This window comes from Carya illinoinensis, chromosome 1 (assembly GCF_018687715.1).
Source record: "Carya illinoinensis cultivar Pawnee chromosome 1, C.illinoinensisPawnee_v1, whole genome shotgun sequence".
Lineage (NCBI taxonomy): Eukaryota > Viridiplantae > Streptophyta > Magnoliopsida > Fagales > Juglandaceae > Carya > Carya illinoinensis.
This window is the reverse complement of record NC_056752.1, coordinates 14,522,068-14,665,000: the sequence shown is the minus strand read 5'-3', so window position 1 is coordinate 14,665,000 and position 142,933 is coordinate 14,522,068. Positions and strand designations below refer to the sequence as shown.

General features: G+C 36.0%; 8 protein-coding genes and 1 long non-coding RNA gene across 17 annotated transcripts; 4 read left to right on the top strand and 5 right to left on the bottom strand.

The window, feature by feature from the left end:
* The first annotated feature begins 7,806 nt into the window (after positions 1 to 7,806).
* LOC122311654 (AAA-ATPase At2g46620-like) lies at positions 7,807 to 10,194 on the top strand. Its single transcript, XM_043126284.1, has one exon. The coding sequence runs from the start codon at positions 8,193 to 8,195 to the stop codon at positions 9,696 to 9,698; it is 1,506 nt and encodes a 501-aa protein (XP_042982218.1). The 5' UTR covers positions 7,807 to 8,192; the 3' UTR covers positions 9,699 to 10,194.
* Positions 10,195 to 23,426: 13,232 nt separating this feature from the next.
* LOC122311641 (ras-related protein RABA3-like) lies at positions 23,427 to 25,774 on the bottom strand. 2 transcript variants are annotated; one of them, XM_043126270.1, is made up of 2 exons: positions 25,129 to 25,774; positions 23,427 to 24,105 (listed from the first exon to the last, which is right to left on the bottom strand). In XM_043126270.1, the coding sequence occupies exons 1-2, from the start codon at positions 25,398 to 25,400 to the stop codon at positions 23,655 to 23,657; spliced, it is 723 nt and encodes a 240-aa protein (XP_042982204.1). In that variant the 5' UTR covers positions 25,401 to 25,774; the 3' UTR covers positions 23,427 to 23,654. The 2 variants fall into 2 exon arrangements, with proteins under 2 accessions (XP_042982204.1, XP_042982199.1); XM_043126265.1 differs by having other exon boundaries at positions 23,427 to 24,111; positions 25,129 to 25,697.
* An 11,015-nt stretch (positions 25,775 to 36,789) lies between these two features.
* On the bottom strand, positions 36,790 to 37,504 carry LOC122301906. Its single transcript, XR_006240226.1, has 3 exons — positions 37,428 to 37,504; positions 36,994 to 37,137; positions 36,790 to 36,888 (listed from the first exon to the last, which is right to left on the bottom strand). It is a non-coding gene; the product is annotated as an uncharacterized LOC122301906 (long non-coding RNA).
* A 5,954-nt stretch (positions 37,505 to 43,458) lies between these two features.
* On the top strand, positions 43,459 to 46,073 carry LOC122311631 (pentatricopeptide repeat-containing protein At5g16420, mitochondrial). The gene has a single exon (XM_043126253.1). The coding sequence runs from the start codon at positions 43,643 to 43,645 to the stop codon at positions 45,335 to 45,337; it is 1,695 nt and encodes a 564-aa protein (XP_042982187.1). The 5' UTR covers positions 43,459 to 43,642; the 3' UTR covers positions 45,338 to 46,073.
* A 15,202-nt stretch (positions 46,074 to 61,275) lies between these two features.
* LOC122311586 (calcium-transporting ATPase, endoplasmic reticulum-type) lies at positions 61,276 to 68,383 on the bottom strand. 8 transcript variants are annotated; one of them, XM_043126197.1, is made up of 9 exons: positions 68,250 to 68,383; positions 67,856 to 68,136; positions 65,635 to 67,179; positions 65,418 to 65,539; positions 64,348 to 64,626; positions 63,868 to 64,251; positions 63,449 to 63,558; positions 63,146 to 63,374; positions 61,276 to 62,090 (listed from the first exon to the last, which is right to left on the bottom strand). In XM_043126197.1, exons 3-9 carry the CDS (start codon positions 67,100 to 67,102, stop codon positions 61,527 to 61,529), a joined length of 3,156 nt encoding a protein of 1,051 aa, XP_042982131.1. In that variant the 5' UTR covers positions 67,103 to 67,179; positions 67,856 to 68,136; positions 68,250 to 68,383; the 3' UTR covers positions 61,276 to 61,526. The 8 variants fall into 8 exon arrangements, with proteins under 8 accessions (XP_042982131.1, XP_042982145.1, XP_042982123.1 ...); XM_043126211.1 differs by having other exon boundaries at positions 67,942 to 68,136; XM_043126189.1 differs by having other exon boundaries at positions 67,969 to 68,136.
* An 863-nt stretch (positions 68,384 to 69,246) lies between these two features.
* Positions 69,247 to 71,223, top strand: LOC122309937. Its single transcript, XM_043123779.1, has 2 exons — positions 69,247 to 69,313; positions 70,391 to 71,223. The coding sequence occupies exons 1-2, from the start codon at positions 69,247 to 69,249 to the stop codon at positions 71,221 to 71,223; spliced, it is 900 nt and encodes a 299-aa protein (XP_042979713.1).
* A 6,984-nt stretch (positions 71,224 to 78,207) lies between these two features.
* LOC122309878 lies at positions 78,208 to 79,841 on the bottom strand. The gene is made up of 3 exons (XM_043123663.1): positions 78,875 to 79,841; positions 78,555 to 78,759; positions 78,208 to 78,472 (listed from the first exon to the last, which is right to left on the bottom strand). Exons 1-3 carry the CDS (start codon positions 79,839 to 79,841, stop codon positions 78,208 to 78,210), a joined length of 1,437 nt encoding a protein of 478 aa, XP_042979597.1.
* Positions 79,842 to 89,165: 9,324 nt separating this feature from the next.
* On the top strand, positions 89,166 to 92,231 carry LOC122311578 (serine/arginine-rich splicing factor RS31A-like). The gene is made up of 6 exons (XM_043126177.1): positions 89,166 to 89,325; positions 89,664 to 89,778; positions 91,036 to 91,148; positions 91,278 to 91,507; positions 91,590 to 91,868; positions 92,001 to 92,231. The coding sequence occupies exons 1-6, from the start codon at positions 89,236 to 89,238 to the stop codon at positions 92,029 to 92,031; spliced, it is 858 nt and encodes a 285-aa protein (XP_042982111.1). The 5' UTR covers positions 89,166 to 89,235; the 3' UTR covers positions 92,032 to 92,231.
* A 2,113-nt stretch (positions 92,232 to 94,344) lies between these two features.
* LOC122311570 (calcium-binding protein KIC) lies at positions 94,345 to 95,178 on the bottom strand. The gene has a single exon (XM_043126164.1). It carries the CDS (start codon positions 94,956 to 94,958, stop codon positions 94,590 to 94,592), a length of 369 nt encoding a protein of 122 aa, XP_042982098.1. The 5' UTR covers positions 94,959 to 95,178; the 3' UTR covers positions 94,345 to 94,589.
* Positions 95,179 to 142,933: the final 47,755 nt, after the last annotated feature.

Below are 142,933 nucleotides of genomic sequence, written 5' to 3'. Positions count from 1 at the left end.
TTCTAAATTAATTAACAATCACTACAAGAATAAGGTCTTTTTCTAGCCATTTGAAATTTAACGGAAATAAAATTGATGCAAAAGACCTTTATTTGCAGCCATTTTTATTTTGATGCAAAGTTTTTTACATCAAAATTCGAAATTGATCTTTTGCAGCAATTTCCCACTTTTTACAACAGTTGCAGTTTGCTGCAATATTCAAATTAATTTATTGATGAAATTTTTTACTTGTTGCAACAAAATAGTCGCTGCAATAATCGGTACAAACCCAGAAACCCTTTTGTGGCTATTACAATTTAGTCATAAAAACGTTGCGTTTTCTTATACTCCCAATTTTCCCACAATTTTCCCACTTTTTTCCCTCCGCTCATTTTTTCCCCCCCGTACTGCCTTTCTGGGTTCTCGATCTCCCTCAATCTCTACTCTTCACGCCGGCCTCCACGCAGCTGCCACTTCACGCCGCCGTCGACCCACTGTCACCGTCCACCTCCACGGTCGCTGGCCAACCCAACCAAACCCCTCTCTCGCGGCTTCTCTCTGTCCCACATATCTCCCTCTCTCTTCACCCCCGAATCATTTCTCTCTCAGGTTCCCAGCTCCACCGCCTCCTCAGCCGCCGCACCACCTCCAGCTACGAAAGGTCCACAGTCCCGATCCAAGCTCTCCGTCTCTCTCCCCGTCGATCTACTCTCCCCCACACGGATCTCGCTCAAGCCGTGCGTACAAGCCCTGCGCTGCCTTCCTCCACGGCGCAGCTCCACCGCCTCCCCTTCAATGCCGCCCAGAAACCCATTTTTGCCCATGAACCCAGAAACCCATTTTTGCCCACAAACCCAGAAACCCATTTTTGCTTAGTCGTTGATAAAGGACAGAGTTTGGGGAACGAAAAAGAACTTGTGGTTGACGGGCTGCCGATGTGCAGTAGAACTTACAGCAAAAAAAATTTGTCAGTGGTTTCCAAACCTGATATATTGCAGTGGCATCTTTGCGGTACTGCAACGTTACTAATCGACCCAAAAAATTTGCTGCAGTGATTACAAATGGTACTCGTAACTGCAGTTGCAGCGGCTTCCTCTGTTTTTCCCATGAGTATAAAACGATGGAAAATATCTGTTTTCCCAACGATTCACGACATCTGCTGAATTCCAGCAGTTGCAACGAAACTAAGGCGTCCATTGTGCGACGAACCCAGAATTCTTGGTACAGGCCAGATGCTACGTTTTATGGGGTGAATTCCGAAGAATTCAAGAGCTGGAACAGGGCATATTCTTTGTAGTGAATGAATTAGCTACAAATAATTCTGTCGGTATTAGTATCAAAAGTAGTGGAGCCCTAGCTAGGAAACTTTGAAAGTGATCCAAAACCAAGTACTCATGAAGGATATGTGGACCAAGGCAACTTAATCTGTGTCATATTAAACAAGCTATAATGGGGTTGACATGTGGCTGTCTCTACTTCCGTACTAAATGGACCGATATATGGGGAATATATTCCCATGGTTTTACCCCTTTATTTACATGAAAGCGAGCGCGGAGAATAAAGAATAAAGAGAGTCGGGAATTTTGGGTTTGTGCGTGTTCAGGCCGGTGAAAGGATTGGATTAATTATTCAAAAGTCTCCTCCAATTAAACTCCTTGTGGATTTCGTGTATGCCGAAAACATTTCCATGACTCGAAAATTGATCAATATTTAAATTTCAAGGTATGATTAATTTTGGTTGTGCTAGTATTTAAACCAAGGAAAAAGAAAATACACTACAAATATTTTTTTTTAAAAGTAATACTATATATAATTATGAAATTCGTAAGTATCATATAGTCGCCTTAAAAACAAAGAATTCATTATTAAAAAATTAAAAGCTCTACATATAATTATTTTTATTCACTTTTTTTATTTGACTCCCGTATCTATTTATTTTTTTAAAAATAATTATACAGTATTTATATATATACTCACGATTATAACTATTATTTTTTTTATAATGTATTTATTTCTTCAAAGGATTAATACATCGACTCAATGGTAAAAAATTGATGATTTATTCGATTCGTGTCACGTGAGCGCATTAATATGAGTGATCTTTAACCGAATAAATTAAAAGACAAGTTGTATATGCCTGTTTTCAAATTCTTCATCATAAAATATATATATCACTGATCTTTATAACGTAGAAGGGTCACGTATATTATTAATTCATGTAATTTCAAATCATTAATGTTTATTACTTTCAACCATTAAGATAGATTAAAAAAGAAGAAAGATAATCATGTACATAATCTTGAAAATATCATTTTAAGTAATATATATATATATATATATATATATATATATATATATATATATATATATATATATATATCTCATAATTTTTATTAATTAATTTAGAGGTACAAACTACAAAATCCCAATGCTGACATGCATTTAAAAAGGTGAAATGATCAAAGAAATAAAGTTAGGCGCGCGCGGGTGTTGATGATGAAGTCTTTGCCAATATTGTTGACTAAGACAACTTTGAATTAATACGGCCACTTGCAGTACTAAAGTTATCCTGTAACACGTTTGATTTGATCATCGACACACACTTACTTTTGTAGTTTTCTCAAAGTTTAAGGCCAAAACACGGTGCGGAAAAATAACTGTAGGAATTTAGCTTTAGCATTACGGCATGCTTTTCGCGTCAAATTTCCAAATATTTGATTTGATTACAATTTAAAACAGAGTTTGTTTTCAAGTTTTCATATATTAGCTTTTGCTGGATATGCTTTATCAACCTTTATGCTCTATTAATCCCTTGGTCCTTTCACTCTTAAGGTGAGTTTTGTTCAATAATTTCGGCATTATAATTTTAGTGTGAGATTAAGTAGCACATAACTTTTCTAAATTATTCAAAACTTTTGTTTGTTTGAGGATCTGATCTTTCATTCTACTCGGTGTTGATGAAGTCTTGCCAATAATATTGTTTATTCAAGACAACTTTGGAACAAAAACGACCGCTTGCAGCTTGATCGATCTTCGACTTTTTACAGTTCATGATCATTTCATGATCACAATTTGACTCATGATAATGCCACTTGGTGTACGTCGTTTGCGCGCGCGCGTTGTACACGCTATGCCTTTAAAAAAACAACACCAACACCAAATATTAAAGAAAAATATGTACCTCCATGACTTTCAATCCCCCCAAGTCTTTAAGCATGCAGTCCTCTTTTATATATGTATTCAGATGGAGAAAATTTCAACAAGAAACTGCATGGTACTTAGAAAACTTAGTCGTTTGGTTAACTGTCACCAAGTCAGAGATTGGAAACCGAAAGCAAGATATTATAATATTATGCTTTAATTTGATATGATAATTAATCAAGCTAGCCTTGGACCAACATCCATCATAATTTGACGTTGCTTATCAGTTTAGTAGACAATAATTAATTATAATTATCTCAAGATTAATTTGACTATTAATTTATAAGCTTATAATATATATAAATAATACTTACAATTGCCACAAGTACGTACTCTCGATCTTTCCTTCACTTACAAGCAACGATCGAGCGGTATATAGTAACCCATTCACGATTACATTTACATGCAGCTCACGTTTACTCAAAACATGATAATAAGTAGTAGTAGTTGGGATACTTTAGAATCCGATATTCCTTTTTTTTTTTTAATTTTATTTTGACTCCTTAATTATATATATATATATATATATATATATATATATATATATATATATATATATATATATATTTATTTATTTATATCTCATGTACATGACTAGTAGTATGATCGGGCAAAGAAGTTGGATTCACGTACATAAAAAATAATTTCTCAGTATATCCGGCGGATCCGAGTGCATCATGGGGCGCTCCGATTTCGAGGAAAGTTAGGATTCCTGCAATATTATCCTACCATATATCCCAATTGGAATTGGAGTAAAATATTCAAAGTATTCAACACTCCGACCTTCACTGGTTGGTACCCTCTTTCATTGTCTCCTCCCCTACCTATAGCTATGGCTAGCTTTTTCATGATAGTCCTCTAGAACCAAAGACACGTTCACGTTTTCTAATTACAAAATAATCCTTTACAACGCACGTAAGACAATTATTTGGAAATGAAAAATAATTGAATTAGCAAATAGCAATTAATAGATTATTCCCAATTTACTCACAATATATATAACTAATTTTTCCTTCATTTCTTTTACCATTTTCAACAGTTAGGCCTCCTTTAATTATATAATATAAATAAAATGAGATGAGATAATTTATTAAAAGTTAAATAAAATGTTATTATAATATAATTTTTTAGTATTAATTTTGTTTTAAAAATTAAATTATTTATTATATTTTATTTAAATATTTAAAAAAATTATAATATTATATAAAATAAAATAATGTAATTTTATTTAACCAAACCAGCTTGAGAAACCATAAACACGAAACTCACGCGCACGTACCTCTCTCTCTCTATATATATATATATTATATTTCTTTAAAGCATACAAAAAAAAGGGTAGGAGGGAAGGGGGGGGGGGGAATTTAAGCATCTCCTTAGAGCCTTAATTATTTATCATAATTTCATCCTACAATTAATTAATAAATTTAAAAAATATTGAAATCCCTACAACTACAACTAGCACACGCTATTATTGGACAGCTACTCATGTCAAACCAAATAAGGAAAATGCTAGATTCCCCGCTGGGGGATCCCACTGGGAGCTACTGCTCCCAGTTTTTTTTTTTTTTTTTTTTTTTCTTTTTTCTTAGTGATTAAGTAAAAATTATTTAATATTATTATGAATTTTTTATATTTTTTTAAATATTTAAAAACATTAAAAAAATGATATGAAAAGAAAAAACAAAAAAAAAAAAAAATTTTGACCTAGCGGGAGCTCCCAGCGGTGGCCCTAGCACTACCCACCAAACAAATATTGACACTGTTACAGTTACAGCACTCATGACTGTTACTGGACAGCCTATAAAAAAAATACCTTATCCTAAAGTACTGGATAATTATCCAAATTAGGCTAAGTAACATCCCTGCTTAAATTGCAAAAACAAACATTTCAATGGATTAATTTGTAACTAACGGTTAAAACAAAGGTAAAAGGAACAGTGTCTTGTTTTCGTACAACTAAAAAAAGATCTCCCACTGATCATCATGCTGCATGCATAGTTATAAGCAAATGAGTTATTTTATTTTTAAGTTGATGTAAAGAATATATTATCTACGTTATTTAAATTGTAATATATATTTAATTTATAAGATTTAAATTTTAAAAGAGTTTCTTCCCAAATTTCTCAGTTTTTGTTTATTTTTTGAATCGTATGATCACATGCAAAGCTGTTTCTAGACTTGACAAACACCGTTGATCTCACACGTACACTATACAAATCTCCCTTCTAAGCCCTTCTTCCACAAACTCCAAGTAGAGCAGAGAGGATAACACTGAGCACATTTGAAAGGGCAGAGTTCGAGCAGCCAACGAGCAAGTAGTTAGTGGCCAATAATGCCCTAGTTGATGGTAGTCCTCTCTATGGTTGGTACTCGAGGAACCACGGGCCACTCCATAGGGAGCAAACAAGTATTAGGGATGAGACCCCACACGAGTACCTCAATTCTCAACAGGTTTATTTTTGTTTTTGTTTTTCTTTTTGTATCTCTCAGGCTTTGGCTTGAATGGGTTTAATGGAAAAAATTAAAAATATATATATAATTTTATTAATAGTCACTTTTTTAATCATTAAATAAAATAAAAAATTATAAATAAAATAAATAAAAATAATAATAAATAAGTAGTGGAAGGGTAATAATCTTATCATTATCCGAATTTAATTAAACGAGTAAACTTGAAATGGAAGCGGGAAACGGAGAAGTAATTATTAGGTAGTAAGAAGTCGCAATACTCTCCATCCTATAATTACAAGATGAGATGCCATTAAAAAATAATGATCATATAAGCATTTTGATGCTTATGTAACAACTTTAATGACATGTCATCTTTTGATTAGGTGGTGGTACCGCGTCAACCGTATTTTCGAAATACTTAATAATTTTCTAATAGAGAACAGTGGGATCATATGGTAGAGTTGAAGAGGTAGGAAGAAAATAAAGAGAATGAAAGAAAACAAATTCTGAGTTAGTGGTCATGACATGTTTTGGTTTTATAGAGGCAGGCTTTTTTGAAAACCATTTTCTATTAATTATGTTATATACTTCAAGTATGTTATCTTATTGTAATAAAGAATGCGAAATTTATGGTAAAGGTAGGCTGGGTCTCCTATGTATCCTTTATAACTTAATTAATTATTTATCAAAATGACAATATATCATTAAGAATTTAAGGGCCAAATGGTAGCTATGGGGCATTTTAATTGGTGATAGATTGATTCAGTTACGACTATGGAATGAAAGTAGAATAAGCGTTCTCTACGAATTCTTGTTCAAATTTTAAGGCTTATAGTTTTCTTTCTTTTTTTCTTTTTTCTATTTTTTAATTTTAATTTAATTTAATTTAATTTTTTTAAAAAAAAATTAAGGGTTATAGTTAGATGAAGATAAACGGATTGAGATTATAAACACCTACAATTCAGAGAAATAATTTGTGAACTCTACAATTCTCTAGTACCTCTTGTGAGGTAAAAGTAACACAAGATGCTTCCTAAGCCAATCGTTAGTAAGATTGTGCCTGATCATCGGATTAGATTGTTCAGATCTAACTTTTATGATTGATTTCGAAGTCTATCGGAGAAAATTTAAACTATAATTCATTATTTTCATATCTATATTTCTAGTTTCATTGTCCTTTCCTATTATTTAGTTAAAAAATAAAATATAAAAGAAATCGTCTCTTGAACGTTTTGTCTGTAAAGATTAAGTTATCTCCTCTTATAGAAGGTAGAGTATGAATCTCTATTTAGACAGAGTGCTGTCTCTTTGATAGTTTGTTTGTAGAGAGCTATAACAATAATTAAGACCATATTAGTCACAAAAGAAATTTATGTAGTAATGAAGCTCTAAATGCAATTGTGAGCTTGTGATCTGAGAATTTTCTTGTATTTATCTAGTCACAGATATAACTTTTCTCTAATAAATGAATGAAGTTAATTTTCTATAAAAATTAATAATAATAAATAATACTTGATTTACTTTATATGTCTATTTTCATATGAATTATGTAGCATGTACTTATATTTATTTTGTCAGTTTCCTTTTTTTAATTTAAATTTTGGATTTTAAATTTTATAACTTCCACCGTATTAATAACTAACATGTGAAAAAGTAAATTTTTTTTTGTTAATTTCTTTTTTAATTACAGTTAGAATTTTTATTTTCACATACTAAATCCTAAGACTTGATAATAACTCTAAAATAAAGATATATAACGCCATTTAAATAAAAAAAGAAAAACAAAAGGGAAAAAGAGTGCCAAAACCAAGTATATCATGTTAGGACGTGTGGGTGAGCAGCAAATGGACGGACAGTGGGGCCGTGGGCCGTCTCGATCAAAGAAAGTGAAAAGATCTGCCGCGGGCGCAGTATATGGGTGGCAAATAATATATGAATACTAATGCATTGATATGATTGGAGATTTTATTCTATACCCGAGAGGGAGGCCAAAGCCAGCCAAACTCCATAAATAACATAATTTTATAATTACATATTTATTTATTTTTTAAATATAAATTTAATAAATGAAATAAGAAAAATCATAAACTAGCTAGCTAAGACTCTGGCTGGAAAGTTGCTCGAAATGACGTAGAAATAAATAAAAGGCGATTTTCTCAATATAAACATCCCAAACCAAAACTCTCCTCTTCCAGCCAGCTTCCTCGCTCCCTCTCTCCCTATGCCAACAGCTCTCTCTCTCTCTCTCTCTTGTTTTTACCCTCTACACTAGCCGGAAAGTTGCCGTCTTTCAATATCATCAAGGGCAAATACATAAATATATACATGTTTATTTATGTATATACACTTCTCCATACATTTGAACTATTTTTCCCCATCTTCTTCAGTACTTATAATACACAAATCTTCAAACCCAAGTTTCTCTCCTCCTGTCGCTCTCCCACAAGCATGGTTTCTCCTCCCATAAAAGTTCTCTTTCCCTCCAAACTTGTTCTTTAGGAACAACCAAAGAGAAAAGCGTATCTGAATTTCTGCCTGATCATCAGTACAGGCCAGACACGATGATTCTTCGAAACCTGGTTCTTCTTGGGATTACGATTGTTTTTTTTCTCGTGGTGATTCGGGTGCTTCTGTTCAAGACAGGATTGATTTACATCGTGAAGAAATGGTGGAGATGGATCGAAGATTGCTTTCATGTGTACCAGTTCCTCAAAGTACCCGAATTTAATGAAGGCATGCAGGAGAATCAGCTTTATCGGAAGGTTTCCCTTTACCTTAACTCCTTGTCTACCCTCGACGACTCGGATTTCACCAATCTGGTCACCGGCAAGAAGCCAAACGACATCGTTCTCTGTCTCGACCCCAACCAGACCGTCGACGACAACTTTCTCGGAGCGACAGTAACCTGGAGTAACGGCGACAAGGTCGAGCGAGAGGATTGCAGAAGCTTCGTGTTAAAGGTCAGAAAAGCAGACAAGCGCAGAATCGTCCGGCCGTATCTCCAGCACATCCACACGGTGGCTGATGAAATCGAGCAGAGGAAGCAGCGAGACTTGAAGCTCTACATGAATGTTAAACGATACGACGACGAGGGCGTCGATTATCATCCCCGCGGTGTTGGCAACGTACGGTGGAGATCCGTTCCCTTCACGCACCCTTCGACTTTCGATACCATCGCCATGGAAGAAGATCTCAAAGACAAGGTAAAGTCCGACCTCGAATACTTCCTCAAAGCCAAACAGTACTATCACCGACTAGGCCGTGTTTGGAAACGAAGCTTTCTATTATATGGGCCTTCCGGAACTGGGAAATCGAGCTTCGTGGCCGCCATGGCGAATTTCATATCCTACGATGTCTACGTTATCGATCTCTCGAAGGTTTTGAATGACTCCGATCTTAATTTTCTTCTTTTACAAACGAAGAGCAAGTCCATCATTGTAATGGAAGAACTCGATCGGTTTCTGAAAGAGAAATCAACTGGTGTGAGCTTGTCCGGCGTATTGAACTTCATGGACGGGATATTAAACTCGTGCTGCGCCGAAGAGAGAGTGATGGTTTTCACGATGAATTGCAAGGAACACGTTGACCCAGCTCTGCTTAGACCCGGTCGTATCGATGTTCATATCCATTTTCCCCTCTGTGATTTTCTGGCCTTCAAAACCTTGGCGAATAGCTACTTGGGTGTCAAGGATCACAAGCTCTTCCCTCAGGTGGAGGAGATTTTCCAAAGCGGCGCGAGTTTGAGCCCTGCCGAGATCGGCGAGCTGATGATTGCGAACCGGAATTCTCCGAGCCGGGCTATAAAATCGGTCATCACGGCGCTGCAAACTGAAGGCGACGGGAGGGGGCTCGGGAACGTCGGGGCGAGGAAGTCCGTGGACGAAGCCGGAGTGTCGTTTCGCAGTAGCGAAGGCAGCCATACCTATCGGGAGTTTCGGAAATTCTACGGTTTCTTGAGGATGAAAAGCAACAAAGTCTCCCATTCTCAGACGCTCGATGACGACTCGGTGCACAAGGTGGAAGGCGATAGCATGACCGCATCCGATACTCCGAAACGTTTCGGGTAAAAAAATGGACCTACCCTACGTTTTTTTGGACATGTCGAATCTTCCTCCATTGGGTTCACGACATGTAGCATTAAGTTAGATAGACATATCATCCTAGGGATATCATTACTTTGGGAGCCATGAAAAAACACAAATTGCACAAAAAGCAAAAGGCTTTTTAAAGCCAAAACCACTATTTTTGATGTTTATTGGTTGGATTTTTTGTTGGATAAAAAATCCCAATTGATATTATGATTATGAAATGTTTATATATTAAAGGGTGGGTTGATGTGGGGGGAGTAAGTTTGCTTTTGGAATGTCTTGACCAGTTTGTTAGTCAGCCCTGTGGGCATGTAAATAATGACAACATAGGCTTCATTATTTATAGGATACAGCTGAAAGACAACACCTGCTTCCTTCCTTAATGTACAGAGTTTGTTTGATTAATTTTGTTTTGTTTTTCTTTGTTGTGAAAGGCATTGTGGTAATAAAATCATGAGAGACCAATTCCAATGAAGTTATTATTTTCATATGACTGATGAATCTTCCTTTTATTTTTATTTGAGTTTTAATTTAAAGCATCATCTAAGGACTTTTGTAGAGTATTTTATTTTTCTGTACAAGAATAATGTGCTTTAATTTCCAGCGTATACATGTGAATATTAGCTTAAATGATATTAAAAGTAAAGAGAGAATATTTTATTTCCTATTTTTCTCCTTAGATAACGAATTTTGCTCATTTTCCCTTTTATATCTCCGGAATCCAAAGGGTTTCTTTGAGATGCTCTCGAAGGAATCTCCAAATAATTGTCATGTCTACAGATATGCTGGAGGTAATGCCAACTGCCAAGCACAAGTTTTAGGGTAGGTTTGGAACACGGGATAAGACATAAAATTTTCATATAATTTTATTTTATTTCATTTTTTTACATTTTTAAACATAATTTAAATATAAAATTTTTAAATTAATCATTATAACTTTTTCAAACTAATTATTATAATTTTTTTAAATTTTCAAATAAAAACAATTTCAACATTTTCGAATCCTCAAACAAAATAATATTATAAGACTATATTAGTATAATATTTTTTATTTAACTTTTTTACTTCCATTTTTTAAAACTAAAAAAATACCTAACTCAAACTATCTTATTATAAAACTTTTATCTCATCTCAATCACTAAATTTTTATCTTACTATACTCAACTCAAAAAACGTGTTGTATAATTTTTGGAACTTAAATACTTTTTTATATTTAGAAAAAAATAAAATCTGTTATTCTTTTTCACCAGGACGTTGCTAAACGGTGCCATTCCTCTCCCTGTTCAGAAAAAGGCATCTGTTTTCTTGCGCTCATCATTGGTGATGATGAAATATGTCCCCATTTGTTAAAGTCAATTTGTCCTAAGGCACTGAGTCAGCCGAAAATTGTTCATTTCATATCAACCATTGACATCCATCCCCTGTTTGCAGTGTTTTGCTCTGATTCTCGTTGGAATATCTAAATTCAAACTCAAATTTTAATTAATATCACAAATATTTGATTGAACTCATCTAAAATTATATATAAATATCTTAATTACAAACCAAATATCTACATTGTCCCATCTTTTTCCAAACTTTCTTGATTCTTCCATCCAACAATCAACGGCTCCAGTCATCAAAGCAATCACTATGCCGGCAATTGCGCCCAGGCTCAAATCCAGAACTTTCACCACAACTTTTCAAAGGTAATCCACAAAGCCCCGGATTGTTTCCATCAAACACTATATTTTGATTCTACAAAAATGGGCATGGCCCCACTAAAATTATTGTGGGAAAGATTCAATTTCTCAATATTTAGGGCAGATAAACTCTCTGGAATCTAACCAGAAAATATATTATTCCCAAGATCAAGCTCTTTTAATCCCACGGATGCTCAAGCCCCAGTCAACAAATTGTTTACCCAAATCAATTTCAGAGAGTGAAGAGCTATAGCCAAAGCTCAAGAGGGATTGTTCCACTCACTAAGTTGAAGTGATAAACAAAACTCTTTGAGATAAAATTTAAAAGTTAAATAAAATATTATTAGAATATTATTTTTTAATATTATTATTGTTTTAGAACTTGAAAAAGTTGAATTCTATATTATATTTTACGTGAAAATTTGAGAAAAATTATAATGATCAGATGATATAAGATTAGATGAGTATATTCTCAAATGAGATGAGATGTAATGAGATAAGTTGAGATGAAAGTTAAAAATTAAATAAAATATTATTAGAATATAAAAAATTAGATAAATTGAGAATAGTTGTAAAAATAAATGAACCCTAAATCCAAACGGGGTAAATTTTGTACCTTTGATTATATGTGGGATGGTACTAGTCAGCCACATGAGCTTGCTCCTTCAAACTTATCATTAATGCAAATTGCACCTTTTTTATTTTTTTATTTTCAATAATTTTTAAGCATATTTAAATATTTTTAAAAAATAGAAAAAATGCATCACTTCACTAGTAGTAACTTTCGTAATCATTAAGAAAAATAAATAAATAAATAAAATGCCAAATGAGAATTTTGAGGGACAAATTCATGTGATCAAATTCATTTTCTTTATATATAGATCGATATATAATATTTTAAGTAATTTTATATATTTATCACTTTTTAAAATAAGTTATGTTATATATAGTCATTTTTATATATCCCTTACGTACTCTATTGATGTAATTAACAAAATTAGTTATTTTATATTAATAAGAAATTACGCAACTAATCATATTAATAGAGTGCGTAAAGAATAGAATTTTTATTTTAAAATAGCAATCACTTAAAATATATGGTGTGATGTCAAAATTTATATTGGAATAATAAAATCGAAGATGGAAACATAACCAACCGATGAAGAAAAAGTCCAACCATGGAGAATCGGGGTGTATGTATTTTGGGTGTGAGGCCAACTGGTTGTGTGAATACATGTCTAAATTGAGTTTTGTTACATACAAGTAAAGTCGCGTATTAATCTGTATACCAATACTGATTCTTTCATATTTAAAAGTTAAATTAGTACTGTTTTCAATAAAATCTACTTTTTAACCAATCACAATAAATTGGTACACATATTAATATATAAGTATGCTTGCAACTAGACTTTTCCGTCTAAATTTAGACTAAAAACAGAGTGCCTAGCTGGAGTGGTCAAAGCATATATTCGGCCACCCTATTGAGCTAGTTGTAGAATCATAGAAATAGTTATATTAACAAAATGAAAAAAAAAATAATATATGGAATAAAGCTTATACTTTGAACCATATATAGAATCTTTAACAAATAACAATATTAACGGCTTGGCGCGCATCTGATAAATCTTGCAAATTTTAGTGTTATTTTAGTGTTACCAATGAGAAATCTTCCAAATTCTGTAATGAAGATAATACTAAAAAATTTGTATATGGTATGCCAATGTACAGGGTTGAAAATATGTAACATGGTCTGTAAATTCAATACAAACATGATACGTAATTAGTAAATTTGGATTTGATATAAATGGGTTCGAGTAAAATAAGTTGACCCGTTAATACACAATTAATAAATGAGTCAACCCGTTTAACTAGAAATCAACCCGTAATAACCCATTTAATTTTATTTTAAAATTATAATTTTGTTATTGTTGAGTTATAATATTAGTATTTTTCAATATGCTTATTTTTTATTGTTGAAATTTATGTAATTTTGGACCTAAACTCGTATTTATTATTATTGGGTTTGTAATATTGATTTTATTATAAGTTAAAATCTAAAAAATATTGATATTTTTTATTAATTCTTACCTATAAGGCTATACTCATATTTTATTATTATTATTTTAAGATATTTTGACTACTAATAAATATAAATTTTAATTTTTATGTGAAATTATAGTAATCAAGTTAAATGTGTTATGCAAGTTAGTTCAACTTATTTATTTAAAACAAATTGAAATGAGTTATGTTGTGTTTATCAATTTTTAATTAATTATTATATAAATAAAAAATAGTGACATGACATGACTCATTATTTAAATGTGTCGACTAATCTGAAAGTCTGACTTATATAGATTAACTAGCCGTGTTCTGATTGATTTAACACGAATATTTAACACGAATTCGTGATTTAACACGAACTAACACGAATTGTTGCCCCTATGGCCAATGTACTTGGACCAAACTAAAAAGGCAGGAGTTAAGAAGTCAAAGAGAGGTGTGTTACGAAAACTAAAAGATGCTTTTAACTTTAAATGGAATTTATTTTAACTTAATTAGATACATTACCTTTCACTCAAAACTTTAATTTAATAGTGAATTATTTTAGAATATAATTCAATCATATAATGGGGGAAAGAATGATTTTCCATGGAGAATAAAGTGGTTGTCAATAGAGGTTGAGATGAAAAAGTAGTGTTAAAAAGGAGATTAACCGAGTTAATACGGATAAAGAAGCAACTGATTGCACCAATAATGCGCATACTGTTCTTAATTGTAAGCCATTACGCACGTCATTGAGTTTTGGTGATTCCTTATGTTTGCTGAAACATGTGGTTGTTAATCATCTCAAACCGCCTATGTATCCTTGTTATCAAGTGGCATGTTGAAAGTTTTCGATCCAATTCCACTCATATTAAATATTATCTAATATTATGGATCATTGGAGTTTCGAACCAAAGGAATAAATAAATATCTTTTTCTATTTTGTCATTTTAATAATATTTTTTATATTTAGTGATTCATATAAATATGTAATTAATTATATATATTCAAATTAATAGATTTTTCTTTTCATAAAAACGTAATTTTGTTATTTTCAATCATATTTATTATGAGATACATTTTTATTGATTATTATCAAATCATTTTAAATGTCGAATAAATAAATATATTTAAAATAAAAAATTTAAAATAAAGCATAACATTATTTTTAAAGAATTAAAGAACAAAGACTTTTCCTCACATGGCCACGTAATCATGGTTTCTTTTACGAGAGCCTGCACACACGCACAAAGGTGCGTGCATTGCGGCTAGATGCTGATCAGTTTTGACAGTCAGATCATGGTTTTATTAAATTTATTTTGTCCGGAGATGTAGCAACAAGAGAAGCCGTTACGAGATGGGTGAAAGTTCCATTTCTTTATTTTTTTACTTTGTCACATGTGAAAAAGGAACAACATGTCATTGTTGTTACTTCTCAAAAGACGAAACCATTCATTGCAAAATGGCTAATATTTTGGTGGTTGTCGGAAGAAGGAAATATCCTTTTACTCCCCACTTTTTATATTCTCTTAGTGATAAGTAATACATATGCAACTCTCTCTTGGCTTCTTAGTTGTCACCAAATCATACCTAATTCATCATTACGTTTGGTTTGATTTTGAAGGATGTAAATTGGGTACTTGCCCAACAAACTTCTACTTCACAATGAAGACAAAACAAATACACCAAAATATCACAACTAATAATACAGATATTTTCTTTCTTTTCTTTCCTTTTCCTCCCATCATTTGAGAATTGTTTGAGAGTGATGAGTGTTTGAAGATTTTCCGTCCTACCTACACCAAGCTAAAATGGTTTTTTTTTTTTTTTTTTCTTTGGTACACCTAATTCATGTATAGATAGATTGTATACATTGTTAGAGATAATATCAATATCTATGACAAAGCTTGATTTGATTATTAGTTTGGTCTTATAATACTTGATTTTTAATTATCATGAGATTTTTATTATAAGAATCTATACTTTTATAGATAGTGATCGATTTTTGTCATGAATCTAGAATTTGTAGAATTTATATAGTTTATGATTATTTGATATGAAATTGTATTAATCAAGTTAAATCAATCATTTGGATATGCTTAATTCTGATATAAATCGAAATGGATTTTTTTAATCTATTCAATATAATTAATTTATTAAAAGTGTTACGTCGGCCAAACGATAAAACAATTTTATTGTATGAGATGGTTTGACTTGTTTAATTAAATAAATCAAGTTAGGATTGAGTCATATAGCCTCAAATTGCTACACGTAATTGTTAAAACTAGATGTATTCTAATTTAGATTATAGTTTTTCTTAATATGTTATGTGTAATTTTCTTTCATAAGAAAAGAAAATATGAGCATGAATGGATAAAGGCTGAACTTTGTTAGTTAGAGTGGATACATGAGTTCCCAATGCCTAGACCTTGTATTTAAGTTACTCCTTCATCTAAAACCAAAAACACAGCGTTATGTTGAAATGATGGAACCTCTTTTACCTCATGTTTTAGCCTATTAATGTTAGATCTATATGCTACTACATATTTGGAAGACATTCTATATGATGCTTCTTCTATGCTCTTATTCGTTGTTGACGGCTTCTTTCATGCGATGCCTGGTTTTCCATTTTGTATTTGTTAAGGTCTAGTTTGAGAATACAAGTGCTCTCAACTATTTTTAGATATTTCATTCACAAATATATATCATTCAACATAAAATATTTTTTAATTTCCTGTTTTCAATTATTTAATCTAATTATTACAACTTTTCTAAACTTTTAAACAAAATACAAAAAGTAATATAAATTTTTCAAAATTTAAAATAAAAATAATAGTAAGTAATTTTTTAATTTTATAAGATTTTTATTTACTTTTTTCTCTCACATCTCAAAATTCAATAAAAAATCTTAATTTAAATCATTTCATTATTATCTACAAATTATTTCACTATTATTTACAAATATTTTGAGATATTAATTATATAATATTTTAATTAAACTTTTTTCTGTTTCATTTTCATAGACCTCATGTTCCAAATGTGGGGCTCTTACTCACAACCTATCTCATATGTTTGGCTCTCCACCAATTCTTTGTTTTGTTGCCATGAACAATGAGTTCGCTCACCTTCAAGGCAAGTTTAGGATTCTCACCTGCCAACTGGGTTCTTCTTGGATTGGGCCGCTGGACTTTTATGGGCCTTAGCAGCCCGTATTTCCAGCAGTCAAATCTTCATTGACGATGGGAGAACATAATTTTTCCTATTTTAAATAATTGATATACTTTCATTCCATCAAACATGATAGTTGGCTTTCAGTCAAGGTGTTGAGTACCGGCGTGGCTAGGGCTGTTCATACATCCGGCCCGGCCAGGAACCCGGATAACCGGGGTTTCGGTTATGGGTTTCAGCTCGGATTTTATCCGGGCTGGAACCCGCATTAGACAAACCGGATTTATCCGGTCCGGATCCGGGTTTCAAACTCGGGTTCCGTATTAGTAACCCGGTGTAACCGGGTTTGTATAAATTGGAAAAAAAAAAAAAAAAACCTAACCCGTCTCTCTCTCTCTCTCTCTCTCTCTCTCTCTCTCTCTCTCTCTCTCTCTCTCTCTCTATGCCGAAAACCCTTTCTCAGTCTCTCCGAAACCCTAGCCGTCGTCTTCATCCGCGTGCCTGGTCTTCATCCTCATGCCGTCGTCTTCCTCACCTCGCGCCATCGTCTTCATCACTTTCTTTCGCAAATCTGCCTAAACCCTCTGTCTATTCTGCCGTTTCTCCTCTCGGCAAGCCTCTCTCTCTCTTTCCCTCTCCCCATCTTTGAGCATTTCAGTAAGCCTAAGTTTCTGAAATCTGTCTTTTTTATTTCTATTTTTTTATTTTTTTTAACATGGGTCATTTTCCACTACTCTGCCCAGATCTGCCGTTTTTTCTCCATCTCTCTCTCTGTTTTGCTAGATCTGTTCTCTTTATTTTTAAACGTGAGGGTTTTTTTTTTGGGTCTTTTTTTTTTTCTATGATCAATGCCTTTGAACAAATCTGATGTGGGTATAAAAGTATATGCTGTATGAGGATTTTATTTTTGTTTTTTCTGCTATATGGCAGTGCCCTGTATCTTGTTTTGATATAGTTTCTTTCTGTCGCTTTGTAAAGTGTAGTAAATGAGTTATGAATGCGAGAGTCTGAACATGCAAATACCAGAAACTGCGCGCATAGGCATATATATAATTATGTTTAGCTTCATCCATGTGGTACTCATGTTCTGTTTTTTTATTGTAAACTGATCTAATTCACAAGCTATATAAGAATTGGGAAAAGAAATCACAAACTGATCTAATTGGCCCCTTTCACTGATATTTTTTATTATGACTTTGGGATATGCAAATTATGTGTATCATACAATATTAGATATTTGATGTAATTGGCCCCTTTTGATGTGTGGTGAGCTTGTAGAGTAGATGCTTATTAACATGTATGATTAATAATCCTGTGTCATCTTGTCAAATATTTGAAAGGGATTTTTGTCTTAATCTTTCATATGTTTAGTATAGATGTTAATCTTTCATATTTTTGTCAAATCTTTCACATGCGATTAGGGAAGTAAGATTACCTTATTAATTAGTCTCTAGGAGCAATAAGTTGTGTCAGACAATAGTGTCAATTGGTGGCATCTTGCCAACATAATTGTGTAGTTTTTATGTTGTATTATTTATCCTTCGGTGCAAAGATCCTACTCTTCTGAACTAACCATTATAAGGCGCTTAGAATATATAAGATGCATGCTTAATTAATAAGAAGTAGTTATGTATACCAGAGAAAACATATATCAAATTATAACTCTATTTTATTGGGTTGGGTTTTGGACCAGACTTTTTAGATGCTTCTCCCCATTTGATAGCCAACCAACTATAGTAGGAAGTGTATCAACTCCTAACCTTTTCACAGCTGGATCTGTAACATTACGAACCTACACACAATAAAAAAAAAAAAAAATTACATGGATTATTATTATTGCTATCATCTTTAAGCAGAAAAAGATTACATCATTAAATTCTTGTGTAATTTTCTGCTACATGATGTGTTTGGAAAACAGATATTATCCAATATATATTGTAGTTGCTCTGTCTCTGGAGATCCTTCTCTTACTCTTTCCTACCAGCTTATACTTGATTAGGAAATACACTAATTGTCATCTGCAACATACTTAAAAAGGTAAATGATTTCTCTTTGCATTTTTACGTTCTGTGGTTGTAACTTTTTAAACTTTTATGCTAATCATATTAAAAGTGGTGGCTTGTTTCTGTTTTTCTTTTGATGAACTATAGGTGGATAGCAAATCAAAATGAACTATTTTCATGATGATAGCAAATCAAAGTCTTTACGCGATGATGTAGTAAATTAGTTCATGTTTATTGTTGCGTATTGGAGTTTAATTAAAACAATGTATTTGTTGTGTATTGTTCTAAGTAAATTTGTTCAGACAATGTAATATGTAGTGGATTTTTTTATTTTTATTTTTACATGCATTTAGTTATAAAGTTCATTAGTTGTTTATAGCCTTAGCTATTCTTAACATGAATCTAGTTTTTCATTTTGATATTTTTAATCATTATGGACAATGATAAATATAGAGTTTTATATAACAAAAACTTTTTGCTTTTCAACATTATTTTTTGAAAAAGTTGTAATAAAATATAAGATTTTTTATAAACATATTTTCCTGCAAAATCAATAATAACATATAGACTTTAAAAAAAAAAACCCGGGTTCAATCCGGAACCCGGAATCCCGTTTTTCTAAAATCCGGATACATCCGAGTTCCGGACCAGATCTGACCTGGCTTAACCCGGTCCGGGTTCCGGCCCGGATTTGAGACCCGGGTTGCGGTCCGGGTGTACCCGGGTTGGAACGTGGATGAACAGTCTTAGGCGTGGCATACCAGTTGATATCACTAGCAGTTTCCATGCGGGAATAGTAACCCATAAGGAAGAGGTAAGTGTTTCGTACCTGTTGCCTAGATGACTAATACAAGAGGGGGGTGAATTGAGTTGTATTAAAAAAATAACAATTATAAATAAAATATATAATATAAAATATAAACAAAATATGAAATAACAATAAATATAAAGAGTAATGGTAAGAGAGAAACAAACTTAGTATGTTAACGAGGCTCAGCCCCACTGCCTACGTCCTCGCCTCAAGCTATCCCTTGAGGATTCTCAAATTCACTATTCAACCTCCTTCAGGCGGAGATAGAAACCTATTACACATTTGAACAACACCGCTACAAAGGATCCGTGTAGAACACCCTCTACACTTGCAATCACCTTATACGTGGTGATTCAACTATTTCCCGTGTAGAATACTTCTACACGCACAAGGGTTATACACACCCTTTTTCTGATACATGAGCTGATAGTGGGTAGGTTATCAGAAAACACTCCTCAATGAGTGAAATAAGAACAATATAGCGCAAACTATATCTCTCAAAATGAACAAGGATTAAGGCTCAATGCTTAGAGAAGAGAGAATGAAAGTTTTAAATGAATGTTGTATGCTCTTGGTGTTATGAATGTGAAGCTCTCAAATGATCTATTTATAGGCATATGAGACTTCATATTCAAATTAAAAAAGATTCACATGTCAAAAACAACATCATTCACTTTTTTCAAAAAATTCAAATAAAAGGTTCTTCTTTTTCAATTGTCAAAGACAACATCATTCACTTTTTCAAAAAAATCAAACCTAATATTTTACTTTTGGTATATGACAAAAGGAGCACACTTTCCTTTTCAAAAAATTCAAACATAATCTTTTACTTTTTGCATATGACAAAAGGAGCACATTTTTCTTTTCAAAAAATTCAAACCTAATCTTTTACTTTTTGTATATGACAAAAGGAGCACACTTTACTTTTCAAATTTTTCAAACAAAATCATTTACCTTTTGTATTAGTCTAAAAAAGTATCAATCACTTTTGAAAATATTCAAATAAAACATGCACATGTGAAAGATGACAATCAATCATCTTTAATATTTTCAAAGTTCAACCCTTTAATCAAGGCATGCACATGTAAAAGATGACAATCAATCATCTTTAATATTTTCAAAGTTTAATTTTCAAAAATATTCATGCACATGTGGAAAATGTATTTTAATGCTTTATGATAAAATATTAATTTTGAGCATTAATCCTAATTTCGAATTTTAAGAGATTTACAACATTACTCTATGACTTTAATGTGAACTTGTTTCCTTCTTACTCATGCTTGGTTCTTTGATGTGCTTGACTCCATTGTGTGGACAACTTGAGCTTGAAACTTCTTTATTCTTTGAATTCATTTGTTATCATCAAAATCCATGTGTAGATTTATAATCACATGAAACTTGAAACCTTGGGTTCAACAGTACCGAATAAATATCGGTTTTTTTGGTGCATTTCGATCAATACTGACTAAGTTTTGATGTATTGGCCGAAATTAATATATTTTTATAATTAATATAAAAATCTTAACTTTTTTGTAATTTTTCATCCAATTCTCACATCTAAAAATTATTTTTTGAATTTTTTGAATTCATTTTTCTTGAGAACTGAAAATCAAATCTTTACTCTCATTTTCATCAAGCGATTATTTTGTTTAATAATTAGATTGAGAACTTAAAAGTATTATTGAATTTTATAAATATGTATTTTAACTTTTTAAGACTTGCATTGGTGTTATTTTGAAATATACTTTATATATATAATTAATTTATCTATATATAAAATATTCTGAAATGGTACCCGAAATGATATCAATACCAAAATATTTTATTATAGTGCTTTAACTGAAACGGTTACCATAACGATATTTAAAACTTTGCTTTTAGCCATTACAAGGGATTGGATACAAGGATTAACATTGTCAATGTCTATTATCTCATTACAAAGCACAACGGATTATTTTGCAAGTGTATCTGCTACAGTATTGACTTGTCTTTTGATATGTTTGATTTTCCATCTTGTATCAGCAAGTATGTTGTGAATGTCCTGCAATGAGATCCCAAATTTCACATTTTGCTTTCCTTGATTTAATATAGCATTAACAACCTGATTAGAGTCACCTTCAAACATGACATTTTGTAAACCGAGTTCATTGCAAAAGAAAGTAGCTGAAATTAGTCCTTATGCCCATGCTACTGTAGGACGTGTACAAAATTTTTGTGGCTCCATTAAAGTAGAAATTACTTCCCCTTTTCGATCCCTTATCACTAGCTATTTCAACACCAATCTTATTAGCTTCATGTCTAACAACAACATCCCATTTAGTTTAAGCCAATTTGTTGTTGGAGCTTCACATTGTATAACCATCTGTTGATTTGAAGAAGACGATAATGTTTTATTAGACTGTTTGTTTGCTTCTTGGAAATCTTCATATACCCATCTAGCTCTATTAAAAAGGGCAGAGGGATGCAAAAAGTTCCATTTGAATACCAGTTTATTTCTCCTAAACCATAAATTCTTTGCTATTTTTGCAATTAGAGCTATTCCCTCATGATCAACTCTTTGAAGTATTTGCTTAAATATATTTTCAAAATCATCATCTTTGATAGAGGCTTTTTGGATTTACATGCTGCATAGCATCCAAACATCCCGTACAGATGGACATGTCCATAGAAGATGGTTAGGAGTTTCATATGTTTTCATGCATATGAGACACACAGAATCTTTAACAATTTTCCTGTTGTATAAGTTTATTTTACTACGCCAAATAAACACTTTAACAGCATTGGTTGTATGCATCTTCCATATTTCTTTTCAAAGCTCACCATGAATACCTTTTACGGAAAATTCTCTCCTGTTGTCTTGCTGTTGCTGTTTGTGTAGATGGTAAACATTTTTTTTCAGAGAAACAATCAGTAGGAGTAGCCTTCCATACCAATTTATCCTTGGCAGATAGTAAGCACTTTTTACGGGAGAACATGGTCGAGACCTGAGACTGGTTATTTTCTTTTTCTGGTTCCAAAAAGGGTTTAAAAAAAAGGAAAAAGAAAGAACGAAAGAAAGATATAGCCATATTTGTTGTGCACGAGCAAGTCTCCAATTAAGTGAAAAATATTAACCAAGGGCTGAACTACCGGGCTGTTCTAAATTATGGGCTGAGCCTTAACATCAAAGCCCATGTATCTGCCATGTGGCAGCTTCAGTGAAAAGTTGATAAGAATTGTGTGGGTTCTTTTTTATTTTTTTATTTTTAAATCAAAACACCTTCATTCACGATTACATATGTTTGTCAGTCCAAATAACTCGTAACATGAAATTTGGAAAAGAATCCCACCAAATTAAAACATCATTTACATGCCAAGTATGTCGAGCAAGTCTATGAGCAGCTACATTTCCCAGCCTCTCTCTATATTGAAGTTTGCAATTCTGAAAAAGCTTCATCAACTCGACTGAAAATGCTTCATCAATTCTGTGGGTTTTTTAAATGACTCAGTTACACTAAATTATTTTCAATAATATATTTGAAAATATTACCTACTAGAAGTACTATAAGATTTTAGCTGCAAATTTTGAAAATGGTCAGACCATCTCTTGAGTGTTGACAGCCAGCTCCAAATTTCTTTTGTCTCTTTTTTTTTGGATTCATTGTAGGTATACTTTTTATTTTTCCACAAAGAATTGATGTTTCAATTTTCTATTAATGAATGTAAATGACCTAATTAACATCATGCCTTGATTGAAGTTAAATTCAACAAGTCGGAGACAATGAATTTATGTTACTAATAATTACCTACTAGAAGTACTATAAGATTTTATAAAAGTAAATCCACAAACTAATGTGGCTTCACGTGCTCTATTATATCTATTTTATAATAAAAATAATTTTATAGTCTGATATATCGCATCAAGTCACAATAATTTATGAGTTTATTTTTGTAAAATTGTTTGCAGTTAAAGTATTTTTATTACCTATTGAATGAAAAAAGAGCATAGATGTCTGAGGAATTGGTCGGAATAAATAACCTTAGATACCTTTATATCATATTGGTTCAAAACCCAAATTGTGTTTTGAATGATCTCAGATTTTTTCCAAACAAATATTTAAAAAAGAAAAAAGGTCGAATTTGCCTTTTCTAGTACATAATTAATATCATAACCCTCCAAAAGATACCCACAAAAGACATCATGATCAAACCCAATGATGCCCTAATTTTCTTCTTATTATATGAACACCTAACAAGAGCATGCAGATAATTTCTTCATCTCACTAATTTCCAATTCAGAACCTGGAATGACATCAATCTTGGATCCTTTAAGCCCCGGGGCATCGCCACCACTGTCGGATCTTCCATTGCCACATTCCAAAGTCTTTTTAGAAACCACACCATAGATTTCTTCTAGCAGTCTAAAAAATGCAGTGTCCACGTTGTCACCACTTAGGGCTGATGTCTCAGAGAAAAAGAGGCCTTGGTTTTCTGCAAATTCAATAGCATCTTCAGTGGGCACAGCCCTCAGGTCCACGAGATCGGCTTTGTTGCCAATGAGAGTGATGACGATGGAGTTGTCTGCATGGGCCCTGAGTTCCTCCACCCACCTCGCAACGTGATCAAAGCTGGGTCTCTTTGTTATGTCGTATACCAGCATTGCCCCTAGTGCTCCCCTGTAGTATGCACTTGTCACGGCTCTGTACCTAGGTATTTTGGTCAAATTGTACACAATAGTAGATTTTGAGTTTTACTTGTGAAATTATGCATGGGTATTTTTCATTCATAGACATATATGAGTAATTTAATAAATTTACTACTTCAATGCACATCCACTTCACCGTATCGAGTCAAAAAGTGTGGAAATAAGTGTTATTGTCATAAAAAGATTTCTTAAAAATAAACTTACAAATCGACATGACTTCATATGATAATACGTTAAATTTATTTTATAATAAAAATAACTTTATAATTAAACATATTATATCAAATTATATTAATATAAAAAAATTTAAAATAAAAGATGATAATTAGTATGCTATTTAATATCCGTCGTATCGAGTGAAGGAGGGTGACTTTAAGAGGGTCAAAGAAATAGACGATTGATTGATGACGATGATGGGCGGGCCCGAGAGGTCCAGCTTCTTTGTCCCTTCTCATCAAATGTGCCCCAGTGCCAGTCTGCCTAAGTGCCAATCCATCATTGTCCTAACATTTCATGGCCTAACACACAACTCTTTAATGCCTTCTACCTAACATTTACTTGGGATTAACTTTAGCATCCGTGTAAACTCCAGGAGTCCATGTGCAGCATGTGTAATGTTTCAGACATTCTTTTTTCCTTTGGTTGGGAAGTGAATATACATACCCAAGTGCAGGAGATGGCTAGTGGCTTTCTCCATTAAAGGATTGCTTCGCGGCAAATGCTTGAAAACTTCTTTTATATGATGAAAGATGAATCTTCACACATACTACAGCCAAGTCTACTTGATTCTATCTACTGGCTATAAATAAATACTGACTAATTTAAATATCACCTTATTTAGGTCTACAAGCACCTAATAATTTTCCAGTTATTGCAGGGCAGGAGCATTCTCCAATTAGCATAGTGTTGCTAGATCCAATATTCATGGAATGTTAAGAATTCAGACAATGAGATATGGTCAAGAAACAAATCATTTTCTAAGTACGTCAAAAGTGAAGAGAGAGAGAGAGAAGCAAACCTTTCTTGACCAGCAGTATCCCAGATCTGGGCCTTGATAACTTTGCCTTTAATGGTGACAGTCCTGGTCTGGAACTCAACCCCAATGGTGGATTTGGAGTCAAAGCAGAACTCGTTCTTAGTAAACCTGGAAAGTAACTGACTTTTCCCCACAGCCGAGTCTCCAATCACCACCACCTTGAATACATAATCAATTTTGTCATACGCATTCTCTTGGTAACTATCAGTGCGAACCCCATTCTCAGTGCCAACCCCATTCATCTCTTGATTCATTTTCCCCACCCAGAACACCAAGAGCTGGAGCTGTATGACACTAGGAGACTAAATGTGATCTCAGTCCGAGTCTTTCTGTCTTGGGAGGTAAGTAGGAGTAAGTAGAGAGAGAGAGAGAGAGAGAGAGAGAGAGAGAGAGACGGACAAGACTAGGTAATTCTCAAGTGCAAGGGTGGAAAGGGCAAGCTAAGTATGAAATATGGTCTTGTCCTTGTCTACCCTCTTAATGCTTTATCCCAGTCGACGTACCATGCATTAGCTATATTTTTATGCTAAATGATTGTGCATGATTTGGGGGCAAAACACTGCCTGCCAAAAGCTGTTGATGGATTAGGAATTCTTGGGGGTTTTGCCACTTTGATTAGAGCGCAAGCTATGTAATCTTGGCAGCAACCGCAATCCACGGGATTATCCACACGATTAGTGGCCCAGATGCTCCTCCTTTTATGATTGTTTGAGACGGGTTACGCAGTTGATTTCATCGTCAAAAGCCAAGGAGGTAGGCCCTTAAACATGGTATTTCTGCATTCTTTATAGCAGGAGCTTTTGAACGTCAATTGTAATGCATACTTACATCCCATTTTTTTGAAGATTTCATTCACTAATTTGCCAATTATCATTTATGATAATGTTAATCATTATTATCTTGAATAAAATGCTTTATACCATCTGTTATTGCTGAATTTGACAGATCAACATCTCAATTGGCATCTAATGAAGGTTAGGTCCAAATCTCTTATTTTAAGGGTGAGTGAGATTGCTGAGGATTTGGATTGGAATGAGTGTCCCCACTATTCCCTGACTCGCAATACTAAACACAAAAACAAAAACAAAAACAGGAAACTTCTTAAAGCTGTCTTACGTGACCTGTACAAAGTAGAGCTCCTAAATATTGATCTGTCCACCGACAAAATTTAATAGAATGACAATCCTACGAATCATAAAACTATGGCCCACATCTTTAAGAGGAATGTTAACTGAGAGGGAGAGCTAACAACTAATGCTCATAATTATGACGACCATAAATGCAATTTTGTTTTCGATCTGTTCTTTTTCCCTCTTCTGGTTGTTGTGGTAAACACTACATTTGGGATGCCAAATTGAAAAGTGCGAATTGCGATGATTATCATCTCATTTCTTCCAAGTGTCCAACAGCTCTAGGCTCTAGCTATGAGAATAGATTCCTAAAATAAAAGGGGAAATGGACATGAAAGATAAATTAAATTAAATAGGGAGGTAGTGAAATACTTATAAACTATTCTAGACATTACTGCAAATAAATTGAAAAAAACATAGACATGGCAAACGAACTTCAAGAATGAATTAGCTAATAGCCTTTAATCTTGAAGGTTATAAACGAAATGAATTTTTCTATACAAGTAGAGCGTAAATAAAAGCCAAAACTCTTTTTGTCACAATAAGAGAAAGGGTATTTGTGGCGAGCAAAATCGCCAGGAATAGAGAAAGTAAAATAAGTGTGAGAGTTTTAATAAAAAACAAATAATAAGTGTGAGAGACTCGGTAAAAGAGATAGAGAGGCGGGTATGAACCAAAAAAGTGTTAAGGTTTCCTCTTGTTTCTAGAGTGCGCTAGCGAGAATGAAGAATATCCTTCACTCTGGTGGAAGCTTTTTTTGCCGAGGGCAATTTCTGAGGGAAGAGAAGTAGAATTTTGAATTTGAGCTTCACACAAGAACAGCGAAACCGTGACTGGGGTACAAGATGACACAAGAAATACCTGAATTATGGAACAAATTCTCATTGACAGCGGAAGAAAAGGATGAAAATGTTGTTAAGGGAAAGGATATCAAGGAAACTATGGAAAAAGGTTAGCATTGTCTAGTGGGGAAAGTCATAGCTGATAATAAGATTAATAGATAGGCCTTAAAAAATACTATGTTTAAGATTTGGAAATTCTGCATTGGCACCAAGATCATAGAAGTGGGTGAGAATCTTTACATATTTGAATTCCAATCTGAAACAGAATTAAATAGAATATGGGAGGGCCAGTCATGATTGTTTGACATGAATTTGCTATGATTAAAAAAATTTGAGAGTTACACTCCACCAACTGATCTGACTTTTACTCACACTACTCTGTGGGTCCAATTACGTATAAAACTTACCTTTGGGATGCATGAATAAGGAAGTTGAGAGTAGAATTAGATCCTTGATTGGTACAGTTTTAAAGGTAGATGCTGACATCAACGAAAATTGTTGGGGAAAATGGTTAAGAGTTCTTATCGAAGTGGACTTGATGCAACCACTGGCAGGAAGGAAAGTGATGGATCGGTTAGGCCTCAGAGGTTTTGTATAATTCAAATATGAAAAACTCCCTAAGTTTTGCTTTACTTGTGGCGTAAGCAAACATGCTTCTAGTGGCTGGTCAAAATACTCAATTAGATACATCCAAGTTGAGTAGCACAAATCAATATGGAACATGGCTCAGGTCTACTAACTCAGGAAGAAGTCCAACTAGTTCAGGAACCAGTTCAAGCTATGGTAGCAGTTCAGGCAGACAATTTGCAAGCATCACTATGTCTAGGTCTGAAGGCCAGGACAAAGGGGACCAGAGTCTTATACAAACTGGTGGAATTATAAGAGAGGAAGGAAGCAAGCTTATGTTGCAACTCTCACCACATGAAGACAGGCAGGATAGTAAGATAGAAACACAAGTGCAGCATGTTTTACCTTTGTTAGCTCTGGCTATGAAAAACAACACACTGAAAACACCTGTAATAGATTCCACATCAGAACTAATGCCAAGTACTGAGGAGGGTATAACTAGGGGTGAAAGCTTAAACCGAAAAACCAGCCCAAACTGGATCAGCTGGTCTGGTTTTGGACCGATTCGGTCTGGGACCGGTTCCATGATTCCACAAACTAGAACTGGACCGGTTCATGTTTATATATATAATTAATTTTTAATATTATATAAAATATTATATATAATTTATATATAAATATATAATTATATATAAAATAATTATATATTATAATTTATAACATAAAACTATAATATTAAATATGAACATTTGTTTGATCATATGTTATTAATATAAAATATATATTAATTACATTTTTAGGCCTAATAAATTCTCAATATATTCCTTTGAATCCTTTTGATAAATATATAATACATTAGTATATTAATTACATTTCACTTTAATTAATTGGTATATATTAGTATACTAATGTATATTAATACTAATACTATATTAAATCACTATAACTTATTAATATTTTCACTTTTATAGAGTAATATTAATACAAGTACTATACTAATATTAATATTATCCTAGTACTTAGTGATTTAATATTAATACTAGTACTATATTAAACTTTTTATATGAAAGATTTTTTTTATACAACAGATTTTTTTATAGCTGGTTTTTTTTTTTTAAATGAAATTAGCACTTGATTAAAACCGAAAAACGGGACCAGAATTGGTAAAATCAGAAGTACCGGTTTTGGAGGGTAATTGGTTGCAGAATCGATTTTTGAAAATGTAAAACCGGTGTAACCGATTCAGTTCCAAAAATTGTATAAAATCGGATTGGTTACACCCTTGGGTACAATGGATCAAGAGAGGGCTCAATATCATCATAGTCTATCACAACAGGTTTCTAAGACAAGTGTAAATAAATGGAAGAGGAGGGCAATGGGACAGGTTAATGTTGAGATGGTGCCTACCATTCCTTATGCTACAAGGAACAGGAAAACAGAAGATGAAAATATTCTCTTTGTTTTGGAGAATAATCAGGATGCTAAGGGCAAAAAACCAGCTGTGGCATCTATAGTGAATATATTGGTGGAGGTTGTTAATCAGCCTTGTCGGAAGAAATGAGGCTTTGAAGTTGGAATTTTTGAGGGCTTGGCAGCCCTAGGACAATTAGGGACCTTAGCCTTTTGGTTAAGGCCCATAAGCCTAGCATCTTATTTCTTATGGAAACTAAAATGTATAAGAATAAGCTAGAGGCTATCAAAAACAGGTTGGGTTTTAAAGGTTTATTTTCAATTGAAAGAGTAGGAAAGACCGGAGGATTGGCTTTGTTTTGGGAGGAGGATGTCAGACATAGAATACACACTTATTCACAGAGGCACATTAATTCCTGGATTGATCAAAAAGACTTCTCTTGGATGATGATATGTTTCTATGGTCATCCTGAAATAGAAAATAGGTACAAAGGATGGAGTATTTTGAGACACCTTAAACTACAACATCCTAAAAGGTGATTTTTATAGGAGACTTCAATGAGATCCTATATCAAAGTGAGAAGTATGGAAGGGCTAGAAGAGAATAAAAACATATGGAGATATTCAAAAAGGTGTTGCAAGATTGCAAGTGTACTAACTTGGGCTCAATAAAAGGCAAGTACACGTGGGCAAATAATAGATCATATCAATCCTTTACTAAGGAGAGGTTTTATAGAGCAACTGTAAATTCTGAATGGTGTGCAACATTTGGTGGAGGTGAGGTGCAAGTGTTGGCTACTTATACATCTAACCACTGTCCTATTTTAATGTCACTAGGCCAGCAATATAATACAGCAAACAGAACCACTCAAGTGAGAAGTTATAAAGATAGATGGTCCACCCTTTCTGATTGTGATGATGTGATCACAAAGGCATGGCAGCAAGTGAGAGGAAATTTAGGTAGATTGCAAAATATAAAAGAAAAACTAGAGGCTTGCATGAGTAAGTTAAGGAGGTCGAGCTACGAAAAAGAATATGATGCAAAAGGTAGCTTACTTTAGAAAACCAACATATTGCAACAAATGCAACAATCACTCACCGCACACTCGATACAGCAGATGAAACAACTTCAACAAGAAAGAGATGATTTGCTTGAAATGGACCATTTAAAATGGAAGAAAAGAGCTAAGGTGACATGGCTACACCAAGGGGATCGAAACCCAATGTAATATCATCTATGTGCAAGTCAGAAAAATATAAGAAACAAAATTGTGCAAATCATGGATGAGAATGGTGTAAGCATATCAGACATTGATCATATTGGGAAGGCTTTTACTCAGTTCTATAGGGGCTTGTTTACAACCTCTAAGCCTACTAACATAGATACTTTCCTCAATGCAACTAGAAGAAAAGTCACTCAACAAATGAATGACATATTACTGCTACCTTTTAGCAAATAGGAAAGCAAAGAGGCAGTTTTTCAAATGGGTCCCTACAAAGCTCCTAGCCCAAATGGATATGGGGCCTGTTTTTATCAAAGATATTGGCCAATAGTGAGAGACAAGGTATGTGAGGCTATCCTACCCTTTTTAAACTCTGAGCAAGATATATCAGCAATTAATTATACATACCTAGTGATGATACCAAAGCACAACAATCCAAAGAATATCATAGACTACATACCTATCAGTCTCTATAATGTGCTTTACAAAATTATCACAAAAGTGTTGGCCAATCGAATGAAGAAAATTCTGCCTACTATCATTTCACAAAACCAGTGTACATCTGTTCTAGGAAGACTAATTTCAGACAACGTTTTGGCTACATATGAGACGCTTCACACAATGAAAACAAAGTTGCATGGAAAAAAGGTTATATGGCAATGAAATTGGATATAAGCAAGGCCTATGATAGAGTAGAGTAGATCTTTTTTAAAGAAGCAATGCTCAAAATGGGGTTTGATACAAAGTGGACTGAGTTGATCCAAAGGTGTATAACATCATCTTCATTCTCAGTTTTACTTAATGGGGTGCCTCAAGATGTGTTTAAACCCTCAAGAGGATTAAGACAAGGTTGTCCATTATCTCCTTTTTTTATTCATTATTTGTGCTGAAGCCTTAACTGCTAAACTGCATCAAGCAGAACAAAAGGGTCTCATTTCATGGGTTCCATGGCTAGGGGAAAGATCAGGATGAATCGTGTGTTTTTTGCATATGACAGTGTACTATTTTGCAAGGCATTGATGCAAAAATGGGCTGGGTTAAATCAAATTCTATATGGTTATGAGCAAGCATCTGGACAACAACTCAATAGAGAGAAAACATCACTGTTTGTCAGTACAAAGACTAAGCAATCAACAAGGAACTATATCATGGAGATAGCTGGTTTAAGAGCTTCCTCTAACTTGAAAAAAAAAAATACTTGGGATTGCCATCTCTTATTGAAAGGTTAAAAGCTAGAGAATTCCAAGGCAAAGTTGAAAGGGTCAGCAAAAGAATGGAGAATTGGAAGAACAAATTCCTTTCACAGGCTGGCAAGGAGATTTTGATTAAGGCTTTCATTCAAGCCATTCCCACATATAGCATGAGTGTGTTTTCTTTACCAAATACACTATGTAATAAATTTAATGCTTTAATGGCAAATTTCTTGTGGGGATCTCAAGAAAACTCTTCAAAAATTCACTGGAAAAATTGGGACAACTTGAGTATGAGCAAAATAGATGGAGGAATGGGATTTAGGGATTTGGTGAGTTTCAATCTAGCTCTTTTAGCTAAACAAGTTTGGAGAATTCTCATTCATTGAACATCACTTGCAGCCAGAATATTGAAGGCAACCTATTTCCCTAATTCCTCTATTTTACAAGCCAAATTAGGATCAAGACCCTCCTTTGCTTGGAGAAGCATATTCTCAGCAATTGATATAGTAAAGGAAGGAAGCATATGGAGAGTTGGAGACGGACAAACAATTAAGTTTGGAAAGATAAATGGATTCCCAGACCTGAATATGCAATATTCAATCACTAGTGAAAGTCTTAATAGAAAATGCAAGGGTTACAGAATTAATTGATCAAAATAGTGGGTGGTGGAACATGCAACTTCTAAAAAATGCTTTCAATGAGGAAGAGGTAAAAGAGATCCTGAAACTACCTGTTTCACAGAATGCTAGTGAAGATAAATTGGTGTGAAAAGGCACATCAAATGGTGACTTCTCATTAAGAAATCCATATCATCTATATAAATAGAAACTAAGAAGTAAGATGGGGGAATCCTCAACAAAAGGGGATCAAAGAGAATTATGGAAATAGATATGGAATTTACAAAACAAAAAAAAAATCTATTAAAGTTTTCATATGGCGTGCAAGTATGGATGCTTTACCTACAAAGCAGATTTTGTATAAAAAGAAGGTCACAACAAATCCATTATATGTCCCATTTGTCAAAATGCAAGTGAAACCCCATCACATATTCTTTGGACATGCCCATCTGTACAAGATGTTTGGGTTTTAAAAAGCAGAAAAACACAAAAAGCTGTAATTATATATGAAGGTTTTGGGTCTATTTTTATATCCATGTTTCAGAGAATAGGCCAGGATGAAATCTGTTCATTTGCAAAAATAGCAAGGGCATTGTGGACTAGGAGAAATCAATGAATTTTTTAAGGTGGTTTCTTATCTCCAATATCTTTATTCAACAGAGCTCAGCAGGCACAACAGGAGTTTAGACAAGCATAAGGATCGCATGGAGGTTCACAAAGAATAATAAATCAACAAGTCAACCCAACATGGAATGCTCCACCACCAACTTGGCTCAAATTGAGTTAGGATGTAGCTGTCAGAGAAGCAAATTACAGAATTGGCATTGGAGTGGTGATCCGAGATAATAAAGGTGAAGTTCTAGCCACTCTAATGCAATCACTTTCTTTTCGTTCACAATCATCTACTATAGAAGCAAGGGGATTAGTCACAACTGCAATGTTGTGTAAAGATCTAGACATGCAAAATGTTGCCTTAGAGGGAGATTCAAGTCAAGTTGTCAATGCTATGAGACAAAGCAAAGTGCAAAATGGGATACTTAGTTGCTTGGTGGAGGATGCTAGAGCTGCCTTGCTAGATACAAGATGGTAAATTCAACATGTCAAGAGGGAGACAAACAAGGTGGCACATCAATTGGCTCAAAAACAGTCTCATTGGGTTATGAAATTCTAGATATAGACTATGTAAACCCATGTATTATGTCTCTTGTAATGGCTGAAGGCCATAATACATTTTGAGGCAATGAAGAACTTATGTGTTAAAAAAAAAAAAATTAAAAATTACTAAGCAGTAATGACAAGTTGAGAATAATCTGTTTAAATGTCGAGGTAAGCTGAGATAAGTTGAGTTTTTTTATGAATAGTAGTGAGTTAAGATGGTGGAGTGAGTTTTGTGGAGCCCACCTAAAATGAGTTTAGATGTGTTTGGATATTAGGATGAATTTAGATATGTTTATAGGAAGTTGAAAAAGGTTGTGTGTCTCACCTGTAAAGAAATATTAAGTTGAAAAATGTTGTGGGTCTTACGTGTAAAGAGGTTTTGAGTCGAAATAAGTTTAATAATTTAAGAGTTGGATGTTTGAATGTTAGAACTCAGCTTAAAATTAGACTGAACTGAATTGATCTCAATTGATCAGTCTAAGTTCCAAACAGGCCTAAAGGTGAGGTGTGAAGGGGGCGAGGAAATGTAGGAAAAGAAAAATAAAAGGTGGAGGTGGCATCTATGAGAAATTCACTTTGTCCATGAGAAGAAGCCCAGAGTTTTATAAATTGTCTTTTTGTGTCACTCTTCTCCCATTTACTGACTGCTAAAAGCATTTACTGCTGGGTATTCATTTTGTTTTTCAATTTTATAAAAATTTTAGTTGTGATAAGGTGAGCATCAGAGAAGCTATTACTAATTTATATTGAGCTTGAGAGACAACCATACTCTTGGCAACCCCTTCCACCTTCTCACTTTTTACTTCCTTATAGAAGGTCATGGGAAGCAATATTGATACAACAGCTCTTAAATGGTTGGTATATTTTTACTACTATTAATTTAGTTTTTGAATTTCTATGATATATGCCAGATATTAAATGCTTGTGTTGAACTGATTTGGAACATGCAGAAGGAGGCCATGAGTAGTAACTTGCATATTTTCTATCATTGAATTGATTTTATTTTTACCATTCTACTTGCATTACACTAAGTAAGATATGACACATTTATTATAATTAAATGATCATTTATTACATGCTTTTTTATCATCAAATGGTAATAAATACGCTACATCATATATAGTGATGTGCAAGTAAGATATTGGTGTGGTGTATAGCATTACTCATATATAATAGGAAAAATCTGGTTGTAAACAATTTTGCGCACTAATATATGCACTCATTTAACGTGATTGGTCAGAACGTTAAGACTTTAATAAAAATGATGCCAATTTAAAATTTGAATACGAAGGCAGCAATATAATATGTTGAATTGAACATTGAGGAGCTCTTGGAGACAGACTTGCACATATTTATTGACTTGGTTCAAACTTACATGATTGGACTTGGCCTTGGTGTGGCCAAACTTGAATGTACGTTTTTACTTACTTTCTGTCCATTTTTGCTTTTAATTATTTTTCTGAATCTTGACATATTTACTGACATAGATTTTATTCTTTGCTTGCTTAATCAACAGAAACTTGAGATTTTTCTTCACGGATTATCTCTAAGGCCTTGTTTGTTTATGGGGATAAAACACAAAACTTTAAACTTTCAAAGTTTTCGTACGGTAAAATGATCTCTAAAAACAAACACTCATTTTATATCTCAAATTTTCATCTCTCCAAATCTCACTTTATCTCAATACTATTCTCTCGATTAATATATTTTAAATATACTGTACAATGACATGATATTTCACTGTAGAAAAAAATGTAAAGTGCACTGAACGGTCAAAAAGCACTCCTCTTCCCGTACTCATTACTGATATTTCTGAAAAAGCACTTTTCAAAGTTTTTTTTTCCCTGATATTTCTCTTCCCATACTTATTACTTGGAGGAACAACACCACAACAACACTGCAGAAAAAAAAATAAAGAAAGTATACCGAACTCTTCCCGTACTCTTTTTTTTTTTCACATCTTCCTCTTCCCGAACGGTCAAAAGCAATTTCAGAACAAGGCCCATTGTTTTCCTCCATTGAAGCACGAATTCGATGGTGACTGGACATGACTTGATCAAAGAGAGTCACAATTCCACACTTCTTATACCTTCTTCATTCTCGATCTACTGCCATCTCCAAAGAAACCCAAAAACCCACCATTGCTGTATTTTGGACGAATCACAGTGAACCCTCCAAACCCTTATATTTCTCAGCCAGCCCCCACGGTGGTTCTTTGTTTGCTTGGGTATGTCCATCGGAAGCCACTGTTCTTGAAGCGTATTGATTTTATCGGAAGCCACTGTTCTTGAAGCCGATTGATTTTCCTACTCTGTTGCACATTGCCGTGTGAATCTCTGCTACATGGTTGCTCAGAATGTTCGTCCTATATTGTGACCAAATTGTGTGCCAAATCTGACAGCATGTGCAAAGGATATGTTGTGCAGCTGAAAGACGGAAAGAAGTGATCGGCGTTGGAAACATAATTAATAAGCTCCTGTCATTGTAATAGTGGAGAAGCAGTCTTGTGTGTTGAGCCTTGTTGTCTCTTATAGAGGAAAATGGTCTATAAAATTGACATTCATAACCAGAAAGCAGCCACCCCTATGAAGATCTGCAAGCCTTGCTCCCGTTGCTCCAAATCTGTCATTAGAGGCTGAACCCTCCATAAGTCGAGCACAAAGGGCCCTAAGACACGTTCATACCAGGTAATTTTGGTTTGCCCCCTTATTTTCCAGTTAATGAACTCTAATTTATGCATGTATTTATCTAATCTGTGTAACTTTTGCATGCAAGATTTGTTGATAATTTGATATTTTATACCCATTGTTTTATTCATAAAAACCATTTGGTCTTGATAATTGGTTAAATGGGTTTGTTGAATTTTTTTTTTAGTTATAATTGGTTAAATGTGTTTAGTTATAATGATTGAACAAGCTAGCAAGTTGATTTGGCTGGCATTGTATAAGTGCCAAGAAGAATAGGAATAGGCAACTTGTTACTATAAACACCATTTTAATTGTGGTCAATACAGCTACTTTGGGCGATGAAGAATTTTTTGGATGTTAATTTTTACAATTCACAATCAATCAGATGTCTTAGTTACTCATTGGCATATATATGTATGTGTGAGTGTCGGGAATACACATTTTAATGTCCTTACATGTGACCTTAACATTCTCTAGATGACCAAACCCAACATATAACTCATTTGGAAACTCGGTTATTTGAGACATTTCATGCTATCCTTTAGGCAATGATTTGTTTCATGCCTTGGATGGAGGAAAAGAAGCAATTAGGAGATCACTGTGATCTCCAAATACTCTATTAAAAGTAAATAGCCTGGTATATATATCTAATATGGTCAAGGAATAGTGTGATGGCAGGTACCTTTCCATTGGGAATGTGGCAAAAGGGCCATCTACAGAAATTAGGAAGTATAATAATAATTCAAAACAGGAAGTATAATAATACAATCAGTAACAGAAATTAGAAAATCAATAGACTCTTTTTTTTTTTTTTGGTTTTTCTTTTTCCAGAATCAAACTTACAAAACTTTGAGGTTAGAGAGGTTGGTGAGTTCCCTTGGGATTGACCCTGTCAGCTTGTTGTTGCTTAACCGTCTATATCATTAATTCAAACCATATCAAATGACATAATCATGCAAAAAAATAAATTGTGAAGTTCAAAATCTTCCAGCTAGTCAATGGAAATATACTAGTACTTACAGAAATCTGAGTGACTTTAACTTGGATAAAGATTTTGGGATTTCTCCTTCAAATCTGTTTTCATACAAATCCATGCTGACAAGATTCTTCAACTTACCCAATGCTTTTGGGATTTTACCTCCTATCTCATTCCTATAAAGCTCCCTGCAGCCCATTAAAGATTTTACACCCAATTAGTCAATTATTTCATTTAATAATTATAGTCAGCTAGGGGAAACTAGATATTAAGATTTCTTCCCTAAACTGGGACTGCGTTTAATTTTCCAACAATCTAATCATGCGAATTGAGCTAACTTATGCAACACGATAGAATATATAAGAGTCAAAATATAAGTTCTTTTGTTTTTCTTTAGTTTAACTCGGGGAACAGACACAACACAAATGAAAGTTCAAAACAGCTTTTGGAAATGCTAAAAGAGAATATCAATACATACAAGTACTGTAGATGCTTGAGCTCGCCAAGCTCTGAACCTAAAGTCCCATAGATATTAGAATTGCCCAAATCTCTGAAATTTTAGAGTAAACAAGAAATTAATTGCAGGAATCAACCACAAACAGGAAATCAGGAATTCACAAGGAATTGGAAAAAAAAAAACCCAAGCTTCTTATCACAAGGAATTGGAAAAAAAAACACAAGCAATTCACAATTTTTTAGCTTCTTAACACATTCAATCATATTCATTTATTTAAAAAAAAATCAAATTCATTTATATATGTTTTTGTATTTAAATGTCAATTAGAAACAATTGTTTCGTACTATTGATGTTCTTATACATGCACCACTTCTTTTATATATTTATTTTAAAAGGTTTTTATTGTTCTTCTCTGGGCATTTGCTTTTCTTATGTCCAGAATGATTGGTTAAATAGGTTTGCTGTTTTTTTTTTGTTTGGTTATAATTGGTTAAAAGTGTTTAGTTATAATAATTAAACAAGCTAGCAAGTTGATTTGGTTGGCCTTGTGCATACAGTATCCAAATGGATGTCTCAATATATAGATAGATACCAAAACATTATCATTAGGCTGTAAAATTAATGAACCAGTGTCGAAAATTTTCACATAACGTTTAGATGCAAATGATTATTAGGATAATTTTATTTCTATGTTTGTCTCATACTTCAAATCCTTTTTTACCTCGCCACTCAGCCATCTCATACTTCCAAGCCGTCTACTATTAATAATTTGTCTAATAATTTTTAACAACCTTATTTATTTGTTAACATTACTACCTATGCTCGTCTCGACTATCTCACCCTCGCCAGGTATGGCCCACGTCTCCAAAAAGCAGTTTTTATTTAATTTTCTGTTTCAAAATTTTCGAGGTATGTTTTCTTACCTCGTTTCCAAACCATATCTAATGTCATATTATTAGCATTTTTTCATGGACACCGATTCGGAACTTTCACACGTTGATCGTGAAATATGGGGGGACGACATGGAGGACAAGTTCATTAACATGATGTACGCTGACGCCCTTAGCGGTTCACTAAGGGCTGGAAAGATCACAGCTAGGGACCACACAAACTATGCTGCACGCCTTACATCTCTAGGCTCCAAGACGTATGATGCGACCCAAGCTAAAGGAAAAATACATAGGTTGAAGCAAATGCAGCGTCTTTTCACTGACCTGATGCACCAAACTGGTATGGGATGGGACCCCGATACCAAAACGGTTTTAGGGAGCGACCAACATTGGGCAAATGCTATTAGGGTAAGGAAGCTCTAACCATGGGTTTTATAATATTTGTCAATAATCCCATTAACAATGTTATAAAGTTAGATAATTATTGTCGTCTTAACAACTCTCTAATATATAGATATTGACCTTTTGACCAGGCCAACCAAAAATTGAAGAAGTTTCGTACCTCTGGCTGTCCACGATATGCAGAGTTGTGTACAATTTTTGGTGCTAGCGTTGCCATAGGCACACTCCACCACGCGTCCACCGAACCACTGCCAGATTTGGATGATGAGGCGCATCTTGATGCAGAGATGCGATGTCGGGGCCCGTCACTTGGCACCCAATCCGGTGGGGATTTCATTCAGGATGGCTCGACGCAATTTTCCATGGACATGGGGTAGCCATCAAGTCGGTCCTCCCGACGGCGTCAAAAGGAAAGGGCAATCGACAAAACTAATGAGGAAATATCGAAAATGTGTGCAGCGATAACTCGTTCCTATGAAGCACGCCGAAAGTCTTATGAAGTTAGAGGGGAAGCATCAGGGGAAAAGTGAAGTAGAGGGGACGAAAGTGGCTTGAATAGTGATTCAGGTTGGAGCCCTTTTCATCAGTGCGTTGCCATTTTACAGGCATTTGAGCCCCCACTGCCGGACGATGTTTTCTACCGTGTGTTCGATAAGTTATTGAATCCCATGGTTCAAGAAGGATTTCTGGAGATGGATGATGTCCATCGGCAAGCGTGGGCTATGCAATGTTGATCTTGTGTTGGTTGTGCATTAGGCTATAGATAGATCATAGAATTAGTCATTGTGAGCTTATGCATTTTCATTTACGTTGTTATGTATTGAGAGACAACTTATTAGATTATGTTTTACCGGTTGTTGGTTTGAATCTATTTGGACCTGATGCACTTATGTGATGTTATTTCGTATGTTGGTTTGATTACTTATGGGCCCTTGTGATATTAGCTTTTGTTGTTTTAATATAGATTGTGGACACATGTAAACTTTCTTTTTTATATGTAATTGTTAATGTTAGAGATTAACAATTACATGTATCTTGCCAAAATTGGAAAATTAATATCAAGCTACTACTTTTCTTGTGTCTTGTATTACAAAATTGTAATTTGACTTTTCTAATTATTTGCCCATGGGTAGTTGTAGATCTTGAATGTGATCCAGAGGGCATCAATTCCTGTGAAGTTCTATCAAAGGTAGTTCCATCAAAAAATAAGGTAAGAATCTTACATCCGGTATTTTTTATACTATCGTGTGAATTTTCTGCATTTATATGGTCTTCAACAACATAAATTGTTTTATTTATCATGTTAGATAAGTATTTAAAATTTTCTTTGGGTTGAGATGCAGAGCATAATATTGTGGTTGAAATGGGATGGTAAATGAGACCAAGCTGTTCAAGATTAATGACTCTCTATTTTCTTTCCTGAGAAGTGATCATTAGCCACTCTTCTTGTGTTTGGTATTCTTGATTTATTAGTACAATTCATTATCTAGAAGTAGAGAATGAATGATAACAATGGGCAAACTGAAGGGAGTGATAGTGATAATAGTGATAATCTCTTGGAGGTAAGAGATATCCTAAATGTAACTAGGATACTGAGAAGCCGACGAAGAAGGAATCACCCAAGGCCACAACATAATATAGGCCTCCGCGGGCATCAATATATTATAGGAATCTTAAATGGACATCCAAAAAACTGCAAGGATATGTTTCGGTTAGCGGTACGCACATTCCGCGCCTTATGCGAAGCGTTACGTAACCATAACTTGTTACATGATTCTAGAAGAGAAGTGACGGTGGAGGAAGCTGTGGGTATGTTTTGCCTACTTGTGGGCCAAGGAAGTGTCCATCGAGTTGTTGGGGACAAGTTTCAACATTCCATAGAAACAATTAATAAATACGTTAGGCGGGTGATCAAAGCATTATGTGAGGTTGGGAGACACTTGATTGTGCCAACACATAGGGACAGTGTGCACCCTTATATTTCTACCAACCGTCGCAATTATCCGTGGTTTAAGGTAAGGCATAGTGTTCAAACTTCCTATTAGCACACAATATGTTTGTGTCAGGCATCTAAGGGGTAGTTTATTATTAACAGATTTATTTTTTACTTGATAGGGTTGCATTGGTGCGATGGATGGTACAATGATGAAGGCTGTCGTCCCAGCTGAGTTGCGTGAGGCATATCGCAATAGATCGGGGCGAGTCTCCTAGAATGTGTTGGCCATAGTTGATTTCGATATTATGAAGTTTATATTTATATACACTGGATGGGAAGGCTCAGCCCATGATGCCCGTGTCTTACACCATGCAGCAAGTGATTCACAAGCCCGTTTTCCATGGCCACCTGAGGGTAAGCATCTTTTTTTCTTTTTTCCATTTTTTTAACTTTTTCAAATATTATAAAGTTCCACCTGAATTGTTTTCACTCATATTAATTAAACTATGTACTTTGAATTTAAATGAAAATATTAGGTAAATAATCTTGTGGATTCAGCTTACCCATGCACTACGGGATTGCTGCCCCCTTATCCAAGAGAACAATATCATATGAGTGATCGGCACAACCAAAGAAAATTTCAAGGGTATAAAGATTATTTCAATTACCGTCACTCAACGATCCGTAATATTATAGAACAAACTTTTGGTGTCATAAAAGAACGTTTCAAAATTTTTGAGGTAATGCATGGATATTCTGTTGGGCGGCAGGGACTAATTATAACAGCGTGTTGTGCGTTGCACAACTTTATTAGAACGGTGAACCCCGATGACTGGATATTTGAAACTTCTAGTAGGTTTCAGCTACCACCTATTGAGCTTGAGGATGGTGACTGGACATCCTCATCTCATAATATAGACATGACGACTGAAGCAAGCCACGCTATGGCGGCAATTAGAGATGAGATTGCCATTTCTATGTGGGAAGCTAGGGATGGAAATTGATGGTATTATTTCAATTGGGATGGTGTATTTAATATATGTATTTTTCACCGAGTTTGTGTACTTCGTTATTTTGGACAATTGATGTATTTTATGATGACCCCGATACCAACATTATGAATGCTCTGTGGATTGCTCAATATTTCATCTTGAAACTATTTGATTACTTATTTAACTAGAAATGGTAGATGAGCTAAAATTTTGGATTTATATGGAAATTTATTTATGTATTTTTAGTTCATATTTAAGGAATATATATAACATAAATGAGGTTGTGTTTTTTTTTTAACAAATATTAATAATGGCTAGCAAAATATTTGATTAAAAGAATTTTTTTACACATAAGGTAAATAAATAAATGAAGAAGAAAAAAAATAAAAAATTACACCATTAGTAAATAAATAAACAAAGGAAGCAGTAAAAAAAAAGCAAAAAAAAACTGACCAAATGGTTTCTCTCAGTTAAAAAAAAAAAATTGAAGCAATGGAAAAAAAAAATTCCCACAATTGGTAAATAAATAAACAAATAAAGCAACAAAAAAAAACAAAAAAGAAAAAAATTGACCAAATGGTTTTTAAAAAAAAAACAAAACAAAACTTGCACCAGTGGCTTATAAATAAACAAATGAAGTAGAAATAAAAAAAATTGACCAAATGGTTAAAAAAAAAGAAAGGAAGCAGCAAAAAAATAAATAAAAATTGACATTTTTTTTTAAAGGAAGGAGCCAAAAAAAAATTACACTATTAGTAAATAAATAAATAAAGGAAGCAACGAAAAAAACAAAGAAAGTTTTGACCAAATGGTTAGAATAAAAAAAACAAAGTAGCAAAAAAAAAAAAGGGTGCACCATTGATAAATAAATAAACAAATAAAATAGGTATAAAAAGCAATGTTTTAAAAATCGTTCCGTTCCAGTCAAAATTTTTCGTGCCGGAACAGTGGCCAGAATGGGATAGATATCTATTCCGTTCCGGGTCAAATTCCGGCCGTTCCGGTCAATTCCGGCCGGAATTCCGGTATTCCGACCAGAATAGTAATTCCGGTCCCAAAAAAAAAAAAAAAAGCTCTCTTTTAAATAAGTTGAAAAATAATGAATAAAATTGTACTTTTAGAATTCAAATACCCATTTCCGTGCACTAGAAGTATTGTTACTTTTAATAATCTGTCTATTCTTTAATTTTTTTCCTTTATTTTTGTGTCTTAACTCAAGTTTGTGATTTTTTTCAATATATATTCATTTTATAAATCTTTAATTCTTCTATATATATATACACATATACATATCACACACTTACATATATATGTATTTATTTTATTAATTGTTAGTTTATATATACATATAAATATTTATATATAATATATAATTAATCCCGAAACAGTACATTGAAACGTACCGGTACCGAAATATTCCGTTTCAGTGCCTCAACCGGAATGGTCTTCGAAACGGATTTCAAAACTTTGGTAAAAAGTACTACAAGTACTTGTGGGTCCCATCATATTACTAACTATCCTCCTTTCAAACTAATCTCATCTAATCTCTAAAAACAAATACATATTTTATCTAATCTCATCTTATTTCATCTAATCTCAACATATCTCAAAATATCTTATCTCATCTCATCTCATCTCTAAAAACAAACGAGGCCTAAGAGTCCATGCAGCATGCACGCACCTTTAGTTAAGAGAGCCTTTTAAGTTTTTTTTTTTTTTTTTAATTATCTTTATTATTTTTTCCTTGAAAAGCTTTTAGGTAAAAGAGCCTTTAAAGCATTTTTTTTAAAAAAAGCTTATAAAAATGGGCAGCTGATGTATCGGTTTGGGATATAACCTGGCATGGCTAATCCAAACTGCATCTACACATCTTTATGCGTATATGGTCGTAGCCGCATAGGGTGAACAGTCATGGAACTTTTGACGTTTGCAAGTGAGTCGGGCTTTGGGTAAAAGATGTTTCTTCTACCGTCTACTTGTACAGAAGAATATGAACACCGCATTTGAAATTTGAATATGGCAGCGGCGGTACGCTGTCTACTCTACTCGAGATCGAGACTCGAAATTCGTCCGTCCGAAAGAGCGGACCTCTTCGTCTCCACCATGTTGCGCCTAAGCCAGTCTCACCACCGCCGTCTCTCGACCCGCGACATTGTCTCGCGTTTCCGTCCATTCTCCACCGTCGATCCCGACCAGACCCTCCTCCAATCCTACACCGTCACACCCCCGATCAAACCCTGGCCCCAGCGGCTCTACCCCAAGCGCCTCGTCTCAATGGTTACCCGGCAGCAAAATCTCGACCTTGCTCTCCAGATTTTCCACCATGCCTCCAAATTCCACCCCGGTTTTTCCCAAAATTACGACACGTATCATGCCATTATCCGACGCCTCTCCCGCGCCCGCGAATTCGCACCCGTCGAGTCATTGCTCTCGGACCTGCGTCGTTCTCAAATCAAATGCGGTGAAAACCTTTTCATCGACGTGATTCGAAGTTACGGCCTCGCGGGTCGACCTGATTCCGCGTTAAAAACCTTCCTGCGCATCGAAACGTTTGGTGTCCAGCGGTCGGTGAGATCGTTGAACACACTGTTAAACGCTTTGGTTCAGAACAAGAGGTACACTTTGGTGCATGTATTGTTCAAGAACAGTAAAGCGAGATTTGGCGTCGTGCCCAATGTTTTCACGTGTAACATTTTGCTCAAAGCCATGTGTAAGAAGAATGATGTTGAGGGTGCAGTCAAGGTTCTCGATGAAATGCCTGCTATGGGAATGGTACCTAATTTGGTTTCTTACACTACGATTTTAGGTGGGTATGTTGCGCGGGGCGATATGGTTAGTGCGAGGAAGGTTTTTGGTGAGGTTTTGGATAGAGGGTGGGTACCTGATGCGACAACATATACTGTTCTGATGGATGGGTTTTGTAAGCTAGGGAGGTTAGTTGATGCAATTAAGGTGATGGATGAGATGGAGGAGAATGAGGTTGAGGCAAATGAGGTTACTTATGGGGTCATGATTGAGGCTTATTGTAAGGAGAAGAGGTCGGGTGAAGCACGCAACTTGCTTGATGATATGCTTGATAAGAAGTATATACCAAGCTCAGCGCTCTGTTGCAAGGTGATTGATGTGTTGTGTGCAGAAGGCAAGGTTGGGGATGCTTGTGAGTTGTGGAAGAGGCTTTTGAAGAAGAATGCTACTCCAGATAATGCTATATCAAGTACACTTATACATTGGCTTTGTAAGCAAGGAAAAATATGGGAAGCTAGGAAGTTATTTAATGAGTTTGAGAAGGGTTCTATGCCAAGTGTTTTGACTTACAATATGCTTATTGAGGGGATGTGCGAGAGAGGGGAGTTGTGTGAGGCAGCGAGGTTGTGGGATGACATGGTGGAAAAGGGATGTACTCCTAATGCCTTTACATATAACATGCTGATTAAGGGGTTTTGTAAGGTTAGAAATGCAAAGGAGGGGATTAGCATTCTGGAGGAGCTGCTGGAAAAGGAATGTCTGCCGGACAAGTTGACGTACTCTGTATTGATTCAGGGGCTTTATGACTTGGGAATGGAAGAAGAAGTCATAAAGGTTCTTTCAATGGCCTTGTCAAATGAAGTAGTTGGTGATGATTCTTGGGGTCTTTTCTTTGTCGAGATGGTTGATGATCTTGATAGTGGGATTTGTGATCTTAACAGAATATTAATGGAGAATGCTTCTTAAAAAGTTTATTGAATAAACAGTCAAGCTCAAAGACATGAGGGTTCTCAAAACCTTGGGAGTAGGGGAATGAGCTCAGTGTATGAAGGCATCGGAGGCTTGTGCACCATCTTGGTGAAGAGCTCTTATCTGGCTCTAAGACTGTCCAATATACTATCACAGTACCTTAAAATGGTGGAGATGACCGAAGAATGGAGTAGTTGTCTCCTTATGTAGGTAAGTAAGATGTTGGGTTTGACTTTGAACTCCCTCTCTTGGGAGTCCTAAGCATATGGTTCTTTGATAGCCTCCTTAGATAGTGTACCAATTATCCCCCCACAACGGTCAATCCCACATACGCCATTGGATGAATGCTTCACTGAGTTCCTTTTTGACAATGGAGGCCACCGCACCAGATGATAGCTTGTATTGTGGTGGTGGTAAACTCTCACTTGTGAGGTGTCCAACAAGGTCTTGGCTTTTAGGAAGGCCAAAATTTGTTCCCTCCACAGAGAGGATAGTTGTCTTGTTTGAAGCGTAGAGTGACAAAATTACCTACATTCGAGGGTAAGAGGCCATAGGAGGGAGACTCTATTTCAGATTTGATTTTGGGAATTCTTCACACAATCCCAGAATACTGAGTCTTTTGAGAGCTTTATTGATTTATATAATGCAATTACGAAGTAAACAGTGTTGTACAAACTGTACTGACCACTTGTGGAAGGATCTATACAAAGTGAAGGTAGCGTTTAATGTTTAATCTAATCTGTGAATATCTTTTGCTAAGAATGATAGGTTTTGCTGCCTTGATTTTGTGTTGTCATATGAGATATATTGATAGAGCATAATTAGTAAAAATGTATTTTTGTAGGGATTTGCTTTCTTGTAAATCGTTACTGTCCCTGATTATTGCTAGTAATACCCTGTACATTTTCACTGCATAAGAAAAATTGTGGCTAAAAAGTCGGTGAAATTAATTAGCATATTAGGTAATAAATAGTCTTAGAGAGTTAGTGATATGCTCTACTTTCATCCATCTTGACAAACTCTAGCAAGTTGGAATGAGATGGTGAATTTCAGTGGATGGTAAAGCGTAGTCATTTTTTTTTAATATTGTTCAATTGTGGAGTAATCAGTGGAGGCTACTTGGCTGCCCCGACCGGACTCGAAAATAACCTACCCAATAAGAAACGGGTTGAAATTCGAAAATTTTTTGCTTATATTTTGGTAGTTATGAAGCCAACCTGACAGCCGATTGTCTATGCGAATTACTCGAAGTTTGTGTTTAAGGACATCTTTAAACTTTGATTAAAATAAATATATATAAATTAAAAAAACAAAAAGGTCAGGTTGGGAAAATCGTTTTCGAATTTGGAACAATCTTCGAGTAGGAAATTTGGCCGGACTTTTTTGTTCGGAAATATTTCTTCCTGCCCGAAATAATTTCGGGTCATGGAAGTAAAATTCCCAGGTTGGTAGGGTTTGGTGAACAGTCCTACTGTGGGATCCAAGATTCAAAAAGACTAGAGCATAGGTCGTGCAATCATATTTTCTCGATTAACATTAGAATTAATGTCTCAAAATATACTTAGAATTTAGAGATTTTAGTCCAATCTTGGTGTTAAATGGAGGTAATTAGATGTAACTCAAACAGTTCATGTCCAATGCATCAAAATCACTATTAGAGTTGCCTAATGATTTCCACACATCAAGTTTAAGAGAATAATTATTGCTCCAGGAGTGATAGCTGTAGGGAGCGGAGATTAAGATGCACACCAAAACACACAAGCTTTAATAGAGACGAGGGATGCTACTCTTCATTTCAAATTACACACTTTATATATTTAAAAAAATATATTTTATTTAATTTTTATTTTATTTTATTCTTGCTAAACTAATTGGACTGTTCTACTAATCATTCATACACCATATACTTGTTATGAGAAAAAAGGAAAAAAAATTTAAATATGTGTAATGTGTAGTGTTTGGGATGATGAGTAAAACTTTTCTTATGTTCAATGCGGGTATGCAGTCTCTTTGCTTGTCCCTATTGCCCTAATTGATTACCGGTGCTAAAAATTGATAGCGTAGCATAAATGCGGTTTTAAGGTCTCGTTTGGTTATACAAATGAGATAAGAAATCTATAAATAGTAGTGAGATAATTTGTGAATAGTAGTAAAATAGTTTGAATTAAAATTTTTATGGGGTTTTGAGAAATGAGAGAGAAAAAATTGAATAAAAAAAAATTATAAAGTTAAAAGATAGTTATAATATATATTTTTTTAATATTACTCTTGTTTTGGGACTTGAAAAAGTTAAATTGTCTGTTGTGTTTTGTTTGGAAGTTTGGAAAAATTGTAATGAATAGGTAATGATTAAATGAATATTTTGAAATTTTAAAAATTTGAAATTAAAAAATGTTTGTGTTTGAATGGTATTTAGATGTTGAAATGAAATTATTTCAACGATTTGTGAAACCAAATCAGGCATCCTTAGGTTTTCACAGTCACTTTGGCACATCTTGCAAGTCTGTTTTTATGTTGGTCATAGAGAGTAGTATTGTAAATACAACCACAATCTTTTCCTTGGGATGAAGTTCCCACAACTCGAACTCATGACCTCTAATTTTAATTTTTGTTGATGGACTATGAGCAGTCAATTCACTTAAAACTATTGTTTAGGAAGATACGCTCAAGGCTTATGATCGTGTAGAGTGGTCTTATTTAGAAGTCATGTTGAGAAGGCTGGGTTTTGGGGAGATGTTAATTGGTCTGGTAATGAAGTGAGTGTCGTTTGTGAGTTATTCAGTATTGTTAAATTGAAGAGAAGGAAACAAAATAAAACCATCAAGAGGGTTGAGGCAATGAGATCCACTGTCCCCTTATTTGTTCCTAATATGTGCTAAAGGATTGAGTCAATTACTTGTAAAAGCATAACAGCCTGGTGATATAAAAGGGTTTGTTGCGGCTAAGAGGAGTACAAGGATCAATCACCTTTTATTTGCTAACGATTGTGTTATTTTTTGCATAGCAGAAATAGAAGAATGGAAGAAGATTTATGCTATTCTTGGTGAGTATGAGAGTGACTCAAGTCAGACCCTAAACAAGTAGAAGACTTCCTTTTTCTTCAATACAAATACTAGTGGGGATATGAGGAATCAAATCTACAATGAAGCTGGGCTAGTAGCATGTGACTGTTATAAGAGATATTTGGGTCTTCCAATGGTAGTAGGAAAATCGAAGTACAACGCATTCAAATGCATAAAAGAGAGGGTTTGGAGGAAAATATAGAATTGGAAGAACAATTTTCTGTTAATGGCTGGAAAGGAAATTTTGATAAAGGCTATGTTACAAGCCATTCCCACATACTCGATCAGTGTGTTTAAACTATCAAAGAAGCTGTGTAAAGAGATTGAGGCGATGATAGCCAAGTTCTGGTGGTGTAAAAATTAGAAAGAAAGTGGTGTTCAGTGGAGAAGCTGGGTCAAGATGGGAATTACAAAGATAAAAGAATGAATGAGATTTAGAGACATTGAAAGCTTTAACAAAGCTTTATTGGCAAAACAATGGTGGAGACTTCTTAAGGAGCCACAGTCTTTAGCAGCAAGGATCTACAAAGAAAGATATTTCAAAGATGGGCTTTTTTGGAATGCAAAACTTGGTAACTCACCCTCACTAATATGGAGGAGCATTTGGTCTGTAATGGAACTACTGAAGAAAGGTTTAGTATGGAGGGTGGGGAATGGACAAACTATCGAAATTTGGGGACAGAAATGGATGCCTACTCCTTCATATAGGGTTCAATTACCAATTAGAGTCCTTGAAGCATATGCAAAAGTGTGTGAGTTAATTGATGCAAAGACAAGGAGGTGGAAATAAGATTTAGTAAAAGAAATTTCCAATGACGAAGAGGCACAACAGATCTGTTCTATCCCAATTAGCATATTTGGAAGTGATGATAAACAAATATGGAGATGTACCGAGGATGGAAGGTTTACAATAAGGAGCACATACCATGTGGATCAACAACTGAAAAAAAATATGGAGGGAGAGACAACTTATTTTGGTGAAGGGGTTGAACAATGGAAGAAGATATGAAGTCTTGATGTTCCAAAAGCATGTAAACTTTTATTGTGGAAAGTTGTTAATGACATATTACCAACAAAAGAGAATGTAAAAAAGAGGAAAATAATAGAAATATCAAACCATCCAATATGCCAACAAGAGGAGGAGACTATGATTCACATGATATGGAACTGTCCTATAATAGTTGATGTTTGGGCAGAAAGGGCTAGTCCTGTTAGTAAATAGAAGTCAAATGAAGATGATTTTATGCAGCTATGGAGAAAACTATACATAAGACTTCCAAAGATAAAAGTGGAAGAAACTTTTATGATAATGAGAAGGATTTGGCTGAGAAGAAATAGGTTCATCTATGAAAACATCTTTGTAGCTCCTGGTAAGTTAGTGCAGATGGTGAAAAACAATTTGGAATATTTGTGACGCCCCCAAATCCCACGTACGGACACGTGGAAATCGAGACGTCGGGATGATGACAACACAGGTCACCACCTATCGCCAAGTGCCAAGTGTGTGTACATGCAACAAGTGTGCAAATAAAAATACGCAGCGGATAATAAAAGTCTTATAACTAAGTACTAGAATTTTTCTTTATTTAATACAAACCCGATTAAAACATACATAATAAAATATTACAAGTCTCAAATATCGTTTCAAACTAAACTACAAGACATAAAACTCTAAATCAAAACTCTGGCGGAGCCGCCTCCTCGGGCTCAGCCTCCTCCTCCTCCTCGACATCTGCATCAAAATCTACGGTACCAAAATGGTGCCGCAGGTAAGTAAAGATCCAAACGCCACAAGATAAAAACATATTAAACTCAACAATATGCATGAAAGAATGCTAAATGCACATATCCCATAAATCCACATTTTTCCCACACACGCCAAAAATCTCATTTTGGCCCAAAACATATCCTTTAAATAAATCCTCGCCATTATCCCAGATAATGGCCCAAATCAAGAAAACCACAATTTTTCCAGAAAATGGATCACAAAACCTCAAACATAACCTCGCCATTTTTCCAGAAAATGGCCCGTATCCAATATCCAAGACTCGTTCCAATTTATTGCATGCACCATGATTTTCCCTAGGGATCATCTGCACACTCTGGCTCCTGTGCCACACCGCAGGTAACGACTACACATGTGACACCTAAACGAGTGATGCCCAGTCTCGCGCTCAGCGCGTACCTGGACCAGGCTATCCTCTAGTCCCTGCCAGCCTAGGAACCACAGAATCGACATGACAACGTTACCGTATTGTGCGATCCGGTCGTCGCCCAGCAACAATCCAGGGGATGTCACTCAGTATTATCCACTCCTGAGTGACCAGAGGAGCTCCACCGAGATAATACCTCATCCCGGCTTGGGGTCGTGATACACACACACCCGAAAATCCATTTACAGAAATAAAACCAGTTTTTTCTCATTTTAATAAATGCACATGAATGCACCATGCAATGCACACCTCAAGACACAATCCATCCAATAAATAACAAGATCAACAATAACAAACAACTTCGTCCTCAATCCATCCGACCCCCGACTCCTCGGACTCAGTCCGAAATTAACCAACCAGTCAATGAATTTATTGTAAAATTAATAATATATTTAAATCTAAAATAGAGTTTGAAAAATACTTACAGCGCTATATGATAATTTTTGAAGGATCACGACGTTGCAAATGGCGGAGAAAAAGCAACGTAATAGTGTAAAATACATTGTGGCCGTGGGTTGTAAAATACCCACTTTCGAACGGAGACAAACCAAGACTTGAAATTGATAGAGAATGATCTAGAGATGTTTATGAAGCTAATGGAAGTGAGATTTGGCCGTGGATGGCGGTGACAATGGCGGTGGAAGTGAAAAAAATAGCAAAACGGAGTTGAGCTCGTGGGAGCTGCTCCGGCAATGGATTGGGGTCGGAAATAGGTGGTTTAGGATGGCAAGAAGTAGGTGATGAAGTGGTGAAGAGATGGTGGCCGGAGGTGGAACGACAGCAGCGAAAATGCACAAAAACAGTGCGGCTTGGAGGGGCTCTCGGCAGCAAACGGCGGCTCGGATGGAGGTGAACTTTGGTGGGGAGGTGCGTCGGCCGGAGGGGAAGGTTTCTGGGTGGGTGGTGTCAGTCACGTAGCCGGCAAGCGGCGGTGCTGGGTTGAGAAGCTGGTTGGCAACAGTGAGGAGAGAGAGAGAGAGCATGTCGCACACGGGAGAGAAGAATGGAAGAAGAAGGAAAAAAAAAAGGAAAAGAAGGAAAAGAAAAAGAAAAGGAAAAGAGAAAAAGAAAAAGAGGAAAGAAAAAGAAAAGATGGGAAAAAGAAATGAGATCCAATCCTCACCTCCGGAGTCCAAAAACCGATCCGACGAAAACAATTTTAAAAACTATAAAATGACTAAAATAATATAAACACCACATCAAACTAAAATAAATCCAATTAAAATAAAATAAATTAAAATAAAAGAACTAATATATTAATTAAATTAAAATACTCTTTCAGTGAAAATACACGTAAAAACGGGATATCACAATATTTCCATGAGATAAGAAGAGGAGTGGCAGGTGGACAGAGTAGAGAAGAAAACAAAAGGATCCAAAGGTGGAGAAAACCTTATGGCAGCAGATTTAAAGCCAACTCTGATGCTGCTTATGATGCCAAGAGACAAAAGATGGGAGCTGGAATTATAGTCAAAGATAGAAATGGTGATGTTATGGCCTCTATGGTTGTTCCAATTTATTATTTTACATCCCCTTTTATTGTAGAGAGTTATGCACTGTGGAAGGAAATAGAAACATGGACTAGGCTGGGATTCAGAGATGTATAGCAATTCAAAATGAGGAAGAGATAGGCTGGATAGAGGAGAGTCCTTCTTCTATACACTGGATGATTGTATTTGATAAAAAAAAATGTAATGAATCTAGTGATGAATGAAAAATGTTTTTTTTCTCAAAAAAAAAAAAAAAAAAAAAAGGAGGAAGACACACTCAAACTCTCTTATGTCAATTGACATCACACCTCGCAGACCTATCATAGATCGGTTATAGAGAGCTATATTTTGACACACCTAACAACTTTTGCATCTTGTGGCATGAAGTTTTTAATTTATTCAATTTTTAATTTTGTTGATTATAACTTGATTGTTTGAATTTTTTTATACATGAGCTTCTTCAATTACTACTTATAATGAAATACGTATGAAGGCAAAATTATGATAATGAATAAATCAGTAACTAACGGGAAGTACAAGAGACGAGTAATGAAGTTGTAATAAATTGTATCAATAATAATGAATAAAACGGTTATTGACGAGAAGTGCAAGAGACAGATACTGAAGTAATAATAAAGAGTGGAAATAATAATAAACAGGATAAGAAGTACAATAGACAGATAATGAAGTAAAGGATGTGTACGATTGGCAAGAAAATGAAGAGTTATATTATGACCTTTCAAGTTTTACTGATCTTACAATTTATCTTATTTTAATTTAAATGAACAAAATAATTAATGGCGTGGCATAGAGGAGAAGGATTTTAAGATTAACAAATTAAGTTTACTACCATGAATACAAAGAGAAAGGAATTACATCCGATGATGTTAAATTTGTGGAACTTCTCCATGCATACATGGAGGCATGGTCATAAATAGAAGGTTGTCCACTCTTTCAAATTTAATCAAATATAAATGGAGACTAACTCTCATATTACTTCTGTTTCGTATGTGTTGTGCGCCTGAGGACACTTCCCCTCACCTGCACTTAGAAATCCAAATAAGGCCTGAAGGATATTAAACGTTTCCGATGCCTAAGTTAGATGATTGAAGTAATAAAAGAAGGTTCTTCTAAATCCAATTTTTCACATAGCTTGGTTGAGATCCACCTCTGTTATTTATAGAGTGGAAAAAGATAAGCCTAAGCTCGCTTAACTATTGTTTGAATCCTTTCTTTAACCTATTTCTCTCGCTCCCAGCATAGACCCCAAAGGGAAACATTTAAACTTCCTTGTTCTAGTTGTGCAGTCGAATTGTTCACCAGACATATATCGAACAGTTTGAGGGTTTTTCCTTATCTCATCGTGCGGTTGGATGGTCCTTAACATGTGGGTTATCTATATTAGACCCTCTGGGCCTTATAGTCATATGGATGAGAGCCCATTACGAGAGGATGGCCCTTCCAGTTACCCCACGAGTCTCATCATGAAGGAGTGATGGGACTTCTTCTGTTTTAGGCACTTCGTTACCCATGCCGTTCTCACACGTATGCAGGTGTCAAAGGCATGTGTTATTCACTCTTTGTATCCTTTCCAGTTCCTTCCTCTGGTGCATTTCTCCATTTAGACAACCCCCTGAGGTTTCTTGCATACCCAACTCTATTGTCCTTAGTTTTTTCCAACTCTATTGTTGTCTTTTGCCCATTGCGATTTCCCTCTCTTCACATCTCCTTCCTCAAATGGCTTCATGCAAAGCTTCTAAGTTCGTCACTGGTGATGCTAGATCTTCTCGTACTCACAATCTTCTTCCCCTATTTAGGGGTCTTTGAGGGAGCCTAGAGGTCAGCGACGATGACGCGCTATGACCTGGATCTTGCAAGAACTCATAATGGGGTTCCTACTCCATGATGTTTAGTCCAACTAAGCTGCGTCATGGGACGGTTGATTCTGCTTGTCTTGCACCCAAATAGTGTTGGACTCCATCATGTTCTTGATGGGTTTTCATTTGCCATTTTTTTGACCACTTAGGGACGTGCTTGATTTCCTATGCTTGGCCCCTTCCCAACTCATACCCAACATGTGGAGGATACTCATGGCTTGCTGTGTGGAGTGTCGATAGGTTTTAGAACCCACTGGTGATGAATACCTAGATCTTACAAGGAGGGAGTTCCTTTCTACCCATGGCATTCATCACATCGTCGGGAATTTGTGCAGTTTTTTATCCCAAACAGGCAGTAGGGTGGTGCACCTGGAGCATCGTTATTCTCATGCCAAGGAATGGAAGAGAATTTGGCTGTGTATTTGGGTTCATGTGGGTGAAGAGGCCAAGTTGAGGATTTAAAGAGAAGGCAAAATAGTGCATAGTGAAAGTTAACGAAATTAACTAAAGGATCAGTGGAATGAGGCTTTTGATCCTTACTTGAAGCAATGTGTTTTGCTGAGAAATGAAGAAATGCAATGGAGGCTTTACGGTGTCATTTTATGTTTCTTTTTTATTTGTTTGTATAAATACCATAGTGAACTCTGATTCATTTGTTCAATTACTTAATGTTAATTCTTGGAAGTATATGGAGGTTTAAGGTTTCTCGAAAACCTTCTTTCAAGAATCAATAAAGTGGATTCTTGGTTTCCTTTTTTTCATTTCTTGATTTCATGTGGAATTATGGATCTTGTGTTGGTATTTGAGCAGATATCTTACAACTGATATTAGAGAGGCCGATCCTCTCATGGTAGAAGGAATGCCTAGAGCTCTGAAATCACAGTTGGATGGGTTGCAGAAGCAATAGAAAGCTGTTCAACAACAATTGGATGACCATTATGATGCAATTCACAATATTGTAGATAGGTTAGAACAAGTTTCTAATATGCTTAAGTCTTTGGTTGAAGTAGACAAGTTGTACCTCCTCTTGATATTATTCATGGTAACGGTAGTGGGTTCCTAAAGAAAGATCAGTTTTGCCTCATGGGGTGAGGCTTGATTTTCTACACTTTAATGGAAATGATCCTGCGGGTTGGGTTTTTAAAGCCACTCAATTTTTTTTTTTTCATCAAACTCCTTTGAATCAAAGGCTTTTAATGTCAGTATATCATATGAAGGGTGAGGCCTTGGTTTGGTACCAAGATACCTTATATGGTGGAGCCTTTAATGGGTGGGATACATTAATCAAGGCTTTGCAAGTCAAATTTGGCCCCACATTCTATAATGACCCTATAGAGGCCTTGACATGCCTCAAACAAACCGCTTCTGTTACTAGCTATAAGGCTCAATTCGAAGCTTTATCTAGTAGGCTTAAGGGCTTGTCAGAAAGGCATAAATTGAGTTGTTTCTTGAGTGGTTTGAGGGATGAGATTCGGTTGCTAGTCCGAATGCTCAATCCCAATAATCTCAATGCAACCTTTGGATTAGTAAAAATTCAAGAGGAGTATGTGTTGGCTACCAAGAAGTAAGTAAAGAGTGTGGAAAATACTTATGATAAAATTCAGTTTGATTTAGTATCAAAAGTGAACAGATTTCATAAACCAGTTCCTCTAGTCAAGAAAGTTTTTTATACTCAAATGGATGAGAGGAGAAGGAAAGAGTTGTGATACCACTGTTATGAAAAGTGGAATTTGTGTAAGAAACCTAAGGTGTATATGCTGCATGGGGAGGAAAAATTCTATGAAGATTCTATAGTACAAGAGGGAAATGAGGATAAGAATGCAGTGGGAGAGAAGGTTGAGAGTGAAGAGGAAAGTATGGAAATATCCATTCATGCATTGTCTGGATGCATTAACAACAACTCTGTGAAGCTGCTGGGAAGAATTGGAGAGTCTTCAGTAGAGATTCTAGTGGACTTTAGAGTACTCATATCTTCTTAGATCCATTAGTCGCAACTAAGTTGAGAGTGGAAAAGGGGGCTATCAGGCAAGTTAGCGTTGCCAATGGTGATACTGTTTTGAGTCAAGCAAGATGTGAGGAGACTTTTAAGATCCAAGGATCTAAATTTAGAATTCCTTTCCATGTATTGAGATTGGGAGGATGTGATGTAGTTCTGGCAGTTTAGTGGTTGAGGACTTCGGGACCCATTAATTGGGATTACTCCACTATGGCCGAGTCTCAGGTTGGGGCAATCAGATGTGGTTCTACAAGGGTTGAAGGATGTAGAATTGAATGTTAAAAATGGGGAAGGGTGCTTGAAATATTCCCTAGTGAATCAACAGGGATGGTTCCTACAGTTAGTGGCACATGATTCTCAACAGACATTACACCGTGGGGTTGATGAAGTTACTAAAGTCGTTGAGGAGTTTGCTGACATTTTTGCTGAGCCAGTAGGATTACCTCCTAAAAGGAGTTTTGACCATCAAATTCCTTTAAAGGAGAACATTGGGCCAATATCAATCAGACCCAAATTGATATCCATACTACTAAAAGATAGAAATAGAGAATATAGTGAAGGATTTGTTAAAATTAGGTGTGGTGAGGCCTAGCCCAAGCCCTTTTTCTTCACCTGTCTTATTGGTTAAAAAGGCTGATGGTTCATGGAGAATGTGTGTAGATTGTCGTGCCTTGAATCAAGAAACCATCAAAGACAAGTTTCCCATACCTGTCATTGCTTGAGTTATTTGATGAGTTGTTTGGTACCAAGTTTTTTTCAAAGCTGGATCTTCGATCAGGTTATCACCATATTAGGGTAAGGGAATGAGACATTGAGAGAACAACATTCAAAACTCATGAGGGCCACTATGAGTTCTTAGTAATGCCGTTTGGCCTTACTAATGCCCCTGCAACTTTTCATGGGCTGGTGAATGACATATTCAAGCCCTTCTTGAGAAGGGTTGTCTTGGTGTTCTTTGACAACATCCTCATTTACAGTACCACATTATCTGATCATTTGAAACACTTGTAGGTGGTCTTGGAGGTATTGAGGCAGAATACTTTGTATGCAAAGAGGTCTAAATGCAAGTTTGGATTGGAGGAGATCAATAACTTGGGCCATGTAATTTCTGCCAAGGGTGTGAGTGCTGATACTTCAAAAATAACTGCTATGCTTGAATGGCCACTTCTTGGGTCTTTGAAGGCACTGAGAGGCTTCCTTGGTCTCATTGGGTACTATAGGAAGTTATTATAAAGTTATGGCACCATAGCAGCACTATTGTCTGATTTGTTAAAGAATAGTGCTTTTGTTTGGAGCAACACTACTACTCAGGCTTTTATGAAGTTAAAGAAGACAGTTATTGAACCTTCTGTCTTGAGCTTACCTGATTTTTCCAAGGTTTACCATAGAGTGTGATGCTTCTGGTATAGGCTCAGGGGCTATCCTTATGCAAGAAGTCCAACCAATTGCCTTCTACAGCAAGGCCTTGAAGGGTAAGGCTTTCTTATTGTCCACATATGAGAAATAGCTTTTAACTCTTGTATCTACTGTCAGTAAGTGCAGACCCTATTTGCTAGGCCAAGCCTTCAAGATTAAAACAGATTAGCAAGCCTTGAAGTATCTCTTCGAGCAAAGGATTGGAATAGAATCTCAGCAAGTGGCTATCCAAGTTAATAGGCTATGACTTCACCATTGACTACAAAAAGGGCAAAGAAAATTTAGTGGCAGATGGACTCTCGAGGAAGGCTGGGGAGGAGTCTGCTATCCTAGCCTTAATTACTTTTCCTACCCCAATATGGATTGAAGAATTGAATAGTAGTTATCAGTTTTCTCCTACTGTCAATGAAATTATTTCTAAGCTTCTACAAGGCTTGGAAGGCCCTAAACATTACAGTATCTAACAAGGTCTATTGTTGAGGAAAGGCAAACTATTATTGGTTGCTAATTCTTCTTTTCAAGCTAAGGTCTTTCAACATATTCACAACAACCCACAGGCTGGGCATGTGGGGTACAAGAAAACAATGCAACGGGCCAAGATGGATTTCTTTTGGGAAGGCATGAGAAGTGACATTAGAAGGCTTGTTAAAGAATGTGTGACCTGTCAAACCAGCAAGCATGAAAACTTGTATCCAGCAGGGCTTTTACAACCTCTTATCAATCCCTCACTCTCCATGGTTGGATATCTCCATGAATTTTGTTGAAGGGTTGCCTTCATCTAATGGTTTTTCTACAATATTTTCTGTTATTGACAGACTAACCAAGTTTGCTCATTTTCTCCCTTTGTCCAATCCCTTCGCCACAAGCATTGTGGCTTAAGTATTATTTTCATAAGTTTTCAAGTTACATGGGATGCCCAAGACAGTTGTTTCAGACAGGGACCCTATTTTCACAAGCTTATTCTAGAAGGAATTGTTTAAGTTACAAGGTACCTCTCTTCATTCTATTTCTACATAACACCCACAGTCAGTTGGGCAAACTGAAGTTTTCAACAAGTGTGTGGAAGGTTATTTGAAGTGCTACACTATGATAAATCGGAGGAGTGTAGTTCTTGGATAACCATGGATGAGTAGTGTTACAACACTCGCCATACATCTATTGGCATGTCTCCTTTTGAAACTCTTTATGGGTATATGCCTCCTAAGCTGCTTTCATATGTACATGGAACAACTGCTAACACAGCTATGGATTAGCAATTGAAGTCTAAAGAGGAGTTGTTGTCCTTGTTAAACGAGAACTTATAGAGGGCTCGGAAAAGGATGAAGTTCTTTGCTAATAAAAAGAAAACTGATAGGGTTTTTGAGGTGGGAGATTGGATTTTCTTAAGGCTTCAGCCTTATAGGTAGAAAACAATTGCTATGCGAAATTGTTTGAAGTTGTCTCCAAGATTTTATGGTCCATTCCAGGTGATTGAAAGGATTGGATCAATGGCCTATAAGCTCAATTTGACAACATCTTAAGAGCACATCCTGCTTTCAATGTCTCATGCCTAAAGAAGAAGTTGGGTCAATGTATTTTTCCACTGCCAGGGTTACCCCCAGTGGATACACGAGGAAGACTTCAACCTGAGCTTGAGGTATTACTGAAGAGAAGATTGAAGAAGGTGGGAAACTAGGCTGCAACAGAAATACTAGTTAAGTGGTAAGGGGCACCACTTGTGGATAGTTCTTGGGAGTTATTATGGAAGCTACAAAACCTTTACACACACCTTGGTGGCAAGCAAAGTTTTGAATTTTATACCGTACTGGCCAATACGGCCGAAATATTTCGTTTCCATGGCTTAGCTGGTGCAGAGAAGGATATAGTTTTGTACCGATCAGAATTTCGGCCATTTTGGCCCCGTACTGGCCAATATTTCGGCCTTTACTTTTTTCTTTCTTTTTTTCATTTCTTCAAACTGCAAGCTTATTTTTTAACCTCCAATTCAAATCAGACTATTTATAATATATATATATGTATGTATGTATTTATATATAATTTATTCATATATAGACTATTATTTTGGAATAGAATTTATATTATATATATTATTTATTCATATATCAACTATTCTAAAACTGTACCATTACCGAAATATCTCATTTCAATATCTCAATCGAAACGTCTACCGAAACGGTATTCAAAACATTGGTAGCAAGGTCTTTTGAGAATGGAATGTGTTAGGGCCTTGTGGACAAGGTCTTTAAAGGAGTAGAGATTGTAAGGAGTAAGGATGAGAAGAAGTTGAGAATGATTGAAGTTGTGTAGTTGGGTTAGTGTGGGTGAAGAGGTGAAGTTAAGGAATTAAAGAGAAGGCAAAACGGTGCGTAGTACTTTAGTGAAATGGTGCGTATTGGAAGTTAACAGAATTAACCAACTGGAGCAGTGGAATGTGGTGTTTGATCCTTAAATGAAGAGGTGAGTTTTGTTGAGAAAGTAAGAAATGTAATGGAGGCTTCACGGCATCGTTTTATGTTTCTTTTTCATTTGTTTGTATAAATACCGAAGTGAACTCTGATTCATTTGTTCAGTTGCTTCAGGTTCATTCTTGGAAGTATATGGAGGTTTAAGGTTTCTCGAAAATCTTATTTCAATAATCCATAAAGTGGATTCTTGGTTTCCTTTATTTCATTTCTTGATTTCATTCTTATTCTTGTTCTTTTCCTGTGTGTGAAATTCTGGATCTTGTGTTGGTATCTTAGCAGAGCCCTTACAAATAGTTTGATGGAAACAACTTGACTAGATCAATGGATTTAACCACCAGAAGTTTGATGTCTCCAAGGCTTATGTCTAATGCCAAAAAAAAAAAGAAAAAAGGCAGGACGACCAAGTTATTTTCTTAGATTTCTAGAAAAACAAAGTGGAAGCCCAAGACTCGTTAGGAAATCTGTGGAAAGAAGTGCTATTGAGAGAGGGTGAAAGACAATGAAAAATAGCGCGTGTCAAGCCTTCCATTGGTTTATGTAAATATTGTTTACATGGCGTCTGGTTAGAGGACTTGTAATCAAATTGATAACCTGCATTGATGGGGTACCGTAAAAGTTAATTGGGGCATGGCACTCGACAAGAACCAAAAAAGAATGAAAAAAAAAAAAAAGAAGAAGAATTGTTTGATTTATAGAAAGATCACATAAAAAGGAAGTTTGCAAACCGATATGACTTTTTGTTGTACACTGAATTGTAAAGTTTTTTTTTAGTGTAAAATAGATCTAATATACTATATGCTCAATTTGTAAAGTTCACTTTGATATCTCTTTGTAAACCTAACATTTTTTTTAGTAAAAAAATCTATTTGCAAACATACTTTTTGACGTTTCCAACACATCATTTTAATAAGACCGACAGATGAAAAATAAGTTCTTTTATTCATCATCCCTATATTATACACTTACTCAAAAAATAAAAATAAAAATAAGAACGAGAATGAATATGATCAGTAGAATTTTTCATGAAGAGTATTAGGGGCGTTCGGCATTGGTTGCAAGACGATAGAGCATGGACTTGGGCCTTCGGGAAATTGAGATTGAATCATTGAAGGAGAGACTCAAGGTAAGTAGTCCAAGCTTTGCAAAGTGTTGCTTCCATTTGGTTCAGATATGAGCACATGAATAGATGAAGCAAAAGATTTACTAAGAGGGATAGAATGGAAGGCAGAACATGTGAAGCGAGAGGTAAACGGTGCAGCCCACATGTTAGCAAATGAGGCGGCACGAAATAGAAACTGTCCTGCCCTCTATACAATCATTCTATCGTCATAGTTGAAGTGGCATAAATTGAGAATGAAAATATTTCTTATTAGAGAACTAGAGCCTCAAGGATACTGTTTTGTAACTGCAGGGAAGTGGGTAAAAACCTCTGGATATAAGAAAGGATGCAAACCCTTTAAATTTCTCTGTCATTAACTTTTATACCCCTAATGTTAATGAACAAACCTGACTGGTGTGCCCTTCTCAATATCAACTACTACACCTTTGAACATAAATATATTTATGAAAGAATTATAACTAAGACATCCCACTGAATGGTTACTACTTCAATCAATGTTATCCTGAATGAAGTTACTTTCACACCAATCATGGATCCGAAACTTTTATCATTCTGCCTTTTCCTTGGCCCCTATCCATCTTTGGTTCCTCCCTAATAATTTAAGAACCTCTTCAAGAAGAATCACAGGTGCTGAAATCAAGATGACCAAAATCCACTCCTTCATACTCAATGGTACAATACCAAACACGTCTGCCAGTAACGGAACATAGAGTATGAGGCAATGAAGTCCAAAGGACACTGACATGGCAACCAAAAGCCAAGGGTTCCTCCAAGGTGGCATTTTGATCAAGCTGTTGTCTTCCGAAACGGCATTCAAGGAATTGAACATCTCAATCGACACAAGGACAGAAAGTGATAGTGTCATTGCCTTCACTTTGCCGATGGAAAAATAGTCACAAGGGTCCCTAAAAGAGATCATGCGGCCACCAGAAACCATGAATGGACTTGCAGTGAAATTTGACCATGTCGGGCACTCTCCCCAATTGCGAAGCTGAGATAATTCAACGAGTGTGTGCCCATCGCTGACAAGATCGATACCCATAAAAGATGGTTGAGTGTACCACAAGATGAAGATGCCAACAGTTGCAATGCCCACATATGAACCAATTATCTGCCATTTGGGATGCATATGTTAGTTAATTTAGACTATTAACAAGAAACATTGGTTAATTGAGATGTAGAGTGAACTTCTCAGTTTTGGTGGTTGTCATGAAGTAAATGACAGAAAGTTATCTCCTGAAACGCACTTCTCTTCCATATATGCTATCTGGGAGATCATTTTCTTTGTTTTCACTTGTTTTAAAGCTTCACATTGACATGATTTTCTCTCTTCAAAATTTCATTACACTCAATGACCTGAAAATTCAGGATGTTTTAAAACGTATGTACAGGAAAGAGAGAGAGAGCAGCCACAGTGAAAAACACCGCACAGGACAGGGAACCCTTCCCAGATAATGTGCTACTTTAAAAGTACGAAAATTATACTTGCCTATATTGCACCATTTGGAACAATATTAAAATGACTTCCAAGGTGAATGTGACTGTGTCTGTGTCTGTACATAACTATTTTATACTTGTGAGTTTGATGCATGAAATACAATTCTGCATGTACATTTTTGGCTGTCTAATAACCCAAAATTTCCATTTTCTAAAATAGAACTGTAACTGAATTATATTTGTACCACTGTGATTCCAATTGCAATGTCATATAACCCAGTTCAACCGCTATTGCAATCACCCTCTCCACTACCACCTAACCAACCCCGACTCCCATTGACAGCACATGGTAGATGGAAATATTTTATGGAACTATAACTTATTAGCATTAATTATTACATAGAAAGTACCTTTATTGGATTCTAACTCTTTATTGGCATCATCCAGCTATAAGGGGACAAAAGACTCACTAGGCTATTACACCAGTGAAAAGGCCATCAATATTTTCCATTAGTTGTCAGTGCGTGGAAACACAATAACTTGGTAACAAAATGGGATCATTTCCCTAAATTTCATGGAATCTGAAAGCACTGACTTATATTCAACCATGTGGTTTGGACAATTCTACTTTGTTTAGATAACAGAAAATTGCATACAAGCTAGGACTAGCATAACTTCAGCCATACAGAAGTTGGAAGTGAAATGAAGTGAATAGAAATCAATACTAACCAAATAACGGAGAAGAACCCAAGAATTTATTAAAGCATCATCACTTCTGCGGGGTGGTTTCCGCATTATATCAACATCAGCAGGGTTGAAACCAAGAGCAGTTGCAGGAGGGCCATCAGTAACCAAATTCACCCACAGGAGCTGCACAGGTATCATACATTCTGGTATTCCTAATGCAGCTGTCAAGAATATGGATATTACCTCTCCAACATTTGATGATATCATGTACCTGTGAATTGATGAAATTAAAATGGCTTCCCTGCATCATTAAAAAGGGAAAAGGTGACAAACTAAAAGATGTACCTGATAAAGGCTTTCATGTTATTATAAATTGAGCGACCCTCTGCAACAGCTGAAACAATGGTACTAAAATTATCATCAGCCAAAACCATATCTGAAGCTTCTTTTGCAACCTGTAATGTTAAGCATGGAAGATTATTAACATATGACCATAATTCTAAAAGAATATTTATATCCATATTACAAGGCCAAAGTTGAAGAGAAAATCAACGTATCTATCATGATTAAAGGACAGGATCATCTCAGTTCAAAGAAAATCTAACGGCAGCTAAACCTTGGATGGTAAATAAACCTTTAGGCTACACGCAAATGGCTTGGTGGCCCCTCCCCGCAGCAGGACGTGAGCAAGGGAGGGAGAGAGAGGTAACCCACAACAGAAAAGGAATTTCAAAAAAGCCCTAAGGATGAGTTCATTATGTTACCTCAGTTCCAGTAATTCCCATTGCGATCCCAATGTCAGCAAGTTTAAGTGCAGGTGCATCATTTACACCATCTCCAGTCATTGCAACAATCTCCCCCATCTCCTTCAGCATCCTTACAATTTCTTGCTTATGCCTAGGCTCAGCCCGTGAGAAAACCTTCCCTCCAGGTTTTGACAATATTTCAATTTGTTGTGAAGATGAGAGAGCCATAAACTCTTTGCCTGTTAAACTTCTCCCTCTAATATCCTCACTTTTAGAAAACAAATTGATTTCCCGACAAATGGCCTCAGCCGTGCACTTATTATCTCCCGTTATCACCATAACCTTAATCCCAGCTCCTCTACAATCTTCAATTGCTTTATGAACTTCATCACGAGGAGGGTCCTGTTCGACTCAGTTATTAAATGCTTCTAGTTGAATGATACAAATATAACAATTTGTTGATTTAAGTGAATAGCACAAGCAATGACAGATACTCACTCTTAGACCAATGACCCCGACGAAAACCAAGTCACTTTCAATTGAGGAGTAGCAAGCAGGATCAAGCAACTTCTTGTGGGAAGGATGACTCTCCGCATGGTAGTCAGAAAACTCTCCCAAGTCATCCTTGTATGCCAAACCCAAGCATCGCAATCCCTTTGAACTCATCTCCTGAAGTTTCAAAAGCAACAGTTGCCTACAAGGTTCATCCACTGGAACAAGGGATCCATCAGCAAGTTGAACTTGTGAAGTACGCTCCAACAAACTCTCAACAGCACCCTGCAATTTCAGACTAAATAAATGCCGTCTGAAGGAGCATATATAGAACACTCATGTATTCAAAGATTACACTGGAAGAAAAAATTATGATCAAACTAGTTTTCTAAAGTTGCACTTCCACTTTCTCCAATTCTTTCCCTAAAAGTAATTTTGCTGGGTTGACAATACTTGATTTTATGTGTGCAAGAAACTTACAAAAAAAAAAAAACCCAAACTCCTAATTTTTTAAATAAAGCACCATAATAAATATTAGGGGACAACATCACTGTATTGTTTAAAGATTCCACAATTGAACTCTGTTTAAACTCGATTCAAGTCAGTAAGAATTCAAACAGGCGTCACTGAGAGACAGTGCCAACTTTGCAAGGTGACGGCAGACATTGCTCTCTACAGTCAATTTAGCAATGTTACACGTGCAAGAGAAAATACTAAATAGCACTATCTATGCTAAAGCTAATTAGTTGTTACAAATTTCTATTGTTTGTGCAATCAATATAATTCACCGAACTACCTACATTTTCAAGTCGATTTTGGATCCAAGATCAATAGGACAATTCTTGACTGAAATCAACCTTCCAAATAATAATTTGACTCGAAGGAAAATATTGGAGATATCACTTATCTTCTTCTCATTTTATCAACAGCAAAAGGAGGAGTCAAAACAAAGTTGTAAATAGCAATTTAAACACTGCCTATATTAGCCATTATCCATTTGATAAAAATGTGGAGATAGTTCTTAGGTGAAGATTAAAAAGAAGAAGAAGAAGAAGATAAATAAATAAAACAATCACCTTAACAAGAAGTCTGTTATGCCCAGTTGGCTCCCGGACAATAACACTCATTGATTTGCGAATGCGATCGAATTCCAACGTGGCAACCCGTTTTGATCTTTTCATCCACCACTCACAACAGCCTGTTGTAAGCAAAAGTGAATAGACATCAAAAATTTAGTAGTAATCATATCATTTATATCATTCTTACAAACAAAAATTTATTTTTTCTGCTTACCTAATTTCACAATGCTGCTGTCAATCAAATAGTTTGCAGCAAGTTGTGCTTCACGAATTTTGCTCCTCACCTTGGCATCTGGAACTCCCATCTTTTCAACCAAAACCTTAAGCGCTGCCTCGGTGGGCAAACCTGTAGCTCTATAGAGACGGCCATCAAAGTAGATCCCAGCATCATTGCAAACAGCACATATTTCTGCCATGGCTTGCAAATTGGCATCCATATTGTAGCAAGTCCAGTCAACAATCCCCCCATCCTTTGGATCATAGGTAGTGCCATCAACACGAAAGATTCGAGATGCAGTGGTTTTCCCTCCCAAAGTGAAGAATTCTGTCACAGACATCTGATTTGTCGTCAAGGTCCCAGTTTTATCTGAACAAATTACAGTCGTACATCCTAAGGTTTCTACACTTGGAAGTTTCCGCACAATTGCATTCTTTTGTGCCATTTTCCTCGTACCAAGAGCTAAACAAGTTGTAATAACAGCAGGAAGGCCTTCTGGGATGGCAGCAACTGCAAGGGCAACAGCAATCTTAAAATAGTACGTACACTTCTCAAAGGAAAATCGAATATTTGCCGGCGATCCATCCACAATATCCCATGAGAAGAAGTTTTTATAGTTTATCACCCACACAATGAGGCAAACAAGCCCAATTGCTGTAGTAAGCCTGCTCCCAAATTCATCCAGCTTCTTCTTCAAAGGGGTGTCACTCTCTTCCTGAGAAGCCTCATGTATTTGCTTCTGTATCTTCCCAATTTCAGTGTTCATCCCTGTACTAACAACAATACAGAGACAGCTCCCATTGACAACTGTTGTGCCTGCAAAGACCATATTTTCTTTAGCTTGCAACTCACAGTCATCCAGAAATATAGGATCAGTGCCTTTCAAAACAGGCACAGCTTCTCCAGTTAATGAACTCTGCTCAACCCTAAAAGTAGTGGTCTTCAAAGCCGCAACTCTCATGTCAGCAGGGACTTTGTCTCCAACCCTTAATTCCACAATATCCCCTGGGACAAGTTCTCTAGCAGGCAATTCGGGCACAAAGTACCCATCCCTTAAAACCTTTCCAGATTCACATTGCATCTCTTTGAGGGCCTCAAGTGCCTTCTCAGCATTAGTCTCTTGCCACACTCCAACAATTGCATTGAGGACTAGAATCAAGACAATCACAAACGGCTCCACATAGGCTTCAAATCCAGACTGTCCAAATTCACCCCCATGCATGTAAGCTAGAATAAATGATATACAGGCTGCAACTAGTAGTATCTTTACAAGCATGTCATCAAATTGTTCTAACACAAGTCGCCATAACGGCTTCCCCTTCTCTTTGGCTAGCTCATTCCAACCATGCCTCTCACGCCGCTTCTCAGCCTCATAAGTGCTCAAACCCTTATCTAATTTCACATTAAACTCTTTCAAACACTGCTCCACAGACCATGACCATGCAGGGAATGGTTTTTCGCCCATTGATGGTTCTATTTGGAGTTCAAATTCACTGGAAATGGATATCCTGATCAAAATTGTCTTGAAGTCATATCAAATTCCTAAACAACAGTTCAAACACGAAAAAATGTCAGCAAAGCATGAATCATACACATTCAAAGTTTATGAAGAAACTTAGAAGGAAAGAAAAAAAAAAAAAACAGAACAACATACGGCTCTTAAATTATAATGCCATCAAACAACGTTACAACAAAAGAAATTCTCCATGGAAAAGTATCGTCCGAAACAAATTAAAAAACTAGCATCCACTTTTTTTTTTTCCTCGTCTCCAGCGGCCAACAATAAGGGAAAAAAAGGCATCCCCTGCCCCCCAAACCTCCGAAAGCACCCTTTACAGATTAATAACGGGAAAACCAGCGACAATTACAGGCTATAACAATTAAAATTGCAAGAGTTTAAACTTCTTTATACCAGAGACAACAAACCAGAATACAAGAATCCACAGTAAGGAGTGGCCCTAAATTCAAAGATAAAGGGAGAACAAAAGAGTCCTGAAGAGCGGCCCCGTGAAAAAACCAAAATAAAACAAAACAACACAAGACAAAACTGGCCAGCAAGAAAATTTCCCACTAAACTACACATTAGCCTTAACAACGATGATAGATGAAGCCCAATATCAGATTCAGAAACGCATTGAAATTACAGCACCAAAGACACACTCCAATGACCTGTGCGATTCACCAAACCCAGAGTGCAAAACAAGGAAAAGAAATGAACCTTGAACAATAAGAGAGTAAAAAAAGAAAAAAGCGAAGTTGACAGCTTGGAGAGAAAGCAAGGCCCAAAGAAAAATTCTCTAAGACCTCTGGATGAGAGAGAGAACTGAAAACCTTGTTGAACACACACGAGAATATGAATGGTTGTACCAGTCCTGTTCTAATCTTCTTCTTCGGCTCTCCTTTTTCTCTGGCCAGTTCAGTGGGTTTGGAATTTGGAATCTTTTTGGACTTCGCTTTCAACTCCTCTTAGAAACAGTTATTGAATTCAAAAAGAACTACCTGCCCCCAAAACAATTTCAAAAAAAAAAAAAAAACTGCTTTAACCCACGAGAAAATTATATTCAAAAAGCATTCTAGTGTGTTCATTTCTTTGTCCTTCGCTTGTTAAATACCTTTCAAAACTGCAGATCGTGGGTATGTTGCAGACGTTTAAGACATAATTCATGTTATTGTCAAAAAGAAAAGAAAAGGAGAGACATAATTCATGTTGCCGACTTGCAGCCGCATGATAATGATTATTTAGTTTACATATAAGGATATCCGTTGTTCGGACTAATGATAGAAACATGACTGCCTTACGCACATGAAGTTATTTTTACAAACATGTTTTAAGCAGTATTTTGATAAAATGATAATTTTATTATAAATTATTTTAAAAAAATTGTTGTAAAAATATTTTTTAAAATAATTTTGATTTTTCTTAACTATACTCCATTTAAAATAGAGTTATAAGTTTATGATTTTCTTATTTATATTTTAAACCACAAAGACAATAAAACAAAAATAATAATAACAAATGCAAACCAAAGCCAAGTACAGCCATGTCCTTGTACCCAACAAAAAACAAGTAGGGTCAATGAAATGTAAAACAACTATCCGCCCTCCAGCGATTTGATTTGAATTATAATACAAATAATTAAATATATAATTTTTTATTAATTTAAAATTTTAAAATAAGTGATGATTTTATATAGAAAAATGCTAGTAGCTCTCAAATATATTTTAATTTTTTTATGTTTTTATTTTTTTTAAAATTAAGAAAGTCACTATTAGTGAATTTATATTTTTTTTTAATGATTAAAGATGTTTAAAAAATGCTTAAAAGAAAAGGGGAAAAAAACATTTGCACTACTGTACATATTTAGAATGTAAATTTGGTGTGGACCCTAACATTGTCCTTTCCATAATATCATAGAAAGATTCTAAATTCAAACCCTACTCTACACTTTATCTTGTTAAATTAAATATTCTATGTGTTGGGATCACTCATTAAAGAGGAATCTGACTCACACGTGAATGAGAGTATTAAAAATATAATATAAATAATTAAATCTAACTTTTTAAAGTGGTTTAAACTTTTGGAATAAATTATAATTTTATAATATTTTGATGACCTTGCGGCTTAGTGGAAGGCCAAAATATGCCATTGTGCTCGCCAGATGTTCTCATTTGACAGGCAAAAGAGGAAGAAAAGAATCTAAAGTTCCGTTTGGATATTGAGTTGAGTTGGATTAATATAAAAGTTGAAAGTTGAAAGTTAAATAAAATATTGTTAGAATATTATTTTTTAATATTATTATTATTTTAAGATTTGAAAAAGTTGAATTGTTTATTATATTTTATATTAAAATTTGAAAAAATTATAATGATTAAATGAGATAAATTGAGAAGAATTTAAAATCCAAACTGGCCCTAAGAAGAATTTATGAAGAAAATAATAGAAGTTCATCAAATATCTTCAAATTTTGAGTAATTTGAACTTGTACTACAAGTATGTGATCCAATTCACTTTTGGCTTTTATGGTGTTCTTAGAAAAAGAAAAAGAAAGAGGACTCTTCCCAATTAAGTCATACATATATCATCTATTTATAAATCTTATTATTTAAAACGTTTCAATATCATTGAATAAGTAATTATTAAATATTTCTGAAATATAGTTGAAGTGATATTTACCATTTATCACTTAATTTCATATTATAAATAAAAAAATTTATATAACAAAAATCATTTAATAACATCATATGGTTGCAGCTCGAGTTTATGACTTTTCAAATTCCACATTATTGTATAATATATAGTTTGATTCTGGAACAAATGCTTGCAGCTCAACTTTAAGATAAATGTATAATATATAGTTTTGACTTTATTAGCTGTATATTGTTTTCTTTAATGACACTTGGGAAAAAAGTTTATAAGATTGAGGAGTTGGAGGGGACAGTCCGTCTTATTATTTAGCTTTTGTAATGCGACAAATGCTCGTGTACTTATAATAAGCAATCTTTTTATAAAAAAGTAAAAACTATGATGAACTGATAAATGTTATATATAGTTTTAAAATAGGTAAGTCTTATATATTTTTTATTTTAAAAAATAGTTAAATCTAAAATCTACATAAAAAAAAATTATATTTTTTTAATTATAGACTTTACTTTAAAAAAAATGCATGAAATTGATATCATCTAAAATTATATTTAACATTATCCTAAAAAAATGTATAATGTTATTTATTTGTTTTACCTAAATCTAAAACAGCATGCCGGTTCCTTTGGTCTTGTCCTGCTGCAACAGATGTTTGGGGTGAAGCAACCAGTCCTGTGAGGAAATGGCACATAGCCTATGAGGACTTCTCTGTCCTATGGAGGGATTTGTCCACAAGGTTAGAGGCTGAGCAATTGGATCAGATAGCTGTAGTGTTGTATCAGTTATGGAAAAGAAGGAATAGGTGGGTCTTTGATAACAAATTCCAAAGTCCATCTATTATTTACAAAAATGCTACAGATGAGCTTGAAGTATTCAAACAGGTGGGATTGTTGCAGAAACAGCAAGTTGCTGACACAGGAATGCAGAATCAAGAGAGGGTCCGAGTATTATGGGAACCAGCTGGGGCAAACTGCTATAAGTTCAACTTTGATGCAGCATTTGATAAAAATAACAACACTATGGGAATTGGAGGAGTGTTGAGAGATTCTAGGGGAGAAGCAGAGATTATGCTTTCTGCTCCAAGGGCACATGTTCCTTCTGTTTTTCATGCAGAGTGTTATGCTCTCATTCGGGTCATGGAATTATGCCATGATCTGAGGATATCAAATGTTATTTTTGAGGGTGATGCTAAGCAGGTGATTGATAGTATCAATGGACAACATGTAGACTGCTCGTGGAAGGGACAGTTGATTGAAGACATTCAGTTTCTACTAGCAAGGCAGACTACCTGGAGGGTGAGGTTTGTAAAGAGAGAGGCAAATCATGTTGCTCATGCTGCTGCTAAATATGCCAAGTTTCTAATTTCTGAAGCAGTCTGGATGGAAGAGGGGCCAAGTGAGATTATGTCTTTTGTTTTGAGTGACAAAGAATGTATTCCTTTTTGAGTTTAATGATATTTATCTTTTTTCCAAAAAAAAAAAAAAAAAAAAAAAACAGCATGCCGGCATATTAGGGATTGTTATCATTGGTTATGTCAAAGGAGTGGGGCCTATATATTTCTTTTTGGTAGTTTCTTTTGTGGACAATAGCTTTAACTAAAACAGAGAGTATAGCTAAAGAAGGTAAAATGGCGGTCCAGCTTTGCTTTTCTTATTGATGCCACATTAATATTCCTAACTTCAACAGAGAAAATGACCTTCATCATTACGGAATGGACTATGCTTTTTGAATTAAAAATGGCGTGGAATTCATGTCTTTTTTTTTTATTATTATTATTATTTTAAGTCTTAGAGTTTGAATAAGAACTTTAAAAAAATTCAAATCTAATTTCGAGTACGACAATCCAACTTATCTAAATTATGTATTGTTTACTTTAAAAAGATCCAATAAAACATTTGAACACATACTATTTTTCAACTATTTACAAATGTCAATTACAAAATCGGGTGCGAATGGTTTAGGCAAGCCACCACTATGGGAGCTCGAGCTCCCATGATGGTGGCTCTATGGTGGCTACTTGTTAATATTTTTTAAAAATGTTATTTTACTTTAAATTTTATTTTAATTCAATAAGTGTAAATATTTGTGGGATGAGAAGTGGAAAAAGTTATTGAATAAAGTGTTTTAACTTCTGTATTTTTAAGACAAAAAAAAGTTGGAAAAAAGAACTTGAACGTAGTGAAAACACTTATTGGAGATGAAAAAGAATCTCACCAACTATTTTGAACGCGAATAGCATTCATGATTGGTGTATGGGTAGGTGAAAAGTTGATCTGACAGGATCGTTACGAAACTTATGTCACATTGTTATGAAACTTATGTCACGAAAATATACACATGAATTGCGTGTAATTACAAAATATTTATCAGAAATTCTATTTATCATTCTTACATTACATATTTTATATAATTTTTTTAATTTTTAATTTTTTTCCTTATTAAATGTGTGACATATTGATGATGAGTAGAAAAATTCAATTAATTTAAAAAAAATAAAACTAAAAAAAATTAAAAAATTAAAAATAAGTATGGTATGTAGTATGATATGTAGAATGATGAATAGTAAAACTCAACATCCACAGAAGTGACAAGCATTCAGAAATTGATGACAAAAATTATAAATGGAAGCTGCATATCCCATATACCTCAATCTAAGTTAAAAAAAATACAGACTGTCATTTTTATTCTCCTATTTAAACACACAAGTATCTCCTTCTCCCCCATTTCTCTCGTCTCTTTCTCCCCCTTTCTTCTTCTCCTTCACGCCCGTGCTCCTTATCCCCCTTTCCTCTTCTCCTTTAAATCACCGTCATCGGTCTCCTTTTCATTTACGTTCTAGCAAGCAGAACACAGACAACAGTAAAAACCAAAGATTTTGGTTATTGCATATACTGCATCATTGTTATATTAAAGTGTGAATCCTTGAAGGCAATCTTATTAATCTTATAATATATACTCATTTTCCTAAATTGGAATCTTAACTAAAGCTGAACAAAAATCTAAAAACTCGACTCAAAATCTAACTTCACTCCGACTCCGCTTTGACTACAATAAAATGAAATTTAAGTCAGATTTTTTTTTTCCTCTTTTCAATAGGAGTTAGAGATGTCATTGAACTGACTCCAACTCCAATCTTATCCAACTTTGACTTTGCTTTCCGACTCCAAATCTAATTTCGATATTGTACATATGTTATAAAAATATGCATTTATTTATATATTTATCATATATACTAGTATAGTTATATAAACATAATGTAAATAGCTAAATTTAATGATATACTAGTATGAGCTAATTATTATAAAATAATCTACTTAACTATTTGAAGGGATAAAATATAGGCCCAGACCAAGGTTGGAGGTCTCATCAAGAGGGAGGAAAGAGAGTGGGAATGAGGGAACAAAAAGCTGAGGGAGGATAGGGTGTCATGGGGAAAATGAGAGATGTGACATAAAACAAAAGTGATGAGACATAAAGGAAGAATGGACAAATGATAAAATGGAGGGAATCAGACAACGTTGGAGACTTCGACATCTCCTTTAATTTCTTCAACCTCATGAGAGGGACTCCAGAGACGAGTGCTCCACTAGAAAATAGAGCTTTAATCTCCATTGTATAGCGAGGATAAGAGACCATGAGCGACTGTAAAATAATCATATTATAGTAGACCATTCCCTCTCCAAACCCTCGATGATGTAGGCCCAGTGCCGAACCACGTAAATCTATGTGTCTCATTCTATTTATTTTCTTTACATTTATTTCTTACTCACTACCATGGATGTATGCATGAACATCGTATAGTCGCATCAGAGCACCACCAGGGGCTCCACATGACTTCGATCGAGGCCTAAACAGACACAACAGTCCGTGAATGAATTTTTCTCCCATTCTAGCCCATTGCGCTAATTTAAGGCGTTAAAAATTTGTGTCATCTATGGGATCTGATTTACCATCTATATCGAAAGTGGGAGATGGACTATTTTCTGGCATACTAAATAATCTCTGCATGAGCAGATCTAAGTTTCCTAGATAAGTATTCTCAACCCTCCAATTTTTATTTTTATGAGCACTTTACAAAAAATGGTGAGCGAACCCTTTCTTACCTAGGCAAAAAGTCAAGTTTATTGCCAATTAAACTACAGATGCTAATGCACTGTACAAAAAGAGAGAGGGCGAGATATACTTTGAATGCACATGTGGGACAGACAAAGTGTGAATGCACTGGTGCAACATGGTGGTTATGTATGGTATGAACGTTGCCATGCACGTACCACCTTGGTTGTGCATACTGTGCACACAGAGGCTCACAGTGTTCTACCATGAGCCCAATAGACCTGCCGGTGTGGTCCTCAACGCTAATGGGGATAAATATGCCGACGATTTTTGGCTCTGCCATGACGGCCCCCGCACATGGGGCCTTGAATGGTGCATCTCGCCGTTCACACAAAAGATCTAGCCCAGCCTAGCCCAACCATGGCACGACAAGGGAATGGCGATGGCGGTCACACGGTGTGTCCCTGACCATCGCAGCTCGAAAACGGTGAACTGGGACTTTGCACAACGTGAGCACGTAGGGTGGTCACGGCAAGCTCACAACAAACTTCCATGAACTGTTCCCATCATCGGTCACCACTTGGACCGTTCCAGAGAAAAGTTGTGGTCCCTGACCACTACAGTGGGCAAATGGTGGGTCGCGACTTTGCACAACGTGAGCATGTAGCGTGCTTACAGCAAGCTCACAGCAAACTATCATGAGCTCCTTGTCCCTACTGGCAGTCACCACTTGGACTATTAGTATCTTTTGTCGGCTTAGAGCTGGTCCCCTACCATCATAACGGCCTCATGGTAGCCCACGACCATGCACCTCATGCACATAAAGTGCACCCGAGAAGCCCACGGTTGACAGTCGTGGGCCTTGTGTGGCAACCAATGGTTTCTACCATCGTCTTCCAACCTAGTAGTCGTCTCTGACCACCCAGTGGCAGGCACACCCTCCTCAACCATGCAAGCATCCCGACTCGCCAAGAACGCCTTAGACTAGCCTAGCATGCATCCTGACACGCTAAGCACCCTGCAACTCGCCACTACATGCATCTCGACTCGCCAAGCATGCATTCCGGACTCGCCACAGCACTTAGTTCAGCCATGCATGGCCAACACAAGAGACGGAGTTGACTCATTCATGCACAACAAGCACAAGCAATGGACTCAACTCGGCCATGCATGTCCTAGCCATGTGGGGTGTTCCCCAACCATGTGGAGTACATGCAAAAGACCAGTCAGCTTCCTCGGCTAGTCAGTTGCCACCTGCACAGCTTCCTGGAGGTGCATAGCAATAGAGCATCACGACCCCAAGGAGGGGCCTAACTTAGCATGAGTAGCCTAGGGTGTGAGCACAACCATCACATGCACGACCTGTGCTTCTGGGAGTTCCTCCGCCACATGCATGGTAAGCACGATGTCTGCCACCTCACTCGGCAGGCAACTTCTCGACAGTTCATAATTAGTGTTTGTGTATGTGATGTGCATGTGGAACATGCACCATGCATGAACCATGCACCATATATGTGATGGAGAACTAGGAACCACCCAGTATTTGACTCACCCACAGTATACCACCTAAGGGAAGTTGGATAGGAAATTTTCTAAGAGATGGCTAAGTCAAGCACACAAGCAGCCTCTAGCACACATTGCATGGCCCATGCAATGTGCTTTACTAGCCCATGCTCGACCAAAATGATCCACCAACTTGATCGCCCAACATGCTCGCCCAATTTTAGTCAATCAAAAATCAACTCCAGCAACCAAAATTCTTTGGTTTGTCTCCCTTAAAACTTACATGCATTTTATTTTTACTAATATAATTGATTCCTGTAGCGGTAAATGCTGACTACACAACCACACTCATATGTCTCAATATGTCTCCATTGAAGTAAATTGCTTGGCATTCACATGCACACGGACAAGTGTTCACATGCTTACCCTCCCTATGAGAGTCAACAAACAGATCTAGCCCCCCAAGTAGCCTGGCGTCTCTCACGGCAAGGTGCAAGTCCAACTTTAACTTGCCTGACACTTACTTTCCTTGTAGGCGTCAACAGTCGATGTGAGTCCAATCTCAAACTATTCAACTTACCTTCCCATGAGACAAAAAGAGGCAGGTTTGGCCTTAGGTAGCTCAACCTCTCTCAAAAGGCGGAGTGCAGGTCCAACTTCTCAGCTACCTGACTACTTACATCCCCCTTGGGGCTCAAATAGGCTGGTTAAGTCTCCAGGCTACTTGGCCTCTACCAAGTGGAGTGCGGGTGTAGCTCTTGGCTGTCTGACAACTTACATTCCCTGTAGGTGTCAACATGCAAGTGCATGTCCAGTTTCAAACTGCTCGACTTACCTAGTTGTGAGGCCTAAAGAGGCGAGTCTAATCTCCAGGTAGCTCGACCACTCTCACGGCAGAGTGCAAGTCTAGCCTCTTGGTTGTCTAACACCTTACCTCAACCTCCATCACAGCGAAGTGTGGGTCCAATTTCTCAGTTGCTCTACCTCCCTCCCTATGGGGCTTAAAAGGCAGGTTTAGTCTCCAGGCTGCTCGACCTCTCCCATGACGAAGTGTGGGTTCAGTTTTTTGACTACCCGACATTACTCCTCAGATAATATCTCCTCTAGTGAACACTAAACACCTACGATCGCACCAAAACTACCACCTCAGATCTTCACCACACTCCAACAAGACAATTTAGATTTGTAAATTTCTCACCTATGATTGGAGATTATTTACGCTAATCGATTTGGCTTTTGCAGCATGGTAAAACATCTCTTACTTACCTTCCCGTTAAGGGTTAAGAGGTAAGTCTAACCTTATGGTGGCCCGGCCTGCCTCACGGTGAAGTGCAGGCCTAGTTTTTCAGCTGTCCGACATTACTCCCAAGACAACATCTCTTTCATTAAATGCTAAGTGTTTACACTTGTGCCACAACTGCCTCTCCCGAGTTATCTCAGGTAATGAGTCAACAAACGAGAAATTCTAGGGACCGCCCAGCTCCCCAGGGGCCTAACAGGTTGGCAGGTCACTTGATTTTCCAACCTTCGCACTCCAAGATAAGCTCCGCCCTCATACCTAACGTGGTCAAGCTAGTCTCCTTCTTATCTTACAAAGACAAGCTCCACGCTCACACCTAATGCGATCGAGCTAGTCTCCCTCTTATCTCACAAAGACTAGTTCCGTGCTAGAACCTAACACAGTCGAGCTAGTCTCTTGCTTATCTTGCGAAGATGAGCTTTGCGCTCAGTTAGCGCGGTCAAGCCTATTCCCTTTTAGCCTCCCGCTTATCTCGTGAAGACGAGCTCTGTACTCAAACCTAATGCGGTCGAGCCTATCTCCCACTTAGCCTCCCACTTATTTAGTCAAGATGAGCTCTGGCTCGCATTTAATACGATCGAGCCCATCTCTTACTTAGTCTCGCACTCGTAAATCTTCATTGCTTAACACAAGCGAAATGGATAACCAGAGATTCGCTCTCAGATTTTATTCCTCTAAGGACTTTGGCTGATTATTTTGATTGTGTATTTATCTTTAAAGTATTATAATATGTAATTAGATACTAGAAATTCTAGTATATAATCAAGTTAGAAATAAGTTAGATATTAGAATAATAACATGTAATACTAATGTATAATACTATGTAATTAGACACTATAATATAAGTCTTTTATAGAAATAAATTAGACACTAGTATAAAAATAATTAATAAGTCTAGTGTCGAAATAAGTTATAGATAAGTTAGAAACTAATATAATAATATGTAATACTATGGTATAATAACATGTAATTAAATATTAAAAATAATATGTAATCATATAGTATGATAATAGGTAATTAGACACCATAATATAAGTCTATTATAAAAATATGTTAGATATTAGTATAGAAGTGAATTAGTAATGAATGATTTGGTTTTAGTTGTTAATTTTTTTAAAAATTTGAGATTTGAAAGCTCATAAAAAATCTTTTTTAAAATGGACAAAATATAAAGCTAAAAAAAATCCAAAGAAAATTGGATCAGAACCTACACAAGTCAGAATCAGAGTCAAGATTTGGATTTGAACTCCACAAAGTTAGAGTCTGAGTCAAAGTTTTGAATACCGTACCGGAAGTCGTACCGGTCAAAGCATTGAAACGAAATATTTCGGTACCGGTACCGTTTCATGTACCGTTTCGGAATAATATTTCGGCACCGATACCGTTTCGGTACCGGTACCGTTTCGTGTACCGTTTCGGAATAGTTTATACCTGAATAAATTATATATGTATAAACATTTACTATATTCCAAAATAACAACAAAATAAGTCATAAACTCAATACTTCTCAATACAAGTCTTAAGTTTTAAGATACAAATTAAATAAGTTCTTAATCCAACCATTAAAATAAAATCACTCATCCTCATCAAAAAGACAATAAGGAGCAAGATTCGACATGTTAATCAAGATATTTTCATCAACGTCACCACCGTCATCAACATCAATACCAATATTATCAACGTCTTCCTCATTTAGTGAGGTTAATGGCTCCTCAATATTTGCCCAATTCAAATCTTCTCCATCAAGAAGCTCAGATTCTTCACCCACCCATTCGTCCATCAAGTCAATGTTTTCAAGATTGATTGGATTTAAAGCATCTCTTCCATTTTTTATGCTCCTGTCAAAATAAAATCAAACATAATTGAAAATGTTATATTTATTTTCAAAAGTGAAAAATATTAGTATTAAAAAAAATTTACCTCTCTCGCAGCTTCAAGTTATAACGAACAAATACTAAGTCATTCAAACGTTTATGCACTAATCTATTTCTCTTCTTCGAATGAATAAAATCAAATGTGCTCCAGTTTCTCTCACATCTAGTTGCACTACAACATTGACTTAGTATTCGAACAGCAAACTTTTGAAAAGTTGGAACCTCACAACCAAATTGGGACCACCATGCAACTATAACAGTAATACAATTATAAATTATTAATTAAATGCAAGTAAAATAAAATGAGATAAAATTTAAAGTACAAAGTCACACTATTTAACAAATGATATTGATAAATGATAATACTTGGATTAAGCTTATCACGCTGGCGGATTGCTAAAGAATGTCCAAACTCACCTACTGAAGTCCTATACAAGTCAAGTTCTTCAATGATCTTGTCTTGATCATCAGGATCGAGTTCCATCTTCATAACACAACTATTGAAGCCTTTTACAACATCATTTTTATTTTTAAAGCTGGGGCTATAGAAAATTCCAGGGTTAAGAACATAACCCGCCGCATGTAATGGACTGTGAAGCTGCTTATCCCATCTAGAATCAATGATCCTGGTGAATGGACTGAATACACTGACTTTGTTATTGTATCTTGCTTTTATGTTCTCTTTGACTCTTTCCATTGCATCATACAAGTATCCCATTGCCGGCTTCTCATCCCCGTCAACAAGTCGTAGAACACGAACCAAAGGCTCACTAATTTTAACAATAAATTGACACTGAGCCCAAAACTCTTTATCTTCTAAAACAATCCCAGCTATCTCCTTCCCTATGTTGCTCTTAGAATGACTTGACCCCATCCATTTATCACACGTAAACATTTGTCTCAATTCTTTCTTAAATAAGAGCAAACATTGGATACTTAAAAAATTTGTCGCAAACCTTGTAACTGCAGGACGACACAAATCATGACCTTTGGTGAAATCTTGTCTCATCAATGCCAAAACCCAACCATGGTTATATATGAACTTTGTTATCTTTTTTGCCTTTTTTATAGTATCATCAATAATGGGAATATATCTTGGATCACAAAAATTTTCCAACATCAAGTCTATGCAATGAGCTGCACAAGGGGACGAGTAGAAAGAGCCATACTTCTGCTGTAACTTTTTTCCTACAGCTTTATAACTTGCATCATTGTCAGTAATGAACTGCACAAGATTCTCAACTCCAATTTCTTGAACAATCTCATCAAAGATCTTAAACAATGTTTCAGCATCTTTTCTAAGGCCAGATGTATCAACAGACTTCAAGAACATTGTACCTTTCGGACAATAAACTAGAAAGTTGATTATTAATTGTTGCTTCTAATTTGTCCAACCATCTGCCATTAGTGTACAACCGGTCTCAGTCCAAACCTTCTTAATTTGTTGCAAATAATTTTGAACCTCATTCACAGCCATCTTTAACAAATTTCCCCTCAACTCATATAAAGAAGGGCCCTTGAATCCTGGCCCAATGGCAGTCATGGCATCGATAGCTGGTTGATAAAACTTGGATTGAGCCACATTGAAAGGCAGATTAGAATCATACCACCAGCGTGCTACAGCCATTTTTGCTTGTATAAGCATCTCATTCGAACACATAGAACTCTTAATCGAAGGTTGGGCCCCAGGAGTTGTTCTTGGCACAAAAAATCTACTTAATCCCCCCACTGACTTTCCAGTTCCAGATTCTCTTGACTTCCCCTTACCTTTTGAAAGCTGAGATTGTCCCTCCATGCTATTACTATCATCAATATCATCAGATATTAAATCTATATCGCCTCCAATCTCTGAACTTATTTTTCTTTTCTTTTCTCTGTTTTTTTTCATTTAATCAAGCAACTCCTTCATTTGCCATTTTACATCTTCAGATACCTTTTTACATGCTTCTACATTGCCTGGAATCCCAGCTAGATGATACTTCAATCGAGTGATCCCGTCACCTCTAATTACTTTATTACAATATAAACATTCAGTATTATTTCTTGCCCCTGGCACTGCACGTGCATGGGCCCATGCTAGATCTTCTGATCTTACAGGAGTAAGTGTTGAAGATGCAGCACCGGTTGATTGACAACTAGACATTTTTATACTCCTATATAATAATTCATAATTCAACACTTATTTAAATTCAAGTGTTCAATACTTAATAAACTTATATCACATGAATGATCATTATACAATTAAAATTAACAATAAATTTATTGAATTCTCTACAGTTCTCTACATTCCTAAAGAGCTGGCAAGAGATCACTTTATTTACAAGTCTAAAAAGATAGGACATGATTTATCATCATCGTGTAGCATATACTCCTAGCCTCCAATTAATATGCGAAAGATACATTTCATGCAAATAAATTGTTAGTTGTTACATAGTGTTTAAGACTTTAAGTCTCTGTCCTGCACCATAAAGATATTTTATGGCATTTCTATCAAATATATATATATATATATATATGACATTTCTTTCAATGTAAGATAGATTCACTAAAAAAATGTTAGGCGAATATAGTATATACAGCATATACATATACTGCCTATATATATAAAATAAATTGAGAAAAAAGAAAAAAAATGTTCCGTGGGAGTAGAGAATCAAATATGGTTGATGCTAATTACTAAACCATTAAATGTTAATTTTTTTTTAATTTCTTATGCAGATTTAAATAAAAAAAAATTCAAAAAGTTGAAAGATGAAATACCTTAAATTTAATCACGAAAGATCAAAAGGTGATGTTGGAATCCTGATTTTTGACATGCCACATCTTCATCAGTTCATCGTTTTTCTTCAGGAATTCAAAATTCCAAATGACCAACCAAAACAAGTGAAAACCAGAAATTCCCACTAAAGAAGTGCGTACTGCGTAGGCCAGGAAGAGGAAAAAAAAAAAAGAAGAGCACACAGCAACGAGATCAAAGAAGAGAATAAAAGATTAAGATGATGAAATTGAAAATGACTTCAGTATTATACTAACCAGACGCAGGTGGGCGCGACCAAAGAAAGAAGAAAAGAACCAATTCAACCAAATGTCAAAAAGTTGGGAATCTGGAGTGCGGCGGCAAAGAAAGATGAAAAGAACAAAAAAGTTGAAAAACCCTAAGTAGTAAATGGGATTAAATGACATAAATAACCCTGAACTTCTAATTAAATTACAAAAATGCCAAGACTATAAGAAATTAATCTGTACCGGACGGAATCTATATTTCGGCCGAAATTCTTCATACCGGCCGAAACAGTCCTGTACCAGCCGGTACACCCGGTATTTTTACCGGTACGAAATATACATTTTTCTGTACCGGTTTCATGGCCGGTACGGCATATTCCGGCCGTATCGGCTGGTACGGTACGGTACCAAAAACACTGGTCTGAGTTAGTCTGATTTGCACATATCTCAATGATCAAATGGAAAGTTATTGGCTATTGTGTAATACTACGTTACGGGAGCTTGACTAGTCCAATCACTGATTAGAGCAAGGACATGGGGTAGGGATGCATGTGGATGGTTGGTTGTCTCTTAAAAATAACTAATGAATGCAAACAAGGTTGGATCCAAACGATGTTGCACAGAGATAGAAAGCAAACTGTGCTGCACATAGATAAAGAGTGGCTCCTTCCTGATGCTTCTAGGATATAAATTCTAGATTCTAAAAGTAATAAAAACTTTGAAGAAGAATTTAAGCCTTAAGATTTGATTCAAATAGCACTATAGGAAATGCAGCGTTATGATTACAATCCCCCTTTCGATTTAAATCCGGTATTACAAAGATTAGGAAGAGAGAGAGAATATGATTATCTCCCTATGTCGACTAGAAATGCTATGCCTAGAAATGCAGTGCGGTAGTACGACTGAAGAAGAGGAAAGAAGAAGACGACCGAAGAGCTAAGGACGCTATTTGTGAACTTCCCTTCTGTAAGTTTGTTTGTCATTTTGGTTTTTTTGTTTTGTTTTTTTTGTTCCTTTATTTTTTTTTTTAAATAAAAGAACTCCACATCACCTAGTGTGTGGGGTGTGCAAAATAAAGGGCCTTCTTGAATCGGGATTATTGAGCAATGCCTATCTTCACAAGATCCTACTCAAGATCACAGACTGCTGAGCAAGGCCGTCTTCATAAGACCCTGCTCAGGATCATCAAGTAGGAAAAAAGTATGCTTTTGCTCTAGATTATCTCGAAAGGTTGTCTTCACAAGACCCTAACCGAAATCGCCGAGCTAGAAGAAAGTATACTCTTGCTCGGGATTTTTGAGCAATGCCTATCTTTACAAGACCCTATTAGGATCATCAAGTAGAAAGAAAGTTTGCTCTCGAGCAAGGCCTATCTTCACAAGACCCCCACTAGGGATCATTGAGAAGGGAAAAAGTACAATTTTTCTCAAGATTGTTATGCAAGGCCAATCTTAGAATCTTAAACCCTTGCTTGAAATCACCAAGCAAGGCCAATACTCTTGCTCGGGATCACTGAGCAGGAAGAAAATATGCACTTGCTCGAGATAATCAAGTAAGGCCTATCTCAACAAGACCTTGTTTATAATCACTAGCGGGAAGAAAGTATGCTCTTGCTTGGGATTACTGAGTAAGGTTGGTCTTCACAAGAAGCTACTTGGGATGATTGAGCAAAGAAAGGATTCCTTGCTCTGGGTCATCGAGCAAGGTCAATGCTCTTGCTTGGGATTATCTAGCATGGCTGACCTTGGACCTCCACAAGACCCTGCTCATACCGAGCGAGAATAAAGTATGCACTTGCTTGGGTTTATTGAGCAAGGCCAATTCTTACACGAAGCTATCCGAGATAATTGAGTAGAAAATACGCCCATGCTCAGGATCTTCGAGCCAGGCCAACTTCTAGCTTGCGATTACCAAGCAAGATAAAATGACCCTTACTCGAAATAATTGAGCAAGGTTGATTTTTATAAGACCTTGCGGCCTTGACAAGTAGTTTGGAAAGGTAAAGTGCACGTCCTCAAGTTAGCACCGCGTGAGGGGAGCAAGTCATGTATGAGCGTTTCATGTATGGATAATGATAGGTTTATTACTTCCTGCTACCCGTTTACTATTCTTTTTAATTTTTACTTAATGGTTAAAGAGTGATTATTAGTAAAGTTCTATATTTTTTAAAATTTTTTCTTAAAAATTAAGAATGTTAAAAAAAGTACTTACAAGAAAACAATAAAATTTCAAACACATTATAAAATATTAAATAGGTGATAAGATAGTAATAAATCTATTATTATCCTTCATGTATACCACCACCTAAAACCCCCCAATGGCGTGTGTATATATATATATATATATAACATGCTCGCTTAACGTAGAATCAAGCTCGGGGCTGCACTGCACGCTTAACTAGGAAATAAAACACGAGAGCCGATCTTTTCAATTCAATTTCTGATACACGTTTCTAAACCTAAAACATTAGGAGAAAAATACACCTTTTATCTTGTAACTAACCTTTTAGGTTTGACAAAACTCTACTCATTATCTACACACTATATATCATATATTATATATAATTTTATTTTTTTCTTACTAAAAATGTGGTATATATATAATGAATAGAAGAACTCAATTAGTTTAGGAAGAATAAAATAAAGATAAACAAATACATAAAATAAAAATAGAAATAAAAATAAATATGGTGTATGGATTGGTGAGGAGCAAAGCTCTTTAGATCTTACATCCCAATATATAAATATTAACGCGTTGACTTATCAAATACGAAAAACTAGCATATATGTGATATGACGGATGACAATTCATGTTTTTGGATCGTGTCAAGTCATGAATATTCAATTATATAGGTGAGGTTGAACCCAAATTATTAAGCAAAATGTTTCAAACTTTTAAATCTTAATCCAACCCATTTAAATAACTGGCCGGTTGGGTGGTATCACCCGTTTTTATCTATTTAATAATTAATTAAAAATAAGTCAACACGACATGATTCATTAAAATTAATTTTATGTAACATGCATAGCCCATTTACATGAAATGAGTTAGATAACACGCATAACCCATTTACACGACCTATATAACACGCATAATCTATTTGACTTGATTAACAAAATTTCATATAAAAGTTAAAATTTATACTTATTTGTAGCCACAATATCTTTAAAAAAAAAAAGACTATCTATTAACAAAAAATATTAATATTTTCCAAATCTTAACATATAATAAAATCAATATTATAAATCCTATAATAACAAATTTGAGCATAGCCAGCATTATAATCTCAACAATAAAACATAAGCATATTGAGATATCAATATTATAACTTAACAATAATAAAATTATTATTTTGAAATAAAATTAAACAGGTCAAAATAGGTTGATTTCAGTTTAATTGGGTTAACCTGTTTATAAATCATGTCTTAATGGGTGATCCCATTTTGACTTAAACTCACTAATATCAAATTCAAACCTATTAATTTCTTGTTGTACTCGTGTTGGGTTTACGGATTGTATCACATATTGCCATTCCTAAATGATATAACACAATCTATGACTTTTCATCTAAACACACTTTCCTACTTTCATCATTTTACATCTAAACAAATGTTGAATTTTCAGTTTATTTTATTTTATTTTATTTTTTATCTAGAGAATGTTTTTTTATTTTTCTCAACTCATGCATGTTCAATTCTATAAAATGGATACATGCAAGTTTTTTAAATTTTAGAAGAAATTAAGGAGTTATAAGTTATCACTCTTGATAAGTAGGGTTATTTTGACGGGAGAGCCTCTAAGCCAGTCGGGTGTTTCTCCTATTTTAGAGCATCTTCATCCCCATCCCTATAATTTAACTCAAAATCAAATTTTTCTCAATTTTTTTTCTAAATTTTATTCATCTTTCAAAAACTTCCTACATCCCATTCCCCATCCCTATCTCTATTATATTAAATAATATTTTTCTATTCTTTTTTTATTACTTTTTTCTTTCACTTCTATTTACAAATTTAACTACTCAATATTTTTTCTTATTTTTTGAACTATTACTGTAGTGAATATTTTAAACAAAAATTTAAATTATTTTTTTGTGAATATGATAATATTTTTAAAATTATTTTTTTATATTTTCGTAATTAATTAAATTATTTTTAAAATTATTATTTAAAACTATAATAAATATGAGTATGAGAGAAAGTGTAGATGATTAGAAAATTATTTATTTTATATATTAGAATAAAATATTGATAAAAATGATTTAGGGAATGAATAGTGAGTCTCCAAATATGAGGACTTACTGTTTAATTCCTAAACCTTTTCTCTAAAATAAGGATCTGGATGTGGAGAGTATTTTGATTAAAATTCCAAAATAAATCCCAAATTATGGGGAATATGGTGCTTTGGAAAACCGGATAGGGATGCTCTTACACCCGCAAATCACAAGTTGCTATATAGGAATTGCAGGAAAGCATAATTTACTCTCGCATATAGGTGAACGCATTTTTTTTTTTTTTTTTATAGCGCTTTCCCCCTCTATCTCTCCCTCCCTCCCCCCACCCCATCACCTACTCTCCCCCAACCCTCCGTCGCTCTCTTTCTCTCACTCTAGAATACGATCTCTCCTTCACATAGGTGAAGATTAAAACTTGATAACATAGAGTGGCAGTTGTCGAATCTTAGGGCTGGTGGAAATAAGAAAACAAAAATCAAACTCAAGATCATATTTACTTGGGAGTCAAACAAAAATAGATCAACATCATCCAACTAGAATTACATTTTCTTAGCATCCAAATAGAATTACATTTTCTCAACATCCAAATAGAAATTTAAAGACAAAAAAATAAAACTAAAAAAGGCTATGTTCGTCTCTTTCAATTTTACCCATCTTGACAAATTCCACAGATGCCATCTTTGTCTCCTTCAATAGATTCCATCTCGAGAAACTTCATCTTTCAACCCATCTTCATCTCATTCAAGAGATCTCATCTTGACAGGTCCCACATATCATGTAACAAAAGTCTTTAGTTAGGGCATCGTTTCTAATGATATTAAATATTGGTTCTTGATGCGGGGAGATCCGAGACAGATGATGCTGAGCTGTCAGATTGTACCTTGATGGCGCTGAGATACCATGAGTTGGCAGATCAGCGCAAAGGCGGGAATTGATTGTGATATGTTCCTCATTGGGGCCGCTGTGAGTGCGTTTCAGTCTTTTGGCCATAACTTTAGCTACGGGTGTCGGAATCGCACATAAGACCCCAATTCAGAAAGCTTTTTTCGGCGTGCACACTGTCCACATTGAGCATGGCTCCATGTGCCTTTTTTTCGACCTCAAATTCTGCTGTTTTCCCATCTGAATCACTAGTTTTATTATTTTTTTACTATTTATGGTAATATTTCACTTGTCAGTTAGGAAGTCATTTTATATCTGATTTGGGCCGGATTTTTTTTAGATTGCTTATTTTATTTCGAATTTCAATTTAAAGTTATTATCAAGATTTTGCTATTTTTGACAAAATTCGGATAAACACGATTTTTGGCTATAACAGTCCAGCTTGTGGACTGATTTTCATTATTGTTTGATTTTATAATATTCTGTTAAACTCTATAGACTTTTCTTTCTGGTTTTGGGCGATTTTTCTCCTGTGAATCATCTGTTAAAACTAACCTGCAGGATAATCGCTATTCTGTCCGGCGTCAGTTCTTTTGAAAAGAAAAGCAATATATGGAGACTAGAGAGCCTTTGATTTCGAAATTGACATCTCAAACTTGTAAGAATATATAGTACTGTTTTCTACGTGGTCTAATTGGATTTTGGATTTTCTAGAAAAAGTCGGCAAATTTCTAAGAAATTAAAGGTTTGTTAGTTCCTGGCTTGGTTAATATTGGATTTTTGCAAGTTGGTTTGGAATTAGAGCTGTAGAAATGGATGTTGAACTCTTGAGGGGGAGATAGTCACGGCTTGAGAAGAGAGATGGGAGAATGGATGTCCACTCACTTTAAATTCAGTAAATTCACCGGGTGTTATAATTTTACTAGCAGGTATAGAAGTAGAATAGACACCCAATCAGTTTTAAGTTTTTCTCTATTTTAATATCCTGTAAGGAGCTTTTGGTTCCATCTTCATTTAAGTATATGAAACTTTTCATTACCAACATACAAACAAAAGGAGAGCAAATGAAGAATAGGCCAAGATGTTCAACCAAAATTTTGATACCAATTAGATGCTAAACTCAACGTTATTTCAAAGGTTCTATCTATTGAATAATAGCTTAAAGTATGTTAACTTACGTATATTATTTTAAAACAAAATTTGAGTCATCATCCGTGTGTATGGTACCTAGGAGTATCATTAACATACATGTAACGTGTTGATGTATTTTTTCATCGAGGTCGGATGCCAACAGTATGGTTGAACGGCTCAAGGTGGTTCTTGGATGGTGGGGCTGATGCTTAGTACATGTTTGGAATTGTAAAAATATTACTTTTAACTTAAAGCTTATAACTTAGAGTTTAATGCAATAAACTCTATTATTAAAAAGTCATTTATTGTTTAGGATCCGTATGTCTATAGTACTTTTAAACATATTAATTTATTTGAAAATAAATTTAAAAAGCACTTTTTGACTTAAAAATGACATAAAAAGGCATATACTTGATAAAAATAAAATATTATAATAAAATAATAACAAAAATAGTCTAATAGATTTTTCAATAATTATAATGAAAAAGAAAATTTCTTCAACGGTGCATAAGTGATAGGAAAAGAATGAAAAATATTGATGGAAAAAATCTTAAGTAGATTATACGAGAATAATAAAAAATATAGATTGACAAAGTTGTCATTGTGCCAAAATGATGAGAGTCATTTCGTAATGTACATAACACGGTAAAATAAGGATTACTTTTTCTGAAGTGCTTCTGACAAAAAGCTTCACTTTGATGCTTTTATTGAAACGTAACTTTTTACTTTTTCTTAATTTAGAAGTACTTTAATATAAAATTAACAAACGGATAAATTTTATCATATAAGTACTTTATATTATTATATCGTATTTTTTAGATTTTTAACCGCAATCCAAAACAGGCTCTTAGTGCCCATGAGCAGCGAATGAAGTGCATCAAATGTAAATAGAGAGACACCACAATTCGCTGTGGTTCAGCATTAATCCCTACACCAAACGGATTATTTTAAGGCGGAATTTACGATTTTTTAATAATAAATTTACTTTAATTTGGCATATTTTGGTGTTTTCTGCGTCAATAAAGAGTATTTCAAATAGATTTATTAATTTTTATTAATCTTTACTCGATAAATCGTATATGAGATTATTTAGTGAGTGGCATATAAATCGTTATTTATTAATTTCTACCTTCCTTGTTATTTAGATATGATTTAAATAATGAATTGAGATGAGATAAAAGTTAAAAATTAAATAAAAATTTATTTTTATATATTATTATTATTTTAAAATTAAAAAAATAAATTATTTATTATATTTAATATAAAAACTTAAAAAATTATAATAATAATATAAATAAAATAAAATAAAATAAAATAAAACACTTACATTATTTATTCGTACTTTTAAATCCGTTAAAAGACCTGAGTCCTGAAGTCCACTACTACCCTCTCTAACCGTCAGATCCTCGCACGATCAAACGGCCACGGGGCACGTACTGCGTCAAAGACCGAAGAATTGGGACTTTGTTTGGCACTATAAATGGCCCCTCCAAGTGCCAGAACACACGAAAACCCTATTCTCTCTTCTAGGGCTTTGTTTCTCTTTGAGACGAATCGAAGGATTTTGAAGGTACCTCTCTCTTATCCTCTGTAACTCTTAGTTATTCTCTGTTTTCATTTATTTAAAATCTCTTCGTTTTCCTCCTTTTCCTCTGCTTGGTTTATCAGAAAAGACAAGAAAAAAGTGGACAAAACTTTCCCTTTTTTATGTTTTCGTTGATTTTTGGTTCAGAAGAATATATATTTTGCCTTGTCCAGAAATTTAATCGGTTTCCGGGAAGAAGGGAAACAACAAAACTGTTTTTTCCCCTTTTAGATTTCCGAGGAATCAACGGAGCCATAGGCTTTTTACAATATCGTTTTTCCCCCTTTTACCTTATTTTGGGAGATCAAAATCTTGTTGGATAGGTTGCGACGATGAGGCCGGTTTTCGTGGGTAACTTCGAGTACGATACTCGCCAATCTGAACTGGAGCGTTTGTTTGGAAAATACGGGAAGATCGAGCGTGTGGACATGAAATCTGGTAAGATGTAGTTGTTTGTTTTTTATGTGACCGCATCCAGCAATGTTTTTTAAGCAATATGCAGGCTTGTAAGGGCATATATGTAAAGGAAGTTGTCGATGTTACTTTGGACTTAATCATTATTGTGGAGTTAAATTTCTTCTAACTGCTCTGAGCTCATGGTTTTTAACAATGAAATTTATACTATCCATGTGGAGGTTGTGGCTCATCCGTAGCCGAACTCTATTTTTCATTATAATTATGTATAACTTCAAAAGTTTTAGCGAAGTTCATAGCTGAACTTGTCAACTCGGGAGTTGCTTTTTGTTTTTTTAGTGTACCTCTCTCCCTCTGGTTCCTTCTTCGTGTTTCTGTCTTAAATTATTTGATTAATCAGTTTGACAATAGCGTTACGAGTTATGTTGGTTTGTTCTATTCTTTAGGCGATTTTTTGAGCTGTGGCTGCTTCCTTGCTTATTGCTCACAAGGATATCCATCATGGCAGTGTTTATTTTAAAAAAAAAAAAATCAACTAACTTCAATTCATTGGATATGGGTATGAAGCTACTTGTGTAGTGTGCATATCCATTACCATTTCCCGATGGAAATGAATGGGATCCACAAACTGTGCAATTTCTCTGGAGAAAACCTCCATATTTAAGTGTTTCTTTTGACGCAGGAACCTCTACTAGTGGAAAATTTGCTGAGCTTCTATCAGGCTCGCCAACATGTGCAAAATACTTATTTTGGGAAGGAAACCTTCTTGCTTGCCTGCTCTCCTTCCTCACAAAGATAGCATCATCCTGCATTTTCTACACTCCGCTCAATCCTTTAGTCACCCACTTCATCGCTTGCCATTTACCACGAACTGTCTAGTGGAATCCGTCAATTTATTATGCCATTTCTACCAACAATGATCATAGGTGATCAATGAAATCTGTCATGCAATGCCAACAACTGATTATAGTGGGATCAATGAAATCTGTCATGCTATGTCTTCCATTACTGAACTCGTGCTTTCTGAAAGGCGAAGCATGCTTAGCAGTGACATCTCAGAATTGGATTAGAAATTTTTACATGCAACACTCTTTAGTTCATCATGCAACTCCTCTACAGCCTTATGTGCATCAGCCCCTGACTTAATTCAGGTGTTGTACTTTTTGAGTTTTGGCCAGGGAAAAAGAAAACATAATGCTAATATACTGCCAGCTGACTGTGTGGTATGTTGTTACTGTTCATTGTAGTTTTGTCACTGATTTTGTTTGTTTGTTTCTGCAGGTTTTGCTTTTGTTTATTTCATGGATGAGCGTGATGCTGAAGATGCCATTCGTGGTGTTGATAATAGGCCATTTGGTTATGACAGGCGTAGGTTGTCAGTGGAGTGGGCTAGGGTACAGTGTTCTTACCGGTCACCTGTTTTTTTCATTTATACTTCTATGTTTTTTAAGTTAGCAGTATTTTTTAATCATTTTAAAATTAGTATCCCTGTCCTCCTGATCCTGATCAGTTTATTTTTCCAGGGGGAACGCGGTCGGCCTCGTGATGGATCTAGGTCCGTGGCAAACCAAAGGCCTACTAAAACCTTGTTCATAATTAACTTTGATCCAATTCGCACAACTGTGCGTGATATAGAAAGGCACTTTGAACCTTATGGAAGGATTCTTCATGTTCGAATTCGACGGAACTTTGCATTTGTTCAGTTTGAGACTCAGGAAGATGCTACCAAAGCACTCGAGTGCACTCACATGAGGTTTGTAACATGGTTTTTTCATTGCATAGCATTCTTAACATATTTTTGTTATCAAATCAATGGGTGTTGTGTCATTTTGCAGCAAGCTTTTAGACAGAGTAGTATCTGTTGAGTACGCATTAAGGGATGATGACGAGAGGGGTGACAGCTATTACGATAGCCCTAGAAAAAGAGGTTATGGTGGGCGTGGGGTTAGTCCTTACAGAAGGTCACCAAGTCCAGCGTATCATAGACGCCGAAGTCCTGATTATGGTCGTCCAGGTAGCCCTGTTTATGATAGGTACAATGGTCCAGCATATGACAGGCGCAGGAGTCCCGATTATGGCAGGAACAGGAGTCCTGAATATGGCCGAAACAGAAGGTAACTTGTAATTTAACGGTGCAATGTTCATATAATTTTGTGAAAATTTACATTTTTGTTACTTTTGTTTGGGGCAGACTTTGCTGCTTGTCTTAGATCTTAATTTGTTAAGCTTGAAATCTCTACTTGCAGCCGGTCACCTATACGAAGGTCAAGAACTTGAAAGAAAATCCCATTTGCTGGGGAAGTTGAAAAAAGCTTAGCTCGAATTATGTTACTCATTAGCTTTTGGTACGTACTTGAGATGGAGAATTTCTATATGTTACTTTGATATTTTCAGTTGTAAAATTTGAGAATTAGCAGACTTCTATGTTTAGAGTGATTTGCTGCCTATAAAAGAAAGCTATAAAGCGACTTGCATTTCGACTTGAGCCGTTTACAGTCCATTAGCAATGACAGCCTGCATGAAAGTATATCTGCGAAGGTATTTGGCTGCAATGGCACGAACCCAAAGCTTTTCCGACTGTGGAGATCGGAGAGAGCACGCCTTTTGCTTTTACTTTTCTGCAGTTGTTTCTCAGGCATTTTAACCGAGTTTTCTTCTTCCTGTTAGTGCTGTAGACCGAAATTAAACGAGTAGAACATACAAGAAATATTAAAAAATGGTAAGTTTGGCCACCTACCTTGTAGGGGGATGATATGCAGCCCCTGAACAGGAACTAGAGAATGTGAGGGAGCGAAACCCCCCCCCCCCCCCCCACCCCCCGGGTCGTTATATTTTTATTGGCGTGTTTGAGAAAATCGTCCTGATTAATCTTGGTGGTGTAGATTTTCGATAAATAGTTTTTGTAAATATATTTGGGATAATTTAAAATAAAAAATCTTCAATAAGTATATTTCAGATAATTTAAAGGAAAAATTCTTCACTAATTTACCTTCAAAGAGTTTGAACGTTAGTCCAAAAGTTTGCAGGTTAAAGAAATCTGGTTGTTTAATTTGATTTAGGAATAATTGTTATTCTATAATATATATTGTCATTGCAACAATGTTATTTTAATTTAAAACACATTTATTTGTATTTTTATTTGGACTTTACAAAAACTACATAATCAAGATTTATAAAATTATTGTAAAAATAATTGTCTCGAACTCCAAAGATCTGTTTTCTTATCTCTTTATGTTATATTATCAAACTATTAAAAGCATCAATGTACACACGGCTAAGATTGAATTGACATGATTGTGTAACATCACTGGTAAGTATTAATTTTGGCAGTTGAAAGTTGAAACGTCTAAGTATTAATTTTAGGGTGAAAAATTTATTTTCTTTCCAATTGAACACACTCACTCGTGACGCACCTGGCTATCACGAGTGGTTACAAAAATTGTTGTGGTCCTTTTTCCCAAGAACTCCGTGCTTCTTTTATTGGGAGATTAAGATACCTCCACATGCTCTCTTATCCAAGGATGTGAGAGTCGAAAACCTCAATGACCCCCCAGCTTATATATGGACAATTCCGATATACATCCTAGCGCTTATAGATTCTTCTTCAGCCGACAAAACTACCTTAATTCGTGACCAGTTGAGAAATTAAGTTTCATTTCCAGATTTGTCTTTTATTAATCGTACTGTAATGTTTGTTTCGGAGCATTGAGAGGAACCAGCTCTTTTTCACTTAAAATTATATTTTCTTTCTAAAGCACAAGTCGACCGTCACATCGGATATCTGCAGCTACGGAACATTACATTAGATGGGTGATGGCAAAATCATCTCGGTTGCATGGTTATCATAACATCTGATTTTGGAATCCCCCACCACCATTAATGAATAATCGGTTCTTCTTGAGCTGTGTCTTGAAAATGAGAGCAAAACGTAAATCATTCTGGTTTCTAGTTACTTCTACTTATTAGAGCATTCTCATTGACTAGACAAATGAGGAGGTAGGCTAAAATTTAAATAATATGTGTCGAAAAAATCTTATATTGGGTTGGGTATATCTAAAATAATTTAGATTTCAGCTACAGGACTTGGCCAAAGATAGATAACTACTATTCATTTATCAAATATTAAAATATTAATTTATCATTCTAAACAAATAAATTAAATTAATTAGAATAAAATCATTTAACATTTAGAATATAATTATTATTAACATTTAATAATATTTTTTTAATATTAATTTAATAAAATGTAATTATTATTGAAATTTAACAATACTTTTTTTAATATTAATTTAATTAGAATATAATTACTATTAACATTTAATAATACTTTTTTGTAATATTAATTTAATTAGAATATAATTATTATTAATATTTAATTGGTAGAACTACAAAATGTAATAAAATAAATTAAATAAAAAATTATTAAGGTAATAATATTTTATTATTATATAGAGAATGAATGGCTAATCTAATATGAGAATTGAATTTAGATGGAATAGATAAATACAAAGAAATATTGATATTGACCAAATTTAAAGATGAATTTGGCCAAACCAATCAAGGATTGCTAGCATTTAGCAAGATGAAGTCTAAAGGCTCCAAAATAAGGTCCTAATTTATTCTTCCAACTTCTTATGCAGAGTCTAGTCTTGACCAATTTTAATCCAAACATTAATATTATATTACATACCCAGACGAACAATATTCGATCGATCTGATCATGTTGATGACAAAGTTACAAAAACAATATGAATTTGATAATTGTCTCCCATAGCCAGGTTACAGAAACCAGAAGAGCAGTCTTTTTGCTGCTCCAAGTACTGATCAATGCACAGTCAAGCTGAAGATTTCCTGCGCTCTTGATCAAGTGCCTTCTCGAGCCATGCCTCTGCATCTTCCATCATTCCGGGGCTCAGCCTCACCATCAGAATGCAAAACTCAGTCTCATTAAGCACCCCATCGCCATCAAGATCGCCTTCTTTAACCATCCCCTCTGCGTCCTCTTTGCTCATCCCCTCCATACCCAGGAGTCCTGAATTTTTCCTTAGACTCTCGGGTGTTATCAACCTCCTTTCTGGGTCTGCTAGAAGCTTGAATCCCTTGCATAACTCTGCCACAAAGGCCTCGACGTCTAGCTTCTCTGCCATAACTGGCAGCAAGTCCTCAAATTCCATCTTCATGGTGGTTTTCATGTTGTCCTCCATTGTCCTGGCGATGAAAGAATTTTCCTAGTTGACTGGATTTTTGTGGTGGTGGTACAAAGAACCGCTCGAAAGACATATAACAGTAGGTATGTTGAAGACCCCTGAAGCCTTTATAATCATAGAAAGTTTCATTGCTTTGCTTTTGAACTATAAAGTCATGCTAGCTAGGAAGGTCCAAAAACCGAAAGATGTGACCTTAAAAATCAAGTTCACACATCAAAGGTGTGGAACTGATCACGCAATGATCCATATGAAAAGTTAAATGTTTTGATCTAATGTAGATATAAGACACGTGTGTGGCGTTGATTCTCTCACTTTTCATAGTCAATGGTACTGTCAACATTGGATAAACGTCTATATATATATGCATTTTCTTTTATTTCTTTTTAACAGTTTCCAGGAAGGTGCAATTGGAAGCAGAATAAGTGATCTCGTGTACAGACGTAATCTTCAAATGGGACAGAATAGCTTAATTTGTCCGGAGTTTGGCTTCTATGAAGCTTCCTTTTCTCTTTCATCTATTCATTATCAATTTGATATTTTCGATTCTTCTGCTTTGTTTTAGTCCATGAAATGTGCCGTCCTTTTCTTTTGTTTTCCACTGACGACGTCCGAACTTATATAAGATTGGGTTTCTGGTTCTTAGCCTGGGGCCCTGAGCCATTGGTAGCTTCCTTTTCATTGTTATAGTAAAAATCGACTATAAAATGCTCCCTCTATTACACTTACAAAGGAAAGACGACAAAGTTGGAGTGGAGGATAAAGAAAAAACAGGCACTCAAACTTTCCCGATAGAACTGTTGAAAATTCCATTTTTTAGATGTCTTTATCTTTTGTTCTCCTCTTCTTCCTTTTTTTAATTCATGCTGTGGGACCTAGAGCAGGTTTTGTCCACATTATTGTATACCAAAAATAGTGTTTGCAAGGGTACTACATAGAACGTAGCTAAGAGATTGAAATTTTCTTAAAAACTCACCAAGCCGTGCAAGGGATCGGAGGGTCAATACTCTTTTAACTTCACCTAATGGCGCTATCATGCATGCCGGAATCTACATAATTTGACGTGTTTGTAAACGCCACTTTCATCGTCTTCCTCCTCAGTCACAGCTGACATCATACAATTTGGCTTCATAACCACAAAATCCACACACACACACACACTGACATAGAGCATATGACATATGATCATCGATTGGTCCCGTAGAAGGTGAAGTTTCGTTCATATATGTATGTGTATATGGTGGCATTTGGCATCCTGCATTTTCCACGATATTCACCAATTTTGTCATTGCTTACTGTTACATTGTTCTGCCTCGAGCAATGGGGTTGTGATGTGGGCCAGAAGGAACACAAATTTCAGACACGTGACAGAAAGAGATCGAGAACAGACAAGAAAACTAAAATACCACAATGCCAATAGGAGTATTTATTGAGTAGTTTCCAATGCCGTGCAATTATCGTATTTGGAGTCTTCTAATAAATCTAGGTGTTGTAGGCTGAAGGGGAGGCAACGTAATTTTCAAACACCAGCTAGCTGGGGTTCAGTTTCAAGTCCCCATCCTAAAACCAGTAACGTGATGGCAATCCACTAGTATAATGCTGGCTACCAGATTTTCCTTCCTTCTACGCACGATCCATATCTCACCTCATTATCTTGTTTATATTTTTAATTAGGGCTGATTTGGATCGAGTTTAGGCAAGTTGAGCTTGTCTAAGCTCGACTCGAAAGTCTCAAAACACGATATGATCTCGTCTTGATTTAAAGCGGATTAAAAAATTCAACTTTAGCTCTCGTGCACAGCTTAATTTGTGAAAAAATCTAGCTTAACGTTAATTGGCTCGAAAATCCAAGTTGTAATCGAGCCGAGTGATTAATTGAGTTCGGCTCAATAGGGTTTTTAAGGAAATGTTTAGAAACATATTTTATCTCATCTCATTTTATTTCATTTTTAAATAACATTCAAACACAAATACTTTCAAATTAATTATTATAATTTTTTCAAATTAATCATTATAATATCACCTTATTATCTTATTTATATTTTTAATTATGGCTGATTTGGATCGAGCTTAGGTGAGTTGAGTTTGAGCTCGACTCGAAACTCTCAAAACCCGATATGAGCTCTTTTTGATTTAAAGCTACTTAAGCTCTGCTTAATTTGTTAAAAAAATCTAGCTTATGGTTAATTGGCTCAAAATCCGAGTTGTAATTGAGCCGAGTGCTAATTAATTGAGCTTGGCTCAAGAATGTTTTTAAGTTTTTTATTTAAAAAAGATATTATATAAATAATACTTAATAAATCAGTAAATAAAATAATAATATAAACTAAACTAACCAAAACACATTGAATGTTAATATCTAAGATCAGGCAATGGTTGTTAATTAATTACTTTACTAGAAATTGGAGAGTAATTTGTTAGTGGAAACCCTCGACGTACAAATAGAAGCTGCACCCAAAATGTCATCTAAAAAATTCCCCACAATCCGTAAAGATAGATTCCAACGCTGCATATGTATATATTTATTATATATAAAGGTCCATCTTCTAGTGATAAACAGCTGCAGAACCATCCAATACAGGCCTCACTTCAACCTTAGTATTAGGACCCAGACCAACACGAAAAGCCTTCCATATTAAATACACCCCTACCTCCACTGGCGGCCTCCTAGTTCCGGCCTGGGCAGCTACAATTGACATTGAGCTTCATCCATCTGGTAATAGACTTTTCCATTTTAAAATATGAATTCCCGGAGTCTTATTCTTATTTCTTTTAAGATATTCTTATAATTTGAAAAATATAAGTTTTATTTTTTATTTTTTTTATTTTATCATTTTTAAATTAAGCACAGCATTTTGTAGTTTTGTTTATTTAACATTTTATATTTTAAGATTAACATTTTTAAGTTTCATTTTGTTTTTATCATTTTAATAATTTTTAAGTTTTTTTTTTAATAAATATTTTCAACCTTTGTAAATAACATTTACACTTTTTGAAACATTTATCTTAATTTTTTAAAAATCTTTTTATCTATTTTATAAATATTTGTTCTGATTTTATAGTTTTTTTTTTAACTTTTTAATTTTTCTTATATATTTTTATAATTTTGTTATGAAACTAAAAGAAAAATGATATTGTAAAAGAAAATGTTGTTATTCAATACTGAAAACACCATCTTATATAAGTGAATGATACCCATATATATAGGAGTACAAAGTTGATTTATATATAGCTTAAGTTATAATTAATGGCTAAATGTGGTCATAATTGATTGCTAAAGATAGTCATACAAATCAGTTTATAACACTCATCCTTTAGATGACCATACATAAAGAATATGTCTCGTTAAAATCTTGTCAAGAAAAAAAACACCCAGTGAAAAAAAAAACCAATGACGAAGGAAAAAAGAGTACAGTATTCATGTGTACCGTCAAGTGTTTTAGAATTGTCTCATTAAAACCTTGCAAAGGAAAATCCAATGGGAAAAACCCTTAACGAAGGAAAAATAGTACAATCAGAACTAGTTTTCAAGACATTTACACCCCCTAAAAAGTGCATTATGATAGGTTTTGAAGTTTTTGCATTCCAATGTTTTGCACAATCTTCTTAAATGTTGCAGTTGGTAATGCATTAGTGAATAAATCTGCCAAATTATCACTTGACCGTATCTGCTTGACATCAATTTCACATTTCTCCTAAAATTTATGGGTATAAAAGAATTTAGGTGAAATATGTTTAGTTTTGTCACCTTTGATATATCATCCTTTAATTTGAGTAATAGAAGCATCATTATTTTCGTATAAAATTGTTGGGCTATCATTCATCATAAGAAAACCACACTTTTCTTGAATATGTTGAATTACCGATTTTAACCAAATACATTCTCGACTTGCTTCATGAATTACAATGATCTCTTAGTGATTTGAAGAGGTAGCAGATAGTATTTGCTTGACAGATTTCTATGATATAGTAGAATTTTCATAAATAAATATATATTCAGTTTGAGATCTACCTCTGTGTGGATCTGAAAGATAACCTGCATCTGCATATCTAACTAATTGTGGACTTAATCTATGTTGATAAAATAATTCCATATCAACCGTACCTTGGAGGTATCAAAGGACATGTTTAATACCATTCCAATGTCTTCGAGTTGGTGCAGAACTATATCTTGCAAGTAAATTAATTGAAAATGCAATATCAGGCCGAGTGTAATTTGCAAGAAACATCAGGGCTCCAATTGTACTAAGATAAGGTATTTTAGGACCAAGAATTTTTTCATCGTCTTCACAAGGACGAAATGGATCTTTTTGCACATCAAGTAATCGAACAACCATTGGAGTACTCAGGGAATGAGCTTTGTCCATATAAAAGTAATTCAATACTTTCTTTGTATAAGTTGACTGATGAATGAGAATTCCATTTTACAAATTTCGTTTTGTCAAGATCTTTCATTTCAAATTCATTCTTTAAATATGTAGCGGTTCTTGTGATCTTTTTAGGAGTTTTAACAAGATTTAGATAATAAACATAAACTACAATAATAACAAATCTGAAGTCTGATTTCTTAATAAAAACACATAGGCATATTGGATTATTCTCAAATCCTTCTTTCAATAGATATTCGCTAAGATGTTTATATTACATGCGTCTAGATTGCTTTAACCCATATAAAGATCTTTGAAGTTTAATAGAATACATATTTCTGGATGTACTTAGATTAGGAGCTTCAGGCATCTTATATCTTTCAGGAATTTTCATATATATGTCATGATTCAATTATCTATATAAATATGCAGTGATTACATCCATCAACTGCATATCTAATCTTTTTGTAACTACCAAGCTAATAAAAAATCTGAATGTGATTTCATCAATAACAGGAGAGTATGTTTCCTCATAATCAATCACTGGTTTTTGCAGGAAACCTTATGAAACAAGTCGTGCTTTATATCGCACAATTTCATTTCTCTAATTACGTTTACGTATAAATAATCATTTATATCCAACAGACATTATACCCTTTGGTGTCTGAACAATTGGTCCAAAGACCTCTCGCTTTGCTAGCGAGTTTAATTCAACTTTAATAGCTAATTTCCATTTTGGCCAATCATTTCTACATTGACATTCTTCGACAGTTCTTGGCTCATTTTTTTTATTACTTCTGGTAATTTCAAGGGACATCTTATATGAAAATATGTTATCGACAATAGTTTTAGTTCTATCCAAAATTTCTCTAGTACTAATGAAATGTATCGAGATCTTGTTATTTTTAGGTATCTGTCACTCTTCAAGTGAAGAAATTTCATGAAATATCTCTTCAGGAGGTTCTTTTTCAAGTCTTTTCAGGAGCATCAATTGCTATTGTGGCCTGTCTTGTAGGTATGGGTTCTTCAGGAGTACCAAATTCATTATGTATTTTTTTCTTCCAAAGAATTTTGTCATTTGCACCAATAGGCTGTCCAAGCTTTAGGTGTGTCTTAGACTCACCTATTGTTGTTTTGGCAACTTGTTCTTCAGGAACTACAATCCTTGCTGGAACATTAACAACAGAAATATATGATTTTACCACACCTTTAGTGTCAGTAAATACATCTGGTAATTGATTTGCAACACTTTGTAAATGAATAATCTTTTGAACCTCTAGTTTACATTAATTTGTACGAGGATCAAATAGGAAAAAGGCTTTATTTTTTCAAGTAATTTCCTGTCATGCTTTTGGCACCGACTTCTCATTACCCAATGTTGGAAAAATGGATTCGTCAAAATGAAAATCCTCAAAATGTGCCTTAAACATATCCCATGTAAGAGGCTCAAGGTATCTAATAATAGATGGAGAATCAAACCCAATATATATCCCAAGTCTACATTGAGGATCCATCTTTGTACGTTGTGGAGGTACAATTGGAACATATACTGTACATCCAAAAATATAAAGATGAGAAATCTTTGGTTGTTGACCAAATACAAGCTGTAATGGAGAATATTCGTGATATGCTGATGGTCTAACTTGAATCAATAATGCTACATGAAGAGCATGTCCCTAGGCAGAAATATGAAGTTTTGATTTCGTAAGTAAATGTCTAGCGATTAGTTGAAACATTTTAATTAATGATTAAGTTAAACCATTTTGAGTGTGCGTGTGAGCAACTGAATGTTCAACATCTATTACTATTGACATGCAATAGTTATCAAAAGTTTGAGATGTAACTTCACCTGCATTATCCAATTGAATAGTTTTAATTGGATAGTCAGGGAATTGTGTTCGTAGTTTAATTATTTAGGTAAGAAGTTTAGCAAATGCAATATTTCTAGTGGAAAGTAGACAAACATATGACCATCGACTTGATACATCAAGTAAAATTATAAAGTATCTAAACGGTCCACTTAATGGTTGAATAGACTTACATATATCCCCATGAATCATTTGTAAAAATGATGGAGATTCAAAAATAACCTTTGAGAGAGATGGTTTGATAATCAATTTACCTCGATAACAAGCAGAGCACGGATATTCATTGGGTAAAATAATCTTCTGATTCTTTAGGAGATTCCCATACTAATTATCAATTATTCGTCTCATCATTATTGATCTTGGATGTCCAAGGTGATTATGCCAAGGTATAAATACTTTGGGGTCAAAGCACTTCTGGTGCATTACTACATGTGATTCAAATGTTCTCATTTATGTATAATACAATCCAGATGAGAGAGCAGTTAGTTTTTCTAATATGAGATTTTGGCTTGAAATTATTTTAGTAATGAGAAGATGCTCTTTACTGCATTCGTTGGTGGTTTCAATATGACAACCATTACAACATATATCCTTAAAACTCAATAAATTTCTTTTGGATCGTGAAGAAAATAGAGTATCATCAATACATAATTTGGTACCATTAGGCAACACAATATCAGCTCTTTTGGAACTTTCAATTAGATTCGATGAACCAGATATGGTATAGACGTAGACTTTGCTCAATGTTAGGTTTTGAAAATATTTTTTATCCTTAAGAATTGTGTGAGTTGTAGCACTGACAGCCAAACATATATCTCTATTATTCATCTCAGAGATAAAAGGTTCATCAGTAAGATTCATGATTCTACAAAATATATAAAACTTTCATTACTACAAAACATTGCAAAATATTAAACATTTTTACTATAAGATAAAGAAAATATATTAATTAAAAGGAACACTTCCATTACCAATCAAATGATCAACTCTACTACTTGAATCCTCAAAGAAATCAAAAACATCAAGGTTGGTAATATCTTCTCCACCTATAGAAACTAAAGTAACTGATGGTTCAACAAAATTTGTTTTAAAATTTTTTGTTTTCTCTTTTATAGAAGTTTGGTGTAAGTCAACCAAGTATTTAGCTGTACGACAAGTACGAAACTAATGTCCAGTCATACCACATCTATGACATTTATCTTCTTCTTTATTTGAAAATTTATTCTAAGGACCTTTACTATTCTCTTAGTTGAACCACTTATAGTGGTACGGTGTATATCTATTATTATCCCTTTCAGTATGGTCGCTTCTAAGATCTCCACTTTTATATATTTTCCTACCACATCCACGCCTTCGATTTCTTTGGAAAGATGTACTATTCGTTTATGAGAATGGTGTAAATTCAATACCATTCATTTCAAGAAATGATATAGAACCAGTAGGACGTGACTGATAATTTCTTAACAAAAACTCATTATTTTATTCAGCTACTAGAAGACAAGATATAAGTTTAGAATATTTTTAAAATTTTTGCTCTCGATACTGCTACTGCAGGAGCACATTCGATGCATGAAAAGTAGTATATGTCTTCTCTAATAAGTCATCATCAATGACTTTTCACTACATAGTTTCAATATTGAGCTAATTTAAAAGAGTGCAGAGTTGTACTCACTAACACTCTTGAAGTCTTGTAACTTTAGGTGCAATCAATCATGACGAGTTTTTGGGAGGATTAGTGTTTTCTAGTGCTCATATCTCTCTCTTAAATCATTCCACAAAATAAGGGGATCTTTTACCTTGAGATACTCAGTTTTTAATTTTTTATGAAGATGGTGCCGAAAGAAAATCATTGCCTTAGCGCGGTTCTGTCGGGACCCATGATTTCATTCTTTAATTGTATCTCCCAGGTTCATTGCATCTAGATGGATCTCAGCATCAAGGATTTAAGATAAATAATTTTTTTCAAAAATTTCAAGAGCAACGAATTCCAATTTTTTAAGATTTGACATTTTCTACATATATAAATAAAGAAAATAAGTATGTTTATATTGTAAATAAGAAATACATTAACAAGTCATAATAATGTATTTCATAGGAGAATAAACACATAGTTTTATCAAGTAATAATAAGTAATATAACATTTCATATTCATTTTGGGAATTACAAATAATATATTGAAAAGCTTACTTGGAGTAGAAGACTACTAGCTTTAAAATTGACAGAACATTCGTGCTGATAATATGTTATGAAACTAAAAAGAGAAATGATATTGCAAGAGAAAGCATTGTTATTCAATACTGAAAACATCATCCTATACAAGTGAACGATAGCCATATATATATGAGTACAAATGTGGTTTATGTATAGTTTAAGTCATAATTGATGACTAAAGATGGTCATAATTGATCGCTAAAGATGATTATACAAATCAGTTTATAACAATTTCTATATTTTTTGTTTTTTAACAAGTGTGCTATGTCTCTGCTCTGATTGGCTCGCAGTTAATTAGAAAGTGAAGGAGGATAGATAGAGGGACCAAATTGCAAAATTTTGCATTTCTTGGGAGCAAATCATCAAAATATGAAATCAAGAGAGTGATTTGCAAACTGGCAAAAACTCAAGATGCGAGGTGCGCTAAGATGAGATGAATTGAGATAAAAATTAAACATTAAATAAAATATTCTTAGAATATTATTTTTTAATATTATTAATGTTTTAAAATTTGAAAAAATTAAATTGTTTATTATATTTTGTATGAAAATTTGAGAAAATTATAATAATTAGATAAGATGAGTTGATATGAGTTAATATCACTTTTGTATCCAAACCGGTCAAAATTAATTAACCCATTATTTTATAAAAAATGCTCGAATTCATGATTAACTTATCATTTAGACTCAAGTTATCCTTCCGATTCGCATAACCGAAAATCATAAACATGATACCTGTTTACATATAGTGATATTGGTATTTTATGGAGACTTTTTAAGCACACGTTAGCTACTATTTCTTCCAGTCTCAGAAATTGCAATTCTTGAAATAATCAAATGAAATTAGTTAAAATCAATAATTCAACATATTTACAAAAGTATGGTTAATCCATAGTTAAAGACAATCCGACAATACTATATGAAAATAATATTGTTTGCATCACATAAATCAAAGTAGACTATATCAGAGCATTCTTAATGGATTATGCATATGTAAATAACACTTTTGATGAATGTAAGATGAATTTGAATTTTGGTTATTCTATTCACATAAGTCTCTACATTGGAATAACTATTTTTTCATTATATAACAATAAAATAATATGAGATGAATTTGACTTTGACTATTCACATCAAATTTTCATATTGAATTATCTATTTATTCATTATATAGTAATAAGTAATTAATAATTACAAAATATTTATTTTTTAATTATTAATTTATTTTATTTTATCATATTTTACGATTCTACCTATTATATGTTAATTAGTAATCAAATTCTAATTAAATTATCTAGATGTTTGTGGGTATAGATGGAGAGATGAGAGAGAGAGAGTGTTATAAAAAATAATAAAATATAAATTTATTCATTCAACAGTAACCATCAAATTTGGATTTTGGTTTACAAATACTGTAAGTCGAAATCAAATTATTTGAGTTTGCATAATCTATTGTGAGCCCCTTTTCATCCCTAAAAGCTAAAAGGTACCGGTTGTTTTGGATATGGGTAATCCAATGAGACTGTTCTCAAATGTGATAGAACTTAAACATTTTACCAAAACTTTTTTCTAGACAGGAGCTCTAGAAGAGTGGTAATTTGATGTCAAGCAAATACGATCAAGTGACAATTTTGCAGATTTATTCAGTAAAGCATTGCCAACTATCACATATAAGAAGTTGGTATATGACATTCAAATGCATTGACTTAAGGATCTTTTGAAATGCCCCAGTCCTGGATGGGTCGGAGAGTTACTTATTCTCACTTAAAATCGTATCTCATAATAAAATATTAAACTCCAATTTTTCAATTAAACATAGATCTCAATGATTTAACCAACTATTCCCAAATAGTTAACTAATCACATCACAAAGTCTTAATAAAACTATTAACCTCTCAACATATCACATCACGACAACTTTATTGAATAATATTATTCAATAACAATGACATTCTTTTGTGCTTAATCCACTATACTTAAATAATCTTGCCCATATTCCTTAATTTTGATCCTCTACTGAAACATTCAAATAGTTTGAAAAATATTTTAGAGATAAGGTGTGAGTTATCAATAACTTAGTAAGCAAAGAACATATATTAGTATCTAAATATGAGTCTTTTCAAAGAGTTTAGAATGCAGATACAAAACATTTCATTTTCAGAATGCATATCCACAAAAACATGTTATCAAAACATCAGAGCGACATTTCAAACTATTCATATTCAAAGACCATTTGGCATAGCATGACTAAACATCTTTATCTTATCATAACATTCCATATCATATCATATCATATCACATATCATGTTTAACCCCTGTGGTAGGGTTGTGCTATCCTTGATGGATAAACCATGCAGTATCATATTGTGAAACTTTTCCTTATTCATTCTCGGAGCCTCGAGTGTGCACACAAGAAAAAACACACAGAAAATCACTTTTTTTCCAAAGAGAGTGCACTCATATTAGAGATGTTGGTATTTACCATATAACATATTCAGAACCAGAATCAGAACCAGAATCAGAACCAGAAAGTCATACCAAAGGTTTTTCAAATACATATCAAATCAAACATATTGCTGAATATATTTATATCATTTTCACATATTCAAAATAGATTCAGAAAGTGTTCATATAACATGTACAAAATTTTTAGATTTCATGTTCGCTCTTTTTGCACATTTCATAAACATGTGAAAATATTGTTCATGTCTACACTAGTCATGTCAGGAAATATTTCTCTTTCATATAGATTTCATGAGTAATGCAAAAACACATTACTGAGGTTGTTTTTATATTTTTTTTTCAAAACATATCATGCACATTTTTAAAAACAAACCTCAGTTTATTTTTTTTAATGCAAAGTCTAACATAGAAACCCCGCTTATTGGGACTTTTAACTTCTTTGAATTTCCTTACAACAGTGCCAAAGAGTTATCAATTGTCACCTATAAAATAAACATGTAACTTAAATTTCCAAACGAACATGTACTTTATCATTAAAACTTGAGATATATCTATCTATATTTCCTTAGTGTCTAAAAATCCTCGGGACCCTAAATATCGCCACTCCCCAAAAATACTTGGATTTTCATATAAATTCTCCAAATAATTTCAAAATTAATTCCTAAGATGACATAACTCTATAATATTGAAAATAAAATAAAAGATCTAGTGCTCACGTGTCAAATTTTAATTTCCTAATGTCTCATCAAATGTTTCCTAAATAATCTAGCTTCCACATATCGATACCACCTATAAAAATCACAATACCTAAGTTCAAACCTATGGACTATTTAAATTTGCCTGACCGACCATATAATCATTTCAGACCGTAACAATCAAATACTGTATGACCTTAACACATGACCCATCAATATTCACTTAATCATATGTGACCAAAGGGAACTAATAACTAGATAAAATTATATCGAGGAGAGGTTTACCAAGAGGAAGTGGAACTATGCGTACGTGCTAGTCTTGTTGGTTAAGTGTAGGTGAACTTGAGACCTTGCACGTATGGCAGTCCTTGGTGCGATGGAGGATAAACATGAAGTGGGTTTTCTATGGAGGTGCCAAACGTAGCTAAAATCCTACAATCCTAATGTGAGGCTTCAGTCACAGTGTGGTTGGGCAGCTGGGTGTGTTGACATGTAGCAGTGCATGGTGGAGGGCTTCAGTCTGGAAGTGAAGTCTAGCTCTTCGTTGTTAGTTGCTGGTGGTGGTGGCCTCAACTATGGCAAGGATTGGCTCTTGGTTTGGCCTCGGTGTGCTGTGGTGGTCCACAGCTAGAGGATCTGTCGTGGAGAAGGAAATGTGGTAGTTTTTGGTGGCTCCAACATGGGTTCAAGGCTGGGCTACAATGCACGTTGGGTGGTTTCCATTTGGCATTGGAGAAACTTGGAAAGGTGGCAGTAGCTTTGTGGTTCACGGTGGGGAAACAAGTGCTCTATTTCTTGCTTAAAAAAGAGGCTTTCGATTTATAGTGGTGGTTAGTGATTGTGCTAAGGAATGGCTCGGTGGTGCACGAAGGAAACAGGGGAACAAAGGATTACCATGGTGTAATATAAGACCAGCGAAGGGGTTGTCAGCAACCAAAGGTTCAAAACCCATGAACAATGATGTCGTTTTACTGTGTGCTGGGGGCGATTGTCGATGTCTCCGCAATGGTGCATGATGGGCAAATCAATTTAGGGGCAACCATCGTTTAATGGGAACTCCGATGAGAACTTGATGGCAACACAAATCTGAGATGGAGGAAGGGAGTGATCTTCATTCAATACCATTCCGGTGGGGGAGTTTTTTTGGCAACAAGAAGCCCATCCAAAATAAGGAGAGAGAGAGAGAGAGAGAGAGAGAGAGAGAGAGAGAGAGAGAGAGAGAGAGAGAGAGAGAGAGAGAGAGAGAGAGAGAGAGAGAGAGAGAGAGAGAGAGAGAGAGAGAGAGAGAGAGAGAGAGAGAGAGAGAGAGAGAGAGAGAGAGAGAGAGAGATTATGCAAAGTGTGTGAGATGGGTGTACATGATGGAGGTGGTAGGAGAGAGTAATGGGGAGAAATAAAACTGAAGGAGAGAAGAATTATGAAGGAGTGGGGGAGAAAATTTTTGGGAAGGAGAAAATCATCGGGATGGCAGGTGAATAGAGGGAAGAAGGGCACTCCATACTGCGTTGTTTTACTCTTCAAGTATTTTGGCCAGTACGAACTGGGCTTCTTCCAACGATGCACCTCAGAATGGTTGCCTAGAAGCCCTGCTTGTTCAGAAGACCATCTATTAGAGTGAAGCGTGCTGCCTTGTTTTTGACCTTCCACACCTCCCATTTTTCACTAGGGAGCTCCCCGGTGTTTGGTACCATATAACGTCTAATGCCCATTTTGGTGCTCCTAGCCTTATTTTCGAGATCTCAATCCCCATGGTGGGTACATCCATTGTTTTGCTGACTGTCTATTCTAGTAAGGTAAAATCCTGTCCCAAGGTGGTTTGCTCTAGCTTGTCGGCCTTCTGGTTCTCTCTTGTTGGCACTTTTTGGATATGGAAATACTGGAAACGACTATGTTTTTCCCATACTAACTACATATATTTCTATAGTTCCTCACTCTTTGCAGCAAGCTTTCCCAAGACTTGGTTGACGGTTACTTGGGAGTCGTCTCTTAGTTCAACTTCTGTGGCCCCCCAAGATCTCAGATATTGAAATCCCAACCAACAATGCATCGTATTCTGTGTCATTGTTGGTAGTTTTGAAAGTGAGTTTAATCTCGTAGTTGTGTTCTTCCTAGAGTCCGTAGTTATATGCACCCTGATTCTCCCTCCAGTTTGGTAGGATGAACCATTACAAAGACCTTCCAGGGCTTTCCTACAGGTGCATCTTGAACTTACACAGGGAAGTCAGTGAATTCGGCTATGAAGTCAGCTAGGACCTGCTCCTTTATAGCATTCTAGGGAAGGTAGTCAATGTTGAACTTCCTCAACTTGACTGCCTAATTCATTAAACAGCCTAAGACATACATCCTTTGCAATACCTTTTTCAAAGGAGCTTCTATTAGCACCTTGATTAGGTGGGCTTGAAAATATGGCCTTACGTGCTGAACTATCATTACTAGTGCGAAAGCTAGCATGTCCTCCACTCCCTAGAAGGCACGACTAGTGTAATACATTGGCTTCTAAACATCCTTTCTCTCCCTTACTAAAGTCACTGAGATTGCTTGTGGGAAAATGGATGGGTAAAGAGCTTCTCTTGGCTCTGCTTGGCTAGGGAGTGATGGGTTGGTTAGATAATCCTTGATTCCAAGTTTGTGCCTTCTGCAATACTTTGAAGAATGGTAGGCATTTTCTCGTCAACTGGGAAATGAACCAGTTGAGGGTGACTATCTGTCTTGTCAGCCTTTGTACTTCATTTATGTTCTGGGGCAGAGACATTTCTATTATGGCTTTGACCTTTTCCAAGTTTGCTTTTATCCCTCTCTTTGAGACTAAGAAGCCCAAAAACTTGCCCAAGTCTACCATTAAGGCGCACTTCATTGGCTTGAGTTTCATCTTGCACAAGCATAGGATCGTGAAGGCTTTTTGTTGGTTTGCCAGGAGGTGGTTGGGCTCCTTAATGTTGACAAGTAGATCATCCACATAAACCTTTATGTTGTGCCTTATCTGGCTTTTGAACATGCAATTGACCAACCTTTGGTAGGTGGCTCTCACATTTTTTAGTCCAAATGGCATGGCTCGATAGTAATACACCTCATAAACGGTTACGAATGATGTTTTCTCTTCGTTGTCGAGGTTTATTCAGGCTTGGTTATATCCTGAATAAGCATCAACTTCTCGTTTAGATTGATGTGGGGCAGTAGGAAAATTTCCTTTGGGTAGGCTTTATTTAGATCAGTGAAGTCAATGCACATTCTCCACTTCTCGTTCAACTTTTTTACCAACACCATGTTAGATAGCCACTTAGGGTAGTGCGATTCTCGGATAAATCTTGCCACGAGAAGGCTGTCATTAGCTATAGCGGCATATTTCTCTGTGCTGAAGCTGAACCATTTTGGCCTCTGGGTTCACACAGAGGTGATGTTTGATTACTGTTTTGTCTATTCTAGGCATGTCTTCATGACTCCAAGCAAACACATCTTGGTGCTTGGCTAGGATTTGCTTAATTGATCATCTCATTTTGGCTCCATCCTTGTTCTAAGTCTCACGATGTTCTTGGGACGGTTCAGATCCAAGGTGACCAGTTGCAGAGGCTCGTTCGGCTTTGCTTGCTAGAGGGTCTTCTTATCCTTGATTTCTTCTTCCCTGTCAATGAACATCTGCCCCTCTAGTTTTTAGCTCCTACACATAGCATTGCTAGCACCTGGTCGTAGCAGACTTCTCCTACACCTGACGCCGTTGGGAACTTAATCTTTAGGTGGTAGGTTGATGTTACCCACCTTCATATTGTTTAGGGTTGGGTGCCCTAGGATGGTATTATAAGATAATGAGGCTTTCACTATGAGGAAGTTGGCCATTGTTGTGGTGGTTTTAGCAGCTTTACCGGTCAGGACTGACAGAGTTATGGTGCCTAGAAACTTGACTACATCCCCTGAGAATCCTTGGAGCGGCATGGGTGTAGGGCATAGGCGGTTAGAATCGATCCCTATCTTTATGAATGCATCCCAGAAGAGGATGTATGCAGAGCTGCTATTGTCTATCAGGATCCTCAGGTTTGTGATGTTTGCAATGAGCATGGTTACCATGAGCGCATCGCTGTGGGGATAAAGTACCCATTTGCTGTCTTCTTCGTCAAACAAGATGACCATTGTCTCCGAATGCCTTAGCTACTTAGCTTGGGGCCTTTCTGCAAAAAATACTTCTTCATATTGGGTCCCCCATGCGTATGCCTTTCTATTGGATGAGGAGGGGTCGCCCCTTGCAAACCCTCCAGCTAAGGTGCATATCTCACCTAGGGGATATTCTTGCGAGCTCGGGCTTGGTGAGGGCGTTGCAAGTGTCTTCTTGATCCGTTTTTTGCCTCTTGGGGCTTTCACTCTTGCACGGCCTTTGGGGCCACTCCCTGCTTTGCATGAACGACTGCCTATGGTCCGTCGAATATTGGGCGACCAGAAACTCCAACTTTCCCATTTTCTTTTTGAGGGTGTAGCAATCCTCATGTGGCTTTCTGTTTGGTGGTAAGTATATGTGATGCCCCCAACTTCCACTTGGGATGTAACGAAGACATGGAACGTTGGGACATGTAATACATGGATACATACCTCCATTCATAACAAATAATATGCAATGCATCTTAGTATGCAACTAGCAGAATGTAATAATCGTAGCGGAAAAAGGTGATTTATAAAATTTCCTGCTAGAATGAGCTGAACATCCCAATACTTCAAGTTAACCATAGATAGATGCTGCCTTAGTTAAAGAGGTCCAAACAGTAACGCATAAGTTCAGACATAAAGTGGAAGATAGAATCTTCTTATTACAGTCAACTACAACAAAGTTCCATAAACAGGTAGATCAAAACATCTCTCTAATATGCTCCATAGTGAATAGGACCATCTGTAAGAACATCATTATTAACTCCATCTTTTGGTCAGGGTAGGGCTCATTCTCAATCATCTAAAGCCAAAGGGGGGAGTTCATCACCATTCTGTTCGTAAGAGGTTGGTTCTGACATAGTTTCTACCATTCCCGTGTGAGACTGCCATAGTGAGATTTCTTGAAATCTCAGTAAGTTAAACAACTAACTTGCACAAAGATAAAATATACATGATTAATGATAAACATGAGATGCATGCAATATATGCAGAAAAACCGTATTTGTCTCCCATCTAGATTCCTCAACATCTTTCAGAAAAAAATTTTCATGTCCATTTTCTTACAGAGAAAATTTTCTACTTCTTCTTTTTAAAAACATGACATTTCTTATTTATTAGAGCCATCCTTAATAAAACAAAACCTATGGTATCGTTACAACTCCCCATTTGCACTATGAGTACCTACCGGCGAATATAGTAATGTCACAACTCCTAGGAGGATTGCCTTGGACGACACCTCGACATAACTCTTGGAGGGTTAGGATAGTCACTTGGCTAGCCAGCATGCATGACTTGGCTAGCCAGCATGCATGACTTGGCTTAGCCTGGGACAAGCAGCAAACTAGGGGTGGGCAGATTTCTGAAATTTCCGACTCCGGCTGACCTCCGCTCCGATTCCGACTACATCGGAGTCGGAGTTTCAGAAATCGGAGTCAGAAATCAGAGGTGGTTCTTTTAGTTGAGCGAAATTCGGAGTCGGAGTCGGATCCAAACGTGGCTCCGAATTCCGAACTCCGAACTCTGAAGTTTTTTTTTAAATAATTACACAGATGCAAAACGACGTCGTTTTGCATCTGTGTTTAATGTTTCTATCTTAAACGACGCCGTTCCAATTAAATAGGAACGACATCGTTTTGCTCTGTGAGGGCCATACCTCTTGAGCCATTTCTTCATGCATCCGTCTCATGACTCTCGGACCACTCAAGTGACCAAGTCTCAGGCAGTAGGCTACGCAGTACGCACTACTCACAGACTCACACTTTCGGCAGTCGGCACTCGCACGGCTCACGGCGCACCGTCGTAGGCTCGCACGCCTAACGGCCCAAAAGCTCCACCAGGTTTCTGTCGTCACGGACTCACGCTGCCCAGTTCTCGCCGTCATCAACGGGTAAGTTTTGGGATTTAAATTCATGCCTTTTAGTAAACAATTTGTGATTGTGGATTTATAAATAGTGAATCTGTAATGGCTATTGATTTTGGATTGTGTAGAATATAGGAAATTAGAAATATGTTTGTATCATGGTGTGAATATGTGTTAAATTTTATCATGGTGTTTGTATCTAGAGCAGTGAACGGAATGTGTTTGTGAAAATGTCCCTGAAAACAATCATGTTATTTTACATCATTTTAAAGCCTGATTGTAATGGCAGTTGTACCTTTGGGGTCAATCCTCATATAATATGCAAATGATCTCCTGAAAGGAGCCTTTTTAATGAACTCAAATTATTCAAGAACATAAAAAATCCAAGAAGGCTTTGCAAGACAATCGGTGGACAATATGAGGCATATTATGTCATGAACCAAGTAAATAATACGAGCTCAGTTATAGTTGTTGGCCAGAAACAGCTCAAGAACAACTATAAAAGAGAAAAAAGATAGTTCCAAGATAGGTGTATATTTGGATACATGCTCCTATGCTTCTAATTTGTAAGCAAGGCCTACTTCCTCAGTGTTTTACTCTCAACAGCTAAGGATATATGAGTTGCTACTCATTGATGAAAACTACATATATACCCCTCGGATAACAACCTAAACAAAATGTGCAGAAAATATTGGAGATTCATTTCTGGAAGAGGAACAAACAACACCATCATGCTTGAAAGTTGGACCATAAAATCTAGAAATTAAGAGGGAAACTGGGTTTGGACCAATGATTTTCTGTTTTCCACTGTCCATACCAAGTTTTCCAGCATAGTAAAGTCCACTCTATGTATATTCTATACAAAGTACAATTGGAAAAAATAAAAATAGAAACTGTTGGCCCACTTAAACAAAAGGGTAAATGATGCCACGATGTTATAGATTATATATATATTAAAATATATATTAATGTTCTCTCTCGGGCTAGGACTTCTCTTAGGTAGTTGGTGCATGGTTATTATCATATATTTATATATTTATATATCATATAAATAAACTTTATATATTTATATATCATATATAATTCTATATATATGTATGTGTGTTAATTAATAGGCCAAACTTTATATATTGTACATATGCAATCTATATACTTACTTGCTCTAATATCATTATCATATATACTTACTTGCTCTAATTTTGTATTATTTACAGTATTTACATTTTTTATTTTAGCAACTAACTTCCTGCTTTTAATTTAATTTTTCAGGTTCTTTGATTTCAAATAGTATGGATTCTACTACTAGTAGAAGTAGAGATTGTGGAGACAAGGCCAGTGATCCTGCACCGGCGGAGGCTTCCACCCCGACGACGGCATGTACTTCCACCCCTAGAGCCCCATCTAGGGCTGCATCTAGACCAGCATCTAGAGCAGCTACTTCCTGTGCATCCAGTCGACTCCCAGTAGATATAGAAGGAGAAGATGAAGATATGTTCAATGAAGAGGAGGAGATGGCAGATGTGCCCATTGAGCAAGATCGACCACCACGGCCTTCTAAAAAACGGTCGTGGACATGGGAACATTTCACTAAAATTCCTGGTGATAATGTGAACCCTCAAGCAAGATGTAACCACTGTGGGCAACTTTGTGGTTGCCATTCGAAGAAACAAGGCACCAGTGTGATAGCACATCTTACCGGTTGCCAGCGGTATAAGATTGCGAAGGGATTGGCGGCCACTGGCACTGATCAAACCAAGCTGAGTTACGAAACTCAAATGGCAACTGATGCTGGCGGATCACATGTTAAGAAGCTTATAATCCCTCAATATAGTGAGAAGATGTTGCGGAATTTACTTGCAGAGATGATCATTACTGATGAGATGCCTTTTACCACAGTTGACAAGAAAGGCTTCAACAAATTTGTGCGCTGTCTTGAGCCACGTTTTCCCATGCCTTCACGGTATACAGTTATGCGTGATTGTTTAAAGAGGCATTTGAAGGAGAAGACGGAAATGAAAGAGATGTTTTCTCGGATTGGTCAGAGAGTGTCATTCACCCCTGATACATGGACGTCCATACAAAATGTGGGCTACATGTGTATCACAACCCACTTTATTGACAGTGAGTGGACACTGCACAAACGGATAATTGGATTTAAAGAGATAGTTGATCACAAGGGTGCATCCATTGGTGCAATGATGGATGATTGTATTCAAGACTGGGGAATTAAAAAAGTCCTTTGTATCACAGTTGACAATGCTAGTGCCAATGATACTGCAATTGAGTGGTTTAAGAGAAATACAACGGTAAAAGAAGATATCGTTCATGGACACGAGTTTATACATGTCCGATGTTGCGCTCATATCATCAACCTCATTGTTTCAGAGGGGTTGAAGGAGGTTGATGATTCAATTACCAAAGTGCGCAACATTGTGAGATATGTGAGGGCTTCCCCCCAAAGGCTTGGCAAGTTTAAGGCGATAGCAGAACAACTTCAGATTCCATGTTCCGCTATGTTGTGCTTGGACGTTCCGACTCGATGGAACTCCACATATATGATGTTGGCGGTGGCGCAGAAGTACGAAAGGGCATTCCAGCGAATGGAGGTCGAGGATGGGGGTCTGAGGTATGCTTTGATGGAGTCTACTGGGGGGAGAAGGGGACTCGGTGCGCCGAATGCAGTTGATTGGGATCGTGTGAAGTGTTTCGTTGATTTTTTGAAGTTATTTTATGATACAACTATGCGGATATCTGGATCCAAATATTGTACTGCGAACTTGTACTTCGACGAGCTTTCGAGGATTCATGATCACTTGCAACATAATTATGGTAATAGCGAGGGATTGTTATTTGCTACGGCTATGAGGATGAAATCAAAATATGAAAAATATTGGGGGGATATTGTGAAGATAAATAGATTATTACTTGTGGCTGCAATCCTTGACCCCCGATATAAGTTGGAAATTATACAATTTTTCTTTATTGACATCCTTGGGGAAGAGAAGGCTGAAGAGTTTATTCGAGAGCTGAGAAAGGATATTGATGACTTATATGGCCACTACAACAATAATAGTCATCCTACTCCAGCCAGTGGTAGCCGTAGCTCCTCACACCCGACCAGTTCGACATCTTCCGGTGATTACACTGCTTCTACTGCATCTCTTTCATCACCATTGGTGCAGCGATATCATCAAAGGCGTGCATCGAGGAATATTATGCAGTGTAGATCTGAGGTTGAACGCTATTTGATGGAAGATGTCGAGGCACCTAGTGATGCATTTCAGTTATTAACTTGGTGGAAGGTTCATTCCACCAAGTTTCCTATTCTTTCCCGAATAGCTCGAGATTTGTTGGCTATTCCTATCACTACGGTTGCCTCTGAGTCGGCGTTTAGTACTGGAGGTCGTGTGTTAGATGCTTATCGGAGTTCATTATCAGCTTCAACTGTGGAGGCCCTCATTTGTACACAGAATTGGCTATGTGAAATGCCCATTGGAGTAGATATCATTGATCCCGAAAGCTATAGGCTTGAATCAGGTAAATTTATAGTTTATATGCTTTTAAATGATAATTTAAATATTTATTATGTTTTAATTATTCAACTTCTAATTTTTATGATTTTGTAGACCTACTCGTGAACCCTAGCATAGTTGCAGATGAGTGATAATTGTGGATGAGTTACAAGTACATGGATGGGTGATGCTATTCAGGTACTAGATTAGTATTTTTAAATCATTTAAAAAATTATTCACAATTTCATAATTCATAATTTCATACTATATTTTTTTAAAATATTTTCATATGTATTATTTTGCAGATAAAACATTATGAGAATGAATACCGAATGGTGGTGGCTACTGGTTTAAATTTCAAGAATCAAGACTTTTTTCCTTTCTCGATGTTCAAGAATCAAGACTTTGTTATTGTTTAATTACTAATTTACTACTATTTGGTTGTGTAACGTATGACTGTTTAATCAATGTCATTTGTATTTATGTTATTTAGGTAGTTGGGCCTAGTATTAAGTATGGACCTTCGTAGTTGGGCCTTCGGAGTCGGAATTGGGCTTTCGGAGTCGGAATTGGGCCAAAGCCCAAATATAGTCGGAGTTCGGACTCCGGCTCCGATCGGAATTCCAACCTCCGATCGGAGTCGGAGTCAGAAAAAAATTTTCCTCCGACTCCGACAGGAGTCGGAGTTCGAAATTGTCTATTCCGACTCCGTCGGAGTCGGAGCCCACCCTACAACAAACGCCCACGGAGGCAATTGGCCAAGAGAAGTCCCTGCGTGCAGGCATGTGCATTCCCTTGCGCATGCGCATGTGCACTTTACCACCACACAATGAGGTTAGTGGCGCGCCCTAATAGGCACACCATCCAGTGCACTGCTCCAGCCCGTGACTTGTAGGCAGAGCTAGTGGCATGCCTGGTGGGCATGCCATCCAGCGCACGGCTCCAGCCCGTGCTTTGCAACCCCAGAGCCCAGACCATCAGCTTGGGCCAGGCATGCCCATTGCCCAGGCCACCAGTCCGGGCCATGCAGGACCAACGCCCAAGCCACTTGACTGGGCCTCATAGCAGCAACACGGCACCACCCTATGCCCACCATCAGGCCTAGGGTTGGCACCATGCCATGCCACCATCAGTAGGCCACGCACAACGCCATGCCGTGCCCATCACTAGACCAACACATATCACTATGCCATGCCATGCAACCAGCCATCGGACCAGACCAAGACTAGCCTAGTCGTGGGCCATGCACTACACTAGCCCACCATGGGCCATGCATGTCACGGTCATAGGGCCATTTATCCATTTATTATTTTATTTATTTGCTTTGTTTATTTCACTAGGGACCTTTTGGAGGTTTCCAATTTGTAAGCTCTATAAATAGGACCTTTAGTCATTTTATTTACATCTTTTGGCAATTATCCTTGACGGAGATTATTTTTTTAGGAGATTATATTTCGATGCCTTTGCACTTGGGCTTTTTGGGTGAAATTCGTGAATCCCAAAGAGAGGATCATCACCTTGTAATTCATTGAATATGTGTGATTCAATTTATCAATATATGAGGTAGTCTTTCATCTTGGTGTAATTCTTGAATTGGAGTTGAGTTTTCATGCGTGTTCATCATATTTCCATCGTGTTCATATTTTTCTTGCATAATTCCCATCTCCCAATCATCAATCATGCCCAACACATTCCCACTTCCATAGATCTATAATTCTCACATGCCATAGCCTAGATCTGTAATTTCCTATCCTTTCCATACACTTTCTCACCTACCAAACACTTCATAAGCCTCAATAAATCCATATTCCATTATAGATATATTCCATAAAGCCACAAAACCCTAGATCTATTGCCTCCAACAAGCCTAGTCGTAAACCCTAATTTCCATAAGGATTTCCTACATTTTAGGAAACCCTAACCCTAGCCTCCAATTCCTAAATCTTAGGATCTACTTAAACCCACTTAAACCCTAAAGATCCTATCTTTTCTTACCCTAGCCAAATTCCCATAAACCCTAAAACACTTCCTACACTTTTGGATCTCATCCTACACGTCACCAACCCTAAGAGCCATTCCATACTCCAAACCAAGAGCCATTCCATACTCCAAACCCTAGGAAAACACCAAAGTGGCGCCACCCCTATTGTGCCTTACTATTGCCGTGTGCCCCATCACATGCATTGGAGTTTCATCACTTCCTTCATCCTTTTCCAGTCATAAACACTTAGCCTCACCTTACCAAAATTTCCATCATTGCTATTGTTGTGCAATAACCAAGCAAGAGGGCTTAGGCATTCGGTCAACCCAAGAAGAACCAAGGCGTGGACAACTTAGTGTTTGGGAACTGGACCAAGGTTCCCAACACAAAATTGGTGCTTTCATTGAGAGAGTTTCATTTAGAGAATTCTTGCTTGGTGTTTTTGAGAAGTTTTTACTTCTCCAAGAGTTAAACAACATGTTAACTCAATCCTTTGTGAATTTGATTGGGAGGTCCATGGAGGACCTTGACGTTGTTTATTTTTCTTGTTAGTTGTAAATTTTTTTATTGAAGTTTGAGGGTTGAGGAAAAGGTTCGACTAGTGTGACTTAAAGGGGTTGGCCACCCTTGAAGGTGGAGGACCCGTGGTTGGACTTGAGCTTGTGCAAGAGGGGTTGGCCACCCACAAAGGTGGACAACTCAAGGTTGGAGTCTTGAGGCTTATTCTACCATCCAAGAGAGTTTGGGTTGCTGCCCAAGCTTCACCAAACAGAAAATTTCAGTTTGCAAGTCAGTTTGCAAGTTGTTGAAGTGGTTAGTTTGCAAGCATGATGTCTGGAAGCAATCTAGGAGCCGAAGGGAATAAGAGTTTCAATCGGGAATGTATAGAGATGCTCGAGGGGCATACCTCCAAAGTCATGGACATTCTTATTGAGGTCAATACTACAATGGCCGAACTGAGGATGGCCTTGAATGCCATTACTCGAGAAAGTGAGGAAAATAGGAGAGCCATGGATATCGTGAGGAGAGAAACACACAAGAGCATAGAGAGATTAGAAAGGAGACTTGTTGAGGACCAAGGCCAACGCTGTGAGACTAATGGACAAAGGCAAGATGCTTTTGTTGATGGTGTAGAGACAAGTGTAACTGATTCTATGCATGAACCACCAAGAGTTGAAATGAGAAGAGGCAGTTGTATTGAGAATAACCGGGTTGCAGTGGAAAGATGGATCCATGATGGTAACTGCAATGGAGGTCCAAGTATAAGAGAGAGACATCAAGATGTGAGATATGAAGAGCCAAGACATGATGATGGCCATGTGGCCGAGTATGATCAAGATGAGGAAGAGCCATATGGTCATGGAGACCTAGTTGGAAGAGGATGCCACCATTGAGGTAGAGGAAGAGGCTAGTATGAGAGAAGACGAAGACACTATGATGACCGTGAGGATGAGATGAGGGGAAACCGGGCTTTTGACTGGGGACCCAAGTGGCCAAAAGTGGACTTCCCTAAGTTCAATAGGGGGGGTTCCACATGAGTTGCTTGATAAAGTAGACCATTATTTTCATACTTATGAGGTTCCAAGAGATGAGAGAGTGTCTACGGCATGTTTCTACCTAGAAGGTAAGGCAGGTAAGTGGTGGAGATGGCTAAGAGATCAATATGCCAAGGAGAGAAGAAGGTTGGGGTGGACGGCTTTTGAGAAGGAGTTCCTCCTTCAATTTGGACCATCCCTGACCATTAATCATCATGGTTAACTTGCCAAGTTGAAACAAGATGGCAAGGTGAAGGCATACATAGAGGAGTTCCTGCAACTTCAAACGCTTGTTAGAGGTTGGTCCGAGGAGGCCCTTGTTGGGATGTTCATTGATAGATTGAAGCCTTGGATAGCTAAGGATATCAAATTGAAGCAGCCCACCAAGATCCAAGAGGTCATGTGGATGGTCGAGATATTGGAGGAGAGTTCCTCCTATGATAGGCGCCAATCCAAGGATGTGGGGAGTAAGTTCACTACACCATTGCAAGCCAAAAATGCTTGGAAAGGTAGAGATGTTGATGATGGGACTTCCAAGGCTAAGTTGAATGAGATGAAGAAATTCTCAAGAGAGAAAGTTCAAGAAAGAATCAAGAACAGTCTATGCTTCAAGTGTGGAGAAAAGTGGAGTAGAGAGCACACATGCAAGTTGGCCAAAGCTTATGTATTACTTGAGGATGATGATCTTGATGAGTCCTCAAACCATGAGTTGGAGCATAAAAGGCTGAACCTAGTGAGGATAGTGGTGATGCCGAAATCTCTCCAATGTCATGTTGGGAGTCCAAAAACCCACTTCCATGAGGGTTATGGCGTTGATTAGGAAGATTGAGATATCTTAGTTGGTGGATAGTGGGTCTACTCACAACTTTATCAACACCAAGATTGTGACTAAAGTAGGATTGAAGCAGAGTGCTATTGAACCATTTGAAGTGAAGGTTGCAAATGGAGACAAGCTTAAGTGTGAAGCACTTGTAAAAGAAGTCAAGATGAATGTGCAAAGGGTGAGAATAGTAACAGATTTGCATATCCTAGCACTTGAGGGACCTTGAGGTTTTGTTGGGCAATGCTTGGCTTAAAGGCGTTGGGAATGTGATGAATGATTATGATAAGATGACCATGAAGTTCAAGCTCGGGACTAAGAAGCATACATGGACAACATTGATACCTAAGAAAGTGGAGCCTTGTGGGGCTTTGATAGCTGAGGAGAACTACATTTTGTGGACTACTCATGAGTAAGATGATTCCATGTTGATGGCCTTGAGTGGGGCTGAATGGAGAGTATGGGACAAAATTAGAGAGGCCACACACATTGATGCTTGGGCCTTGGAGATCATTGAGCTACTTGATGCCCAAGGTGGAGGAGTGGTAGGTTTCAAAGTGAGGGATGGCCTAATCTACTACAAGGGATATGTGTATGTCCCTAATGTGCTGAATTTGAAGAAGAGAATTGGGGACCCAAGCCTTATAGTGGAAGAGCTTCCTAACTTTGATGATGAGGGAAGGATGCTCTTGCGACCTATAGTGGTTCTTGAATATAGGGTAGTGACCCGAGGGAGGAAAAGGAGGAAAGTATGGCAAGTCTTGATCCAATGGCAAGGGGTGCCGAGAGAGGAGGCATCTTGGGAGGACTATAATGATATCATGTTGAGGTATCCACATTTGATCTTTGAGGGCAAGGATGTGCTTGAAGGGAGGGGGAATGTCACAACCCTAGGAGGATTGCCCGGGAACACATCTCAACACAGCTCTTGGAGGGTCAGGACAGTTAAATGGCTAGCTTGCATGCATACCTTGGATAAGGTCGGGACACACAACAAGCGCCCATGGAGGCTATTGGCAGCACGCAGTCCCTATGTGCAGCACCACATAACGAGGTTTGTGGCGTGCCCTCACAGGCGTGCCATCTAGAGCAAGGGTCCAGCCCGTGCCTTGTAGCCCCAGCGCCCAGACCATTAGCTTGGGCCATACATGCCCATCGCCCAGGCCACCAACCCTGGCCATGGAGGACCAGTGACTAAGCCACTTGATTGGGCCTCATAGCAGTTATATGGCACCACCCTATGCCCACCATCAGTCCTAGGCTTGGCACCATGCCATGCCACCATCAGCGGGCCACGCACAACGCCATGCCGTGCCCACCACCAGACCAACGCATGGTACAATGCCATGCCATGCAGCCAGCCATCGGACCAGACCAAGACTAGCCCAATTGTGGGCCATGCAATACACCAGCCCACCATGGGCCATGCATGTCATGGTCATAGGGCCATTTATCCATTTATTATTTTATTTATTTGCTTTGTTTATTTATTTATTTCGCTAGGGATCTTTTGGGGGTTTCCAATTTGTAAGCTCTATAAATAGGACCTTTAGTCATTTCATTTATATCTTTTGGCAATTATCTTAGAGGGAGATTATTTGTTTAGGAGATCATATTTTGGTGCCTTTGCATTTGGGCTTTTTGTGTGAAATTCATGAATCCTAAAGAGAGGATCATCACCTTGCAATTCATTGAATATGTGTGATTCAATTTATCAATATATGAGGTATTCTTTCATCTTGGTGTAATTCTTGAATTGGAGTTGAGTTTTCATGCGTGTTCATCATATTTCCATCGTGTTCATCATTTTTCTTGCATAATTCCCATCTCCTAATCATCAATCATGCCCAACACATTCCCACTTCCATAGATCTACAATTCTCACATGCTATAGCCTAGATCTATAATTTCCTATCCTTTTCGTACACTTTCTCACCTATCAAACACTTCATAAGCCTCCATAGATCCATATTCCATCATCCATAAAGCCACAAAACCCTAGATCTATTATAGATCTATTGCCTCCAACAAGCCTAGCCGTAAACCTTAATTTCTATAGGGATTTCCTACATTTTAGGAAACCCTAATCCTAGCCTCCAATTCCTAAATCTTAGGATCTACTTAAACCCATTTAAACCCTAGAGATCCTATCTTTTCTTACCCTAGCCGAATTCCCATTGTTACCTAGATGACTAACACAAGAGGGGGTGAATTGAGTTGTATTAAAAAAATAACAATTATAAATCAAATATAAAATATAAAATATAAACAAAATATGAAATAACAATAAATATAAAGAGTAAGGGTAAGAGAGAAGCAAACTCAGTATGTTAATGAGGTTCGGCCCCACTGCCTACGTCCTCGCCTCAAGCTACCCCTTGAGGATTCCCAAATTCACTATTCAATCTCCTTCAGGTGGAGATAGAAACCTATTACACCTTTGAACAACACCACTACAAAGGATCCGTGTAGAACACCCTCTACGCTTGCAATCACCTTACACGTGGTGATTCAACTATTCCCTATGTAGAACACTTTCTACACGCACAAGGGTTATACACACCCTTTTTCTGATACAAGAGCTGATAGTGGGTAGGTTATCAGAAAACACTCATCAATGAGTGAAATAAGAACAATACAGGTCAAACTATATCTTTCTCAAAATGAATAAGGATTAAGGCTCAATGCTTAGAAAAGAGAGAATGAAAGCTTTGAATGAATGTTATATGCTCTTGGTGTTGTGAATGTGAAGCTCCCAAATGATCTATTTATAGGCATATGAGATTTCATATTCAAATTTAAAAAGATTCACATGTCAAAGACAACATCATTCATTTTTCAAAAACTTCAAACCTAATCTTTTACTTTTGGCATATGACAAAAGGAGCACACTTTACTTTTCAAATATTTCAAACCTAATCTTTTACTTTTTGCATATGACAAAAGGAGCACACTTTACTTTTCAAATTTTTCAAACCTAATCTTTTTACTTTTTGTATATGACAAAAGGCGCACACTTTACTTTTCAAATATTTCAAACAAAAACATTTACCTTTTGCATAAGTTAAAAAAAGCATCAATCACTTTTGAAAATATTCAAATAAAACATGCACATGTGAAAGATGACAATCAATCATCTTTTAAAATTTTAAAATTTAATTTTCAAAATATTTATGCACATGTGGAAAATGTATTTTAATGCTTTATGATAAAATATTGATTTTGAGCCTTAATCTTAATTTCGAATTTTTAAGAGATTTACAATATTACTCTATGACTGTAATGTGAACTTGTTCCTGTCTTACTCATGCTTGTTTCCTTGATGTGCTTAACTCCATTTTGTAGACAACTTGAACTTGAAACTCCTTTATTCTTTGAATTCATTTGTTATCATCAAAATCCATGTGTAAATATATAATTACACAAAACTTGAAACCTTGGGTTCAACAATCTCCCCTTTTTTGTTCATAGGGGGTTTTATCTAATTTAGACCTTAGCATAACTCTATTTATAATATAACATACAGTACTTACCGCTTCGGCCCAAAAATAATTAGGCAAATTATTCTCATTGAGTATTGTTCTTGCCATCTCTTGAAGAGATCTATTTTTCCTCTCTACTACCCCATTTTGTTGAGGAGTTCGAGGAACAGAAAAATTATGTACAAAACCATTTTCATCACAAAATGTTTTTATATTTTTATTAACAAACTCTTTTCCCCTATCACTTTGAATACTTGAAATAGTATATTCCTTTTCATTTTGAATTCTCTTGCATAACTTGGTAAATGTATTATGTACCTCATCTTTATGAGCAAGAGAGATGAGCCAAGTATATCTAGAGAAATCATCAACAATAACAAATGCATAATATTTTCCTCCTAGACTTGCAACTCAATTTGGTCTAAAAAAGATCCATGTGTATCAGTTGCAATGGTCTAGTAGTGGAAATATGTTTCTTGATTTTAAAAGAAGTTTTTGTTTGTTTACCAAATTGGCATGCATCACAAATTTTGTTTTTAAGAAAATTTATTTTTGGTAAATCTCTCACAAGATCATTTTTAGAAAGTTTCGAAATAAGTTCCATATTAGCATGACCTAATCTTCTATGCCATAGCCAATTAGTTTCATTTTGAGCTGAAAAGCAAATAGCATCTTGTGAGGTAATTTCTTTAAAATCGATTGTATAAACATTATTACTTCTAAAAGCAATAAAACAAATATTACAATCACGATCATTCAAAATAATGCACTTATCCATTTTGAAAGTAACTGTAAATCTTTTATCACATAATTGATTTATGCTCAAAAGATTATGTTTTAGACCTTCAACAAGTAGAACATCTTCAACTATGAGAGAAAATTCATTACCAATTTTACCTATTCCCACAATCTTCCCTTTTGAGTTGTCTCCAAATGTTACGTGTCCTTCTTCTTTAGATTTAAGATCAAAAAACTTAGTCTTGTCTCTCGTCATGTTTATTGAATATCCACTATCTAAAAACTATTTTTTTTTGCTCGTGGATGACTTCATGCAGACCTATAAAAACAATTAAAATGATTTTTCTTGGCACCCAAGTTCTTTGGGTCCTTTATTTATTAGTATTAGAAGAAACAAGATTTTTAGGTACCCATATGGCCCTAATAGTCATTGTATGATTTCTTCTAATAAGACAAGTATGATAATTATGACCATTTCTATTACAGAAATTGCAAATAGTATGTGACATATATGAAGAACTTGAATGATTATAATAATATTTTTTTTGACAAAATTATTTTTATGAAAAGAATTTTGAATATTGGTCTTTGATGTAGAAGGATTATCAAAGAAATTTTTATAAGATTTGTATTTTTGTTTTGGCATATATCTCAAGCCTGCCTGGTCAAAAACACATATTTGACTACCAAGAAGTTTTTCAAAATTTCTTTTTCCATTCGTAAAGCTTTCAACAATATTTTCTAAATCGGTTTTCTTCTTATTCAACTCAAGATTTTCATCTTTCAAAATGATACTTTCTTTTCTTAAAATATCAATTTCGTTTGTTAAAGAAGAATTTTTCTTTTTCAAAGTAGTATACTTGATACCCAATTTTTCAAATTCCTCATATATATTTTCTAAAACATTTTACAATTTTTCATATGAAGGATCTTCATTATATTATCAAGATTTTTTACCTCAATGTCATCTTTAGCCATAAGATAAAGATTTGCTGATTCTCCATTGCTTTCTTCACTATCTGAGCTACTTGAATCATCATCCCATGTAGCTTTCATTGTTTTCTTGCCCTTGTTTCGATCTTTCTTTAGCAGAGGACAATCTGACTTGATATGACCAGGCTTATTGCATTTATAACAAATTAAAGTATCATTTTTACCTGAGTCTTTCTTGGAAAACTTTTTGAAGGATTTCCTCGGAGGAGTTTTATTTTTCTTAAGAACATCTGAATTCTTCTTGTTATCATCTCAACTTCTTCATCTTTGTCTTCATTTTCCTCATCTTCATCACTTTCACTTTCATGAGGAACAACTTTAAGTGCCAAGCTCTTTTTTGGCTTTCCTTCTTCTTCTCCTCTTTTCAATGTGTACTCATGGGTGATAAGTGACCCGATGAGTTCATTCACTTCGAGCTTCTTGAGGTCTCTAGCTTCAAGAATCGCTGTCACTTTTGATTCCCAGCGTTTTGGTAGAGAGTTGAGAATTTTTCTTACTATCTCCACCTTGGAATAAACTTTGCCAAGATCTGTCAAGTTGTTTATGATGTTAGTAAAACAAGTGTGCATACTAGAAATAAATTCATCATCATTCATCTTAAACATTTCATATTCATTAGTAAGAATATAAATTTTTGATTCATTGACTTACGAAGTTCCTTCATAAGTAACTTCCAACTTATCCCAAATTTCTTTTGCCGTAGCACAAATCATTATTCTATTAAACTCATTTCTATTGAGAGCATTAAATAATAAATTCATAGCAGTTAAATTCAAAGTATAAAGTCTATCGTCTTCACGATCAAACTCTTCTTCTTCGTTTTTAACCTTTACTCCATTAACCATTTTTGTTGGAATATAAGGTCCATTTACAATGCATTTCCAGATTTCTCGACCTTGAGTCTGAAGGAATATTCTTATTCTAACTTTCCAGAATGAGTAATTATCTCCACAAAAGAGTGGAGGCCGACTGCTAGATTAACCTTCACCAAATGAAGCTGCAATGTTAGCCATAAGATCTTAACTCAAAAGATAGTTAATCTTATAATAGAGCTCTTAGCTCTGATACCAATTGTTACCCAGATGACTAACACAAGAGGGGTGGTGAATTGAGTTGTATTAAAAAAATAACAATTATAAATCAAATATACAATATAAAATATAAACAAAATATGAAATAACAATAAATATAAAGAGTAAGGGTAAGAGAGAAGCAAACTCAGTATGTTAACGAAGTTTGGCCCCACTACCTACGTCCTCGCCTCAAGCTACCCCTTGAGGATTTCCAAATTCACTATTCAACCTCTTTCAGGTGGAGATAGAAACCTATTACACCTTTGAACAACACCGCTACAAAGGATCCGTGTAGAACACCCTCTACACTTGCAATCACCTTACAAGTGGTGATTCAACTATTCCCTGTGTAGAACACTTTCTACACGCATAAGGGTTATACAAACCCTTTTTCTGATACAAGAGCTGATAGTGAGTAGGTTATCAAAAAACACTCTCCAATGAGTGAAATAAGAACAATACAGCGCAAACTATATCTCTCTCAAAATGAACAAGGATTAAGGCTCAATGCTTAAAAAAGAGAGAATGAAAGCTTTGAATGAATGTTATATGCTCTTGGTGTTATGAATATGAAGTTCTCAAATGATCTATTTATAGGCATATGAGATTTCATATTCAAATTTAAAAAGATTCACATGTGAAAGACAACATCATTCACTTTAAAAAAAAAATCAAATAAAAGGTTCTTCTTTTTCAATTGTCAAAGACAACATCATTCATTTTTCAAAAACTTCAAACATAATCTTTTACTTTTGGCATATGACAAAAGGAGCACACTTTACTTTTCAAATATTTCAAACCTAATCTTTTACTTTTTGCATATGACAAAAGGAGCACACTTTACTTTTCAAATTTTTCAAACAAAAACATCTACCTTTTGCATAAGTCAAAAAAAGCATCAATCACTTTTGAAAATATTCAAATAAAACATGCACATGTGAAAGATGATAATCAATCATCTTTAATATTTTCAAAATTCAACCCTTTAATCAAGGTATGCACATGTGAAAGATTACAATCAATCTTTTAAAATTTTAAAATTTAATTTTCAAAATATTCATGCACATGTAGAAAATGTCTTTTAATGCTTTATGATAAAATATTAATTTTGAGCCTTAATCCTAATTTCGAATTTTTAAGAGATTTACAATATTACTCTATGACTGTAATGTGAACTTGTTCCCTTCTTGCTCATACTTGTTTCCTTGATGTGCTTGACTTCATTGTGTAGACAACTTGAATTTGAAACTCCTTTATTCTTTGAATTCATTTTTTATCATCAAAATCCATGTGTAAATATATAATTACACAAAACTTGAAACCTTGGGTTCAACACCCACAAACCCTGAAACACTTCCTACACTTCTGGATCTCATCCTACAGGTCACCAACCCTAAGAGCCATTCCATACTCCAAACCATAGGAAAACACCAAAGTGGCACCAACCCTATTGTGCCTCACTATTGTCACGGTCCCATCACATGCATTGGAGTTTCATCACTGCCGTCATCATTTTCCATCATTCCCATACATCAAACCAGTCCTAAAAACTTAGCCTCAATCCAAGGAGAACCAAGGCGTGGAAAACTTAGCATTTGGGGACTTGACCATGGTTCCTAACATTATAGTACAACTCATGTTGAAACTACATTTTATATAGACTCATAACTCGATGGATTGATATCATAACATTTCATCATCATAACATATGATAATAAAATATGCACCCACCAGCATTAAGTAGACATACAACTTTGCTTCGGTATTTTTAAAAAGAATTAATTCGAAGCCCGTTGATGGATTTTTTTCAACTCAAGGGGTTACTACTCCATTTTTACTCACTCCAGAGTAGACAGAGGAGTTCCACTATGATAATTCCCCATCCTAGGATTTGAGGTTGTGACAAAATTTGTTTTCATGCTATGCTCAAAATGTCTTTCATGACGTGCTTATGTAGTATACTTCATGTAAAAATGAAATTTTTATGTACTTGCTAAAATGGTGAAAACCTCTCATGTCATGTAAGTAAGTTGTTAAGGATGTGTCCTACTTCCCCTATGCAACCGTTCGTCCACGTACTGTTAAGAGGCTCCGGTGTAATTTACATTGAAAAAATCCAATGCCTAAGTCAGAAAATGCAATCAAATGCTCAATGATGTATCATATGGTATTATATGCACAAAATGAAATTTATAAAATGAATGTGACATTTATACAAAAAGCATATATAAACTATCTAAGAGTAAGTTAGAAGATAACTTACTAACTTCTTGGGTTATTAGGAAATGGTGTGGTTGAAATAAGAGATATTTCTATGTTAGGAATCAAATAACTAAGGAAGATTTTTAGATTTGAGGGCTCAAAATAATATTTACAAAATTGCTTCTATACTTACTGAAATTGCCATGTAGGCCCTAAAGTTTCACTATTTGCATTTTGATCCCAAATTTCACCCAATTGTACAAATTTTATATTTTCCATGTTTTAAATCCATATATGATCTTAGATTTGCAAGAATCAAACAGCTATTCTGCTAACTCTATCCAAACAGTGACAAGCATTGTGACCATTTTGTGATTTCAAATCTATAACTTCTATGGATGCAAGTGTGACCGAATTACATCATGTAGTGAATCGTAAGTCTAGCCCGAAGGTCAAGTTAACAACATAGATTCAGGTCACATAAGTTCCCATCAACATTCATGCATTGATTAACACCATAAATTACAAAACTTTCAAACCGGGTATAAGCAACATGTTTCTAGCTTCTCTTTGACATGTGAACTCCTAAAGCCTAAATAAGTTATGCATTTAAACTCTTAACATGAAGATAATAGGTTTCTAAAGGTTTACAACACAAAATTTGGAAAAATTAATCATGATATCAAAAGATAACCTTCATACAAATGGAGACCGAATGTGCTTGACGATCAATCCAAGATATTGACTTATAAACCTATCATGACATGTTTTTTTCTTCAATTATAAACCTCCAATCAATTAATCAAGATGTTAGCTAAACTTAGGATAACATATCAAGATACGTCATGGCTAAAATCTCATACCAAAACAATTTATACAAGCAAGACTCCAAATCTAACCCGTGTGTGCAAGCCCCAAGTTCAACTTCATATAACTTGATCAACCAATTATTCCTTCTCATGGCATAATTTAAAGCCTAACATGTCAATTTAACACCAAAAAAAAAAAAAAAAAAGATAGGGTAGGATTACTCACCAAACCGTAGCCTTTGAGACACTCAAGATCACTTCTCTCCAAGGCACTCACCCAAACTCACGGTTTCACTCTTTTCTCACACTAGGAGTATTTTGCTCTCAATAACACTTAGGGAGATGCTTGAAGAAGGTGTTTAAGGAAGTGAGGGATAAATGGGGGGTAGGTATAGGACTTAATGGGAGGAGTGCAGAGTGAGGGAGTGCACAACTAGGGTGAAGTGTTGATGGTGATTGGTGTGTGTGGGTGGTGGAGTGCTTGATTGCATTTTCAGGTTTGTCATCTCTTGCATAGCTGAATAGTTGCATAAATCACTTGATTATCCTTTGGACAAGGGCTAGGTGAAGGCCATTGCTACAGGCTTAGAAAGGTTTCGGAAGTTAGGACCAAATTCAAATGGTTTCACCAAAGCTGTCTAGTTTTTTAATCCTTCTTTGTCTCATCCTTGTGGCTTGTTTTGATAAATAGTAGACACTACTAGGTATCTTTTCAAGGTGTGTGTGAAGGTAGGAGTTATTGACATTTGGCTTAGGTTAGAAAATGAAAGGGTTGAATGTGCATAGGTTTCAGCCAAGTAAGCACATGATCCCCACCCATTTCATCATTCGATTTGTTGTCCATGGGAGGTGATTGGACAAGCATGTAAATGAGTACTTTGAAGTACTTACTTAGGGATAAATGGAAGACATGTTGGCATGTGGAGGTGGCTGGTTTTAGTGTAGAAATATTTTCAAAAAATCTTGGGTTGTTCGGCTTGGTCAAGTCCCATTTCCAAGATGAATATAGTAAAGATTTTGGCTTGATTCTTGACACTCTTCTTGGCCTTATTTTAGCTCTAAAATTAGGTGACATGATGAGGGTTTAATGGTGGAGAAAAAATCTATGAAAACTTGTTGAAGAGCCATGGTTTCAAAGGCTTGGTTTAGGGATGAACAGTTTGCACTAGGTGTGCCAATTGGTGGGTTCATCTGGCCTTTGAAATTTCTTTTTATTACATGACAAGGGTTGTGGTTTATCTAATGCAAGTGAGGAAGGTGAACAAAAAATTTCAGAAAAATGATGGAGTTTTGAAGCTTGATAGAATTGGTCTTCAAGGTTGCAAACTAACTACTATTGGCTTGATGAAGAATTTTTGGGAATGAAAGCTTGAGGTCATGATGGAGGCTGACCATGGTTAGGAATGTAACTGTAGGGGGGGTGTGGGATGGGTTTTGGGAAGAAAGGAAATCAATCGTATGGTGTATATGGGTCTATATTTTAAATAGTGATAGGAATACTAAGCTTTTGCTCCAATTGTTGAATTCCAATTGGGCCAATTATTCAATCCTTTTGTGTGGGCCTTGAAATGGACCTTTTCCTTGGGCCCCATGTTCATATTTATTGGGCCTATCCTTGGCCTCAACTGTTCACTAAGTTGGATCTTAGTCTTGGGTCTTACTAAGTTTAGCCCATAGTCTTGGATCTTACTAAGTTGGGCTCATTAGTGTTGCGTCTACCAAGTTGGGCCTATGGTCTTGAGTCTTCCTTAGCCCTCTAATCTTAATAAGCTAGGGCCCCTATTTAACCAACTCTTGGGCCTTCTTCAAATCCATCTAGTATTTTAACCAAGGTGGAAAGTCTCCAATATGCCACTTATCATTCTACCATTGGCCTCTTGGCACATTTTTCTCAGAATTAATATAGCACTAGAATTATCTAAAAATATTAACTAAACCAATGGTGCAAGTCTCTTTGCCAACTGAAACTCCAAAATTTTCCTTTTTGTCAAGGATAACAACTTCTACTTGGCTAGGATCATAGTTACTTTGGTCAAGTCCTAAGGTGTTTTTAAGTAGGGTGTTATAGTATAGAAGTGGCGGCTTCCCCTGTTGCGATGGTAAGTCTACTGAGTGTTTGATTTGCTTTCTTCTTGCACATTCAAACTGGAGTGTGCGTGTCTGGTGCTTTGTCTTCTCGAGGACGTGTTCTTCTCTTGCCTCCTCTCATGCTGCCCCTTTTAAGGTTTCTTTGGGGCTTTCATCTGACATGATACGTTGCTCCTCCTGTCCGCTTGCTCTAAATTGGTCTTCCTCATGTTTGTCAGGGTCCGGAGAATGTCTTCGATGTTGATGAAATCATTCACCTTATCCACGAACTCTTGCAATTTCGTGGGAGTCTTTCTTGCCAACTTTGTCATAAACGAGTTTTGAGGCCAAATGCCTCCCAAGAGAGTTGCTAGCATGATTTTCTCATCCTAGCCATATGTCATCATATGGTCTTGGTTGAATCGGGCTTGATACGCCTTAGGCTTTCATCCTTTCATTGTTTGTTAGCTAGGAGATAAGCAATGGGGTGCGTCCTTCTCTTGATTGCCATAAACTTTGTCAAAAACAGCCAGACCAACTCTCCAAAGCCATCGATTGAGCCTAGGCTAACGCTCCGACCCATCCTCTACTGCACCTTTTAACATCAATAGGAAGGCTTTGCAAGCTACCTCTTCGGGGAGCCCATGAAGAGTCGTATGGGCTTTAAAGGTCTCTAGATGTTCAAGGGTGCCCTTGGATCCGTCTTACATCTCCATCTAAGGGATTTTGAACTTTAGCGGCAGTGATGATGTCATCACCTCCACGCTGTAGGGTAAGAATATGCTAGTGAGTAACTGGTCAATCGACGACAATGCTCCCATCCTCTTAACCATCTCCTTATACTTGTCCATGAGGCTATGTAGTTTGTGGTACATCTTTGTCCTCTCTTCTTCATCGATGTCTATTCCTTCAGTGCTCCGTGATTTGGCACGCTTGTTTTGGCTTGGCTTGTTGTATTCTCCCGACCCGTTGTTCCTTTTGTGAAGCCCCCATCCCCTGCTTGGGATTGGACGATGATTGAAGCATTGTGACATGCAACACAAGGCTACATACTCCTCATTCATGACAGTTAACATGCAATGTACCTAGAAAATACTAGCAGTATGTAATAATCACAACGCAATAGGTTATCTAATAAAATGTTGTACCTGAACAAAACTAATATCCCAACTTGATTTATAGCTTTAAAGCACACTTCATTGTAATGAAGTATCAAACTCCTTGTTACACTTTAACCTAATAAGCATTGTCTTCAAAGGCCTTTTACTAACAAGGAAATCATTTAAACATCTTTCTAAATCTCTTCTATCTCCAAGTAAGTCATGAATAAGTCCAGCCTCCTCTCTGGGTCGAGCTCATCCTTGGCCTTGTTCACCATCTTGACTAGCTACTCCTGGTTGAGCTAAAAGTTCTACTATTCTAGGTTGGAAATGGTAGTGGAAATTACTATGGTAAGATTTTAAGAAATCTTAGTAGGTAAACAAACAACATACAATAGATAACATAGGCATATAAAGGCAAACCATGAAATGAATATATGGACATGTACTTGACACAAAACTTAGTTCATGTAATTTGACTTTTCCAAAACTTATAATAGAGATCCTTTGAATTTTCAATAAAACATCTTTTCCTTAGCACATTGAACAATTTATTACAAATCTTTTACTCATTTCCTTGTTCATTTCTTGTAACATGTGATTTGGATACCTCACGGCTCCCCTATGCACCACATCACCCAACAACCCACTTGATTGTGGTGACTACGTCATAGTCCTTACTATACAACAGTTTGCCATTTTGCCTTCACCACATGTAACACATGTGGCACCCATTGGCTTTAGGTGTTGCTCCACATTGGTCGCCTTTATACAAGGATTCATTCAAGGCTTGCCAATGGTATTTTGTCTACTCAAGGGCTACCAATCCAATTTACTAGGGGTGGGCAGCGGGGCCCCACACCCCGCTACCCCGCCCTCGCATGGCGGGGCAGGTAACACCTCCCCACATGGGCGGGGGCGGGGTCCCCCGCCCCGCATCTAGTCTCCCTAGAGGGGGCGGGGGGCAGGAAGGGCCCAACCCTGCTCCGCATTTCCCCCGCCCCGCCCCGCCCCGCCCCCTACATATATATATAAATATTTATATATATATAAATATTTATATATATATAAAAACATAAATATTTATATATATTCAAAAGCATAAATATATGTTTATATATATAAATATAAATATATTTTTATATTTTACAAATTGTGTATATATTAATATATATTACAATTTGTTAGACTTGTTTACAAAGTATGCATTAACAAATTTAAAAACTATATAGTTTAAAACTAGTACACGACAACTTACATAAAATATGCACTAGCAAATTTAAAAGCTACATAATTTTTAAGTTATAGTCATATTTAAAAAATTTAAATTTACAATTTGGATCTAAAAATATATTTTTAATCACTTTTGGATCTAGAAATAATTTTTAAATATAAAAAAAAATAGTAGGTTTTTAAAGAGAAAATGAGGCGGGGCGGGGCAGGTATTCGCTTCGCTCCGCACCCTGTCCCCAGGATGCGGGGGCGGGGGACGGATGGGAAAATCCCACCCTCGCACCATGCGGGGCGGGGTGCGGGGAGGGGGTTACCCCGCACCGTATGGTGCGGATAGCACCGTATGGTGCGGGTAGCACCCCTACAATTTACGCACTTCAAAGTGGATAGAGGAGTTCCACTAGGATATTCTCTCGTCTTAGCATTTGGGGTCGTGATAAAACATGTATAGACTCTATTCTTTGAAAACAATACACAATCCAAATGCATGTGACATGAACTTATGATTATTTTCTTTTCCTGCATCATGTGAACATGTAAATACCGAAAATCATGTAACCATATAACAAAACATTGAACATCTCATGTTATAGCTTGAAAATATTAGAACATTCTAATACTTAGTTCACAAACATAGGCAATAGTATTTGAGACATATCAAAGTAGAAGAGCAATATATTAAACCCAAAAACATATGCAAGGCCAAATCATTTGAGACTTGCACAAACATGTTATAGCAAACAATTTGTACAAATATTTCTAAGTATACCCGAAATATCATGAACAAGTAAACATAACAAGAACATTGTGCAAATCCGATTATAAGACATCATATAGCAAGAGATTATAATCAATCAACTAGTTCATATGATAACACATAAGAATGCAAAGTTCACTCGGCAAATACAAATATTATCCAAAGTATGTTGAGAGTCCACTTACAAAAAGTCTGAAGAGTCAACAATAAGGAAGCTGAAATATATTAAACAATATCAGACAATGAAACCCTAACTTGAGAGTGGGTGTGTGTTGTGTTTTATAGTTCCCACGTGTTCGGCATTAAGGGGTTGCCTTAGACCGATTGCCCTTTAGTGTTCACTATGACTTGGTTAAAGTAGCGTGCATGCCAAGTGTGCATGTGCGGTGCATGCCATGCATGGTACTCATCATTCTCTTAGTTGAAGCTCTCAATAAAAGAAACCCTAATTTGAAACCCTAATAGTGTCCAAAGTTCTCTCACCCATTACGAGGTATTTTGCTCTCATATGTGCTAGTGAAGGTCCAGTTTCTCCCCTTGAGGATAAACCCTAGTTCTCTAAACAACATTCCTTTGAGTCAAAGTGTGAATTGATTCGTATGCCCCTCTCTAAGTCATGACAAGACTCCTAGACTCGAGTCCTCCATCACCCTCCATTTCATGTGGCCGTGTGTGTGTGAAATGGTTGAAGTAAAATTTAATTTAAATGGTTTTATGTTCTTTGAGATATTAACGAGGCTTCATCATTTTAAGTAATGATGAAGGAATATATTTTATAAAATAATATTTTATCTTAATTCATCTAAGTGTTTTATTTTAAACTTTAGCTTAAATAAAACACTTACGTATTTTCAAATTAGTGTTTAAACTCACCGTTAGATTGTTTTGTAGATCCTGAAATCAAGGACTTGGATTAAATACCCAAATCCCTCTATTTTCCTCCTCACTTTTCTCTTTTCTCCTTCTCTCTCCTCTGTCTCTCCCATTCCCGACGTGCCCCTGCTCTCCCTCTCACCGTGCGGTTTGCTCCTCCAACTGGTGCCACCACTAGTCGTTGTGCTTCACCTCCACCACCGGCGTGTTCCCCTCTTATCGGCGAGCTCAACCCCACCGATGGTGAGTTATACCGGCAGCTCTCTCTCTCCTTTTCTCCCTCCAACCGAATGGGTTTTAAAGCCTATTCCTCCTCCTAGCGCAGGAGTACATGGCCAAAACGACCACCAAGCACTTCCACCAGCACCACCACATCATAGGCTTCCTATCCATAGTCTCATTTCCCCCTACCTCTCTCTTTCTTCAATGAGTTTCTACACCCATACACGTTTGGTTGCACCACCGTACACCGCCATGCACGGCTACCCACGACGTCTCACCACCACCATCTTGTTCCGCTCACCACCCCGACCTTCCCCAACATTTTTATGCCCAACCGAGCTATACACAGCTCTCACTCTCCCTCACTCTCCAAGGAATGAATCGAACCATTTATGGCCGATCCTCCAACGTGAGCCAGCGCCTAACCACCACAACTCCACCACACCTTCCTCTACCCTCTCTAGCTTTCCATGAAGTTCCATAGCCATCCTCCACCTCAAGCACCCTCACTCTTTCTCGGATGCACTGTTCACTGCGTGATGCCGCTGTGCTCCACCACCTCAGACCACCACAAGGCCACCTTGAGCCTTTCCAAGACCACGCCTAGCTATTCTCAAGCCCAAACTGCCACTTTACGTGATGGACAACCATTGTACGAGGTTTAACAACCACGTATGACTCCTCCAATGCCTTGATTGTGACGGGCAGCGAGCGACGCATGGGTTAACTCGTCAATGGTATAACCCTCTATCTCTCGTTATTTATGTTAATATTAGTTGGTTGGTTGGACTGTAAACTGTGTAGTTAGTAATTGTGGAGTTCACTGCGTAGTTATGAAGTGAAGTGTAGTTGTGAAGTGTTGGGCTTGACTGTGCAGTGTGCTGTGAAGTATCGGTGTGAGGTATGCGGTGCGTACTCCATGTTGTGTAGCTATGCACCGTGAGGTGTGCATCGTAGTGATAAGTGTTGTACTGTGGATGGAAGAGAGTTCACGTGAGTGTACTCTGTGCTATGTCGTGATACACCGGGCGGCGTGTCACGAAGGGTTGGATGGCGTAGCGGAGAAGCATAGGGTGTGTGAGCCGTGTCAGGAATGGTATAACAGTATCCCGAAATAGCTATGATATGGCATGTAGTTCGAGGTGACGGGTATCACCTTGTGATTGACTTATGGCTGAGTGTATATGGAAGTAGTGAAAAGGTATCAGAGAGTGCAGCAGAAGCATAACGGGCATTGTGCTGTAACTCGAGATTTGTCTCGAGCTACGTGAAGTGATAGAGGTGCATTTGTGGATGCAATCCTCTCCTATCAAGTGTGGGGATGAACTTATATAGGGTCGGGAAGTAGGAAGAGTCCTATTGACCGGGTCTGAGCAAGTTGGTATTGGAGTATGAAACTTGTTTATACAAGCGGGCATTCATTGGAATTATAAGTTAGTCTTAGGGGATAAAAGGGATAAGGTACATGTGCCTCTGGTGAGACACGTGTTGTGCCGGACAGGTTTACCATATGTAACGGGTAATCTATCCTGAGTGTGGTTACATGGTGTTTTAGTTCCAGAGTTGGCTTAAAGCCATGTAGCTTGCATGGATGGGAATGAGAATTTAGTATGGGCTAGGATATGTGAAGGTAGTAATGGGTAAGTTGTCTAGGATTTGGATGCACGACTTAGTCAGTCTGAGTCATGTGTCGACATGTGGAAATAGAAGAATGAGACGAAGGTTTTAGTGTCTTAACCCTAAGGTGAATCACGGAGGTTCACTTTAAGGAATAAGACCCCAAAGGTTTTAGCATAGTAAATGGCACGTAAGAGCCTAGGGATGGATGAAGAGTATTCCAAGTGAGGCATAGTTCTATTTTTAGTATAGTTGCTTATGCATTAGATAGATGATGACGTAAGGTTATGTGTATGCATGTAGGTTGCCATCTGATGCGCACATGAATGGACTACATGGAATGAGTATGGCATGAAGTGCAGGTAAGTATTGCGTTCATACTCTTCTAGAGTTTTTCCTAAACAAAAGAAGACAAAAACGAAAGCTTTTTCTCTAAAAGGAAAACGAATCTTTTCTCTATGAGACATGCATTATGAAAAAGAAAGCAAAGCTTAAGTTTTAAAGTATAAGTATGTAACGGCCCCCCTTGGCAACCCCTTTTCACTCACCCAAAGTACGTATGTGTATGCATGTGAATGGATGCTATACGTGGTACATATTGTATGTATGTTCACGAAAGAAAATGAAAAGAAGCTTTAAAAGATACACGAACCGACGTTTTTAAAAGATGCAAATGAAAGAAAACTGCTTTTTTCTAAAATGACTTTTACGAAAAGAATGAAAACTATTTTTCTTTTAAAATGACTCTATGAATGAAACGAACAGTGCGAACTATAAAGAACTGCAAGAACTGGACTGTAAAGGACTGAAAAGGAAAGGAAAGGACCGAAAAGAAATGAACAAACTGAATGCATGATGTATGAAGATACGTAATGATCAGATGAACGGAAAAGGAAAAGGTATTGAATGAATGAACTGGGTTGATTGCAATGCCGGGTAAGTAGTAGTGGTAGTGCATCCAATGCTGCACTCTGACAGAATGGATTTTCAACCCGTGGCCACGGGTAGAATCAGGTCCAAAAGACTGTTAACCTGCACACGGGGTGTAACAGTGTGCTATGGCCAATGAAAGTGATAAGAAAAGAATGTATGCATGTTAAGAAAGAATTTATGCATGTATGTATGCATGAATGTAAGTAAGAAAAGATGTATGCATGAAAAGAATCTTTAAGAAATGAAGGCAGCGAGGCGTGGAGAATTATTTTAAGAAAGAAAATATTTTTAAAGAAAAACCTCACCTCACAACGTTTTTAAAACGAATTGCATGTCTATGCATGATAAGTATGATATGTATGTATGGAGTGATAAATGCATGACTGAAAATCTATGTTATTATATTTTAACTATATGAAGTAATGCTTATGAGTCATCGACTCATTTTAGTTTTTATGTGTGCCCTCCCACGGACAAGATGAGCATGACGTGTCAGGATAGGCACAACCCAAAGGGAAGAGCACGAAAACCTAGACAAGATATTTTGTATGAGAAACATTAATTATAAAAATTATGTTTTTTGCTGTAACCTTTTTAATTAAGAAAACAAGTTTCATTTATAAACATGGAGTCTTTTGTATCCTGGCATGAAAAGAAAAGAAATTTTCAAAAGGAACCTTAATTCCCGTCTATTTTTATTAAAACCATTTTGTAAAGGACCCACCACAAGGACAGGCGTTATAGAGTTGGCCAAGCCCTCTAGGGACTAGGAGTTGTTTTGGTTCTAGGCATCCCTTCCTATTACCCCTAATTGGTTTCTTCTAGAAAGTCCCACACCTTCTCTCGTGTGTGACAAGTGTAAAAAGTAGGTGGGCTTTTCATGGTTGGCGTGCACAACTCCTTGGAACTCACCAAAATCTTGTGGGTGGCGTGTGTAGTCCATTGGGGTTACCAAAACCCCTATGTCCCCTCATTTTCCTCATTATTTTTGACCTTTAGGTTCATTGTATCCAGGGGTGAGATGTTGGTAGGTGAATGGGGCATGTGCCCTAGGGTGCTGAACCCTTCATCCTTTCTTCTTGTAGAAGCTATCTCGCATGGTTGTCAAGTGGAAATCTCATGCTAACCAAGGGTGCCCTTTCCCTAGGTTTCAAATGATGAGGCTTTAGGTAAACAAAAAGGCTTTTTCTCCTTCCAAGTAGGTGCCTCCCAAGACCAAAACCCTAATTAGGGTTTTCTTAAACCCCTTTTTGCCCTTAGTGGAAGACTTTCACTAGTCCATGATACAACTCTTAGTGGGCTTGGGCACCTCTTCTCTGAGATGGACAAGCCCTTGTCGTATCTAAAAGCTTTATACAGGCCAAAATTTGGACAAATATCTAAGTGGACGAGCCCGGGTCATCACACTTTCTCTTTAGAACTTCATTCTCTTATCGGAGATTCTCCATTTCAACCGCCATTCTCTTTATGCACTCCTCCATTTTTGCGAACCTTCCTTCCATGTTTCTCTAGGATGCTTCCTGTCCATGGGTTGTTTGAGAGCACGTTGTAGATGGCATGTGAAGGACACGTTACTTTACAAAGATCGCATAGATAGCGCCATTGTTAACAACATGTTCAGCACACTGGTCACTAAGCTTGATACTTTTACAACACAAGAAATGTAAGGGCTTGGGAGTGGTGCAACACCTACGATGCTTAAATTAGTTTTCTGATCCTTAGAGAGAATTTTTTTTTTTCTTTTTGTATGTAAGAGTGCGTAAGAATCAGTTTCTGACTTGGGGTTGAGCTTGAATTGCTTTTTTTTTTTTGGTATGTAAGAGTGCGTGAGAATCTATTTCTGACTTGGGGATGAGCTTTTATACTTTCTATCAAGGTGGGACCCATTTTCTATGTCAAGGGCATCTATCTCCTATACGGGGTATCATGCCATCACGTTCTTTTAATGCGGCGTGGCGTCCTTATAGGGCATCCGGACAAGGTTGTGTCAGAGCAGGTGTTGTTCCATCTCCTATGCTGATCCTTTTCCCGTCATGGGCTTTAGGCTCTCTTTCTCCTTTATCACTTGGTGGGTAGGTTACATCCAGACCATTGGGCTTCCTAGACCTGGTCTAGGCCTAGTCTAGTGTGAAATGAAAATATTCCTTCCCAAAAAAGCATATAGAAATATTGAGTGCTAGGACATTCTTAGTGCAAGATGGAAATCCCTAAAATATTTTCTAGATTGAAAGTACTATTTATTATAATCTCATTGTACTTTCGTCTTACTATGTAAACTTGATATTGTCTCTCAACATTGGGTTTATTACATTAAAAAAGGGAAAAATGCTATCTACTCAACTCACATCTTTCTTTTATTTTACTATGTTAATGTGACATTACCCACCTATCATTGAACATGCTATTATAGAAACATGATTTGATTAAAATAATTGGTAGATAATTCCTCGCATGCATAGTAAAATAAAAATGTTGTATATATCATAATTTTAAAAAATTAGAGCAAATCTACAGATTGCAAAATAGCATCATATCAGTATAGTAAGATTAAAGTGAGATGGATATGTAGCATATTTGAGTTTGATTGTGTAAAAAGTTGATAACAAATGGAATTTTGTTATATTTGTTTTGGAAAATTAGAATAATAAGATTAAAATGTATAATAGCTGGAGTAGAACACCTGACAAGCATGTCAAACCAAATATTATAGTGTAAAAAATAAAAACAAATAAAAAATGAAGTATAATAGTTTTGGTCCCATAATTTGTGACTCTTGTTCGAGAAAAGACATCATGAAAATGGCTTTGTCCCTAAAAAAGATTCATAAAAATAGAGAAACAACATGAGAAGGCCAGAAAGCCAAGATATAGCAAGCTAGAAGTGTTTATAAACAAAATGAGGCTCATATTAGAGATGAGCTGGCGGCTCTTGACCTCAATGTTCTAAGCAATGGTGAAGATTGGGTATCATTGGTGGAGGGATATGTGGTGGTGCTTCTAATGGTAGAGGTAGTGTTCCAAGTTTGTGCATCAAAAGTTCTAGATCTAGTCTTTAATAGCTTGACAAAATGAAAAAAAAAACAAAATTGAGAAAGTGAAAGAGAACAAAGTGATGGAAGGGAGAAGGATGTTGTTGAAGGAAGAGGGACAATGGAGCAGGGGCATTGCTAGTTGTTCAGTCATGAACAATAAGGGTACATTGAAGTAAATGGAGATCAATAAAAGTAATTCTCTACTTTGAGGCAAGTGGTACTAGAGGAGAAGTAAGTTAGAAGAGATGGGCTTGGCTTGCCTACGTATAGGAGCAGTAGTGTTAGTAAACTTAGACTATTTGTAGTGGACTTGGGTTATTAAATGTAATGGGCTTCGACCAACGTAGATGAAACTTTAGTAGGCTCTGTTTTATTTTTTATGTTACTGTTACTATTGGTTTAGTTGGCCTTGGCCCATGAGGCCCATTAAATGATAAGACTTTCGTTAGGAATTCTAACAAATAACTATAGGGGAGAGTCATTGAGTTTTTATCTAGAAAGTAATAGAATCTTCATTTTCTCACTTTTCCTCTTCTTTCTTCTATTTTCTTGAAGGTTTTCTCACATTCAAAGTGAAATATTACACTATCAATCTTTACATTACAACGGGTCTGGTACATTTTTAGTATCAGAGAGACACTGATCGTTGTGATACAAAGAAAATTGACTTTCATGGCTGAAGGGACATCTCTAAATTAGCTGTAGGATGGTTTGGATGCTCTCAAGAAAGCCACTTATTCACAATATTAGAACTTGAAAACTGAAATGCCAGCCTAGAAAAGATAAACAGATTTGATCATGCAACAGTTGACAGCTTTAACAACATAGCTATAGAAAAAAAACCAGGGATACAGTAAAGGGGAATCATCATCTGGGGTGTTGTTGCATGAAGAAGGGAATAACCACCATGGGGAGATGTCCAAACCAAAATCATACATTTGGAGTTTCCTGTTTCCCAATAGAAGACCCCATAGGCGGGTTATCCAAGGTACATCACTTCTTTAACTTTCACAACAGCTTACCACAATATCAGATTGGCCTCTTTCCACATGGAAGGGAATGCCCTTGTTTGGTTCCAAGACTTAGAGGAATCTAGTCAGCTCCGAGATGACACTTTTGTCAAGGCACTTTTGGCTAGATTTGAGCTAAGTGCTTATGATGACCTAATGGAATCCCTAACTAGATGAGGCAAAATAAGACTATTGAAGACTATAAGGTAATGTTTGAAGCATTATCTAATAGGCTGAGGGGCCTATCATATGCTTACAAACTAATTTTCTTCCTTAATGGCTTAAGAGATGAGATTAGGCTACCAACTTGGATGTTCAATACTAACCTCACAACCGCCTATAGCTTAGTGAAGATCTAAGAAGAAAATATAAATTTATCCAAGAAATACCAGAA

Coding starts and splice junctions, on each gene's coding strand:
- LOC122311654 (XM_043126284.1), top strand. CDS start 8,193: ATGATTCTTCGAAACCTGGTTCTTCTTGGGATTACGATTGTTTTTTTT.
- LOC122311641 (XM_043126265.1), bottom strand. CDS start 25,400: ATGAATCAAGAGATGAATGGGGTTGGCACTGAGAATGGGGTTCGCACT. Junction 24,112..25,128: donor GATACTGCTGGTCAAGAAAG/GTTTGCTTCTCT, acceptor CAAAATACCTAG/GTACAGAGCCGTGACAAGTG.
- LOC122311631 (XM_043126253.1), top strand. CDS start 43,643: ATGGCAGCGGCGGTACGCTGTCTACTCTACTCGAGATCGAGACTCGAA.
- LOC122311586 (XM_043126197.1), bottom strand. CDS start 67,102: ATGGGCGAAAAACCATTCCCTGCATGGTCATGGTCTGTGGAGCAGTGT. Junction 64,627..65,417: donor ATAACAGACTTCTTGTTAAG/GTGATTGTTTTA, acceptor CTGAAATTGCAG/GGTGCTGTTGAGAGTTTGTT. Junction 62,091..63,145: donor GGGTTCTTCTCCGTTATTTG/GTTAGTATTGAT, acceptor CCCAAATGGCAG/ATAATTGGTTCATATGTGGG.
- LOC122309937 (XM_043123779.1), top strand. CDS start 69,247: ATGACCTTGCGGCTTAGTGGAAGGCCAAAATATGCCATTGTGCTCGCC. Junction 69,314..70,390: donor CAGATGTTCTCATTTGACAG/GCAAAAGAGGAA, acceptor AATCTAAAACAG/CATGCCGGTTCCTTTGGTCT.
- LOC122309878 (XM_043123663.1), bottom strand. CDS start 79,841: ATGTTCTTGAAGTCTGTTGATACATCTGGCCTTAGAAAAGATGCTGAA. Junction 78,760..78,874: donor GCGTGATAAGCTTAATCCAA/GTATTATCATTT, acceptor TTACTGTTATAG/TTGCATGGTGGTCCCAATTT. Junction 78,473..78,554: donor AACTTGAAGCTGCGAGAGAG/GTAAATTTTTTT, acceptor TTATTTTGACAG/GAGCATAAAAAATGGAAGAG.
- LOC122311578 (XM_043126177.1), top strand. CDS start 89,236: ATGGCCCCTCCAAGTGCCAGAACACACGAAAACCCTATTCTCTCTTCT. Junction 89,779..91,035: donor GCGTGTGGACATGAAATCTG/GTAAGATGTAGT, acceptor TTGTTTCTGCAG/GTTTTGCTTTTGTTTATTTC. Junction 91,869..92,000: donor GAATATGGCCGAAACAGAAG/GTAACTTGTAAT, acceptor CTCTACTTGCAG/CCGGTCACCTATACGAAGGT.
- LOC122311570 (XM_043126164.1), bottom strand. CDS start 94,958: ATGGAGGACAACATGAAAACCACCATGAAGATGGAATTTGAGGACTTG.